Source organism: Adiantum capillus-veneris, chromosome 20 (genome assembly GCF_014529385.1).
Source record: "Adiantum capillus-veneris isolate H3 chromosome 20, ASM1452938v2, whole genome shotgun sequence".
Lineage (NCBI taxonomy): Eukaryota > Viridiplantae > Streptophyta > Polypodiopsida > Polypodiales > Pteridaceae > Adiantum > Adiantum capillus-veneris.
The window spans coordinates 11,166,869-11,311,047 of NC_140950.1; the positions used below are offsets into that span (position 1 = coordinate 11,166,869).

Consider the following 144,179-nt stretch of genomic DNA (forward strand, 5'->3'; position numbering starts at 1 on the left):
TCTATTTGCTTCTAAAATGTCTTCTTTTGTGCTTCATCTTGTTCTCCCATAGTCACAATGAGGTCGTTCAGATCGGCATTTATCTTTTCAGCCTCCTCGATATTTCTTTTGATGGTTTCTAGCTCATTCTGCATGGCTTTGTGCTCTTCTTCCAATCTGTTCTGCATTACTACAGAGCCCTCGGCCATCATCAACCTTTGCCGCTTTTCCAATGTTAACTCCTTTTGGAGCTCCTTCATTTGCTCTTCATATAAATCCGTCTCAGAAGTAGTGTGAGTCAAGCTAGCAGCTCTGACTCTGGTAGGAGATTCCCACAGCCTTTGGATGGTTTGATCTTTGACTTTCATCTGGTCTTTAAGCTCGATGACCTCATCCTGGCTAGCTTCCTGCTCTATCTTTGCCTTCTCCTTGGCATTCCTCAGGGCTTCCACCTCCTTGGATTCTTCAGCAAGTTGGAGGGTTAGGTTGCCCCTTTCCCTTTTTGCATCTGTCAATGACTTGTTGAGTTTTCTGCATTCTTCTTCAGCTCTTTGAATTCTTTGATCTGCTACCTGATTCTCTCGTTCCATCTCCTGGCATCTTTGCAATGTCGTGTCCAGACTGGCTTGCAGCTCTGCTTGTTTCTCTATCTGCTCTTGGCTCTGTCTTTGTAGTGTGTCTACTTCGGATTTGATAAAAACTTCATTGGCTTTGAGATTGTCAATCTCACTTTCCGTGGGCAATGATTTTGCCATGAGCCCGGTTAGCTTGTGCATCACCACATCCCAATCATTTGGCAGTGGTTGTAGGTCCACTGTATCAGTGGCCATCTCTTTTAGTTCCACTAACCGCAGGCTCGGCTTCTGCTCCTTCGGCCTTGTGCTTGGTAGCTCAAATGCCACAGTGGCTGCCTCTTCTCTTGAATACCCAGCCGCTAGTAGATCAAGGAATGTTCTGATATTCCTTTCTTCTGGATCTACCTTTTCCTCTTTCTGTTCATCATCTTCTTTCTACTCTTGGCTCTTTTCTTGCTTAGAATCTTCGTGTTCCTCCTCCTTTTGTTGGGTTTGAGGTGGGCTAAGAGGAGTTGGTGATGGCAGTCGGCTGGACTCCCTGCTTGGTGGTGGAGTTGCTGGCTTCTTCTTGAAGTCTCTATCCGCCTTTGTCTTTCTCTCTCTCTCTCTTGGCCTTCCTGCTCTTCTAGCAGTTGCCGTCATACTTCATCCACTTCTTCTTCTGTAAAAGGGACATTTGGGATATTATCTGTTGTAGCGTCCAGGATCTCGAAGTTTTTGTTGTAATCTTCAAATCTATCTCTGTGCACCCTTCGGGATGATCCTGACATGGTCTCTAGTGAGGGCTTCCACAGCTCGCTTAGATCTCCTTTCAGTGCTCTTTCGGCTTTGAAGCGGCTTTCGATTAATCTTTCGAGCCGTGCCGCTTTCTGTGATTTGGTCTCCTTGATTGGCACTTGTAAACTTTCTTTCTTTCCTTTCTTCAACTCTGGCTGCTCCTCTTGCACGGTCTCTAACCGGCGCTTCAATCTTGTGGCTACTCGGGGTGCTTTGGGCGGTTTCTCTTCTTTATCTTCTTTGAGCCTTAGCCAGTCATTCTATGATGGGGGATCAGGCCAGTTTCCTTTGGCGTGCAATGCTCCATAAACCACTTTTGTTATCAGTTCACCTCGCACAATGTAGGTGGGATTTTTGTTGCCCGTCTGTACCAGGTTGTCATGGATATAAGCCACCTAATTGATCACCTTTGGCTTGCTCTTCTACATTTCCCAGGTGAAGGTGGTAGCAATGGCTCCCGGTAGCATTATGTACTTCTGTGGCCGCTTTGTACATATGTGGAAATACTGGTTGTAGAGATGGCTCATGACCGCCACTTTAGGGTTTGCAATGTCTTCAAAGGTGTAGTTGTTCTTCTTTTTGGTGTACACCTTGACTTCATCTCGGCACTTTGTCACACTATCCCCTTTGTTGGAGATGTCTAGTGCTGCTACCACCACTCTTTCTATGACTACAATCATAGTGTCTGGCTTGCCCTGTAGATCAGTGACTCTGGCAACTCCATCTTCTTTTATCGTGGTTACAAATTCCCAAACTTGTTTTATGTCAATTCTTGCTGGCAGTGCTTCAAAATAGTTATGGAGATCTATCTTCTCCAAGTACTCTCCCATCTTGCTTCTGACAAACGCATTGAGCTCCCGTGGTATCATGGGTAGCTCTACTGCGTTTCCTTCAGGATCCTTGAACACACCTTGGTAGATCTTCATGTCATTAGACTCTAACAAATCGTCTTGAATCCATGTGTTGGTTGGCTTCTCTTCTTCTTTGCCGGTGATATTGCGGCTGCCATAGATCCTGTTGCAAATTCAGGCTATAGGCTCACAAATTAGTAGGATGTCCACAACAGGTGGCAAAAGATATTCAAATGGGTTGAAATTTGATATATAAGCTTCTTGCACCATGGTAATGGCTCCCATGAGGTCATTTCTTGCACAGAAGTTCAAAATCATGCTAGAGACATCCTACGCGTAGGATGTCTTTTTCATCAAAATAGCTTGAGATTTGTTCTGTGGGTAGCTCTTGGCATGTGGAACATGGCCCTGCTCTTGGATTTTTATTTGTACAAGAATTGGTGTTGGTAAGAGCATGTGTAGTGATCTTAGGCCCAAAATTTGCATCTTGGATGTGTTGGGGGCCAAATGTGATGGGAATGGCTTGAAACTTGATATATGAGCTCATGAAGGGGTAATAAAGAGATCTGGAAGTGAAAAATGCAAGCTGGGGGCCAAAAATGTCATTTAGACATCCTACGCGTAGGATGTCTATTTCATCATTTTTTACATGTGACCACACAGATAGCTTGGCAATGTGCTCATGAATGTATTGTGCAAGTTTCATGTGATTTGGACAAATTTTGGTAGGTCTATGCCCCATTATTGCCTCTATGCCCTGACTTTGCGTTTTTTGGTGCACATGAGGTCAATTTGTGTCCAAATGTGATGAAACTTGGTGGCTAGCATGTAAAGGCTATTCAGAAGCTGTGTGTGATGAGAAATGTTAGGTTTGGTGCCCAGATTTTGCCTTGAGTCATCCTACGCGTAGGATGTCTCCTGATGAAATTTTTTGTTGAAGGTGTTATTGGTGCTTGCCCTAAGCCCCCCCGAGTCCCTTTTAAACATTCTTTCAACAAAAAAGTCAATTTGATAGAAAGAAACTCCCTGTGTGGATTTCAGAGCCTCCGAGCTGTTTTCTGACTTTTGGAGTGCTTTTCGGCGATGAAATTTCTCGATGTTGGTCTCCATAGCTTCACAATCCCTTGGGGATCCTCGCCATATGGTTTTTGTCGACTTTGGCTTCACCGGAGCTCCATTTGGCAATTTGTCGCTCTAGAAGCACCCGTGGTTGCGTTTTCATGTCGTCGATGACTTGTGGTGGTCTACCACCATCGGAATTGGTTGTTGATGGTCTAAGAAAGCCGCTCGTGAAGTTTGGTGGCAAACGGACATGCGGTTTGGCCGCGAGAGCTATTTGACGCTTTGTGTGTCTGATGTTGTTTCTGAAGTTTGGTGCCGCTTCGGGTCACCGTATGGTCATGTGGGCTATATAGACTTGTCGAGCATGTCAAGATGCTCCTACCCATGAGTTTTGGTAGCATTTGGGCGCCTTTCCGCAGATTTCCCATTTGGTGGCCTCTTGCGGGGCTCTAGGAATTAGGGTTTTTCCCGATGGTTTTCTACTGCCTTTGGTCACCCATAAGTGGTCTCCTATGCTAGGGTAAGCTACCGATGAAGTGTCATTGATTTTGGGTTAGCGGTTAGGTGGTCACTTCTACTTGTAGGTCTCTACCGCTCGCTTTCTGTGTGAACCCTACACTAGTTTTCGCGACAAAACAACAAACATGCGCGAAAAGCTCAAGGTGGTGAGCCTACCTCTCATGTCTGGAGCCTATCGGGTAGTCGTGCGCGTCGTAGAAGCTACTAGAAGTTCCGTTCGCTCTAGGTGGCAGAAGCTCTCTCTCAAAAGTCAATAGTGAAAATGAGCTTAAAATGAAGTGAAAATTTCTTATAATGGGGGTCCCGAACCACTTTCTATGAAATTTGACATGTGCTCCCAGCTTCTTGCGAGATGCGGTTTAGGCTCAAAAATTTCTTGATTTGGACTCCATTTGCCCAGTTTCCGAGAAATTTGATGTTTCAGTCAAAATCTGGCAAAAACACGCTTTCCGCCCCCTTCTCATAATTGCACCCCCACTGTACCACAGGTTGTCCTATAGTCACTGATCATCCCCATATTTTTTGTTTTTCATTACGACCGTTTTTCACCTGCTTTTTGTATTTTTGAAGTTTTTCTACCGAAAATTAGTAAAAAAATTTTTAAAAAGCAACTTAAACCCAGAAAATCCCCAAAAATCATAATAAATCAAAAACATCACCGCAAAACACTATATACACTTTTATGCAATTTTTATGGCCAGATTTCTCCATTTTACCAATATTTTGCCCGAAAAATGGCTATTTTTACTTATATACACACACCTAGGGGCTTGATTTGGCATTTGGCCCCATATACTTGTCTATTCATGCTGTATAAGGGCATATGTACTTGGGTTAGTCCAAAAAAATTCGCAATCAAATGACAACCCTTTAAAATAGTCGAAAAATATGCCCTTTTTTGCTCTTTCTGCCATTGGGTCCGCATTTGAGAATGCCTCGCCCCGTCCTAGCCGGAGTCCTCCCGGATGACAAGGTAGCGCCTCGGTGTATGTGCCATGCATGGGTTGAAAACTCGTGCTAATGCTTGGTCGTGTAATGTGGCCTATATAATGCATACTCGGTCAATGCATTGAAAAATTAACGTTGTGCAAGAGGAGGGTATAAGTAATATGCTTATTGGCATTCGCCGTCGAGGTTTTCTGTTTGTTGTTGATTTGGTCGGCAAATTTTCTTTGCAAGTAAAAGTTGTAACTCTGCCGCTCGTTGTTTGATCGTCTTTCTTGCAAAAGTCGGTTTTTTTGCCGCCATTGTCGATATGGCCGTAGTTGTCTCCTTGGAGAGAATTGTCTTGGTGGAATTGGCCATATTCTTTGTCTCTTTTGCTTTCCATTTGTAGCTTTGCTTTGGTGGTTTTTGCAGGTTTATTGCTACTTTCGCAATTGTCATTGTTTTGCTGCTGATTGGCATCCACATGGATCGGTTTGCCGGTTTCCTATGTTGTGTTTGTCTGCATGCCAATCTTGCTTGTACTGAAGGGAGTTCCTGTTGCTTCGGTTTCGGGATCCAAATGCGAGTCGCATTTAAGTTGTTGCTGAGCATTTTCTTTGGAATCCATATCTATTTTATTCCCTTGGTTTTTGGTTGAACTGTCTGCTTCAGTTGACTTCTTTTGGTGTCTTGTGGTTTGTCTGCCATGTCATTTCGATCCTTCCGCACCCAGACTTGTTTGTCGCGTATTGCTAACCTTGATCTTGGCACTGCGGTCTGTTTGGTTGGATGTTTGTAGTGAACATGGTTGGTAGTTCTCTGTTTGTTCGCCATGTTGTTCTTTGGTTCTTTCTTTCTTGATTGTGTTGCTGCCATCTAGTTCTTCCGGGGTTGCTGAGCAAAGGCTACAACCTGTTGTTCTTGTGCATACTGAATTTTGACTGCATCCACATTCCAATCTATCTGCACATTACAGTCTTTTTCCCAAGGTTGTCCCAACAACTTGGGGTGTTGTGTGCTTTCATCCTCAACCACATAAAACTTGTGTGGGTAAATATATTGATGTATTTATACATGCAATATAGTCCAACCCAATGTTTTCAGCGAATGTGATGTACTACTTTCCAACACTTGTGGAGTAGGATATAGTTGACCTTTGAACTTGAGCTTTTTGTATAAGTTGTAAGAGATTAGATTTTCTTGAGCTCCAGAATCAAGCAATGCCGTCAATTCAACTTGATTGCTACCCACTTTGACTGCAATTATTGGCTCCACTGTGTCGTCATCAAAATTCGTAAGTCGAATAGCATTTATTCGCTACGATGATCCACCTTGTTGTTGTTGTCGTAGAAGCCGTCTTTTTGCAATGCGTTCTTTTCGTACCCTCTGTTTCTCCTTCATCCGTTGTTTTTCTTGATGGATTTGCTGAAGCATATCCTGGGTTAGTGGCAAATGATATTTTTTTAATCGACACCCACTAATCCAATTTGGCATTTCTTTACCTGCTAATGTAGCAAGCTTGACAACTCCGCTTTGTGATAGGTCACTAATCACAAAGGGTCCCATCCCTCGCTTTTTAAGTTTCTTGGCATGTTGCTTCAAGGTATAAACAAGTACATAATCACCTATTTTGAACTCTTTCGTGTACACATGCTTGTCAAAAAATTCTTTTTGTCTTCTCTTTTTAGCATAGATCAAAGCTACAGCTCTTAAGCGAAGTTCATCTAGCTTTTCAAGATCATCTATTCTTGAAGAGAGCTCATGTCCTGTCCATTCTAAGCGTTTCGCTACTCGTAGAGTTGGAATTAAAAACTATATGGGTAATATAGCGTTTAGGCCAAACACCATGTTGTACGGTGTCGTTTCTATTGATGTTTTGTAAGCTACCCTGTATGTCCATAGTGTTGAGTGTAGCTGTTGGTCCCAATCTGTCCTTGACTCTGATACAATTTTAGTTAGAACAGTGCACAGTGTTTTATTTGTGGCCTCAACTTGTCCATTTGCCTGTGGATGATATGGAGCAGATTTTCTATGTATGACCATGAATTCCTCTAGCAGATATTCAATGACTTCATTAAGAAAATGTGTTCCTCGATCACTGACAATTTTTATTGGTAATCCGTATCGTACAAAGACATTCTCATACAAAAATTGTGCAGTGGTTCGTGCATCTGCTTTTTGTGTTGCCTTGGCTTCTGCCCATTTTGTGAGATAGTCGGTAACCACAATGATATATTGGGTATGGGTGCGATATGCAGGGGGTGAAATAGACCCCACAAAATCAATGCCCCATTTTGCAAATGCCCTTGCTCCCATCATTGGCTGTAGTGGCATCTCATCTCTCTTTATCGGCACCTTGGTGCACTGACATGCGTCACATCGCTTTACAAACTCTTCAGCATCCATATGCAATGTAGGCCACCATATTCCTGTGGTTAAGACAATTTTTGCCGTCTTATCGCCTGAAAAATGCCCTCCACTTATACCTCCATGTGCGTGTTCTAGAATCGGCAGGTATTCACTTTCACTTGAACAAATTCTAAGTTGATTTTCCTTTCCTCGCTTATAGAGTTGGTTCCAATTAAATTATAGTCTCGAGCCTCCAGCTCTATAGCCCTTTTTCGTGCTCTTGTGATGTTTTCAGGAAACGTCCTTGTGGTTAGGAAATCAATGATATATTGACTCCATGCAGGTGCAATGTTTACCTGAAACAATGTCGCATGATCCACTAATCGTTTGGCACTACATATAGTACAATTGTCAACATAAGCATGTGTGTCAGCATACATAGTTGGCCAATAAATCCCTAATTGTATCAGTCTCTGGTGTGTTTTCATTGTTGAACAATGAAATGCACAATCTTGGACATGTGCTTCTTCAAGATAACACTCGAATTCCTCCGGATTTATACACAATCGTAGAATTTGGTCTGAGCCGAGATGATACAGCCGTCTTGCAATCAACTGGAAGTTTTTTGTTTGTCGAATTGTTTGTTGTTTGGGTCTGTCTTCCTTGTTATCAAATCTACCTCCAAAGGAAAGAATGCTAACAATGTCCTGAGACCATTTGGGTATCATTTCAATATTGAAAAGATACGCATCAGGTATGCTAACAATGTCCTGAGACCATTTGGGTATCATTTCAATATTGAAAAGATACGCATCAGGTATGTCATCATCTACTCCTTCAGAAGCTTCCCCGTTATGCAGCCTTGAAAGATGATCCGCCCGTAGATGAGTTTTACCCTTTTTGACCACCACTGTGAAGTCAAACTCTAGCAATATAATAAACCAGCGTACAATTCTCCCGATATTGCATGGTTTATTTACCAAATGCAAAAGAGCTTGATGATCTGTGAAGAACACAAATTTGTTTGCGAGCAAATAATGCCGAAATTTCTTTACAGCATAAATCATTCATTCCTAACCCCTCTCTTTCGGTGGTTGTATAGTTCTTTTCTACACTGTTTAACTGTCGGCTTGCATAACAAACTGGGAAATCCATTGTTCCGTTTCCAGGTTGAGCCAGAATACTCCCGATGGCATATGAAGATGCATCAATGTGAACATGGAATATTTTTTCCGGTGCTGAAACAAGGTTTTCCTTAAGCTTTTGGAATGAAGTTTCACACTCCTTAGTCCATTCGAAACTGACTAACAAACGATACAAAGGTTGTGCAATGATTGCATACATATATATGAATCTTCGATAATATCCGCAGTGTCCCATGAAGGATTGCACTTGTTTTGCATTAGTAGGCCTCTACTATGACTTTGATTTTGTCTATGTCAGTGGTTATGCCACTTCTTGAGACAATATGTCCTAAGATGCGGCCTTGCCTAACCATAAAAATGCACTTTTCCGGGTTAAGACATATTTGATATGTTCTGCATTTCTCAAATACCTTTTGTAAATGGTCAATATGTTCGTCTCATAGAAGAGAGTGTACACAAAGATCATCCATGTATATTTCTAAGAATATTCTCAAGTATTCTTTGAACGCATGAGTCATTAACCTTTGAAAGGTAGCTGGGGCATTAGTTAAGCCGAAAGGCATAACTCTATACGCATAGATTCCCCATTCTGTAGCAAACACTGTTTTGTGTTGATCCTCTATTGCAATTGCCAATTGGTTATATCCTGAAAACCCATCAAGAAAGGAATAAGCCCGTTTCCCTACCACCCTCTCAAGTACATGTTCTGTGATTGGCAAGGGATAATTATCCCTTATGGTGGCTGCATTTACCTTTTTGAGGTTCACACACACTCGCAGTTTTCCGTTCGTTTTGGGGACAACCACAATGGGTGACACCCAATCTGTATTTCGATTTCATAGATGAATTTTGCATCCATCAGCTTGTCAATCTCCTCTTTGATTCGTTTAGCAAATGTGTCATTATATGTATAAGGACACTGTTTGTTAGGTCTGGCATCTGATTTCAAAGGAATTGTATGTTGGCATATCGATGGATCAACTCCTTTGAGGTCTTTGTAGGACCATGCAAACACATCTTTATACTTCTTGAGAAGTTGTGTTAGCCGTTCTTCTTCTTCATGCTCTAAGTCAGTTGCGATATAGACCGGCTGAGGCTTTTTACCTGGTTCAGCTAGGTCTATCCATTTTGCATTTTCCGGCCCATCGTAAGATTCCTGGTTTATTCTTTCCCTGACTAGTGGTGTCATTATGATTTTTCTGTCCTGGATGGTGAATTTCCGATAATGTGATGATACATTCATGTTTCCTTTGTCCAACTCCTCCTTACCATCACTTTCTCCCTCAGTAGTCTATACCTCTCGTAAAGATTGTTTTAGTTCTTGGTATTTCTTTTTACACTCCAATTTGGTCCACACTGGGTCTTTTGTTGTTTCTTGTTTTGATTTTTGAGATTTTTTTTATTCTGTTTCTGTTTCAACTTTCCGTACCTGTTTTCTTTCCTCTTTTGTTCGTTCCCTTCACACTCTCAAGAATCTTCTTGATATTTGGTCTTTTACACAATCCTCTACTTTGACAAGCATTAGATAGTGAGTTTTATCTTTTATCCTGGGCATCAGGTTCTTGTAGACATGTAGTAGTGTTAGTGTGTATACGCGCTTCACCAGGGGCACTTTTCTCCCACTGGGTTTTTCCCCCTGGACATCTGGTGTGAAAGGACACCTTATCTCTTAGGGTTTCATATAAGCTTTGTAGCTCTGAGTTTGTACACACAATTATTATTCCAATAGAGAGAGAGAGACTACAGAGATCTCGTACACAAGCTCTGTGTCTTCTCCTTCTCCATCTTCTTCCTACTCTGAGTTGCTGTCTTCCTTCTGTTTCCTGTTTCATCATCTTCAACAATTGGTATCAGAGCGAGGTGATTTCCAGAGCCTCTACTTGCGTTTTCGCGTCCGCGCGCGCAATCGCAGTTTTCAGGCAGTTTTCGGAAAATTTGTTCGTGGGAGCATCCTCGACGTTCCGGGAGTATTCTGACCAGGCGACTTGGGGTTTTACCCCCCTTTCGAAGCCGTTCGAGCCCTCAGAATTTCGTTCTGAGCAGCGTAGCAGAAGTTACTTTTCCGAGGCGTTTAGATCAAGAGGGTGTGCTTTTTGACAGATTTTCTTCAGGTAAACAGTTCTTTTGGGAAGCAGCTTGTCTTAGCTTTGTGCTGAGATTTTGTGTAGAGTTTTGCTTGGATTGGAGAGGAGATTTGTGAATCTCTTGGAGGTTCTTTTGCTCTCTTGTTTGCATCTACAGTATGGCTCAATCTACGGAGAAAGAGATTTTTGGTGCGTTTACATCCGAAGACAAATTGGATGGTACCAACTATTCTCTTTGGTCTTTTATGGCCAAAAATGTTTTGGTTGGTAAAGGATTGTGGGATTATGTATCTGGAGATGAAGTTCGTCCAGGTAGCATTGCACCTGCCACGCCTGGTCGTGGTGCAGCTGTTGGTGCAGGACCCTCACAAGTCACTCCAGAGCAAAAGAGATGGGATACTAAAGATGCACAGGCTATGGCTGTGATTGCCTTAACCATAAAGAGGACAATCACACCACATATCAGATCTTGCAGAACTTCTGAGGATGCTTGGAACACTCTGCAAGCTATGTTTGGAGGAAGAAACGCTGCCAGAATAGAGTTTTTGAAGAAACAACTTGACAAAATACAGATGGACGAAGGTGACGATATTGTCGAGCATCTTACAAAAATAAGAGATCTTAAAGAGCAATTGCTTAGCATTGATGAAGTGATTCCAGAGAAGGACTTGGTTTCCAAAACACTCAATTCACTACCACCATCTTATTTGACTTTTCAGACTTCTTTGACTCTGTCTTTGCGAGCTAATCCTGACCCTCTTCATTTTGAAGAGTTAGTGGCTTTGCTATTGCAGGAGGATCAATCACGTAAGAACAAGTCTTTACAGGTGGATGGTATGGATCATGCTCTTGTTGTACAGAACAAAAACAGGGGTAAAGAGAGTGCTCATCACTCCAAGTCTAGTGCAGGACAATCTTCAGAGAAGTCTAAAGGTGATTCAGACAAGTCCAAGAAGAAAGGTAAATGTCATTACTGCAAGAAACCTGGTCACTACATTAGTGAGTGTAAAAAGCGAATTGCTAAAGAAAAGAAGAAAGAGTCAAGTTTGGTTGTTTCAGCTTCTGGTGATTCTTCTACAGCTAAAGAAGAGTCTGCAAACTTTGTGCAGGATTCTTATGCTTTTGTAGTATGTTCAAATTTTTCTGCTTACAGTGTTGACAAGACACAAATGATTTGGTACTTTGATAGTGGTGCATCCAGGCATATTACTTCAAGGAAGGATTTGTTTTGTTCATTGGATGCAGCTCCAGCAGGAAAGAAGGTGACATGTGCAAATAATGCTTCTTATCCAATCAAAGGTGTTGGTAAGATTTTGATTACCATTTCAGATGGTTCAGATTTATGCTTGCCAGATGTCTTATATGTTCCAGGGATCAAGAAGAATTTGTTGTCTGTATCCTCTCTTGCAAAAAATGGTCTTCGGGTCATTTTTGAGGATGACAGATGTGTTGTACGAGATCGAGAGAATGGTTATTCTCTTATCACTACAGGTACGCTGGAAAATGGACTATTTGTGCTAGATCGTTATGAAAAGCAGATTCAGGTATGTATTGCAGAAACAAAGACTCAGGCCATGCAGGATGCTGAGTTGTGGCATGCTAGATTTGGGCATGTTAGTTATGGCAGTTTGATGACTTTACAACGTCATAATATGGTGCATGATTTGTCTTTATTGGAGATGCCACCAAGACATGTATGTGAAGGTTGCGTTCTTGGAAAGATGCACAGATTTGCATTTTCGCAGGATGGTTCAGTTAGAGCGACACGAAAGTTGCAGCTTGTACACAGTGATGTATGTGGTCCTATGAGGACGCCATCTATAGGAAACAGCCTTTATTTTGTGACCTTCATTGATGACTTTTCCAGGTTTTGTTGGGTGTATCCACTCAAAGCAAAGTCAGACGTGTTTGCAGTTTTTCAACATTATGTCGCCATGGTTGAAAATGAAACAGGTTGCAAAGTACAGACTCTTCGTACCGATCGAGGAGGTGAATACATGTCAGGTGCATTTAAGGATTTTTTGGGAAAGAAAGGCATTAAACACCAATGCACTATGCCATACACACCACAACAGAATGGTGTTGCAGAAAGGAAGAACAGGTCTTTAATGGAGACAGCTAGATGTATGCTCAAGGCTAAGAGTTTGCCTCATAAACTATGGATGGAGGCAATTGCTTGTGCAGCACATGTTTTGAACAGGTGTCCTACTCGTGCCTTGAAGACCATTACTGCATATGAAGCTTGGTATGACAAAAAACCTTCAGTCAGTTATCTTCGTATTTTTGGTTGTCTTGCTTATGCTCACATCCCTCAGCAGTTACGTGGGAAGCTTGATGATAAGGCAATCAAATGTATATTTGTGGGGTACAGTAGTGGAAGTAAAGGTTATAGACTTTACAATCCTGCTACAAACAAGATTTTTGAAAGTCGTGATGTAATTTTTGCAGAAACTACTGCTCAACCTATGGTTGCTTTTGATGTACCTCATATGCAGACACATGATGTATTTGAAGGTTTGCTTCCTTCTTTTGTGGAAAATCAAGATTCACAACAGGTTGATAATCTTGATCAATCTTTTGATCAGCATGTGACACCTCATGATGTAGAGGAAATTGTGCGTGAAGAGCAAGAAGTTCCCAGGGAAGAAAGAACCTTGCCTAAATGGGTTCAGAAAACTTTGCAGGATAGCAAGCTGGATGCACCGTTGCCACGAAAAACACGTGCTGGTACTACTTTTGGCAGAGAGCAAGTAGATTTGGCTTGCTTTAGCACTCTTTGTGATGCAGATGAGCCTGATTCATTTGAACAAGCTTTAGAGTATGCTCAGTGGAAAGATGCTATGCAGCAAGAAATTGATTCTATTCATAAGAATCATACATGGGATCTAGTGGACTTGCCTACAGGTAAAAAGCCTATTGGTACAAAGTGGGTTTTTAAGGTAAAAAGGAAACAAGATGGTACTGTTGACAGGTACAAAGCAAGGCTTGTGGCAAAAGGCTATGCGCAACAGAAAGGCATAGATTATGATGAAACCTTTGCTCCTACTTCTCATGCGTCCACAGTTAGATCACTAGTTGCAATTGCTGCTCATCATGGTTGGAAAGTGCATCAGTTGGATATCAAGACTGCTTTTTTGAATGGTGATTTGCAGCAAGAAGTTTATGTAATTCAACCAAGTGGTTTTGTTGTAAAAGGTCAAGAGCAAAAGGTATGTAGATTGCGTAAAGCTTTGTATGGTCTCAAACAGGCTCCAAGAGCATGGTATGAGAAGATACATACTTATTTGATTGGCCAGGGATTTCAGAATAGTCCAGCAGAAAGTACTTTGTATGTCAAAAAGAGAGATGGAGTTCTCATTATGCTAACACTTTATGTGGATGATATGCTTCTTACAGGCAATACTGCAGATGAAATTGAAGCGTTTAAAGATGCTTTGAGAAAAACCTTTGAGATGTCTGATCTTGGTTTGCTACATTATTACTTGGGTATTCAGTTTGTGCAATCAGAGGATGGCATATACATGTTGCAGGCAAAATATTTGCATAAAATTTTGGACAAGTTTGGTATGCAAAATTGTAAGCCAATCTCTACACCCGTAGAAACTGGATCAAAGTTGAGCATGCATGATGCTGGAGAAACTTTTGATGTACATACTTATGCAGCAGCGGTTGGTTGCTTGATATATTTGGCAGGCAACACTCGTCCAGACATTCAATTTGGGGTTTCACAAGCAAGCAGATTTATGCACAGCCCAGGTATGCATCATTGGCAAGCTGTGAAGCGCATACTTCGTTACCTTTCAGGTACCCCTCATCTTGCCATGTTCTTTCCAAGGGGGGATATGTATGGAAAGCACAGTTCTATGCAGCTTCTTGGTTACAGCGATTCAGATTGGGCTGGTGATTTTGACACACGACATTCCACAAGTGGCAATTGTTTTTTCTTGGGAAATGCATGTATATCTTGGCTAAGCAAGAAGCAACCCACAGTGGCTACATCAACTTGTGAAGCTGAGTACAGGGCAGCTTTCACGGCAACAGTTGATTGTGTATGGATACGCAGGTTATTGGCAGATCTTTGTGAGTGTCAGCAGGCACCCACTACCATTTTCACTGACAGTCAGAGTGCTATGGCAGTTGCAAGGAATCCAGTATTTCATGCAAGAACAAAGCACATAGAGGTTCACTACCACTATGTCAGGGAAAGGCTACATGCAGGGGAGATCACACTAACTTACTGTCCTACACAGGATAACATTGCAGATCTATTTACGAAGGCGTTATCACGAGAAAAGTTTGAAGCTTTCCGAAAAGCTTTGGGCTTACTCTCATACACATGATGATCTGCTACCTTGTACGGATTCACACTATCACTACAGGGGGGATTTGTAGACATGTAGTAGTGTTAGTGTGTATACGCGCTTCACCAGGGGCACTTTTCTCCCACTGGGTTTTTCCCCCTGGACATCTGGTGTGAAAGGACACCTTATCTCTTAGGGTTTCATATAAGCTTTGTAGCTCTGAGTTTGTACACACAATTATTATTCCAATAGAGAGAGAGAGACTACAGAGATCTCGTACACAAGCTCTGTGTCTTCTCCTTCTCCATCTTCTTCCTACTCTGAGTTGCTGTCTTCCTTCTGTTTCCTGTTTCATCATCTTCAACAGTTCTCTCTCATTTTGTTTTCTACTCATTTTCTCCTATAGCGTTCCTGGAATCTAGGGTGCTGATTGGCAAAATCATAAAACTTGATAGTCGCTGTTTTCTCCCCACGCTCGCTTGAGCTGTCTGAACACTCGTTATCTGCATCGTCGTTTACTTCCAGATGCTCAGAGGAGTCATAAAACTCTTCTTGTTGTGGTGGTTCTAAAATATCATCTCCTCCTCGTATAATGCTTACCATGTAATAGGGTAGCACATCACAGCCATCCTTATCGCAAAATTTTGTCGTTGGGCTACCTGTAATGGTACAAACATCCAATGTTGCTAATATGTGTTCCCATTCCAGAGGTTCCAAGGCATCTTCAAGAAAAGGTTCCGGAATATAATCCTTGTCCTCAATCGCTCTTTCTAAGACGCATTCCTCTCTTTTTAAGCTCCCACAATGTGAAGCTCCGCACATCCATAGCTCTTTTTATTGCCCTAACCATGCTGGGAGTTTTGACCCTCCCAATGTAGCTGAATCAAACTCTTCTACTAGTGTCTGGTTCACATTCTTGTAACTATGGTCTTTCAAGTGAATTTTGGTTGTAGTCTCGCCATGTCTGAGGTATATATGGTCGTAACCCCAATCCTTGACCATCTTTAATTGTCGCATGAATGGTCTTCCCAAGATGATCTCGTAATTGTTCTTTTTGTTGAAATCGACTATTGCAAATGTATGCTCATACTCGATTCCGCACGAGGTGACAATTACTTTTTCTAAGAGTCCTAGAGGCTTTTCCATGAACCCATCTGCCAATTGCAATTTCATTCTGGTAGCTCTCAGAGCCGGTTTTTTCCATTTTTTCCAGATTTCTTTGGTGGCAATAGCGACTCCTGCTCCACTGTCAAGAATAGCTTTGGAAACTACTCCTTGGAATTCTACTGGTAGCGTGGTGTTTCCATCTTCTCCCTCGCAATATTCTCCAACCTTGTTTAAAGGTACTGGCCTAGTGTTTAGTTGAGGCTTGTCCAATTCTCTGATCCCTTCTTGAAGCTTCGAGGTGGGGTCTTTTACTCCAACATTTTCCTACGGTGGTCCACATGTTTGGTCGTAATCTCAGGAGTTCGGCTAATGTGATTGTGCATGCCACAGGGGTGGACAGCAACTCAATCAACCCTTGTGAATCCATCACTCTGTTAGAAGAAAGTCTTTAAGATGGGATTACTCTCACCTCAGACTTGGCTTCATACTCTCCTAGGTAAGAGGGTAGAGTTCTTAGCGAGTTTGGTTGGCTGTGCCCCGAACTAATTGATCCATGGTCTCCCCCTTGTGAATGCATATCAAAGTTCATTTGTGATCTTGCCTCAAATTCTTCAATAGGAGGTAAGATCTCATTTTTCTCTTTTCTCGTGCTGTTCACGTGGTAACTCACCCTGTTAGCTTCGTTGGCATCACGGATTTTCTTTCACAGGTCATCTAGACCGTTACAATCCTTACCCATTTCTACCAATGTTTTAGGTTGGAACCCATCACTTGTCTCATCTGTTGTATTTGGCACTATGATAGGCTCTCTCCTAAACTCAGAGGCATTCGTGAGTCTTTCCTTCGTTTCTACTTGTTTCTCTAAAGTTGGTTTGATAGGGGTTGGAGTTGGTACTTCATGCCAACTTGCAGGTTTACCAAGCGGGTTTTCTATCAAGGATTGATCTATTTCAATCATCTTTCTACACATTTTCAACCTCTGTTTTTCTATTTCAGCATATGGATAAGTCATCCATCTTTGCTCTTGGGTTTGGTTGTTCTTGAGTCTGGCTTCATAAGCTTTTAAAAGTGCATCTAACTACTCATTTACCTTTTCTGCCAACACTGATTCTCCTGATCCTGCACTTTTGGGTTCTTCTATTTCCTTGGGTGCTATGATTGCCGCAGTGTGTGGGCTTAGACTAGCTAGATCCTCTAACCGCTCTAATCTATCCTTTGTGTGTTTTAACTCCTCGAATAGAGCCGTTTGCTCTCGTTCTCTCTTGGCTTTCATACGCGCCTTTCTAGCTTTCCAAGTGCTTCTATGACTCTTCGCTTCTGAACTTGGGGCATCGGTTTTTGGCTCTTCAATTATGGGTTTGTTCATCATTCTTTGAGCTTGGGCTCGTGTTACTGCCTGAATAGGTATTATTGTCTCGTTTTCTGATCCTCCACTGGAAGGCACTACTTCCAGCATGTTCAAGGTAGTTTTTGCTCCTTTGCTCGGGTTCTTAGGGCAATCAGGAATCAAATGAGTAACTCCACACTCGGTGCATTATGGGTTGACTCTAATGATTTCATCATGAGGACAGTCTCTTAGCCAATGGTCTCCACCACACTTGTAGCAGGGTCCCTTAGGCTGTTGAGGTGCTCCTTGAGCTCCTCTTTGTTGGTATGCATGTCTCTACCCTCCCATGCCTCCGTTGGCTATGAACAACAATGTTCGTTCATCCAAGCTATATCTTCCTTCTCCTGCTGCTTGTGCAGCTGTTGGTGGTCCTGCACTTCCTATCATGCTCCATGGTTCTGGCGTTGAGGGTTCTTCCGGTGGATAATAGACAGGATTTGCAGCATATCCATTGGGATCTTCGTAATATGCATGCATAGGAACCAAAGCCTTCTCTTTTGGTTCAGTTACTGTTGGTGTGTATCTTATGCCGAGTGGTCTTAATCCTGGTAGGGGTGGTTGTTGCCCCAACACTGGTTGTGGTCTTTCTACACCTACAAGCCCTGGTAGGTTGCATGCTTGATACCTAGGGATCGGTGGAAGTTGAGGAGATGCTACTTGAGCTTTGGGAGCGTAAGGTCGTTCTCTCACATACCCCTTGTTATAATAACATTCCTCCGTCCCATGGTTTGTCCATTTTTGTTCAATAGCACACCACTTTGGCTGTTTAGCCTGAGGTTTGGCATACAAGTTAATCTTTTTTAGCACTTCCTCTACAAGCTACTCCTCGTTTACAGCTACTTCTCCATTCGATGCTGTCTTAGCGGACTTGCTTCCACTTTGTTGTGAGGATGAATCGTCATCAAGATCCTTAAATTCACCCTCTTTGTATACCGTACAATTGTCCACAAGGTAAAGAGACTCCTTAGTTAACTCATTTAACGTCGTTCTCCTCTTCATATGTAAGTCCTTCTAGAGATCTGCATTCCTTAGTCCTTGAATAAATATAAGCATAAGTCTGGACTAAGTTGGCAGTTCTTCCACAGGGTAGAACTTAACATATCTTTTTAGTCTTAGGGCTGCCTTTTGCACAGATTCCCCGTCTTTCTGTTTGAATTTATGGATTTGTGAGACTGTATTATGAGTTGTCCCCCTTTGTGATAATTCTTCAATATAACTCGTCAAACACTTCCTCCATAGACTCAAAGTCTCTACGCTCCACAGAGTCAAACCAAGTAGCAGCATCCTCCTCTAGGGTTAGTCCAAACCCTGCAAATTGGATAGGGAAGTCTAACACCTCTTCAGCTCTAATTACACGCACAAAGGCTGCTACATGATCTCGAGGATCTTAGTTTCCTGTGTATTTCTTGTTTACCCATTTTTGCACTTAAGAAGGTCTAATTCTACGATGGTCGAAAAATCTCATCATTGGATCTCCTCGTCCTAATCGATATACCTCCTCTGGCCTTCTGTAGTGGGTGGGTTCCTCTCCCAGTGGTGCTCTTAAGCCATAATTTCTAACAGTTCTTGCAAGATATGGTTCATCTCTTCGAACTCGCTCTATGGGTGGTCTTCCAGGCTCTATTGACCTTGAGTTTTTGGCTTACTCTCTCCATGGTACTGTGAATAGAGTGGTGGTTCTTGTAAATCCCTTAGTCCTCGTGCGGCTTGATAACCATCTCGGTTTCGGGGCTTTTTCTAATGTTGCACTCTATCGAATCCATGCCTGCAATGATGGCTCAATTGTTGGTTGGTTCTGGTTGTTGAACATTTGCAGTCGGGTAGAATGTGAGGTCGCGTCATACGCTTCTGAAAATGGATTTGTCGATTTGCTAGGGGTGTAGGTGGCTCTTCGCACTTCTTCGGGGGCATATGTTGATGCTTTTGGAACTGTTGCCTTTTCTACCTCCTCTGGAAGAATACGTTTGTATTCTCGCCCATACGTATCAACAAAAATGATATCCTTTCCCATAGCCATTTCATAAGAGAATAAGTAAAGAACTTTGTCTTTGCTTAATTCGTTTGGGTAGGGTTCTTTGCAATGGAAGTAAGAGACTATTCCCTCACTCTCATGCTTGTAAATCCCCACATTCTCATTATAGGTTGAGACCCTGGTTGTTTTCTTATCATACATAAAAAGCGCTCCAGGTCGATCGATGTTTGGAGGCGGTTCTTGAGTTTCTGAAACCATTTTTCCTTTTGCCACGTTATCTCCATATCTATTGTAATCCTCAGGGTTACTAACTATCAGATAGTGGTTCCCCTTTTCTTCTCGAAATCTATCTCCATCATCATAGACTCGAATTATCTCCAGTCTCTGAGCCGATCTTTCCTTAATACAAATACACTTGCGTCCTCGATAGTCAGAATAAACTAGGATTCCCCTCGAGTTTGTTCCTTCTAAGAAGATCATAGTGAATTTGGGATCGTTCAAAGGGTTTAGGGAGGAGCTCCCTCCTGGCATTGGTCCTTCATAGGAGAAACCTCCTGGCTGTTGACTACCCATGATGAAGAAGGACTTATCGAATGAAGTGTCCGTATCACTACCCTCCTCAATAATCGGTGCTAATGGATCTAGCCTTACCTGAGTTACACTCTCTTCCATGGACACTAAGCTATCATGGTCACCTAACACCTTTAGGTCTCTAAAAATGTATCTTCCTGATCTTAAATTCATCAAACTTAGCAATGCAACTTACACAAATCCAACCACTCACCTGGCAAAGGATCAGTTTCCGCACAACTTCTTGCTTTGCTGCTGAACATTCCTGTACACAAGCGTTTAATTTCGGCAATCGAATCAAAGCATTTAACCGCTATAGGTGATTTTAGTAATGATTGGTATAATTGGAGAGTTAACCTCAACCACTACTATATTTATACACTTCTGATGCTCTGGATTAGGTTTACTAATCTGGAACTGTACTTCCCCCAGATGTTGGTCAATTTACATGAAAAGTCTTGATTCCGTCTTTTGCTCCGTCAAAAGGTCAAACAAGGTCCAAATTCACTTCTGAAAGAAGTTCTGGAACCCTCAAGTCAAATGGAACATCACTGTGTGTCCTCAGTCAAATTTTCTCTTTCCTAAGCCCCAGTAGACATCCTACGCGTAGGATGTCTCCTGCTCTGTTTGCCTGGTTTTTGCACTATAGGTCCCCCTTGATGTGTTAAGTCCACAACTGTTTTTAATTTTTGATTTGGACACCTATAAGGTGGTATATTGGTCAGAAATCTGTTCCAGCAGCCTGCTGTTGGTCTGACCAGTCAAATCAACTCCAATTTGGACCAAAATTGACTAGGAGGCTTGTCTTAGGCTATACAACACCCTGCTATGCCTACAGTTAGTTTCTGGCTTCAATTTCATGAATTAGTCATTCTACGCGTAGCATGTCTAATTACTCAGAATGGCTTCAAATTCATAGCGCAGACTCCTCTCAAGGTGTTGTCACTTTGGTATGCTCAAAGCTGGAATTGGAGTGCCAGATCACCCAAAACACATCCTACACATAGGATGTCTTTTTGGCTTGTTTGACCCCAGACTTCATCCACAGCTTCCCCTTGATGTCAATAACTCAACGCTATGCTTAGATTTTGGTTTGGATTTCAAAAGACCCCAATTTTAGCTGTTCTAGCCCTTTTCAGTCAAAGATGCTAAAGTCTGCTTTAGAACTTAATTTTCTTGCCCAATTGAGATGAAACCTTTCTCAGTCACTCAATAGATCATGCAGATCATGCCCATGCATCCATCCTATGGTTTTGGTCTTAAAATAATGCATTGGCACAATTTGGGCAGGATGTCTGGCAATTTCTGTCTAACTGACCTTATCCTGTCAAGATATGGTCAAATTTCCACTTTCCAGGTGAAAATAGGGTAAAACCTACCTTCTGAACACACTAGTCAACGCAAAATTCCAAAATTCCCACCAGATTAGCCTGTAGACATCCTACGCGTAGGATGTCTCCTGGCTTAAAATGTGATTTTTGCCTGACAAAAATGCTCCTAATGCTCTGCAGCTCTATCAAAAACACTCACAGCAACTTTTGAACTTCACTTCAGCTTTCAAACACTCTTTTGCGCCTTTTACAACCTTATGATGAACCTAACACCAAGTATAACATGCATGAAGTGCTCTAGATCATAAATCATGATGTCCTACTTACTCTACTCCTACTCATCATGTGAAATGGTGATAATGATGTTTTGGTTGCTTCCTGGCCTCTCCGGACTCTCAAGCTCTCTTTTCACCGCTTCTACCACTCAAACTCCTAATCATCAACTCAACTAAGTCCTAAAACTATCTAAGTCTACCTAAGTCGAAGGATCTAGGCCAGACACTCGCTCCCTAGACTCCCTCTAAGACCTAGAGAGTCCTCCACCCTCTGATCCTATCTAAATGTAAAACGAGACTCTGGCAAGCAAGAAAATCCCTATCCTCAAGGACTAGTCTCGGTCACCTACCTAGGGTTTTCATCCCCGACAGCGACGCCAATGTTGGCAGATACGCCGCGACAGACGTCAACACAGCGAGAACTCACCTAACAAGATTTGTCAGCTAAGGACGAAGCTCGATCCACAGGCGCGTGGAAGCAAGCATAGGGTGTCAATCTACACTCGACCGACTCTCGACTAATTTCTACAGAGGTCTCTACCCAATGTCTAAGCTACAGCCTTCAGGAGTGCATAAGAAGAGGTTCCCTACAACGCTTTCTAGAGCCAAATACCTATTAAACGGTCTCGAAACGCCATAGAACTTGAAGAAGACCCTACTAACACCAATAGGTCGCTCTCCCTAAGGTCTATGAACCAAAATCCCAACCCTAAACACCTAGTGCAAAATCACGTAGGATGTCTGGCCGGAAACTGCAGGTCGTCGTTTCCAAAAACTAAAGTACCTAATGTGTAGCCCTACTCAATGCGAACGCGTGGATATACTGCAATGCAAAAACGGACAACGTATGCTCACTGAATCACTAGATGAAGCTCGTAGGTCGAGCTCGCAAAACCGGACCGTACGCGCACAATGTAGGTATTGGCACGTAGTTCTCATCGGGGGCAACACGCTGCACTTCTCCGTACTCAATTCCGACCACCGGTGCGCGCGTAGCGTCAAGATGAAGCTCTCACTCTCTCTCGTACACAGTACGCTCACTCACAAACTTAACTTTTTAAAAATGACAAAAGGTTTTTTCATTAAGGTCAAAAGTGGTATAAATACCTTACAATCTCAAACCCTAATGTTCCAATTTAACCATCCACTCAATCTAAATGTCAAAATTGGGATACAATCTGGAAACTTCTGTAAGCCCCAATATTTACAAAGGTGAAATGTCGGGTTTTCTCAATAAATGAATAATTACAAAAAATAATAATTCGCGAGCAGTCGTTTTCCGTAGGGTGTGTCCAGCTTCTAACAATATACATTTGTGTGGAAAAAACTAGAGAGAGAGAGAGAGAGAGAGATAAACCATCTGTGTCACCATACTTATGGCATGCTGAATAGTGATAAGATGTAACTTAAGGTATGTTGTAAAAACTTTTTGTAAGCCCTTTAATGAGGCTTTTCCAACTCTCAAATAACCAAAACATACTTACCTTGTCATGTCAGTATCAAGAGAACCCATGTATGGGTCCTTATCCATTTTTGTGGAAAACTTGTTCTTACATGAACCAAATCTCAAAAGACCACTTTATTTTGATAGCAAATAACTAATATTCTGACCAAAGCCCATTTGTAGAGGGATTTAACTAAGCCAAGAGGATGTTTTTATTAGCTATTTTATGTACAAATGAGTGAGCAGAAAGTCAAACCTTCTTGCCATGTTATGGACAGCAAGCAAAGCATCCAAACCAGCAGTAGCTAGAGTCTAAATACCATATTGCCATGCTACATGGTAATCACACAGTGTAAAAATTCAAGATAAGACTCGCACACAGAGCCTCACAAAGACAGCCATGCTTCAAAGATAGAAGGAAGCTGGACTACAGGTTTCTGAACAGCAAAACAGAGCATCCATCATTAGGTAATACCAAGCAAAGCATCCAAACTAGCAACAGCAGCTAGAGTCTAAATACCATATTGCCATGCTACTTGGTAATCACAGCATTATACACAGTGTAAAAATTCAAGCTAAGATTGCACACAAAGCCTCACAAAGACAGCCAAACATTGTAATGCTATGTCCCAAATATGCACATTTCAGAAACAAAGAACCAGAGGTAAAGGTTTATAAGAACCTTTGAAGTAGGCGGTGGAGCAGAAGGTGTAGAAAGAACAATCGACATCTGTGCAAAAGCTTAGAACTAAGTGAGTGTAAGCACTCACCTTTATAATGCCGTCTGTGCAGCTATCCATTTGGCCTCGAGCGTAACCGTCCATGGAGAATCTTGCCTCATAGCGGCGCCAGGGTGTTTACCCATTTTTGAGTATGGCTGCATCTGCAGCAACGACGTGGATGGGTCCATCCATAAAGCCCTAGAACACAAGCCATATAATGTGCCGAATCGGCATAACACTGAGCCACAAAGTAGCATGTGCTACTTAGTTAGGTTAGGTGAAAGAGGGAGAGAGAGAAAGAAAAAGAGAAGAAGGGTGTTCCCACATACCAATGAAGAGAGATTTATTCTCTGTTTTGCAAGAGAATTATGTGTGTGTGTGTGTGTGTGTGTGTGTGTGTGTGTGTGTGTGTGTGTGTGTGTGTGTGTGTGTGTGTGTGTGTGTGTACCCGCCCTATCCCAGGCGCCATACACAATGGGTCGGCAGTAGGCCCATTGTGTATGGGCCTACTACCTAATTAAAGAAATGAGATTAGTGCACTTAATTCTTAAGCCTTAGTGATAGCATTAATCAGGTCATTTCTCTTGAAGCCATTGAGGCAGAATTTTTTAATGAGATGATTGATGTCTTCCAATGCCGAGAAGCGGTTAGAAGAAGAGTATAAGATCGTATAAAGTAGACTAATACATGTTTTTAGTGTTGTTTTATGAGGTTGATTACTAATCTTTTCGACAAATTCTATAAAAGAGGTTTTAAGATTGTCCCTTTTCTAGATGAGACAAAAATCAAAGTTACCACTATAGGGACTGTGTAGCAGAATTAATAAGTTAAGGAATTGTATATAAGTGGAAAAAAAACCCCAAGACATATCAAAACCATTACCATAAGTTGGCTTGATTTTAAGGCAGTCCGGGTAAATTTGACTGATCTCGTTAAAGAAGGTTCTGTGATTGAGGCTACGGATATTATCCATGTAACTATAGGTATGATTAAACAGAGAAAGTTTATGACTAGTATTTGTCTTCTTCATGGTCTCAAGAAACCATTTATATTCAAAAAAGGCTAGGTATAAGTTGCACATAAGGGGTGAGCATGAAAAGCCCATTGGAATACCAAGGCTTTGGTTAAAGCAATGGCTACCAAAGTTTACTATCAAGCAGCCATGAAATCATGGTATTAAGTTTATTCTCGTCAAATGGGAAGAATGTGATGAGTTTGATTTTTTAATCCGTCTAGATTTATTGGTGAGAGAAATGTGGGAAAGTCCTCTTAGCCGTGCGTGGGAATTTTAATCTTTTTTTAAAACATTTTTCAATCTTGTAGCCCCATTAAGAGGATTGTTTTCATAACATTGAGTAATGTCAGCAGAGAAAAGATGAAAGGTATGATTGAGGAGGTTAAGAATAACCTCTGTAAAGTTTTGAACCGACCCAAAGGGATTGTAATGGATTTTGAGAAAATCTAAACATATCTTTTGCTTTGATACACAGACAACTTCAAACTTGGCTAATACAAGGTCAATGCATAAAGTAATGTTCTTAGTAATATCAATAAAGTTTCCTTTTGAGTCATCTGAAACTTGTGTTTGTGATGTTTATAGATAGGAAATAATACAAGTAATTTGACAGTCTCAAGAGAATACCCAAGATCACTACATTGTTAATTGGTAACCTCACTAGGAGATAAGTAAAGTAAACTCACCCCCAGATAGTCGTAAAGTGAGCAGCTCTCCATGTAAGGTTTTTGCATATAAGAGTAGGGCAATTGGCGGCTTTATCAAGACCAACAATAAACCAACTTTGTGCAAGTTTTTGAAATTTTAAGCTGAGGTCGGGAGGTCATGTGTGATCTGTGTGTTATTAGTAGATAACCAATTATGTGGAAAAAGAGTTACTTTTTGCAAAATACTTTGTTGAACCAATTTGGTTAAGTCCAGTAGGACTGTCTTCTCCAGTCAAAGAGTTTTGACTAACTCAGTCAAACAGCTAAGTAAAGTTGAGAGGGCAAGGTAAGGGTTTTTTGGAAAAGTTGGAATGTAATTTAGTCCTTTAGCAATGATTTTTTGGATTGTAGGATGACTAATCACTTTAAGATCACAAGTGCAGGCATGCCTAAATCACCAAAGTCTTTACAAAAAGTATCAAACTTTTCACAAGAACAATCAGGGACAGTAATGTGGCATAAAAAGTCATTGTTGTAGACTAAACTTTTAACAGGTTGATGATATGTCCAGTCAATTAAGACCTTATCTGACATCTTATGGTTACCAAAAAGTATATCAAAACACTCAAGAAAGATAGACTTGGGTGAAAACCAATCCAAGAGTTCATTCTGGTACAAATAGTGTATATAGATAAGCTTTGCCGTAGAAGTCTTTTTTGAGAGACTCTTCCTTCCATTAAAAGGGGCCTTAATGAGCTGCTCGTTGTCTAGGAATTTTTCACCTTCAAGAAATTTGAGTCTGGAATCCTGCATAGTGGAAGCAGGGAGGTTTACCAGATATACCCATATCTCAAGTAGGATAGGTGCCAAAAAAGTTTTGCTAGGAAGGACCCAAAGCTGATGGTCAACTCCAAAAGAATCTACCTCAATTTGTTTGACTGGAAGAAAGGGGAAGACTTTGGAGACTTTAGGAATTATTTCTCACTGAGGGAATAAAGGTTGCTTTGAAATTCTTTGTTAGCTTCTAAAGTAGCATTGTCTCTACTAAAGATTCCGCCAGGTCGTGGGATAATAGGAGTAGGAGGGGTACTAATAAAGACAAGATTGAGGTTCCATAATTTCTTAAGAAAATCGGACAGCTCTGCACCAGAGGAAGAAAACTGAGTCAACTCTTGATTGTATTGTATGGCAACTACAGGTAATTGGGCAATGTATTGGGAAATCATAGCTACACCATCATTACCATCTTTGTCTAAAGTAGATAAAACTTTGGACTAGTTATTAAAAGAGAGCATGTGCAAAATAAAATACTTCTTGTTAAAAGCAAGGGTTGATCCATAGACAAGTTGTGATGCTTCCAAGCTACTTATACATTGCTAGACAACACAGAAAGAGGTTTGGAAGTTAACTCTAGATCTTATAAGAGGGAAATGGCTTGTAACAAACGTTTTGACAATCACGAGCTAGAAGGAGACTATTTAGGGTAAGAGATTACAAAGCTTTTGGCCTTTTGGGAAAGAAGGGTTCTAGATCTAGGGGCATGGGTTTTTTAGAGAAATGATTTTTTAGGTAATGACTAATTTGTTCTATAATCCTTGCATGTTTCTACGGGTCATGGATGACTCTCCTGCGAGCAGTCATTTTACATTGAGTGTGTACCTAAAAGATTATATGCAATGGAGGTTAGAAAAGGTGGATCGCCCTACAACCCTAAAATTTGCAAAGTCAAACGACTACGATACTCATGAGCAGGAATCGTGAACTATAGTCTAAGAGGGACCACGTAACACCAGCCAACCTAAACAGGAATTATAAATAGTGGGTCCAACATATCCCTATAGTTCAACAATCTCTAAAGCCAGCGTTCCGGTTCTCCAAGAAAACTAGGAGAGCCTTGTGTGTACGATGTGTGTGTTGCTTTTTTAAATTAATGCATATACACAAGAGAACATAATAGTTCAAATGACTGCTCGCTTAGACAAGTGACAAGGGTAGCACAAGAACAACTTAGCCTTTGAATTATTTTTCTACATAGATATAAGAATGAGGTCTTATTCTAATGGTTTTGTACATGGGGTAGTCAGTATTGATTGTCCTATAATGTGACAAGAGTCGAGACGAATAGCATCCAAGGCCAAAAAGATTCCAAGAAAAGATAGAGTCCTCACCTGCATCCATTCAAACAAGACAACATATAAGTTAACCTAGAGTGCATTTTACAACTATCAATGGACTTTCTCAGTTGTTATCCATGTCCATCTTACAACCTTTTTAACTTAAAAACCAACTGTCCAAAGTAGTTTTTTGCTTTTTTCCAAGTATAAGGTGTGTATTATTTTTGTCCCTTTTTATATTCCTTTTGAACTTGTAATCAAAAAGGTCATCACTCCTTTGAGATTCAAGTGAGATATTGTGGGTTATAGATAAGGTTATTAAATACCCCATTTTTTGAGCCCTAAAATAGTTTATTTATGTAGTTTAAAATTTTGATCAAAAGTTCATTCCCCTTCTAGTCCAAGTGTATTAACCCAACTTTTATCCCAATTTAAATGTATCATTCTACTCACTCCAATAGGTATACCGCTCAAAAAATGTCTTTGATTCTTTTTTAAGGTTTTTTAAGTTGCCATGATTTCATAATGTTTTTGCATAGTCCACGCTTGTGGTCCATTTAGAAAAAATCACTACTTCAGCCACACAAGCTACTTTAAAACAACCAGCCAGAGTAGTACCCCTACACTTTTTTTCCTAAACATCAATGCAATTCCATAGTCTTTATGCCAAAGAATCCAATGCTTCAACTAAAGATATCAAACTATGCTATTACCACTTTTAAGTGCTTCTGGGACAAAATTTAAACGGAAGAAACCCAAACCAAAGACGGAGCCAAATTTTGCTCAATTAGTCTCGAAAAAATTTGACTAAATAACTGAGTGATAGTATTTAAGTACTCCCTATTTTTCCCAAAAAAATTGTGCAGCCGATCATCAATCAACATAAGAAAAGATTAACAAAAAGTCAAGACAATAGGCAAACACCGCGTGTTTTTTCTTTAATCTAGAAAAAAATAGAGCATGTGCAGTCCACATATAGAGTATTCCAAAAAAAATACCAACAGTTTACAAGGTGAGACGTGTGTGTGTGTTTCTTATTTTAAGAAAACCCATGTAGAGCCTGTGCTGAACACAGTAAAACACATCAAGCGCAACAATTACAAAAGATTACCCAGACAAGTGTAGCACCAATAGTATGGTACGTATCAAGCAGATCATAAGGAGGTTTTAAGCCTAATATGAAAAAATTAAAGGTTGTAAACCCCCCCCCCGGATAGTACAGACAACAAAGCCCTTTTTCTCTATTAATTACAATATCATTTAAATCAATCAATTGATCGAGAATATTCAAGTGGGCGAGGTGCCCATCCCCCCATTTTTTTAAACCAAAAACTATGTGATAGACCATCATTCCATGCCAGATAGCAAGACAAGAAACACCAAAAGGTCAAGGCAGTAAGCGCCATCTGTGTGTAGGTAAGGCCTTCTTTAAGTACTTAGTAATGCCATTATGCCGACAGATAAAACCATTAAAGCATATGCAAAGTGTTGTAGTATGTTAACACAAAACCCGAGTAACAGTTGTGAACCAGAACCAGATGAGCACCGACCTTAGATGGTTGTTCTAGTAATTCAGTGATGCTCAACAAACAAGCGATAATGCACTCTCTCCTCTCTTTCACATACACACACCAACGCAAACAAGACTAAGTGAGGGGCCAAAGCAACCCTCACCTCTTTTTATAGCAGAGGCACATGGTTAAGGCCTGTTGTGTTGCACAGGGTGGTGAGCCCCCTCCCACAATTTGATCATTCACATTAGGTGCATGTTTCCATGCAAAAGCATACCCATGCGGCCACCACGAATAACACAGTAGAAGCTATATGTTGAGAGAGAGAAGGAAAGGGGAGGAGTATGCACAATAGATCAGGGTTGCCTGCATATGATAGATAGGGGTTATGCACAAGGGAAGAGAGAGAGGGGTGGCAGCAAGGTTGTGAATGCCCCTCGTGAGAATAAGCTGGAGTCAGAACATATTTATGCCACATTTGGAGAGTTACAATTACCACGCTCCCAACAAGGGTGTCCTCCTATGAGGGCCATAGGAGATAAGTAGTATATGAAAAGCCACCAGGTGTGGAGCCCCCCGCAAGAGAGAGATACACTAGTCACCCAAGGGGGAAAACCCCTTCTATTTTAAGTGGTCATGAGGGTTTAGGATTAAAAAATTTTCTCAAGGTAATCATTGTTGATAGAAACATGCTTCAAAGAAAAATTGTTGTGAGTATAAGCGTGCCCATATTAGTAGCTATAACATGAACTTGGTAAAGGGAAACCCTAAGCTATCAGAGACAGTGTTTTTGAGTGAGAGAGTGTGAGGGTGGGTTTAATGGCCAATAGAAAAACTTGTGTGTGTGTGTGTGTGTGTGTGTGTGTGTGTGTGTGTGTGTGTGTGTGTGTGTGTGTGTGTGTGTGTGTGTGTGTGTGTGTGTGTGTGTGTGTGTGTGTTTGAGAGAGAGAGAGAGAGAGAGAGAGAGAGAGAATTCAACACACAAACACAAGAGATTGAACCAAAAGCTCAAATTGACGAACGTGTAGTTGAACGTGTAGTTGCAAACACGAGAGATGGCAATAGGTCATATCCAATAGCACCTATTTCAGAGGCAGAGGAACCATAGCCCAAATGAGTATGGAAATCGATAAGGAGTGCTAAGAAAGGAAGTGCAACCTATCAATTTGCCCCAATCCCTAAAATAAACATAGAGCATGAGCATTTAAACCTCAATATCCAATCACATTATGGTGACGTTAGATGTGTAACACCCAAAGAGAGTAAATTTCACTCATTGAAGACTCTACCATCATATATGGGAGAGAATGAAACCAAATCAGAAGTGAGAGTCGTATCCTCACAATGAAAGCTATTGCTGAGAATTATCGATTCAAGGAGTGTACAAAAATTATTTTTCGCTCCTATCCAATGCACGATAATGCTAGTAGAGTTGCTGAAAAACAAGACCCCATGAGTGGACCAAAGTGAAAAAGAACTTGAAAAAAATGAACATAAATTTTTGCTTCAAAACCATCGAATAGAAGCAAAAGAAGCGAAATGTGCAAAACCAAGGGATGTTGATAAACAAAGTGGGCAAATATTGTGAAAGACAATAAGGAAACACCACCATATTTGTAGAATATGAGAACGTCAAAACGATAGCTATTTTAGATAGCGGAGTAGGCCATAGCCACAAAAGAAGTTTTGGAAAAACTGGAGAAACCCAACCCTAAGACCGACATGCATGAAGCTGCAATTGGCATATGGGTATGTTGAAAGACCTATAGAAATATTAGAAAAAGCAATAGTCATTTCTTGCGGGATAGAGTATGAGTACAAATTTGCCATAGTGGATTTGGCAAGGACAATAATTTTGGCATTATTTTGGGACGTCCATTCACGCGCAGCTCAAAATGGTTCAACATTAGGGTTGTGACCATATCTTCCTAAGGCATGACCAAAGGACAACCAAGGGAAACCTAAAACCACTCTTATAGAGATGTCACAAAGACACCAATTGAAGAATTCAACTCGATACCAAGAGCGAATCTGAGATTCTTGAATGGCTACAATCAAAAAGTCCATTTGGATGTATGGTGTATTTGAATGTGGAGACCTACAAAGGGAAGACTATAACTTGAAGAGGACGGTAGAGAATAAAGCGAATGTTTAAGAGCCTTTCCTCTAACACCTCTTTGAACCTTTTAGATGGGATCCGATACTTGTCACATTGGATGTATGTGTAAACGAAGTGACTCCTAGTAGGGCTTGTGATGAAGATAGATATGATATATTTTTTCTATGAATGGTTCAAATAATCGGAGAGAACCCGAGTGACAACAATGGAGAACAAAAATTTATGCCTACAATTGAGAGGTAAAATTTTCATAATATATCTCTTTAAGACAATGAAGAAAGCTATGACATAGTTCCCTATTTTATGTTGAGTGTCTTGAAAGCGACTAATGAGAACTTTGAGTTTGAGAGCAAAGAAATTGGGACAACCAGCTATGTCATGGATCATGCTACAAAATCACAAGCCATGGGAGCAAATCAACATCATGGAAAGGTCATTCTCGATGGCCTTGACGAACCAACAACAGTTGTTCTGAAGAAACTGACTCCAAGTAATGCAAAACTAAAAGCGCATGAAGAAGCAATGTTTCCTAACTCCACATAAAATGTTCAACAAACTCAAGACCAACAGAAGAAAAAATAAAATGCAAAAGATCAAATATTTTCTTCTTTGATCAAATTCAGCTTATGTGGAAAGATAGGACTCAAAGGCATATGTTCAATTGTAACAAATCTTGTGTTACAAAGAATTTAATGTCTTATAGCACTTGGATAATCATGGAAAAGCCACCAATCAAAGAGTTGAAAGAAACAGTGTACACAAGTTTGGACCACCAATTCGTAGCTTTGGCGTAGTAGAAGCCATAACCAAGTTGAATTTTGGGGAGTTTAATAACACATTCTATGTAATAGACTCTAATCACATCAAAGAGAGTTTAGTCCTAGCGGAAACTTGGATGAACAGCTTCTTTGGACAACAAAAAAGAGTGTCAACAAGAACAACAATGATACTCTCAAAAGCATCATAAGCCCAGGCACAAAGGTAAAGTTAAGTCAAACATTGAAGCATGTCAACCTTGCAAGTCAATTTTACCTTCAACATGTCTCCATCGAACCTCATACAAAGCCTCTCCATCAAAAATCAAACCATCAACAATGCAATAGAAATCCACGCAAAGAGTATTTCAACTAAAATTCCATCGCAACAAAGTCTCCGAAGAAAGCCAAGTTGAAATTCTACCAGACTGCCCAACAAAGTCAAGTGAAGGTACAAATGATTCGAGAAGCCAAGCTACTTGATGCACAAGGATTCTATGAGGGTAATTCTCAAATATGGTTACCTAAAACGGTAGCTCAACCTGGAACCACTAAGAATAGTTGTGTAGCACAAGGCTTTAATAAAAGGCAATCAACCACAACCGAGGGTACACAACCTCCAAATGGATCCCTCGTCCTCTACTACAAGAACGAGGCTTTTACAACAGCAGCAATAGCCGCATATGGATACCAAAGCCTAAGGGTTCACCAAGTCAAAGAGACCATAAGAAACTTGTAAAATACAGTCACGCAGGGGCCAAGAACAAAGTTGGTTCTCAAACCACGGTTGGAAACTCAGTTACAGAAAACCAACCCACATCTACAACCTCTTCTCAAAAGAGATAAATCCTTGAGGGGTTCGACATGTTTCAAATGGCTTCATTAACCCATGTTGCAACCTCAAAACCTGTTATACAAAGTGCTACCAATGTAAAGCAAAAGATTCAAGAGGAGTAGAAATATTCCTGCTAACTGGACAATATGTTGGCATCTAAGGACCAAAAACAATGGCCAAAGCCTAAATCTTAACATTTGACAATGGATTTCCAACATTGAGCAAGTCCAAGTTTCCATTAAAAATGCATGGCATAACAATGCAAGTCAGACAGTTAAGCCAGTGAATGAGCAAACCATTAGTCCCAAAGCTTCAAGTAATACCTTCTCTGGTCTAAAAGTCTTAACTATCTAGGTACTACTCAAACTAGAGAGTTGGGCATATCTACATCATGTTGCTCATGCTAGTAAAGGTGATCATAAGAGTCAAAAGTCTATGTAATTTAAGTTTGGTGAAGGGAAGAAAAGATCAAAAGATACTCACACATTGAGCACTGTAAGATATGAGTGAAGAAGCTTCTACATCGAAAACCCTTCTTGGAAAAGTGGAAGCTATTGGGATTGCTTTTGATGTCACATCTGCTATATTTGTTCTTTGACGCACTCACCAACTCCATTCTTGCACCGCATGTTTTTCTTGAAAATTTTCTTGTATGCATTGAGAGTGTCCCATAATTGGCACTTGCATTAGACACTCTTCCGTTGTTTCTCTCACATACTCACCCTACATCAACAAGTAATCAAATGCCAAGTGATGAACTCAACTGAGAGCCTATACCAAAGGCACTTTTCTCCCACCGTGTTTTTTTTCCTTTGGTCATTCAAGTTTTTTTTTCCCAAGAGGCTTCAAAGATCTATCCGTCAAGCCCTGAACCCTTGTTTCAGAAGGAGCTGGTGTTAGGAAAGATTGTGCTCAAAGGAAGACCCAATACAATAAGCAGTGGGCCCTTGGTTATGAGAGGAGTTAAGCTAAATTAAATAAGAGCACAAAGACAATGATTTAGGGTGAGCCAATACTAATTGTAGATACAAAGAGAGATTTAGAGAAGAGTTAAGAGGAGCCAACAGTTCTGGATTATCAGAATTCCATGAATCTGATACCGTAATCGAAGGAAATCGAGCATATGCTTGAAACCCAATCAACATACACCTCAACGGCTCAACCCAAACCATAAACTTATATTGATTTGACTGTTTAACTCCAAATCTACTCCAAAAACATTCAAGCAAAGGTAATTTTTCCTCGGAAAACCACCACAACAAAGTTGCGATGATTCAAATTGCCGACTGGCCCCCAAAAAAAAAACAGTCAGTAGATGATGGCGAGAGGTATTTCACAAGAAAGCTTTCTCACACTCCTCTTCTTATTCCTCCGTTCCAAGCAAACACCAAGCTCTTCCAACTCATATTAGATCCCTAAAAAGACCTCAACTCCCTTCTATCACTTTTCCCAAAATAGCCAAAACGTTATTGATTAAATGACAGCTCCTTGTCATCCATACATGCATCCTCCCATACTTGCCTTAAGGAGCAACCAAGGCACCATGGTTGTTCCCTCATCCTCGTAGGAAAAACCCTAACAAAGCTCCACCAACACCCACTGATGGCAACCCACCGCCAACGGTGCCGACGCAAGCACAACCACAACCACCTCACGTGCACAACCTTGCAAGGAAAAAGATCCTACATAGCATATCCACCATAGCCAAGGGAGGGAAACTCATTCAAGGGTCTCTCCCTCTTTGTGAAACCATGAGAGTACTCCTCTTGAATGCATACTTGAATCTTCCCTGTTCAAAAATTATATATGGGATACATGGGGTGCCGTGTGCCACTTCCACATGCAACCAACACACACACACACCCCTCGCTTTTTTCGCCAACCACCAAATCAACCCAAACATACAAAAAAAAAAAAGTGATCATTTTTTGCCCATTTTGAACCCGATCAAGGCCCAGAAACCTCCCCATCTTGAGATCTATCCTCTCGCCATTTATTTTGGCGCACACATCTTTCGATCCACCACTTGCAACCGTATTTGTCATAAATCACATTCTAAAAAATTATCCAAATCCCCAACCGACCCTCAAGTGAAGCATTTACAACCAATCCTCAGACATGAATTGTTCCCATTGCAAAATCAATCAAGACCCTCAGACTTGAACTTTCCGACCAAAACCAGCCGTCTTTGACCAACACCACCAAACCATAGTCCGAGCAAGAAGCAAAAATAAATTTTTTTCCCCAACTTTTAACTTGTGCACACAATGGTACGACTCTGGGACAACCGGTCTACCACGCGTGGATGATACGACGGTTATTCCATTTTCCTCTTCTTATTCATACAAGCAGAACCACAACGACCATACAAGCATGCTCACACACGAGAACTTTGGATGTCGTATGAACAATCCCAAGAGACCTCAAAGATCGATCCGACAAGTACTGAACTCGAGACATCTTATTCAAGAGGGAGCTAGAGGGAAGAGGAGAATAAAATTTTTGCCGTTGTAGGAACATTCCACAAAGAGAGAGAGAGAGAGAGAGAGAGAGAGAGTATTTCAGTATTTTAAGAGAGGGAGAGATGAAATGAATTGTTATATTAATGTCTTCATAAGTCCAAAATGACCTATGAGACCAAAAGGTTAGATCCATGTGTGACTAGTACAATGTCTGGGGGAAACATAAAAATAGAAATAAATGGGGGTACCTAGAGTGGATAGGTATGTATGTAAACCTACCCTACATCCTCATCATCGCCATCATCAGCATCACATAATACTTCATCTCAAAAGATATATAATCATATGAGGGTTCATGAGGTGTAAAATGGAGAGAGAGAGAGAGAGAGAGAGAGAGAGAGAGAGAGAGAGAGATTGTACAGTCATGTCTTGAAACCACAATAAAGTTGGACTTTTCTATATTTGGAGGGACTTTATGAAGCTACAAAAATTGGTTCACATGGGATAGCAGTCACTTAGAATACATGATCCTGATTTCAAGAAAACCTTCTAGCAGTCTTATTGTATCCAACTTCAAGCAGTAAAATGTACATAGATAAACTACTCAGAAAGACTCATGGCTGAATTATTCTCCCCATGTTTCGTGTGTCTTAGGTACCTGCATCAAGGAATACTTGCACGCAGGTCGTCAAGGATATGGTGATGATGATGATAGAAGACTGCACTGCTTGTTGCATCGCTTACCTTGGCAGAGAAAATTGATAAGCAAAGAAATCAATTCTCACTGCCAATCTAAACCATGAGAAAAGGGGCAGTTGGCAATTTAAATTTTCTCAGATGAACAAAAAGATGCAATAGGAGTTGCTTCTCCTCCCCATAAGCTGATGAGGGTAATCATCAAGGCTAGTGAGGAGCTAGCGAGAAGCTGCAACAGGAACTTTGGTTTGGCTCCCAAATCGCGCCAATGACTGGTGGTGATCACCGGTCTCATAGGTAAATGACTCACATGATCCTTTGCTTGACATTTTGTAGAGGCCCTTCATGCTCCCAGTGTATAGCCAACTAGTGCCCCTGTACATGTGCTCGCTGGCCCCTTTAGGGAGCACTTCTTCATTATCCATTTCAGCTTCATCTACCCCCAGCACTTCTTCCGGATTGACGTACCAAAACATCAGCTCAGAAGGGACCTCTTGGCCTCCTCCCATCACTACTGAGCCCCAATTCCTCTGCCTCTCTGCCTTCTTCACATGCTTCCTCCTGTACAAATTCCTCAACGTCTTTGCCCCCAAGTCTGCAACCGCCCTTTGTGTCGCTATACAGATGAGCAAAACCAAGACCACATCCTCCTCAGGTAGAACCTCCATTGCTAGCAACTTCCAGTTAAAGAGGGCCATTGCCCTTCCTTGCCGAGCTTCTGCAGTATATCGCACCAGAGTTACAAAGCCTTCTTCCTCCTCTGGCACTGAGGATGGCACTTCGTATTGCATATGACGCCCATTGAGTAGCCGGATCTGATAAATATACAGCACCTAAATCAATCTCTCTCTCTCTCTCTCTCTCTCTCTCTCTCTCTCTCTCTCTCTCTCTCTCTCTCTAGATAGAGTCATGCAATACCAAGATCAAAGGTGCTTAGGCCTGTACCTACTGGAACTACATCGGCACAGGGATAATCTAATGAGAAGACAAAGAGCACTACAGCCTCAGAGGCAGATCACAGATTTCTTCAGATCGAGAGAAGCAGGAATGGAAGGAGAAGCGAGCAGCGAGCACAAAGGAGTACCCACATTCATACCAAAGGCACCCTCATTGACAGGGCGATTGAGCTTAGGAAATCGAGACAACCACGACCGAGATGCAGAAGCACACTTCACCGGAGGAGACTACAACAAAGGATTAGAAGCATTCTAGCCAGACACCCAGAATGCTCCTAAGAAGTTTATCTAATACTTTGTATTTAGTTTTTCGCATTTATTTTCACATTTTCACACTTTTCAGACATTGTAACAGACTCACCACTTTTGTATCAGTTTGGTCTCATAGGTCACTCTGGCCTTTTGAAGACGTTAATATAACATTTCATTTCATTTCTCTCTCTCTCTCTCTCTCTCTCTCTCTCTCTCTCTCTCTCTCTCTCTCTCTCTCTCTCTCTCTCTCTCTCTTTGTAAATCGATTTGATTAATTTACTAGTGGAAAACCTCGAAGCGAGGAAAACCCACCGAAAGGATCATATACAAGGGGAAGAACACATAACCACTCAGCTATACAGTGTAGCTAGAAACATTCATAGGAAAGCTGATGCATCTGTGCGGTGATATCACCAACTTCCAAAGCAAACCGTAATGATTGCCTAAGAGAAAACTTGAACAGTGGGAACGGGTCTGCATGAGTACGATGGAACATGTCCCAGTATCTGACCCACATGAAGAAAACCGCAAAACGTTGTAGTGTCGGCGAGAAAATGCCAAATGCCCAAAACCTTTTGTGGAAGACAATCCCTGGAAAACGGAGCCAAATACAAGCCAATACACGGCGAAGAAAATCTCTAGTAATGCAACAATCCCACAACAAGTGGCAGACATTCTCTTCTGCAATCAAACAATGGACACAAGAAGAAGGGCGAATATGACGTGCCATAAGAAAAAGTGCCGATTGGGAGCACTCCAAGCAAACAGCACCAAAAAAACAATCGCTCCTTCAAAGGAAAATGGCTTTTCCAAAAGGCAGAGAGAAGCTTCCTCCACCGGGGATCAGATTTGTGCATGTGCCGAAGGGCATTACAATGATCAACAAACCAAGGTTGTGGTAGAAGAAGAGCATAAATTCGACCGGCAGAAATATCTTGAAAAGACGTTTCCCGAAGATCCCAATCAGACATGCGATCACCATCAGGCAAAGGTGTGACGGACAAGAAATCAAGCAACATGTTTTGAAGTTCTCTCCAAAACCGACGGTAATGCATGCCCAATCCAAAACGGCAAGCGGCGAAGGGAAACTCAAAAGTATATTGAGCCTCATCGACCACATCCTCAACCAAACGAATGCCACGACTAGAGAGAAAGTAAGCCTGGCGAGGTGAGCGGTCGACCAAAGTAAGAGAGAATGCCCGGCTCCAATGGAGACTCTCCAAACGAATCGAACCACTTTCCCGCTGAGGATTCCACGATAGATGAATCGTAACCTCTTTCCAGGACGATACCAAAGTGGAAGCAAGAGGACATCCAGGAATGTGCCCTTCCATCTTGCCAAACACCACCTCCTAGATAGATGATTGCCAATGGCCAAATGAGGAAGTAGCAACATGCTGACCGAGGTAACATCAAAGTCCATGGCTGAATTTGTTGCGCAAGTGTAGGTAACAACATAGCTTTCCTAGCAAGAACATGCTTGCACAAGTCCCAAGATATTAGACCACAAAGACGTTTAGGAGTGCAAAGCTTCTCCATCGACATCAAGCGCAAACCTTTTTTCTGAGCATGGGTCCGCCACAAATGGGACTTAATGTCCGACATAAGAGAATGAAGACAACAATGAGGCCAGTGCATTAATGGCAAAAAGAACTGAATATATGCCATCAGGATACTCTGTACAATTTACAGACAAACATGTAACGGCCAGGTGGATAACTTCCAGTAATGCAATTTGACATTCAAACGTTGAGTAACCCAATCTACTTTATGAGAGTGAGTGACATTCCATCCAATTGAATAACCCAAATGCCTAGTAATTACATTTGGAGACACAATCTCACCTGGCCACAATAGACTATGCCAATCACAAGAACGAAGAGGCAGAAGCTTTGATTTATAAAACTTAACTCAATGCCAAACAATTCCAAGGCTTCCATAATCACTCCAACATCAGCCTGTTGATTACGAGGCATAAACAACAAGTCATCGGCATAAGCCTGGCCAATGAGGTGCGACCCGAGGGTAACCGTAAACCATGAAGACGCTCAATACAGGTCAGGTGATCAAGATGAATCAACAGGGAGTGAGTGCAATAGCATACAACATAGCACTGAGGGGACAACCCTGCCTGACCGAACAGCCAAGAGGCCAAGATTTTGTTAATTTGCCTTCCAAGATCCCCGAAGACGTACTACAAGCATACAAGAAATAAACTACATTGGCCAATTTAGGACCAAACCCTAGGCACCTCATCGTGGCAGCAATGAACTTATGAAGTCCCACTGTACCATGTCAAAGGCCTTTTCAATATCAACTTGCAAGTTGCATCACCAAGACATCCTGCTGAGTATACTTAGCATACTCCATGTCAATCGTAACATTGGCCAGATTGTCCATAATCTGACGACGTGGAATGAAACCATACTGAGCCTGATGGAGTCTTGCAAAAAGATGGTCCTTAATAAGGTGCACCAGCATCTTAGCAATATCTTGTAAACCATCGGCATCAAAGTAATAGGGCACCAGAGAGAGAATTGCTCGCAAAGCGCTTGCTTAGGCAACAATTTAAGTAAATCTTCTTTTTAAGAAAGAGGCAAATCCTGTTTCTCCCATGCTGCATTTATCATGAAAAGCAACGGTTGTTCAAGAGCGTCCCAGAAGGAGAGGAAAAATTCCATAGTAAGCCCACCCCAACCGGGAGACTGTCAATGGCCCAATGCAACAACGCACTATGCAATTCTGAATTAGTGAATGGTTCCTCAAGGCATCATGCATCTTGCCGGGATATGATCTAATGAACAAAAGTAAGCATCAATTGACGCGCATGGCAAACAGCCGAAGATGCCTGAGAAGGAGCAGCAAACACCTGTCAATAATGCAAAACCATGACATCAGCAAGTTCCTGCTTGGAAGCAGTCCAAACACCTGAGGGAAGTATAACCCGCTTGATTGCTTGTAAGACCCTTGCATGATGCAAATGCTTAAAGAATTGCTTCGAAGCGCAGCCTTTATCCATAAAAGCATGTTGACGGGCACACGTCTGCCATTTAGGAATTTCCCGCTTATCATTCTGCTGAATACACACACAAGCTTCACACAACTCCGAGATGTCGGAGTTGGACAAAGGCCACAAATCAGCCAATACTTGCCGTTGACAAGCTTGCTTCGTATCCTTGACATCCCCCCGAGTTCTCTGCATATAATGCTTGCCATGCTCATAAATAACACTTTGCACCCTCATAACAAAGCGATACCAAGCAGCATCAAGATCAAGATGCATGTGAGCAAGCAGAGAGGGAATAATATCATAAATCATGTCACAAAAAACCTCATGAGTGAGATGAGCAATGTTAACATGCAGCAAACGTTTCCTAGGCAGAGGCCGATCACAAAGAGAATGCCCAAAGCTCAAGTTCAACAAAAAAGGGTAATGATCCGATAACTACAAGGTGTAATCCATGCTCACGTCACATACAAAATCCTCATATTGTTGCAAGTTAAGTAAATACCATCGATCCAACCGCGCTGGATAAGAAGAGTGAGCAACATGTTGAAAAGTAAACCCAGAGACATTTGGATGCAAATACCGCCATAGATCAATCATCTAAGTAGAAGCAAAGAGATTATTCCATTCTTGTCTTTCCGCAAGCAGCATTTGTAAATTTCCTGTGGTACTATCATCCATACCAGGGGTATTATTAAAATCACCGCAAAGAAATGCATTAGAAGTCCATGAGCGAGAAGAGATGTCTCGCCATAAGGCAGCCCTTTGCCCAGATGCTGTATGCGCATAAATGCCTCCAAATTCATATACTTGACCATTCAACAAGCATTGAACCACCATCCAGCAGCCCTGCAGATCATTGTACAACAGAGCAGGCTGAAGCTCATGCTGAACCAGCATCAATAAACCCGAATAATCTTGTAAACCAGCATACGCAATCCAATAACCAGCAAAATAAGAACACTGCCAGCAAAGTCATGTTGATTGTGTTCTTGCAAAACAACTACGCCTACCCTACATGTATGTACATAGTGCCAGGTCAATCTCCATTTATCAAGGTTGCATAGCCCATGCACGTTGTATGAAATGCATTTAATGCGACTGTGTATCAGAAATCAGATATACAGCGGCAAGAAACACAGGGATCAAGTCGAGGTGCCCATAGGGACATCTCCATCCACCACATATATACCATAACCCATGCTGAGTCAAAGCAAGAAACTTGTCCACAGAATCTACCTAAGAAGTGGAAGTCTCACCCAAAAGTACATTCTTATAAGAGTGCATCGCTTATTCCCAAGCATCAATCAACGTGCGATTGTCATTGCAGGGAAGTTGCTAGAACGATACATTCTTATTTGGGTTAGCCAAAGTAGTGGAGTACAAATTTTCACTGTCTTTTTAGGCATTGCCCATGATCCAACATCACTTGACCCAACATTTTTGCCCTTCGCGGCATTCCCATTCCCAACCTCAACAGACTGTGGATTCTTGTTTTTTCCTTTATCCATATTGGAAACCACCTTGACAGTAGAGGCTCCATTCAGTTTAGCTTCACCAACAGATTTGCCTATAGAGGCAGGGGTAGACGAAGGAACAGCTGAAAGAGGGGACTGTAAAACTGGTCCTGGACATTCAAATTGCATGTGACCAAATTTACCACATCAAAAACAGGAGTTTGCAAATTTGCCCCATTTGAGTTTAAAAGGACGCTTGCCCACCCATGGGTCCCACGAGTCCACCATAATACCATCAGGGGTATGCTTGTCCGTATCCCAAAGAATGCAAAACCTGTTGGTGTTTGCATCCAATTTCGAAGGGCAAATCACCTTACCAAGCTGAGCGGCCAACAGCGGAAGGAAATGTCTCCACATGCGAGGGAAATCAACAATTTTCACCCACACATGACATTTGTGACGAATAAGACTTTGATAGTCCTTTGTGAGTGCCCACCGCAGAACATGAGTCATCTGCGTGCCAAAAAAGAGGGAAGACATTTCTAGCAAAAGGTTTCTAACTTCAGTATCTGCCAATAAAACTTCGTAGAAACCACGAGCACCAAAATAAACGCCTCGGATAGCCTAGCGTTTGAGAAGGAAGTCAACCCATTGTCCGACATCCTACACGATGGGCATTTTGCCCGGGAAAAACAAGATGACCGCATTCATGGCATATTGCGCTACCGGATCCATAAGGTCCTGCATTGAAATATGCACCTCGAGGGCGAGTGCATGACCATTCCAAGCTTTCTGGGCCTCTTCGAAGTCTTCATACAAACAACTTTTGATTTCAGATGCAGTCTCCAAAACATTGTCCATGGCTTTACGACGCTTGAAAAACATTGTCCATGGCTTTACGACGCTAGAAAACACACAAGAACTCTGACATACAACAGCCAGAGACCACGGCCGAAGAAAAAACCCCAGACGGAATTTACGCTACAAAGGACTTTTTTTTTCCCTTTATAGCTATTTACAGAGACCTCATAAGTATATACATCTCCCACAGAGCGCATCCATCTGCAAAATAACACTTCCTGGAAAACCGCACTAAAAAAGATTCAAAACAACACTTCCTGGAAAACCGCACTAAAAAAGATTCAAAAACTATGAAGAACACCTGTCACTACTGCACAAGATTCTGTACAAAAAAAACCCTGCACCTTGTATGCTAGCAGAGCAACTTCAAAAAAAAACAAGAAACTGTAACATCTATTGATGATTGACCCTAGACAGTAGCTAATCATTGAGCTGACAGAGTCTCCTACACGTTGTCTGCACCCAAACTCGCACAGTAAAGCCAGAGGAGGCAACGCCTAGAACAATCAGATGGCGCAGATGCAACTTGTCACCAAGCAACACAGCTCGTCACTATACAGCAGAACAACAGATGGGAAGACGCAGTTAGGGTTCGTGTCGGCAGGAAACCCACAACACGGGCTTGTTCGCGCTACAGAAAACCCTAGACGCAGAGGGTTGCGGGTGCACATAAAATTTTTCTCCTGTACAGTCCACACACACTCGCGAGGGCAAAACCGTTCAGCGATGGCAGGAAATTCGCACGACAGAGCAGGACAGGAGATTGGCACGACAGTCCTCAAACAGACACCACTCTCTCTCTCTCTCTCTCTCTCTCTCTCTCTCTCTCTCTCTCTCTCTCTCTCTCTCTCTCTCTCTCTCTCTCTCACACACACACACACATTGTAAATGTTGAATTAATTTACAGATGGGAAACCTCAGCTTAAGGAAAACCCATCACAAAGATCAAATACAAAGAACACAGAAGTGTTCTGAAAGGGGAAGGCATTAAAAGCACACATAGTAGAGTTGTAGGACATCCAAGGATATGTCCCCAATATCAAGTGCAAAATGTAAGGATTGCCCAAGTGAAATCCGGAACAGAGGAAAGGGATCCACATCTTGCTGATGGAATACGCGAAAGTTATGTTGGCGCCATAAGGACCATAGCAACCAAAACCTGACTCAAGTAAAGAAGGCTGCAAAATAAGGAAGGGAATCTGAGAGAATGCCGAAGAGCCAAAAACGTCGGTTGAAAACCGCCGATAAAAAATGGAGACGCATACACACGGATATGCAATCCAGGAAGGCCCTGGTAAAGTGACAATCCCAAAGCAGGTGTCTGATTGTCTCATCAGAGGCTGAACATCTGGCACAACGAGTAGAGCTGATGTGGCGCGCACTAAGGAAGGTGCCAACAAGGAGCACACGTTGCTCGAGAGTCATTTATTGTAGTAAGAGCATTCCTCCACCATCAATCTGATTTTTGCAAAGACCATAATGTATTACAATGGTCAGCCAGCCAAGATCGAGGCAGGAGAGAAGCATAAACTTTGCGGGCAGAAATGCCAACAAAAGGTGTATCCCATAAAGTCCAATCCAACATGCGGCATCCAACTACCAATGGTGGAGCGGGCAAGAAGTCAGCCACCATGCGCTCAAGCTCACCCCAGAACTGACGATAATGCATGCCCAAGCCAAAGTGTGCAGCCGCCTGAGGATAACGAATCAAATTGCCATACATGTCGACCACATCATCCACCGTGCGCACGCCACGACAAGAAAGGAAGTAAGCCTGGCATGGCGACCGATCTACAAGAGTAAGAGCAAAAGCTCGGGTTCAATGAATACTTTCCAGGCGCAACGAATTCTCGTCTTGTGGTTGCCTGCCATTCCATGAAAGATGAGCCGTAACGGCTTTCCAAGCAACAACCAGGAATATGACCGATCATCTTGCCGAGCACAGTCTCCCAGAGTGACATTTGCCGATAACCAAAGGCGGAAGTGGTAACATGCTGACACGATGAAGCTATCATGAGAGTCCAAGGCTGGGATTGTTGTGCAAGGGTAGGCAATAACATGGCCTTCCTCGCAGATGATGGCGACGAAGGTCCAAAATATTTAATCCTCCAAAACGCTTCAGAGTGCAAAGCTTCTTCATTGAAAGTAAACGGAGCCCTTTCTTGAGGGAATTAGTGCGCCACAATTGAGATAAAATATTAGACATCAGCAATGAGAGGCGATGACAAGGCCAATGAAACAACGGGAAGAAAAACTAAACATAGGCCATCATAAAACATGCAATGGCCATGTGGACAGTTTCCAATACTACAATTTGACGTTGAGGCGTTGTATAACCCAAATCCACTTGCTGGGTTGCAGCGACCTTCCATCCCATAGGGTACCCCAAGTAGTGGACCATGACATTCGGATCAAAAATACCCCCGGGCCATAGAAGACGGTGCCATTCCCGTACGTTGAGAGGCGAAGAGTTTGGATTTTCGGAAATTAACTTTAAGGCCTGCCGCAAGCCCAAATGTATCCAATGCCTGCATGGTCATGTGCATATTATCTTCATGATTGCGGGGCATAAATAACGAGTCATCAACATAAGCCTGCCCAAGAAAGTCATTTCAAGAGGTTCGTTGCAATCCGTAAAGATGACAAAGAGAAACCAAATGATCCAAATACATCAACAAGGGGTGGGTGGCAATGGCATACAGTAAGGCACTGAGGGGGCAACCTTGGCGGACAGAATACCCAAGTGGCCAAGGGTCAGTCAACTCCCCATCAAGAAGGCCTGAACACACACACATTGCCCGCACGCACGCACAACAAAGGAGGCTGATTTCTATCACTTGAAAAGTCCCTCAAAACGCCGAAATGATGCCAATCCAAAGGACAAGTACATCACTGATTATAAAGCAGGCCCGAAGGCTATAATTTGGAAACTGTAAAGAACTGGAAATAAGTAGCCACATGGCAATTGTAAAAACTGAAGGCCACGGTCAAAACCTCTCCTAGAGAGAGTAAAAAGATTAAAACGTGCCCTGGCAAGCTAAGTGGAGAGAGGATGACAGCAGCCTCTGAAAGATAGACACTTCCATCAAGAGTAAACTCCTCTAATGCAAATCAAAACAAGAACCATCAGAAGCCACCAACGGTGAAAAGAACAAAGAACATCTGCAATGGCAAGAGCTCAAACGTCGGCCATTGCCCACCAGCTAGTAGAACCTAATAGCAGCAAGCAATGTATAGATAGAAGAAAGAGAGCTGCCGGTGACAAAGACGAGGGAGAAGAGGCAATTGACATCACCAAGAGACTACAGGAGGATGCCACAAGCTTTGTAACAGAGCACTGCACTGGAGCCGACAAGGAGCTATCAACCAGCAAGGTAGAAACCAGTCCACTCACTGAAGGTGGCTCTTGAAGACCAGAGCTGCCCTTAGCCTCCTTCACTGTCTTCCTGAACTTCCCTCCCACAACAGCTTTGAAAACCTGATGTAGAAACCTCGAAGAGCGAGTCAAGGGCATAGAGGCAAATCAACAAACGTAAACTCAAATAAACCCAATGCAAAGTACACCAGGAATCAAACAAGGCAAGAACACAGGGGAAGATAACAACCAATAAGAAACCGAGAAAATAAAACAAAAGAAACATATACTAAAAACAAACTTCACACACCTATGCACCCACCCAAACACACACACACACACACACCCCACAGTCAGTTGACAGATATGAAGAAAACGAAGCATGCAAACCAACTCTACACACACACACACACACACGTTGTAACAAACTGTTGACATGTCAAAGCCTAAAGAATGGAGCCAACTTACATATGTGGCCGAGGGGCCTAAACAAAGTGATGACGTGGCTGCCCGAGAGCAGAAACCCTAACCCTAATTTCTGCCAAAAACCCTAGCTGCTGAAACCGTAATTCTGAAAACCCTAACCCTAAAACCTGCAAACCCTAATTCTGCTGCCAGAAACCCTAAAACTGCAAAAACCCTAACCCTAACCCTAACCCTAAGGGCAGCAGGGAGATTTCCGTGTTTTGCGCTGGCATGATGACGTGGCAAGCTGTACGGATTTCCGTGATTTACGCTGGCAGCTTTTTGGCTTTGCTTTTGGACCAGAAGCTTTTGAGTTTTGAAGGCTTTTCACTGTAACTGCTTTTCAGGCCAAGGGCCTTTAAATATGAGGTTAGGGCTCATTCTCTGGCATGCTTCCTGGAGAAGGTGTAGAGTCTGGAGTACCGGCTTATACTGTGTTGATGCAATATAAAGAAATACCGAAAGGGGTCCCAAGGTTTGGGGCCAATACTCTCTGTGGTGGAATTCCGCCACTCGGTGTCGTGTGTCGTCTCTCTCTGTTTCAGTTCAGTTTTTATTTGAAGTGCTTAAAGTTGTTCAGTCTTTTCTTTCCTATTGGCACATGGTGCCCGTCTTGTGACACACACACACACATAGCAAACGAGGAATTGCAAGGTGAAAGAAAACAAAACAAGCAAAACAAAACAAAAGGCAAACAAAGAAAGAAAACCTACCTAGCAGCTCTTACCATAGTTCCGTCAAGGCTAGAAACTATTACTCGAGTCTCCACGGATATCGACCCTCGCGACTCGATGTAGACTACTGTGCCTGCGGAGTTTGTTGCACGCATGGTTGAAGCAAGATTGGGAATCCCCTCCAAGCGGTTTCCTCTACACTGCACAAGGAAGGCGGACGATGCTAATGCTCAAGATGTTTGGGCACCAAAAAGGGGCATGCGTTGCAAGGTACCTACAATTCTGTAAACCTTAAGCGACCACTGTAGTCGGAAGTATGGTGGTTGCTTATGGTGGGGAGTTGTTTGTCACAGTGGAAAATCAACCCACTAGAGCCCACCACGTGCAGCTCTCTCTCTCTCTCTCTCTCTCTCTCTCTCTCTCTCTCTGGAGGGCGAGCAGCTGGACTGAGGCGAGGACGAGCAGCCTGAGGCGAGGGCGAGCAGCTGGACTGAGGGCGAGGGCGAGCAGCCTGAGGGCGTAGACGAGGACGAGCAGCCTGAGGCGAACAGCTGGACCAGGGCGAGCAGCCTGACGAGGGCGAAGGCGAGTAGGCTGAGGCGAGCAGGCTGAGTCAAACCCTCTCGCGCTGCCTTGCTGGACGAAGGACGAGCTCGTCGCGCTGCCAACTTGCCGGTCGAAGGACGAGGGACGAGCTCTCTCTGCTGGACGAGGACGAGGGACGAGGGCGAGCTGCTGGTCGAAGGCGGGGCGAGCTGCTGGACCAGGTCGAGGGCGAATAGGTGGACCTGGTCGAGCTGCTGGTCCTGTGTCAAGAGGGCGAGCAGCTTGCCAAGGGCGAGGACAAGGGCCCTAACCTCTGAAGGACGAGGGCTAGCTGTGCCAAGGGCGAGAGCTAGCTGCCTACCAAGGGAGAGGGCTAGAAGAGCCAAGGGCGACCAGACGAGACCAGTGCCAGGGCGAGGACGAGAGCAGTCAAGTCAACCAGGACAAGGGCTAGGACTTGGTGACGAGGGCAACGCCAACCAGGGCGGAGGCCAGACCTCAGCTGGTGAGGGCCTTGACTCAGTGCTCGCTTCGGGTTAGGGTTTTGGACAGAATTAGGGTTTCTGATTTTAGGGTTAGGGTTTTGGGCAGAATTAGGGTTTTGACACGTCAGCAGTTTGTTACAAAACCACTATGAGAGGTTCTCCCAGAGTACCTGATATAGTGCTTTGACACTACCTACATAGGTACTTTTAGTACATAGTTACTCTTGTAATATCTATAGCCAAGTAGGTACACAAATAAGTGTTTCTAGAACACCTTGCACTTCATTGTCAACGAACCTTATTTGAATTTTTAAATGTAGAGACGGTTGTACTTCAATGTGTAAGTTTCATGTGCATTGTGCATGTTGAGCTTTATTGGAAATTTTGAGAGAAGCCCCCGAAGATATATTTTTCTTTACGGTGCTTTGAGGACCTGAAATAATACTTTGTTCACAAGCTGAAGGACCGCTACACTTATTCGTGCATCTATAATGTTCAAATGATTTACTTGAAGGATGTATTCAATCTCTTAAGGAGAGCCAAACCCCATGGTTCAGTATGTGCATGTAGGTGTTCAATATGCAGCCTGATAGTAACTACCAATGGTTGTTATAGCAACAATACCAAGCTATGAGACTTAGGAGTCACTATTTCGTCCAAAGCCTACCAAGCCTACCAAGGCTCTGTATCATTCCCAACAATGTTTGACGAGAGAATGCAAGCAGTGTGGCACAAAGAAGTTGCAACTATGTTCGAAAGGTGTCAACGAATAATTCTCAAGCTACGAAAAAGGTCCTTGAGGACACTGTTTATGGTAACAATGATGAAGGGCGTAGGGCAAAGAAATGCAAAGATGTTGCGAGCAAGCAAATGGATCATAAAGTTTTACATCCTTATTTAAACAGCACATGGAAACCTTTATAAAACATTATTATTTTGCAAGATGGAAAGCTCAACAGTACAAAGAATGTTTTGACTTTTGAGCCTCCCAACTCATGTGGTAGTCTCCACCGACGACTTTGTTGATAACTGTCACAATCGGGAGCACATAGCAATAAAAAAATACATTCTGATAAATAGGATTTATCACTTATTACTGAAGCCAGAGGATATAGAGAGAAATAGATATATATATATATATATATATATCTATATATATATATATATATAGAGAGAGAGAGAGAGAGAGTGTGAGAAGATCGACACAGTATTGGGGACCAGAAGATGGGCTGGTCCCCCCCCGTAATAGTATCTTCATTACTGAGGAGAAATCTATACAAGCACTTGAACCGAACGTATTACCACGTTCGTTCTAGAATAAGACTTGATGGTTCTCGGAAGCCTCAGCTTCCAATTCCTAGGGCAAAACCCTATTCCAAGGAACTTCCGTTCCTTATTCAAAATCCTCAAGAATCAAGGTTCTTGCCTCTAGGTCTCACCTTCCCGACTCAAGGCATGGCATCCCTGCAACTCTTTTCCGACTTTGTTCCAGAGTCATTTTTCCACAGAACAACTCTGCTTTCCCCGGACGCGAAGTCCGTACTTGGAAATCTCAACTTCTCGATCACGACTCTAGAGACTACCTCTCTCCAATCCGTAGATCTGCTTCCCAAAATTGGGTACGAAACCCTTGGGTTGATCTGGCTCTAGTTCCTCAGAGCGCTTTCTCCTGCAGAGGCTCGTGTCTTCCTCTGCTCCTACTCCCTCACTAAGAGGAAGTACACCTGCAAACAAATACTCAGAGTTCATAACATGAAAATCATTACCTTCAAAGTCTCGACGCTCGAAACGCAACTCGGTTCTCGAAAAGCAATTCTCCGGAAGAGATCTCTCCATAGAAAATCCTCTCCTCTTCCAATCCTACACACAAAAGAGGTGTGTTCTCGGGTTCCTTCTCGTAAATCAGCCCCATCTACAACGTTTATGGGCTGAAAACAAAGAAAAACGGCAACTTGTCGCGATGGAAACACACTCCGTAGGCACTTCTTCGCGCACTGGGTCTTGGCAACATCTGGTACACTTGGGGCAACCATGGGCATCACCGGCAACGTCTTCTTTGCGGATGAAGAGCAGCATCTTCTTCTTGCAAGAACTGATCTCCCCTCTGAGTGAGGGCATGTGATGCTTTTATAGCTCCTAGCCACGGCACGAATAGTTGAGCGCAGGCTACTCATGCAGAGATCGTGGCCGTTTTTTTTTTTTTTTTTTGGGTGCGCTGTTCTGCCAAAAAAAGAGAGAAAAATTGCTGGCTGGTTTATATAGCTTTATTTAACCATATGCTGTCCACTTATTAAGTGGGCGGCCCGTCACCTTTAAAAATGGTATGAATCTGTCCAAAAACTCAATAAAACCTTATAAGTTAAAAACAATGCTTTCACAGCACTTCCCAGGCGTCCCTGGATGCAATCACATGCACAGTTGCAATGCAGACATAGATTTCCTCGCGGGAAAGCATCTGCTTTCCCGAAAAAAAATTCCGCTTCCTTAGAAAGCATCTGTTTTTTCTCAAAGTTTCCTCTGAACCCATCTTCATTCAAGTGCTTGCTTTTCCTTGTGCATAATTCTAACACAGTTCGGAATTTCCTCTCGACTATGGATATCCCCTTTCCGATGCACCAGTCACCAACCTTGTGACGCATCAAGAATACCCATCACCTAGTCACTTCCTACCGAACTTACAATACAATCTCCTTCGCGGTGCTCTATGTCACCCATCCTATGACGCATCAGAGATGTCCGTTCCCGGATGGTCGGATACTTCTTCCCGATGCTCCCTGTCACCCATCTGATGTGACGCACCAGATGTACCCGTTCCTGGTGGCCTTACAAATATTCCCTTTCACAATGCTCTCGTCATTAGTCTAAATGACACACTAGGAATACTCTGTACTCGGATGTCTCCAGTGAGAAGAACCCTCACTTAAAATTCCAATAATTACTTTTCTGTCAAATAAAGCCAATTTAGCAACAATAACTATACCTTCAACAAGAAAAACGAGATCCAAACCATGGATTGGTTTTCTTCACAAATGGCCATTCTAGTACATATCACCTATGTGTGTATTTCACCGTCTAACGAGGTACAAAAATTCATGCATATATCTATCTCAGGTGACAAGACACGTGACACCCTCTTGTCTAGCATTGCTTGCAACTCCATGGCAAATCATAGGAAAAGCAAGAATTTAACTCTCTCAAAAGGTACTAGGTCTGGTTGGATGGGCTGCATATGGACATCAAGGTGAAGATTTGAGGCTGATTTGCACACAAAATGTGAGGGGGATCTATGGATGAAAGCTCTAATCACCCACTAGTCGGAATGATCCAGTCTAACGCTTAAGACTAGAAGTTGAAAGACTCAAACCGAATAGAAAAAGATCACACTTGCACTTTGTAAACAACACGGAAGAGACATACTTCCTTTTTGAAGATTGTTGGCCCACAAGGCCAGTGTCATTGGCTAAAGTTCTTAATTTATTCCAAAACTATCAAATTACAACTGTTTCTCTATGGCCAATCACACAATCTGCCTACGACTCGGGACTTACCCTCAATTTTATAGCCCCTTCGCCTTGAAGGATAAGTTATTCTTAAACCTGAATCTAATCTCTTCAAACCAAGCATCATGGGAGAGATCAATATCCTCCAAAGTACGATTCCAAAACCGAAACCCTTTGGAACGTGAGGCATGCATAAAAGATCATCTATTTGGACTTGGCATCCAAAGTCGTCCTCTTCTTTAAAGGCACATGAACATGAACAACACAACCAACAACATTAAGATGAGAGACAGTAGGTTTACGACCGTTAAATACCTCCTCTAGAGTAATATCATCCACCGCTTTTGTGGGAGAGCGGCTAAGAGGATAAACCGATGTAGCCACAGCCTTAGTTACCACCCGAAACGGAAACGGCAGAAACAAAAATAGAAAAACTGGTGTTTCGGAGTTTCGTCCAAGGCATAAACGGTCAAGAAACAACATTTTTTATATAAACAAAATATTTCATAAAACAAGTGGCCTAGGAGGGGCTATAGGTGTTCTCATGATTGAAACACAACAAGACCTAATTGAAAAGTTTCAAACTTAATGCTTCATAGATCGTAGATTGTCTGTCACGGTGAGTGTGGAAGCCTTTGAGCCCTGCAAGGTGCGCACATAATGCACAAAATCAGCCCACCTAGTCCCGATAGTCCCACACAAGCTCTTAGAAAGCCTGGGAAGAGCAACAATCAACATAAATAAGGGCTCACATACACGGAAATTGCATACCTTTTCATGTGTGCAAACACTTGCAGCGCCTCTGTTCGCTCTCCCCATGAAACCACTCGTAAAGACACCGATCTGGAAAAAATAACGTTTTCCCCCCAATTGACCCTTTTTTTTAAAGGTCCGAAACAAAGTTCCTTCAAGTCCGAAACGGTGAGGAAACCACGTTTTCGTTTCAGCCCCCCGAAATGCAGTTCCGTTGGCTATGGCACCGGCCCACAGCTCGCCCCAAAATGAGAGAAAATTTGAAATTGAAATGTTACATTAACGTGTTCTAAAGGCCACACTGACCTATGAGACCAGAGAGTTAAATCATGGTGAATCTGATACAAGGTCTGGATAAAAAGAAAGAATGAAACTAAGTAAATTGAAACACCACTAGAGCTCTAGTCGTGGGTATCAAGAGCCTGAGAGGTACATATACAAACAATGGGTGTGCATTTCAAAGAATAGATACAAAATGGTGGATATGTGTATCAGTCCGCTGCATGATCGTGTCGATGTCCTCCATGCTGAGAGTCTGCACAGGGCGTCTCCCATGTCTCCCCAATATAGATCCGATCCTCTGCTACAACCTTCTCTATCAATGGGAGCATCCCCTCATCCTAGGCCTCCTGGCTCTCCCAAGCTCTACTCTGCGTGCGTGCACGCGCGTGTGTGCGTGCGTGTGTGTGTGTGTGTGTGTGTGTGTGTGTGTGTGTGTGTGTGTGTGAGAGAGAGAGAGAGAGAGAGAGAGAGAGAGAGAGAGAGAGAGAGAGAGATGATATGAAATGATATATTAATGTCTTCAAAAGGCCAAAATGACCTATGAGACCAAAAGTTTAAAATGTTTGGTGAGTCTAATACAATGTCTAGGGAAGTAGCCTATGGCATGGAAGAGGGGGATACATATAAGGGCTTCTCTGGCAGTAGAGGTACGCATCGTACACATCACTATTCAACGACATCTCTCATAAGACGATGGCAGATAACATCAATGTCCTCTATAGTGAGCACTCTAACGGGACGTCTCTCATGTCGTTCTAGTATGGTGTGGATCCTATGTCGTACTCTCCATCCATGTCGAGAAGGCCCCCTCATCCGAGGGGGGGGACGGCCCCAACTCTATCGCCCACTCAAGCAATGTACCTCTGGTGGCTATACTATGGGGCTTGCTAGTCCAACTCCTTAACCTGTGGCCGAAAGAAATTTGTAATATGCCGCTGTAGTTGTATCTTCCTCTCTGAACCCCTCCTCAAGAGATCCTCTCTATGTCTACGTAGCTCCAATAAGTATAGTCCGAGGCATCTCTGATCTTGGCATCTCAAGAGTCTTCTCACATTTTGATGTAGCCCTCTCTCAAAGGGGCAGCGTGTAGCCGATTGGGCAGTTTTCTTAAATAATGGAAGGATCTTTTTCTTGCAAACAAAAAAAAAGGCGTGCCGATCCCTCTAGTTTGTGCATAGATCCTCTCTTCCACTCATCGAGAGTGGACCTTGCACATTGCAACGGGCCAATCGACATGAGGTGGGAAAAAGCAACCTTGGTGTGAGCGAAAGGCCAGCAAGGGTACCACAAGAAGGAGTTGAGCATGGGTAACAATAAATGCCTCCTTACGCGCAGATTCCAGCATTACCAAGGATCTAGTACCCCAGTACTCGGTGCATGGTCATGACCTGAAGCGGAATGTATACTTTTTGTGAAGGTGATGAGCTACACCAAGAGGACCACTTCTAGCTCCTCCTCTATCCCCATCTTGGCCACGGATTGCACCACCTTTATGGAGGCTTTGATGAAGTCAATGGTGGAGATGATGCTACATAGGATGGTCAGCGGGTCGCAATTAAAAGGGAAAGAATGGCTCTAGAGAAGGAGCGTGAAGCTCAAAGGATAGTTGTTGAAGAAAAGAGGGTGGCTATGGAGTAGAGTGTGAGGCCCAGAGAGACCTACACATACAAGAGTTGCAACGTCTACCAATTCCTCTCCTCAAACGACGATCCACCCGAGGCAATCGTAGAGTCATTACGTAGACCATGTAGAGATGACGACTCCAACAATCCAGCCACTAAAAAGTTGACTTTCAATACGATAAGATGGATACCGCTGTGATTCAATCTTGGTTGCATCAATTTAGCACTAAAGTTTTGACGGCTGCCATGTATTTGTTGGGTGATGACATCAATTGGTATCAAGCCTAGCAAGAGGCATAGATGACCGAACATCTTGAGCGTGCCAATGATGGCAAGCCATCGTCTTACATTTGGATCGACTTCAAGGCTAAGCTCAAGGAGCATTTTATGCCATTGCAATACCTTAATCGGTTGAAATAAAACTGGCGAGATCTCGAGCAAAATGAAACTCTTGTTATGTCTTTTTCTGAATGTATTTTGCAGATTGGTGGTCGATTGCGTAAGTCAGATGAGGATCCTTTTTGGCTTGGATGAGTACATCAAATACGACGTGAAAGCCTTACGCCCTACTGACTACAATGACCTCATCAGGATCGCACTAGCACAAGAAATAAAGCAAGACAAAGGTAAGCCCAAGAGGAAGAACAAGTCACCTTCAAGTACCCCACAGAACCAACAAAATCAGTAGAATGGTTAGAACAACGGTAACTCTTCTTCTTCTCAATCTTCCACTACACCTAAAGCTCAAACCTCTTCACCTAACAATGATAATAAAGGAAAGGCTAAAACTCGGGCAACCCCTGTGTTGAATCCTGATGAAAAGTTTGCTAACGAAATAGTTGGAGGATGGTTAAGTCTTGACGAAAGAACTGAGTAGGAAGATGTTTTAAGTGTCATACTAAAGGTCACATGAGAAGAGATTGTCCTAAGGAATTACCTAAGAAAGAACCCACATCTTATGTTAGTGTCATGCATGAGCAAAGTAGTGCGCCTCAAGTTTCTCATGACAAATCACCTAAGAAAGAACCCACATCTTCGATTAGTGCCATGCATGAGCAAAGTATCGCGTCTCAAGTTTCTAATATCCTGATGAGTTCTCTCATTAAGTGTTATGGTCATGTGAATGGTCAGCGCATTGCGAGCTTGTTTAATTCTAGCAGTGTGCATGATTCTCTTGTTAAGAGTGCACGTTTAGAAGCTATTCCAACAGATCCCATTGCGGTTTCTGGATTTGCACTTGGCATGTACTTTGTGATCATGTATGAATGTACTAATGTGCAAGTCTCAGTTCAACAAGCACCTTCTCGTCGCAACTCGTTGGATGTGATATGATTTTAGGCATTAAGTGATTTCGAGAGCTTAATCCACAAGTTAACTGGAAGATAATACGCTCACTCTCTCTATAGGGTGCCTCTCCCGTGGTCGTTCGCGGTGAGCAAGGCATTCCCTCTTTGCCACAACTCTCTCATATACAAAATATGTTCCAGGTAAAGCTAACCCGGTTGCCAATGCGTTAAGTCGCAAAGGACGAGTCTTGGCCCTTGAGTCAAGGTCCACACTGACAAGACTATCTTTTGATAGCATGAAAAAGTAGTATACAGATTTCGAGTTTGGTAAGCAATGCTTGCAGGCTCTTGTTGCACAAGGGTCCAGCAACTATCTCATTCGTGAGGGTCTCTTGTACCGTCTTTGTGTGTTACCTTCTCTAAGGAAATCCATATTGCACGATGCACATGATGCACTCATGGGTGGGCACAGAGGCATGAATACCACTTTAGAAAAAGTGAAAAGATTCTTTCTTGGCCTAAATGCGAAAAGATTTTTTTAGATATGTCACACATTGTTCTGTTTATCAAAAGTTAAAGCCCCTAGGGGTTAGCAGCCTGGTCATTTGATGCCGCTTTCCATTCCTGAAGGCCCGTTTTAAGACATTTCCATGGATTTTGTGACTAATCTTTCACCTAGTTTGCATATAAGAAATACAAAGTGTTTAACCATTGTTAATCGTTTCAGTAAGTTTTGCATGCTCATTCCTTGCAAGGCGATAGTGCGAGCACAAGATGTAGCCCGTTTGTTCATTAAACATTAGAATCCCCTTCATGGTTGGCAAGCTCTCTTTGAAAATTTTGGCACTAAGTTAAAATTTTCATTTGCATTTCATCCACAATCAGATGGTAAAATGGAGATTTACAATCAATTACCCTTTGATGTTTTCAAGTCGTATATGCATAATCGACATTCTCATTATCTCCCACTAGAACAAGTAATTTTGAATGACTTCTATTCCACTGCCATTGGTAGGACTCCATATCAGACAACATTTGGCCGTCGGTTCCAGTCTTTGTTGACTCGTCAATCAATTGCTTGATGCCGATGCTGAGAGTGTGAAGCTTCAGCTAATCAAGGCTCACGAATCTTATTCGAGGTAACAAGCATCGTCGGGATGTTACCATCAAGGAAGGGATTGGATGTATCTTAGAATTATGAAGCAGCGGCTTAAACAAGTAGGAAAGAAGTGTCCAAAGTTGTCTTTTAGGATGGATGGTCCATTTCTAGTCAGTAAAAAGATAAATGATGTGTCTATGAAATTGCGGTTACCTAATTCATGGTCAATGCACAATGTTCTTGTTTCAGGGAAATCCCCCAAAGGAGATTCTTGAAGAGGATGAACCTCACATCGTAGACAAAGCTGAAGTCATGAAGCTGAAGAAGATTTTACTTCATCACTTTTCACATGGTTCCAAGAAGCAAGCACAGCAGTGCTTTTTGAAATTCTAGGATCGCGATACCTACGAGGCAGTGTGGGTCAACGAAAATTTCTTCACAAATTACCTATAGTTGTTGGCGGACTACAAGGAAGCCATGCAACTCGGTACTAGTACCTCACCTTAAAAAGGGAGGATGTCACGTGCACATCTGAACCTATGTGCATGTGGACAAGCTGTAACTCCTACTTATAGGGTTTAGGACAGCCTAGGAAGTGTTTTGGCACCTTTGTGAGCCTGTTCACGGGACATCCATGTCCAGGCACTTCAATTAGTTGCATACCCTCTAATTGCATTGGCACTAGGTATGTTCCATTTAGGACCCTAGTCATTAGAATTGCTTAGGTAGTTTTATCACATATGGAAAAACTCTTTTTAATAAATAACAACCAATAATGTAATTTATTAATAAATTCCCAACAATTACAAGTCATGGAGCTCTCATCAGGCTACTACTCAACCCCACTTGACATGCATATATTGAGGGTTCATCAAGAGGCAAATCAAAATCTAGGTCTCCAAGTATCGGCAAATCAGGGATCGTTGTGGAAGACTTGGGAGCGAATGCCCCCTCTAAAGGTAAAATCTCGTCAAAGATAACATCACGGCGGCTGAGTACCACATCCTTCTTTTCTAGATCATAAAAGTCGATATCCCTTGGAAAGAGAGTTGTAGCCGACAAAATCATTCTCCGGGAACATCACGGCTGAGTACCACATCCTTCTTTTCTGGATCATAAAGTCGATATCCCTTGGAAAAAGAGTTGTAGCAGATAAAAATCATTCTCCAGGACTTAATGTCAAACTTCCCTCTATGCTCCTTCGATACATGGACATATGCATTGCTCCCAAAAATCCGAAAGTAGGAGACATCAGGCTTCTTACAAAAAAGGATTCAAATGGGATCTTCTTAGGAACTGAAGAGGTTGGAGATCGATTTATGAACTGCCGTTGCAACTACCTCTACCCATAAAGACCTCGGCAAGTCTCAATGCTCAAGCATGGTCCGTGCCATTTCTACCACTGTCCTATTCTTCCGCTCCACAACACCATTCTCTAAAGGTGATCCGGTATTCGCAAGCTCTCTCTTGATGCCATGGTCCGCACAAAACGAAATAAAAGCATTGGAAGTAAACTCACCACCTTTGTCTGATCAAATAGTCTTCAACACTTGATTGCTTTCCTTCTCCACAAGAGAACGCCAATTCTTGAAGGCCAAATGCCTCGTGCTTGTGCTGTAGAAAGTATACCCAAGTAAAGCGGCCAAAATCATCCACTAATAACATGAAGTAAAGAGCCTTGTCGAGGGAAGGGGTCTGCATAGGTCCACAGAGGTCGGTGTGAACAAACTCCAAAATGGCAATGGCTCAGCATGTAGCAAGCCTCTGAATATATTCTCGATGTTGTTTCCCACGAATGCAAGTAATGCATTTCCCATGCTTACTCCCAACATTTGGTAAGCCTGTAAGCATCTGCTCACAAAAAGCAAGCCAAAGAGCATCATTGTTCAAATGACCAAATCTGTAATTCCAAAGATCACTTGTACGTATCTGTGTCGCTGAAGAAAGAGCATGGAGCCTGTAGAGTCTATTCTCCACCGAGCCCTCTCTGACCTCTTTGCCGGATTGCCGATCCCAAAATAGATACCACACATCCTCTATGAAAATCACCTCCGTGCCAAGCTTGCACACCTCGTGCACAGACATAAGATGAAATCCAGCTTTTGAGCATAAAGTACCTTGGAGGTATGCATACCCCCTTTGCCATCGGGAATGAGCTCCATAGATCCCTCGATGAATAGGAGTTTCAGATTTGTCGCAAATGAAGATAGTACCACAGTGATGTCGCATGTTGGACTAAAGATTCTTCGAAGGTGTTAGGTGCCATGAGGCACCACTATCCAGAATCCAATCACGATCATCTCAACCCGCAAGAGTCAACTCAACCTTCGATGTTCCTGGAGAATCCTTTGTGGAGAGAATCTCCAAATGAACAAAGACCAGTGATTGCACCACTGCCACCAAAGAATTCGAAGCATCTCCAACTCGCTTTGAACACTTCCTCCAATAATGTCCCTTCTCACCGCAGCTATTGCAATGCCGTTCCACCTTCAAAGGCTTCACGTTCGACATCACTCTTCTTGTCTTTGGTGTTTTTGCTTTTCTTCTTACCCTTCTGCTTCTTGTTGTTGGAAGAATCGGTCAAGGCTTTGGAGCCTGACTTCTTCCCTCGTATTGAACTGCTCCTCTTGGTCCAATACCATTGGAACAATCTCATCCCAAGAAATAATATTCAGCCGGGCACTCGTAATCAATGAGGAGTAAAAGTTGGCGTACCAAGAAGGTGATTGGGCCAAAAGTTGGATGGCCATGTTCTCTGAATTAATAAGCTTTCCCATATGAAGTATCTTTTGTTGAAGCTCCAGCATCTTGTTGATGCGATCCCGCATGGAAGAGTGTTTCGCATCCAAGGTCTTCAACTAAACATAGAGGGCTATCCACTTCATTGGAGAAACTCGATCATAAAGTGAAGAAAGCCGATCCCAAATCAACTTCGCATCTTTCATCCAATCGTATGTCGCTAATAACCGATAATGTACTGTTGAGGATAATGAACGACCGGATTCGAGCATTGACACGCTCCCATAACTTTGCTCCCGCACGGTCCTTTGGCTTTTAAAAGTTGCTCAAGATAAAACCTCCAAGTTCGTAAGAGTCAAAGGCCGCCATCATGGTAGCTTTCCAAATGGCATAGTTGTCTCCATTCAATTGCCGATCCGAGGGAAAAGTGGAAAGGATAGGTATCTTGATTGGTTGATCACCTACGTCAGCGTAGAACTAGGACCAATGTCCCGACTGCTCATTGACGGTTGGTTCACCACCGCTGGTCTCATCCTCATGATGTACTTCGTCATCACGGGTTGAACTTGTTTCAGAGTCATCACTCTTCTCCATTGTGTTGGAGAACTTAGGCATGTATAAGGCTAGGTCGAGGTAGAAAGAAAATCTGCAAAAATCAGCACCAAAAACTCGCACAAATAAGAGCACGCCTTGCTCTAATACCATGTCAAAGGTGCAGCTGAAAAGGGTGAATCGGTGATGAACTTGTCTGCAACCGCGAGCAAACCTCCTCTCTGTACGGGGCAGCCAATAGATCTCGGATCAATCGTGATGGATCTCCTCCTCGTCAAGCTCCTTGCGCATACTGCCCACCGAACGGGCACGGCAGGACCTCACAGAGAGGTTGTGCACACGGCAAGGATGAAGAAAAGTTTTTTGTGCACACGCAAACTTTTCTATGTGAAGAAAATAGTCAAGCCGGATCACTTAGCGACAGTGTTTATGGCCTAGATCTTCAGATTACATGGCATGCCTGAGACAATTGTCTCCGACAGACACCCGAGGTTCACGAGTTCTTTTGGAAGGCTATGTGGGAGAACATTGGCACGGTTGCAGTTCTCGTCATCATTCCACCCGCAGACTGACGGGCAATCAGAGATTGCTAATTCAATGGTACTGGATTTTTTGAAGTCTTCTTCTTTGAATCTGAAGACTTCATAGGAAAAGGCTTTTTACCTTTGGTGGAAAATGCCTACAGAAACACGATTAACTCTTTGACGGGGAAGGTGCCATTTGAGATTATTGAATTTGCTACAAAGGTTCCACCCTTCCTTAGCAGCACGAAAGATAAGATTTTTCTTTGAAGCCGATCACGAGGGACTTGGACTTGGTCCGGAAGGCTTTGGAGAAATCTCAAGAAAGACAGAAAAAGACACCAGATCGACATCGTCGCGATTTGAAATTGAAGGAGAACGATTGGGTGCTCTTACTTTTTTGAGAAGGCACGCCTGAGAAAGAAAAAGGAAAAGGAGCAGTTTTCTCGAAAGCTTAGTATGAGATACTATGGACCTTTCCAGATTTCGAAAAAGATAAATGATGTCTCCTTTAGACTGAAGCTGCCCGACACTTGGAGACTTCGCAGTGTTTTCATGCGAGTCTCTTGAAGCCTTTTAAAGGTGATGTGTCCGATGATGGGGCGCCAGATGAGCAACCCGAATTGGAGGAAAACGAGCAGATACTCGTTCCAGAACAGATATTGGCACAGAAAGATAGAAAGATAAAAGGTAAAGCGATAAGACGGTTCTTGGCTAAATTCAAGACCTACTCCGCATTGGATGCGAAGTAAATGGAGGAGGAGAACCTGGCAGATACTCCTCGGATTGTGAATCTTTACCTCGAAGCATTTGGTTTAGCATAGTCTATTCTAAATGGAACCCAGAACTCAGCTTAGGTGGAATCTGGTGCAGTGGGTATGCACAAGAGGGGAGTCACTCCACTCCCTTGTCAACAGATTGCCCCGATTTTTTGATATTAAAGTCACTGTTGTCTCTTTTGAGTTTCAGGGATACTGTGAGTGTAAGGTGCAGTGGAATGAATGTTGTATTTTCTCAAGATTAGTGATCTATATTTGCTCAAGGTTCCTTTTAGTTCTTAGGGAAGGAGAGAGCCTTCCGTCTTTATGGAGAGTGCTATGATCACGAACAAAGTGAGTGGATATTGTGCATGCAAGTGACTGAGACTGAGAGAAGGAGAGAAGAGAGATACGACACCCGAGAGTTTGTAAAACCCTCCTCCGAAGGCCCCACTCTCATCCGCGAGAGTGGTCTACTTTTGATTGCACAAAGTGGTACAATGCATATGCAATGGATTGATGCAACTTGGACTATGCCGATGACGACGATGGTGATGACGACGACGACTTTGGGGCTGAAATCTGAGATCTTCTAACTGCTGAATTTCGGGACTGTTTCGGTGGCTGAAAATGACTGTTTTGGCTGCGTTTTCTTGGGCTGAAAATAGTGGTTCTTCTGCAATGCTTCAAGGGCTGCTCTACTACTGTGTCTAATGATGAAAACGCTATGTATCTGCTGCAGATGAGGGCTGAAAACAAAAATGCTGATGTATGGCTCAGCTAGCAAAAACGTTAGTGCTGATCTGGGACAGAAATCCAAAAACGCTGATGGGCTGATTTGGGAAAACGCTAGGGCTGCCTGGTGATGGGGGCGATCATGCTGGGGACCTGCTGTTGCCGGCGGTAATTGCAAGAGAAAGTGCTGGCTGATGCATATGTCCAAAAACGCTAGGGGTTCTGAGGGTATGGCGAGGTTAGAAGCTCCAAAACGCCAAGTGCCGGAGGTACTGCTGAGAAGTTGTCTGTTGAGCGGGAAGCTCCTGCTGTCTCTTCTGCCAGAAAGTGCTAACTTGGGTTTGCTTATATATTAACTTAGCAAAATTGCCCTACCTACTTTTGTTGGAAAGTCACTTAAAAATAATAAGTGAAAATAACCAAAAATAGAGAAAATAGGCTAAATGCACTGGAACATTCCCCTGACTGAATCTGATGGATTCTGAAGGAAATACTGATGATCATGCTGTGTGCAACCGGAGGATATGCATCTATGCTAAGTGACTGGGCATGCACGGTCTACGAATAGACTCACAAAAGTGCCAGATCACTGCTAAATCTAGACTGACTGAACCCTGCTGTGGTGTAGCTTGTCCACGGACACATAGGGTTGGGATGTGTCACGTGACAGTGAGCTGACACTATTGTGTTGTATGACTTTAAGAACTGGAATTCCTGATACTGACTTGTTTAAGTGCAGGAACTGATAGACGAAATGATTGCAGCATTTCGGTCTGAAAGATCTTGACAGACGTGATTGCAATAAGGATTAATCAATCGGGCATCTATGAGGTCCCGAGTGGATCTAGATGCGATTGCTAAATACGTTGCCGATAAATCATGGTCTGCGATCCGAATGAATTTTGAATGCGATTTGTCATGTGATGTCCTGTGATGTCGTGTGATGTGACTGTCAATTGCTAGATGTGTGTTCCTAGTGTGTCGGTACTAACAGTCAGTGTCTGCTAAGACAGTTTATGGCTTCTGTCTGTTTTGCAGGCGCAATCGAGGGCGATTACAATGCTCTCAAGAGGGGGGTATGTCACAAACCTGTGACGTGGCAGCCAATACACAAACACACACCCTCTCTTTGGCATAGAACAGCCCCGGAAAATGTGGACGGGCGGAAAATGCTGACATGGCACTGCCGTACAACCACCCCGGAAATTGTGGCAGCCTGTACGGACAGCCACGTGGCAGCAGCTGTACGGATTTTTCTACGCCAAAAAGGACCTGCTTTTTCTACGCAAAAAGGGGCTGATTTTTCTATGCTATGGCTGAAGAAAATTCCTATGCAAAAACTTGCTTTCTTTTGAGTTGCTTTATCAAGCAAGATGAATGGATTATTTTTGAACGCTTTTGGGGCAGCTTTTGGGGCTCTGCTTTTAGCATCCCTTGTAAACCTTTATAAGAGTGGTTTGGGCTCCCACTCTGTAGAGCATCTGGACGCAGGGTCTGAGAGTGAGACCCAACCACTCCCGTGTACTTTGTGCAACAAATTAATACAAAAAGAAATACCGAAAGGGGCGCCAGTCTTTGGGGCCAATATCTCTAGGCACGGAACTCTGCTGGGCCGTGTCAAATCAATTGTGAACTGTGAACTGTTTTGAAGTGAATTCCTGTCGTGTTGCGGTAGAATCTTGACTTGGGGTGTCCAAGTCTGTTACATCTGCCTACCTATAGTGAGAGATCTATCTCTCCTTACAATTCTCTATTGATTTTGAGTAAGGAACCATCAATAATGCAAAGTTTCCTATCACAAACGCAAGGTTAACGCGAAAGATTGCAATTATGTGATTGCTTAATTTTGCCTACTCTCTCAACTATGCTGCATTTGAGCCCTAGCTCTCCAACCAACGTGAAAATAGCAAATAGCAATTGGCCTTGTGAGCATGTGTAGAAACTTCATTCTGCTTCTTTGTGCTGAGAGTGAAATACATGGCGCGTTTAGGATAACTACCTTCAAATTCGGAGAAATAGTTTTGGTTGACCTTCACAGGAGTAACATGCTTATTACTTGTGGAATGGTGCACTTCTTCAGCATAGTTGAGCCATCGACTGCAACAAAGCGTAGATCTTTTGTTGCTACTTCCAAGCAGTTCACAATTTGAACTTTTTATATGCATTCATCATTGCTATTTTCAAATTGAACCTTTGAGTTGGTTCTTGTCATAACTATGCCAACTTTTCTTGTCATACACAACTATGCCACACAGAGAGGTTGTGCACACGGCAAGGGCACACGGCAAGGATGAAGAAGTGCTAGGTAGAGGGAGGGTGATCGCTAAGGAAAATTTCTAGAGAGAGAGGGAGAGAGATGGTGGTCAGAAACGCTAGAGAGAGGGTGTGGCAGCACATAGGGAAAACGCTAGCATGGAGAAAACCCTAGAGAGAGTGAGTGTTCCCAAACGATGAAGCTCTACACTAATAACACATGCCAAAAGTACAAAGCGGTGGGTTACATATATAGGAAAATCTAAAATTTGTCCTACCTACTGCAAAACCACATGATCCTAATAAATGGCTAATAAATGCTAATAAATATGTTAACTCATTGAAACTGACCTGACACATATTTAGTAGCAGAACTGCACAACACTCAAGAAACCCTAGGAATGGGGGTCCCGCCTCATGCCAGCCTACCAAGTGAGCAACACCGTGAAGTGCATCGCCGTGAACAGGTACATCTACCTCAAGTACGGCCGGGCACAACCACAAAACAGTCCCCACTCCCGAATCTGTTCTTGGGAAATACTAGAGCTACCACCGGATAGGAAACTGAACTCTAACAAGAAGGTCTTAGAAGACTCACATGAAACGCATTATGAATCTTCCAATTGTCTGGCAAATTCAGCCTATACGCAACATCGTTGATCTTGTCAATTACTTGCCATAGTAGCGCATACTGAGCTTTGGAAACAACCTTTCCTTGCCCTTCATCTTCTTTAGTTTTGCCTTTTCAATCGCAATAGAACCCAACCACCAAGTGAAAACAAAAGTTCACGTCAATGACGATTGGTAGCCCTTTTCTACTTTGCCCGAGTCTTCCCTAGGGCAAACTTAATTTTCTTCTACATTTCATCTATATTTTCTACATATCAATCTGCTTCAAAATCTTATCTTTTGGATGCAAAATGGGAGGAACCTTTTTGCCATCCTCAACAATTTCAAAGGGTGCCTTGTCTGTTGACGAATGCATCGTATTGTTGTATGCATACTCAAGCAAGGGCAAATACTATTTCCACTTGCCCTTATTGTCTAACACATAGCATGTAAGCAGGTCTAGAACAATAGAATTGGCCACTTCTGACTGTCCATCAGTTTGTGGATGAAAACTTAAGCATTGTGCCCATGTTTTCAAACAAGCCTCTCCAAAACAAACTTGTCATGCAAGGATCATAATTACTGACAATTGATTGTGGCATACCAAGGTACTTAAACACATTGTACATGAACAATCCTACCATTTAATTAGTTAAATGGGCCTGTTTGCTGAACCTGCAAATAATTGTCCACATACCACCCTTCCTTGTCTGTGTACTCAGAAGATCAAAGATAAAATCCATAGCAATACTGTCCTATTGCTTATCTGGAATAGGCAATGGTTGCAACGACCCTGGTGCTTTTTTCCTATCAAACTTGACCTTTTGGCAAATTACTCATGCTCGCACAAAGGCATCCACATTTCTCCTCAAAGTAGACCAGTAAAAGAATGTCTCAATCGCTTTCACTGTTGCATCTATTCCACGATATCTTGCATATGGTAGGACATGCCTTTCTACCATAACCTTATGTCGCAATGGCCTCATGACACATAGTCTGCCATGCATCATCATAGAACCATCTTTGAGAAGATAATGTTTATGGTGCTGTCCATCTAACAGTTGTTCAAAGATCCTTGCAAAATCTTCATCATTAGCAAAGGCAGCTTACCAAGGAGCGTATGAATAGGATTGCTCATTGTAGAACCACACTCTTCCAATTGCTACTTGATTCATGAAATCTCTCCAATCTTCTCAAGGATGTTGTTCTTCTTTGAAATACTTAGCTTATCCAATTGCTTGTCAAGCTATGTAAGCTTGGTGGTAGAAATAGATCCATAAAAAGCATATTGATCCTGCCAAAAGCTAATGTGCAGTCATGGAAAGGGAGAGAAACAGAGAGGAGATAGATGGAGACATACCATAAATCATGAGTGTGATGGCCTCCACATCCCCTCTCTAGGTTGAGAGGATCGGTTGTGGCATTTCGACGAAAGGCCACACCCCAACACTGCTCAAGGGAAACCACATAAAAACAGACCAATTTCTATAGTTATGTGGTGTCAACTTTTGAGCATCGGAGAGAATTGGAAGATTAAGGGATTGAGATATTGGGTCCCTTGCTGCTGTTTTGGAAGGCTCTTCTCGATGTTGGACCCATGACTGACCATTACTACTCTCTTGTTTGGATAAGGTTCTTGGTCCTTTGAGCTATTTATCATACACACAATCAACTTCAGGAGGCTTTTTCGCCATGACGACAGTCTTCAGCTTTAGTCAACTCCTTCAGTTTCTTCATGATTGTTTCCATTTGGACTTCAACAGTTTGAGGTCTTCTATGACTGTTTCTAGGTTTATTGCATGGTTTCACCCGTTTGGGTAGTGGTTGTACATTATTGAAATTGATGCAAATGTAAGGTCACTGAAAAAAAACTGCATGTGTGTGTGCGCGGCGCGTGCTGAAACCGGCCCGCAAGGCGGTAGGCGTTGGCTTTCAAGTTTCACCTGAAATTCTTTACTTTAAACACACACACACACAGAGCACTTTACAAAGGTAACCTGTAAGACAAAAGCTGAAATGAGGCCTCTCCCAGCTTAAAAATCAGCACCCATTTTTCCGCAAGGGGAAAGTTCATGAAAAATCAACACTTGGCACATTTACAAGCATTTGCCCGTTTCGGGTTCGCCGCTTAAAAATATCCTGACCGGTTGCCCAGTTGACTTCGTGGCAGAGTTATAAAATGTTCCCCTAGTCATACCGGAGGTAATGACGCGAACACATTTCACGGCCCAAAATAGCAGTTCCCTAAATTTTAGGAGATGCTTCCGTTGGGCTCCCACTGGTCTTCTGACCATCTATCCTCATTGGGACCGCATCCAAAAGTGCAATGTGGCCCAGCTGTCGCATACTTTTTGTTGGTAGTCCCACCTTGACTTTACGCCTTAATTGAGTTCACTTCCTAGTATCCACCAACTTGCTAAGTGCGACGGGGGGACCTATATGATCTTGCTCTGAGCCTAGATATCCTTTTACCATACGAATTCCAGTGTCGACCATTACCCATCTGCAGGTGAAACTACCGTTCACATTGGCCATACAATGTCCGACCGTTTGCTACTTCAAAAAGAGGGTCTCAAACAAAATAAAACAAAACCCCATTGGAAAGAAACCAACAACCAAGGTTAGCAGTTGCCACATCTTTGTGACATAGTTAACAGTTGCCACGTCCCCGTGACATACCCCCCCCTTGAAATCGCAAACGTCCTCGATTGCATACCATAAATACACGCCACTGATGATCTTGTGCTATTAACACTCTTTTATCATCGCATGTATCCGCAAGAAAGGTCATAACATATAGATACAAATGACTTAATGAGGCCTTCATACTTTTGTCATTTCCATCTATTACACTGAATTCATATGTACATTTGATGTACTAGCTCTATCATTACCCCTCCTTTGCAGACGTTCAGTTGGGGCATAAGTAGGCTGTAACCCAAAGGCTTCAAGGTAAAGCTGCAATACATTTGGTGACTCTGACAATTCATGCTCTTCCATCCACTTTGCATCCATAGGTGGATAGTTCTTGAACTTCACCAAATAGCGTCTTGCAACTTGTCCTTTAACTTTTCTGTCCTTATGTGCCAAAACTTGCTCAGGTACCAGGATCTCATCAAGTTCCTCAACTTCTGGCTGATCCTCATCTCGCATATCATCTGGCATATCTTCTGGCACATCACCCACGAAGGGTCTTAGAAGACTCACGTGAAACGCATTATGAATCTTCCGCGCATCAGGCAATTTCAGCCTGTAAGCCACATCGCTGATCTTGTCAAGCACTTGAAAAGGCCCATAGTAACGCATGCTGACCTTAGGAAATAGCCGTTCCTTGCCCTTCATCTTCTTTAACCTTGCCTTTTCGAACCTTAACAGAACCCAATCACCAGGTGATAACAGCAATTCACGACAGTGACGATCAGCAGCCTTTTTCTGCTTTGTCTGAGTCTTCTCCAAGGCAACTTTAATCTTCTTATACATCTCATCCATGTTCTCAACATATCGATCTGCCTCAAAGATCTTGTCCTTTGTATGCAAAATGGGAGGAACCTTTTTGCCGCCTTCAACAATCTCAAAAGGTGCTTTGCCAGTAGACGAATGCACCGTATTATTGTACGCATACTCAAGCATAGGCAAATACTGTTCCCACTTGCCCTTATTATCTGACACATGGCATTTCAGCAGATCTAAGACAGTAGAATTAGCCTCTTCTGACTGTCCATCAGTTTGTGAATGAAACGAAGACGAGAACCTGAGCATAGTGCCCATGTTCTCAAACAATCCTCTCCAGAACAAACTGGTCATGCGAGGATCACGATCACTGATAATCGATTGTGGCATACCATGGTACTTAAACACATTGTACATGAACAAGCGTGCCATCTGATCAAATTTTATCTTCTTCCTGACAGGGATAAAATGGGCTTGCTTGCTAAACCTGCAGATAATGGTCCATATACCATCACTCCATGTTGACGTACTTGGAAGATCAAAGATAAAGTCCATAGCAATGCTTTCCCATGGCCTATCCGGAATCGGCAGTGGTTGTAACAACCCTAGTGCCTTTTGCCGATCAAACTTGACCTTTTGGCAAACTATGCATGCTCGCACAAAGGCATCCACATCTCTCCTCAAGGTAGGCCAATAGAAGAATGTCTCTACCGCTTTAACTGTTGCATCAATGCCACGATGCCCTGCATACGGTGGGACATGACTCTCTTCCATGACCTTATGTCGCAATGGCCTAGTGACACAAAGTCTGCCATGCATCATCATAAAACCATCTCTGAAGAGATAGTGCTCGTGATGTTGCCCCTCTTGTAACTGTTCAAATATCCTTGCAAAATCTTCATCAGCAGTATATTGTTCCTTCATAAGGAATTAACACGGCTGAAATTTGTGGCTTTCTTGATAACGCATCAGCCACAACATTCTTCTTGCCTTCCACATGCATAATTTGGAAGTGGAACATGGAAAGAATGTTTGCCCATCGCATATGCTTTTCGGATAACTTTGACTGTGTCAAGAAGTATCGCAGGGTCTGATGATCTATTTGGACAACAAAATTAGCACCTAAGAGGTAGTGCTTCCAGCTAGAAAGCGCATGAATCACGGCCAAGAGCTCTTTCTCATAGACTTGCATAGTCCTCTCTGGCCCTTGCAAAATTCGGCTTTCATAAGCTACTACCCGTCCATCTTGCATTAGCACTGCTCCGATGCTACTGCCACACGCGTCACACTGGACAACAAATGACTTCCTGAGATCTGGCAAAACAATAACTGGATCTAAAGTCAACTTTTCCTTTAAGAGACTAAAAGCTGAAATCTCTTTTTGGGTCCATCTGAAAGTGACCTCTTTCTTTTGCAATGCGTGAAGAGGCGATGCTATCTCTGCAAAATTTCTGATAAACCTTCTATAGTAGGAACACAATCCCAAGAAGCTTTTGACATCGTGCACAGTCTTCAAGTCTGGCCATGTCTTGATAGCTTCGACCTTTGTGGGATCCATTCTAACACCATCCTTTGAGACTATGTGGCCAAGAAAGTGGATCTCTTCGAGGAAGAATTCACTTTTCTTAGGATTGACAAGTAAGACTGCGCAGCTCTTCGAACACAATGGTCAAGTGACGCCTATGCTCCTCTTCATTCTTCGAATACACTATCATGTCATCGAAGAACGTCCCAACAAACTGTTGATGCGAGCGGAAAATCCGGTCCATCATTCTGTTGAACGTGGCAGGGACATTTGTTAGCCCAAACGGCATCACTAGAAACTCATAAAGACCAAATGTCGTTCTAAACACAGTCTTGTGTACATCCTCTGGCCTTATACGAATCTGACGGTACCCACTCTTAAGGTCTATCCTGCTGAAAATTGTAGCACCCTCTAAACGATCTAGAATATCATCAATTCTAGGAATAGGGAACCTATTCTTGATGGTATTCTTATTCAACGCACGGTAATCAATACACATGCGCCATGAGCCATCCTTCTTCTGCACTAGGAGCACTGGGGAGCAAAAGGGTGAAGAACTAGGCTGAATCAGCCCCTTCTCTAATAACTCCTCAACCTGGCCCATAATCTCTTTCTGCTGCGCCGCACTAACCCTGAAGGGAGGTCTATTTGGTGGGCTACACCCTGGCACCAAATCTATCCGATGGTCCTCAGGTCTCTCTGGCGGCAATTGCGATGGTAATGAATCAGAAAAACAGTCACTAAACTTTTGCAAAAATGCTGACCTTTCTTTATCTAACACAGATAAATTTGACTGATCACTATCTGAGACATCACATGCAAAAATCAAGTACACAGAAAGATGATTCTTTATTACAGAAGTGATAGCAGAAGCAGATACAATAGGGACTGACTCTCCTTTAAGCTTTACATCCAAGATGTGAGTTTTGCCCCTATGCTGTACAGTGACCTTTTTGTTGTAGGCATCCAAGACTCCATGCACTCGGAACATCCACGGGATCCCCAACAAGGCGTCACAACCTTCCAACGGCATGATGTAAAACTCTTCAGTGTCCACATACGACTGAATATGCAGACGCAGTTTTCCAATGATGGGAGTAACACACTTTGAGTGGCCAGGACATGCCAACCCTGCCTCTGCTGTGTACCCCATCTCTTCAGCTCTGATGCCCAGCTTCATAGCTAACTCTGGTGAGATAAAGTTGGCTTTGGCACTTGGATCAAAGAAGATGAGTGCCGTCTGATCCCTAACTTTACCCCATGCCCTGCATAACTCACTGGCATCTGTGCTGGGCCTGTCACCCACCATGTCTGGCACTAAACCTGCCGTGGGTTTTGGCTTCTTGCCTTTCTGGTCTTCTTTATCCTCTGAGTCAGCTGGCCTTTTCCTTTGTGGACAATTGATAGAAAAGTGACCAGGCTGCTCGCATATAAAGCATTTGTTCTCAGCCATTAGGACCTTCTTTTCCTCGAGCGACTTGCGCACAAAAGGCTTCATTTTCTGTTTCTTTGCCTGCGCTCCAGAAGTCCCGGCTGAATCCTTGTCTTTGGTGGAATTTTCTGACCCCTGTGACGCATCAGGAACCGTTTTCACAAAGGGCTTCTTCGCTGAATTTTTCTTTTGCTGCCCTCCTTGGTCACTGCTCGGAAATCCACTGTCCTCTCCTTTCAACAAGGCAAAGACCAGTGTTCGCAACTTCCATGAGCTGAGTAAGGGTAGCCACTCTGTTCTTTGTACAGTAATCGTGAAGCCCTTTAGGCAACCCACAACAGTACTTCTCTATCTGCTCTGTCAATGGCACAAATCTGTAGGAGGTTACTGAGAGTAACGCTTTACAAAACCTCCTATTGTACTCCAGCAAGCTCTTGCACGAAGCTGAAGTAAGCTGGTGCCAATCTGTCATGACGTCAGCTTCAAATTCATTTGATAGCCAAGCAGATGCAAACATTTGCTTGAAGTAAACCAAAGTGGCGGGTGCCTGCCCTTGCATTAACAACGTCGTCCACCATGTAAGCGCATTGTCCTTTAAGAAAGTCCTGACTTTCGAGGCCTCTGTAAAATTCCCTCCCGCATAAGCTGTATCAAACTGCTGGAGGAAGGTGAGGGCCTTTGTCTTATCCTCGAAACCACTGAAGGTACTGAACTTTACTGCTGCACCACCTTCTTTGTAAGCCTTCGGCTTCTCTAGTGTCTCCAAGTTGTCATACGGAATGGTCTGCAACATGGACACTGTAGTAGGCATGATCGGCACGTGTTGGCCATTCACATTTTGCGTCAGAGGTGCGATATCTGGCTGCTGTCCAGAAAAACCAGCCATGCCAAAATGACCCTGTGGCACCCCAAACTGGCCCTAGTTGCAGTGGAAACCTTGTTGCATGCCGATACTACCATACATGGGGTTTGGCATGATGCCTTGCATACCCCCGAACACTGTTCTTGGCATGTACGGCTGACTTCCAGGCGCATAACCAGCCATACTTTGGAACATTGATCCACCCCCGAAATACCCAGGATGTACCGTGGGCGGTGGAAAAACTGAGTGCATATCCTGGTATCCAGCTCCCTGTCCATTCAAGACAGCATGCTAGCTCTGAAAGGTGGCGGGCTGAACTGGCATAACTTGTGGAATAGGCGTTCTAGCCACCTGATCAAGAACGGGAGGAACCTGCTTTGGAGCCCCCGACTCCGCAACATGCGAGTGTTCCCTTTCCTCCTGCGCCACATGAAGTACTTGGGCTTGAGCATCAACAAGCTCCATACACGGCGTAGGTTGCCTATTTTGCTGTTGCACTGGTGGCGCTTGCAAGAACTCCATAAACCTCAGATTCTGCACCAGCTGCGAAAAGACATTCACCGCGGCAACTAGCTGAGTCTTGAACGCATCATCCTCAAGTTGCCCAATCATAAAGCCCTGTACTACTGGAGGGACATTCACGTTGACAGGAGGTACAGACTGACGTGGCCGTGAGCCCTCGCCAATCTCAAAAACCATAGGAATCTCCTGCCTGTCCTTTGAAGAGGAATCCTCTTCCATAATTCCCTTCCCCTTGTCGGCCATAGTGTAATCCCCGCGTTCCTACACTCTGTGTCTTTACCCTAAACAATCCAGGCTCACTCTTTAAGGAAAAAGTGATTGATATCCCGGCAATGGAACCATGAAACCGGCCCGTAAGGCGGTAGGCGTTGACTTTCACTCGAAATTCTTTACTTTAAACACACACATAGAGCACTTTACAAAGGTAACCTGTAACGGGAATTAACACTTAATCACACACACCGCTCGGAAGCTAGAATGCTCCGAGCAGACGCCGATAACCTGTAGGCCCCAAAATTGGCGCCCCTTTCGGTATTTCTTTATTCTTTAGGAGGGTGAAGTACAAAGAAGAGTCCTGGGAATCCTTTGACCGTATCCCACTAGATACCGCCTGTTTTGGCCAAATTTCGGCAGCATAACAACCCCAAAACTTGCGCCAAACCAATTACCCTGCTGGAAGTCGCTTCTACTGGCGTATACCCTCTAATTCCTGCCCAAAAACAGTAAATTCAGCACGCTATATTTGCTGGTTTTTGCCCTGTTTTCAGCCCCAAACAGTCCCCTAACTGTCCTCTGCCAGTGGGGCACGATTCCCAAAGGTTCTAGCGTCCATATGGCTGAAAAACGGTAAAATTACAGCGCATACACAGCACTGATTTTGCACCTGTATGGTGAGGTTATGACCCTCACCAGTGCCTGCTTTGAAGTAGCAGCTAGCTACCCCTGTTCCTGCTCAAGGAGGCTCTTGCCTCAGCACAAAAGCATGAACCCACACAGATGTACATCAGTCAAATGAGGAGCCCTCTTGTGGGGCATCACATAACTGCACGTAGGGGAGAGAGAGAGAGAGAGCAGTGTGTAGTGTGCAGGGCATCACTCCTAGCACCACACTGTACATGAGAGGGAAAGGAAGCACTCCATAGCTCTTAATCTGTGACAAAAGCTGAAATGAGGCCTCTCCCAGCTTAAAAATCAGCACCCATTTTTCCGCAAGGGGAAAGTCCATGAAAAATCGACACTTGGCGCATTTACAAGCATTTGCCCGTTTCGGGTTCGCCGCTTAAAAATATCCTGACCGGTTGCCCAGTTGACTTTGTGGCAGAGTTATAAAATGTTCCCCTAGTCATACCGGAGGTAATGACGCGAACACATTTCACGGCCCAAAATAGCAGTTCCCTAAATTTTAGGAGATGCTTCCGTTGGGCTCCCACTGGTCTTCTGACCATCTATCCTCATTGGGACAACATCCAAAAGTGCAATGTGGCCCAACTGTCGGATACTTTCTGTTGGTAGTCCCACCTTGACTTTACGCCTTAATTGAGTTCACTTCCTAGTATCCACCAACTTGCTAAGTGCAACGGGGGGACCTATATGATCTTGCTCAGAGCCTAGACATCCTCTTACCATACGAATTCCAGTGTCGACCACTACCCATCTGTGGGTGAAACTACCGTTCACATTGGCCATACAATGTCCGACCGTTCGCTACTTCAAAAAGAGGGTCTCAAACAAAATAAAACAAAACCCCATTGGAAAGAAATCAACAACCAAGGTTAGCAGTTGCCACATCTTTGTGACATAGTTAACAGTTTCCACGTCCCCGTGACACGCGCACAGGCACATCGCGCATGTGCATTGTAGGAATAATCCACATACACAGAAAGAGAGAGAGAGAAGAAAGAAAGAAAGAGAGATTTTTAACATCTATGTCAGGCCGAAATCGGCCTATGAGACAAATCAAATGTACATGGTGTGTATGTCATCCGTCTATCGGAAAGACAAATGAAACAAAATTGATACAAAATTGAACTGAATGTAGGTAGTGGAGTATCTGAGGAGGGATGGAGCTCTATCTCTAGGGGTATATGCATGTCTGTATGCTCAAGGTAGTACAATCATGAGAATGCATCAAGCTATCTAGCTCCATCCTGTACTAATGGGGGGATGTAAGATGTGGTACATGGGTGGGTCTGGTGCCAAGGCTATCCGGATGAAAGCTGTCGGGTCGGCCCTCATCTGAGCCACTCGCTCCTCAGTGGCACGGCGCTCCCGAGCTCGAATCTCCTCGATCTGTCGGTGGTGGGAGCTCGCGCCCCTGTAGCCTGTGACTCGTGGTCGTCGTCTAGCTCGGTTCACCTCCGCCTGTGGGAGTGTCACTCCCCTCTGAGCGTCTGGTGAGAGGGGGGCGGAAATCCTCTGAAAGAAGTCTGTGAGCTGCGACTGTCTCCCCTCTGTCTGTGTAGCTGTGTGTGGCTGTAGTAGTGTGTCCCGATGGCTCTGTATCTCTAGTAAGAAACGTCCGAGCTGTCTCTGATCTCGAGATTCCATGATCTCTCGAAGAGTGGGCTGTCCTCTAAATAGGGCCTCATACCTGCCTCTGATCTCAGTGTATGCTCTGCATCTACATACAAAGTGCTCCTCACTCTCCACCTCCTCTGTGCAGGCTCTGCAGATTCGCTCCTCCCAGGGAACACCAGTATGTCTCCCGATCTCAATCTCTAACCTGTGTGAAGCCACTCTTAGCTGACCAATCGCCACCCGTGAGCTATGTGGCATATATGTGTCCATGTAGCGTGGTCTCTGTATGAACCCCCCAGACAATATGGTGAGAAACTGGTCTCTGTAATCTGACATCCTCGTCCCCAAGCTAGGTGCCTCCCAGACTCTCCTAGTGTATAGCTGCCACAGATCCTGTCTCAATACCAAGTTCCTCTCACTGCGAGAGAGGTGAACATATGGTGAGTGGGGGTCGTACTGGAATGGTGGTAGGCTCTCCATGTCAAGACTGTGTCCCTCAAACCATGCTCTGACCTGTGAGTACCATGCTCTCTCATGCCCATTCTCTGATAGCTGTATAGCTGCCTCAAATGCTCTACGGGTAAGTCTGTCAGGAGGTAGCTCTCTCATCCTCTGGATGAAGCAAACTGTTTGGAATAGTGCCTCTACAACCATAGGTGGTGTGGCGAGCTCGGCTCTAATAATGTCATGTGGCACTGTCTTCTTGCTGCGGAGCAAGCGTGAGATCATATATACCTGTGGTCTCTCAAGCTGTGTCCACTGGTCAGCTGTCAATCCTGGTGCCCATACTGCCGCCGAGTACATCAAGGCCGGGGTGACTAAGGTGTCGAAAAGCCACCCCTTCGTGCGGGGCTCCTGAAAATGTGCCTGGTGGCATCTCCGCTCTAGCATGGCCAGAGCTGCATATCCTCGGGTGAGCCTGTCAACAGCAGCCTGCCTCATAGTGAAGGGTCCTGGTAGGCTGGTAAATGTGATGCCAAGGTAGACATAGGAGGTGACTACATCAACCTGTCCTCCTGCTGCTGTGAAGGTGGCGGCGCTCCTCACTGCACTGGATGTATGAAAGATCATAACCTTGGTTTTGCCAAGGTTCACAGTCAACCCCCTGTGTGTGCTGAATTCGTCCAAGGCCTCAAGATGGCGTTGCAAGCCCTCGGGTGACTCTGAAATCAACACAATATCATCAGTATATAACATGATGTGGACCGGAGTACCTGCCAAGTCGCTCCCCTCTCCCCCTGCTCGCAGTATGTAGTCGGAGATCTCGTCGATGTATAGCCCAAAGAGTGTCGGGGAGAGTGGGCATCCTTGCTTAACACCAATGGTGCTAGCAATGGTCTCTGAAAAACCGCCTGGGCAACGAACCCGACCCGTCACCCTCTCATAGAGAGCATGTATGGCCCAAATCATCTCTGTTGGTACCCCAATGCTGTGAAGGCGCTGGAAGAGTCTCTCGCGTGGGACTGTGTCAAAGGCCTTGCGGAAGTCCACAAAGCAACAGTAAAGCCTCTTCTTCCGCGCCTTTGCCCCATCAATGAGGCAGCGCAGAACGAAGATGTGGTCAATGGTGGAGAAAGCTCGTCTGAAACCTGCCTGGCCTGGAGCTCGTAAACCCTCGATCTCTGCGTTTCAGCTGAGCTGTGCCTCAAGTACTGCTCCATATAGCTTGGCCATCGTGTGGCCAATCATGATAGTCCTGTAGTTCCCTGGGTCCAGGGTGTCGCCAGATTTGTGGATAGGCACTATGGTGTGCTGTGTCCACTCCTCTGGGAAGCCCTCCCCTATAGCCCGGTTGAAGACATGTGCAATCAACGGGGCTATAGTGGAGGCCGCATAAATGATGTGCTCACTCTGTAATCCAGTATGGTCAGCTGATCGTCTGTGCTGCATGCGGCATATGGCCCTCTCTACCATCTCTGCTGTAAAGAAGGAGGAGCACGTGGGGCGTGGCTCGTGTGGTTGTGGGATAGGAGGCTGCCCTGGCACTTCATAAAGTCGCTCTGCATAATCATGCCATATCTGTGGATCCTCAATAGCTGTAGTCGGACGTGGCTCGCGCAGGGTGCGCCATGCCGTCGCGCTATCCATGCTCATGAATAGGCGGTATAGCTCAAGCTCCTGTGCCTCTTCGAATGCTCGCCGCTTTTGGCGTGTCAGCGTCTTCATATGCCGTCTGGCCTCTCTCTCTGTGATCTCTCCTAAGGCTCGCCGTGCACGGAGGCGTCGGTATAGCTCTCTGCACTCATCATCATACCAGCGGTTCTGAGGCATAGTCCCGGGGGGGGGAGTGCGTCCTGTGTGAGTGGTGTGTGGAAAAGAGCTAATAGCTGAAGTGTGGAGAACGGAAGAGATATGTGATGTGAGAACTGAGAGTGGTGTGGATGGGTGGAGGAGACATAGGCCATGTTCGACCTTGGCCAAGTAAATAGAGGCTAGCTCATGTGTGAAATGGATGGTGGTGTGTGGAGTGTGTGTTGTGGAGCTGTGTGGGATGGTATCTCCGGTGATGGAGAAAGAGAGGTATGTGTGGTCGGCTCCGATGGGTATGGGTGGAATGGTGAAGGATGTGATAAGGTGTGTAGCCTCCCTGGGTCCCAGAATATAGTCGACTGTACTCCCCCCTCCTTCTGCAACTCCATGTGGCATACAAGTCAGGCCCCCTGAGGTGGGCCACTGGACCATCCCGTTATAAATAACGAGACGGTGCTGGGAGCCAAGTCGAAGTAGATGTCGTCCGTAGGCTGTGACTGGAGCTCTGTCTGCTGTATCTCTCATAGTAGCCTCCTCATCTAGAGTGTGTAGTGCCTCTGGGTCCTCATGGTCATATGTCTCACACTGCTCACTACGCGTACGAGCATTGAAGTCTCCCATAAGGAAGACTTCACCTAGTGTGGAGTACTCCATAATCTCCTCCGTGAGGCATGCGTACGGTGACTCCTGCTCAATAGGGGCGAATCTGGAGCCTGTGGGAGCAAAGTAGCAAAGGGCAATGTAGACGATCCTGTCTCGTGAGAGCTCGAGGCGAATCCACATGTAGCGGGCCTGTGGGTCCCGGGCAACAATCTGTAGTCTGCTGTGAAGCCCCTGTCTAAAGAGTATGGCCACTCCTCCTGAGCCGCGAGTGGTGTGCTGGCGCATACATCCTCGATGTAGAGACTCCCACTGGAATCCATGTATCCGTGGTAACCCTCTCTCCGGGCTCTCGTGTGTCTCTGTAAGTAGAATGATGTCTCGACCTCTCATCACCTCCTCAAGTCTCTCTGGGTGTGTCCATAGGTCTCCATTGCAATTCCAAACCGTGACATGAATCTCCTCGTGTGTCCCACAGACCGCGAGTCCCTATGCGATGGTCTTGCCATCAATGATAACCCTACCATCTCGATATACTGCCTTCTTCCCTTCTTTGCGGGCTTGGTGGACTCGAGGCATGCACACGCGACGGTGATCTTGTTGCATCTTTGTGAGGTCATCATCAAGATAAATCGGGGGGCCTTCTATCCCTCTCAAGATGACCCTCTTTCGGAGGAAGGAAGTTCGAGACTCCTCGGAGGCGAATTGGAGGATGAGAGCTCTTTTCTTTGGATCTTTGCCGGCTCTCCAAACTTTGGAGAAAGGGATCTCTTCTTCCTTGTATCCCACTTTCTTGCATAAAGCTTTCCCATCGCTTTCGGGTGTAGACCCTTCTTCTTCTTTGATGCCGGTCACTCGCACATTGAGACGGCGAGCTTGTCGCATCTTCTCCTCTTCGATGGTTGTGTGTACGATGAGTACCTCATCTTTTTGGGCTTCCTCTCTTGCTACCTTCTTGATGTTCTTTTTGACCACTTCGACCCATCCTTCTTTGGTGGCCTCTAATTTGTCCTCAATGCTTGCGGTGAGGGCTTTGGTGATCTCCTCCTTGAGGGCTTCCTTAGCCTCCCCTTTAATCTCTCCTTCCTCGGGGGTGAGGGATGTGATGGAAGCATGAAGGAGATCGATTTGTGCCTTCATCTCTTCTTGCTCTTTCCTCCATCTCTCCCTCTCCTTCTCGTTCTCCCGTTCCCTTCTCTCCTTCTCCTCTTTGAGATTTTGGATTTCCGCTCTCATGTCCTCCTTCTCTTCGTTCCATAGCTTGATGAAGGTGGCTTTCTCCTCCTTCCATATCTCTCTCTCCATCCGCCATTCTTTCATGTCCTTCTCCAATTGTGCAAGCCTCTTGTTCGTGAGCATGAAGGACGTTGTCTTCGTTGTCGGTGTCGGCGTCTTGATGATGGGGGAAGACATGGTTGTCTTCGTAGCTACCCTCTCTTCATATTGTGAAGAAGAGGGGAGAAGGGGAAGAGAACACTCAGCGTGTGTGTATGTGTGTGTGTGTGTAGTGTGTGTGTGGGTATGTATCCGTATGTGTGTGTGTGTGTGTGAGAGAGAGAGAGAGAGATGGCTGCGGGTACGGCAATAAACAAGACGGTCAGAGAGCAGGGGGCAGCGGGCAGGGGATGGGGATGGGGTGGGTGTGTTCAGTGGATGGGCTGGTCGTCTTGGCGTGCAGGGAGCAGTGCACAGGGGGGGGGCAGCGCGCAGGAGGGAGCAGCGCACAGGGGTGGGGCAGCGCGCAGGGGAGGCAGCGCGCAGGGAGCAGCGCACAGGGGTGGGGCAGCGCGCAGGGGAGGCAGCGCGCAGGAGAGAAAAGGAGAGTGACAAGTGCAATGCGTACGTGACAGAGAGAGAGAGAGAGAGAGAGAGAGAGAGAGAGAGAGAGAGAGAGAGAGAGAGAGATGAAAATGGCCAGATCACAGTCCATTACAAATCTTGCATAGACACTTACCACACCCAGACGATTTCCTTTGAGTGAGAAACGCAAGTGTCGCTCCCATTCAAGGTTCTCTATTGGCATCTGAATTGTGAGTGTCTCTCCTGTGGAAAATGACCACTTCATTTTGTATTGCTCTCGCTCGTCATCTAAAGGTGTGGCAGTGGCAAGAACTTGCTCTGTACAGATATCATTACATATTTCAGAAACCAGAAAGGCCCTTTGTTTCCACATCCAAAATAAATGTATGCCTTAATGGACTACCAACCTGGAGCTATCCCTGTCGAACCAGATATATAATTCCATCCTCCTCCATGGATATGAATTATTCTTTCATTCCAGTCAACCCCAACCGGACCCTCTATTTTGCGTCTCCAAACGCCCGTAGCAAACCTGATTTTCCCAAAAATGATGTTTAACACTGAGACATTACCTTAAAAGATACATACACAATGTACTTGAAAAAAGCAGCTGAAATTTTATAATAAAGGCAAGAATCGGAAAATTCATGAGATGCTACACTTTCAACCAGTTGTCATACATATGCATTAGCAGACAAGCATGCAACACATACAAAGGTGATCATGCTTGCACAACTGCATTTTTTCCCATTTTCTGTTCTAGTTGCACATGTCAGGAAATTTTTTTCATCTAAGGTAATTGACTCCATAAATTTCAGTGCTGATGCGATTATCAATACAGGCTCGACTTAGCACGTAAAAAATCATTGATCTTCAAGCCAATCATTAGGTCCTGTTTGGTAGTCCTGATCATAATCAATACACTAGGGTGATTGATGCAGAATGGTTTTACGGTTGCCAAGTGAGAGCTCTTGACCTAACAACCTTATTGATGATGCATTTTAAGACACTAAGTTACAAATAATCTGTTAGAAAACCACAGTAGTAGAAAGATGTGCGCCTATTTTTGGACCAAGCCCTGTTGATTTTGGAATGAAGAAAAATGTGAAAGCTGATCACTTTACTAAAACCTTCGAATCTCAACAATTTTGATTATGCAACTTTCCATGTACTTAATAATTTGGAATAAATCAAATGATGCAGCAACAGAGCCACATGGTACTGATAACTCAAAGTGTATGCTGGTCATGATTACTGGGTATCAAGGTCGTTCAACTCCTTCAAAGAAGGCCAAACATTGAAGCTGTTTGGGAAAGCCTTGCAAGACTTGCATGCTCCACCAGCCTTCTTGAGATGCGAATGCTTTTTTCCGCATCGATCCTTATCGCTCTCTTATGTAAAGGTCCAAGATACTACTAAAGGAAGCTGACAACTGCTTCAAGCTCTTTTTTATGGCTAACGTTATCAAAACTCTTTACCAGTCCTAAATACTTGAGCATTCATGAGTTGTAATAGCAGCTTAATAAGAATTGTGTATGTGAAGCCATGCATGTATTTTTAGACACATGTAGATGTTCCCGAACTAGTCCAGAAGAATTTTTGAAGACAGAACAATGAATTATTCAAACTTCATAGGGGTTAACAAAGTATAATCTTCTTAACCCTATTGGACAACAAAGGACTGTGATCATACCGCATACGAATTATGAAACACTCTCTTCCAGCGTGATCCAGGACGGTTCGAGTAATCCAACGTCCCTCTTGTGGTTCGTTTTTGTTTAGTCTCAGCACCTTTTTTGAAATCATGGCACCAGTATTATCTGTGACTCGATCCAGCAATGCCTTAAGTAAATATGGCGCTTGAACTGGAGGTGTGATTGAAGTTAAAACAACCAATGTGTCTGAAACATGGCTTGATTTTTTCATTGTAAGAGACTTTGCACTTTCAAGGAGCGGCTCTTTCTCCAGCTCATTCCAACTTACGGTAACTTGGCCTAGCACCTTTTTAGAGAAGATAGGGGCTACAAGGCAAGCTGAGACATTGGCTATAAGATCTACCACAATGCCCTTTGTACTAGCCTCGCATTGCATAGACCATAGCTTATGCCATACTGTGTCATGTCTGTATTTTTCAACTGAAACATGATGTTTGAAATTCCTGCATGCATCCACCATTTGCATGCGCAAAAACAATTGATCTGCTCTCTTTTGTGACTGTTCCCTCCTTGCTGCACTTTTGATGTGGACACAAACCTATTGAACAGCAGTTACGTAGTCCACATGTTAGCTACAAGTAGTAGCAAAGGCAAGCACCATTTTGATTCACTAGCCTAGTTACAAATTTGACCTAGTAGCCTTACAAAGTAAGGTTATTTCTTAATATTAGTAGGTCACATAGATTCCTACACAAACATTCACGTCACTTCAAGAAGACAATCTAATGGTGTTATTCTAAAGAGGACAAGTGAATACTATATATCTCATCCACTGAAAGCAAAATAATCAGTCCTCAAATGAGCTAAATTTCTCCATATAGCAGATGAATAGACGAGAAGAAAGGTTACCAATTTTTCCAATATAAATTCATGAACAGAAAAATTATCTACCTCTAATACATATCTGGGTTGTAGAAATCCATGCCTAGCATTTAAATCAAAGCTTTGATGATGCCAGTTAATTGTTAAGGGAATCCTCTTCAGCAAGGGGTCCAAAGGCATAGTTTCATCAACATTGCTAACCTCAGACCAAACTGCACCTGCCCTCTCATATGGACGCCCAAAAAGGAGTTCCCATGTTCTTGATGTTTGCTCAAAATCTTGCCGTGTGGTGTTGCTTAGCTGCTGCTGAATGGCAGATTCATCATCACTTCGGTTTCCAAGAAACAATTGTGTATCATGTACATAACCTGCAGGAGCAGTCTGCATGGGCAAGGTTATATCAAGTAGCAAACAGCTGAAGCAAAATCTTTCTTATATGGAGATAACTCGTAAAAAATCACCTGATGACACTTCCACATAAGTTGTATGTCACAAGTGGGTATGCAAGCTGTTCTCCCTTCTACCCTTCGCAGCATGTGCAAAAAACAAATATATCTTTCTTTTGCAACAGTTAAAAACTTATCCTGTTGCAAGTATTGCTGAGACACCTAGAAACAATCTGAAATTGCATGATCAGAAACAACAAAGAAAAAATATAAAATTACAAAGTAAAAGATGTCTTCGGACACTAAAGTACACGTCTAAGTAGAAACCTGCTTATAGAATGCAATTTGGCTTGAAACAGATTCCATCAATTCTTTTTCTTCCACAGGGGAGGTCCTTGATAGTTGTGAAGCCTGACTTTTGCGATTGCTCTGACCATGTTTGGGTAACGGTTCCATTTCAAAAGGCTCACTTGAGTAGCTTTCATTCCAGAGTTCTCTGCTTCTTTGTAGTGCAGCATCCTGGCTTGACAGCTCCAAGAATATAGGGCCACCAATGAGTTCTCCATAATGTGTTTTGCAATAGCACAGATAAGATTTCTGCAGCAGTCACAAATACTAACATGACTGGCAGATGGATGGATACAGTACATGATTTAAGAGTCTGTGCTATAGAAATAAGCTAGCAGCAGGATTGGATTATTTTCTCAAATCCAAAAGACTGACCGGTCTCAAGCGATGGCACAGCCACACCCATTGTACATCCAGAGGTGGCATCAAAGTTGTCTCAGAATGTAAGCCGCTCTTTGCAACGAGTGGCATCCAGCAATTCAGATACCTGATTGCCACATAGAAAAGTTGGCATAGTTATGACAAGAACCAACTCAAAGGTTCAATCTGAAAATAGCAATGATGAATGCACATAAAAAGTTCAAATGGGATTTTTAATGGCTTTATGCCCTGTAAGACAGAGCGATGAAGACGGGAGCACGCCCAATGCACGATGTATGAAGGGTGGTAGTGGCTATTAAGTCCGGGGTCGGGACACGAAGATTCTTTCCCAAAAAGTTGTGCGCTCTGTGAAAAGGATCAGATCCTCCGTAGAAGAAGAATCTTTCTGCGCTCTGATACCATTGTAACAAACTTGGACACCCCAAGTCAAGATTCTACCACCACACGACAGGAATTCACTTCAAAACAGTTCACAGTTCACAATTGATTCGACACGGCCCGGCGGAGTTCCGTGCCTAGAGATATTGGCCCCAAAGACTGGCGCCCCTTTCGGTATTTCTTTTTGTATTAATCTGTTGCACAAATTACACGGGAGTGGTTGGGTCTCACTCTCAGACTCTGCGTCCAGATGCTCTACAGAGTGAGAGCCCAAACCACTCTTATAAAGGTTTACAAGGGATGCTAAAAGCAGAGCCCCAAAAGCATTCAAAAATAATCCATTCATCTTGCTTGATAAAGCAACTTAAAAGAAAGCAAGTTTTTGCGTAAGAATTTTCTTCAGCCATAGTGTAGAAAAAGCATACCCTTTTTGGCGTAGAAAAATCCATACAATTGCTGCCATGTGGCTGTCCGTACAGGCTGCCGCAATTTTCGGGGAGGTCGTACAACAGTGCCACGTCAGCATTTTCCGCCCGTCCACATTTTCCAGGTGTGTGTTTGTGTACTAGCTGCCACGTCACACGTTTGTGAGAGCAGATCTCTGACCTATGCGGAGAGATGGAGATTTGCTATAGAGAACGATGGAGTAAGTGAGATATGGTAGAGAGAGAGAGAGAGAGAGAGAGAGAGAGAGAGAGAGAGAGAGAGAGAGAGAGAGAGAGAGAGAAATGAAATGAAATGAAATGTTATATTAATGTCTTCAAAAGTCCAGAATGACCTATGAGACCAAACTGATACAAAAGTGGTGAATCTGTTACAATGTCTGGGTACCTTAGTACTAAAGTACTAAGTGTGAAAAGTGTGAAAGTGTGAAAATAAATGTGAAAAACTAAATACAAAGTATTAAATAAACTTCTTAGGAGCAGTCTGGGTGTCTGGCTAGAATGCTTCTAATCCTTTGTTGTAGTCTCCTCCGGTGAAGTGTGCTTCTGCATCTCGGTCGTGGTCGTCTCGATTTCCTAAGCTCAATCGCCCTGTCAATGAGGGTGCCTTTGGTATGAATGTGGGTACTCCTTTGTGCTGGCTGCTGGCCTCTTGCTTCTCCTTCCACTCCTGCTTCTCTCGATCCGAAGAAATCTGTGATCTGCCTCTGAGGCTGTGGTGCTTTGTCTTCTCATTAGATTATCCCTGTGCCGATGTAGTTCCAGTAGGTACAAGCCTAAGCATCTTTGTTCTTGGTATTGCATGACTCTATCAAGAGGTCCAAAGCCTTCTTTAAATAGGCAATGGAAGCGCCCACATATCTCATAGTATACGGTGCAGTGGCATATGTAGTGTAATTCTGTCTCCGGCTCCATTCCGCATAGCTTGCAAATTCTGCTCTCAGGTGGGATTCCCCTAAATCTGCCAAATTCAATTTCCAACTGGTGTGAGGATGTACGAATCTGACCAATACCACATCTCAAACCATGAGGCAGGTGGGTATCCATGTAGCTCGGGCGAATCACAAATCCATCTTCAGATAGCTGTAGGAAGTTTTCTTTGTAGTCGGCCATCTTCGTGCCCAATTCTTGTGTAGGGTCTACCCATGTCCTCTTAGTATCCAACTGTATAAGATCCTGACGATTGATTTTATTAATCTCCGTTCGTGTAATTGCCAGTGATGGAGCCTCAAGAGAGTATTGGAAGGGGGGTAATCTTTCCATACTGAACCCATGTCTCTGAAACGACGAGGACAGTTGCGCATACCAGCATAATGTATCCCCTTTCATCGCTAATTGTCGAGAGGATTCGAGGGCCAGTCTAGTATATCGGCAATTATTTGTATCCCACAAACCATGTATAAAGGACACTGATATGGTAGGAGCTTCAATTTCTATCAGAGGGCAGCTAGTTCCACTCGGGTAATCGCGTGTGGTACGGAGGCCTTGGCTCTAATCATTCGGGAAATCATAGATACCAAAGGTCTCTCCATTGACTTCCAATTATCCTGATCCTCAGACGGTCCCCAAATCTGGACCCCATAAAGCATAGCCAAAGCCACCACAATATCAAAGAGCCAAAGTTTTGTTTGTGGTTCCTGAAACTGCACTTGTGAACACATCCTCTCCAACCCTCCCAAGGCCGCAGAGGCTCTGGACAATCTAGCATCCGCTGCTTTCTTAAGAGTAAACTTCGGTCCTGCAAATACCACACCAAGCAATGTGTATGCATCTGTGTACTCTACTGTATCCTGGCCATATGCAAATGTAGGTGCCGATCTCCTAACCCACTGCGGCGTGGTGTTAAAACACCATAACTTTGGTTTTACCCAAGTTTACCGACAATCCACTATCCTCCGCGAATTTATGTAATGCATCTAGCTGCCTCTGCATTCCATCTGGTGATTCTGCTATCAATACAATATCATCTGCATACAACAACAAAGGGATCCATGACCCTGCAAGCTAAGCACCTCTGTCACCCTCTCTATCAATGTAATTTGATACCTCATCTATGTACATACCAAATAAAGTAGGGGACAGTGGGCATCCCTGCTTTACTCCAACGGTGGAATGAACAATGTCGGAATCCCCTTCTGGAGTACGTACATAACCAGTTACTGACCTGTATAAGGCCATGATCCCCCAAATAATCTCTTTGGGGACCCCTAACTCTTGCATCCTGCGCATCAATCTGGCCCTTGGTACTGTATCAAAAGCTTTCCGGAAATCCACAAAGCAACAATACATCCTTCTCCCGCTTGCTCTTCCTTCCTCAATAATGGCTCTGAGCGTAAGAATATGATCTAGAGTGGAATAACCCCTCCTGAATCCAGCTTGTCCTGTTGCCCTTATGCCCTCATTCTCTGCCCATCTACTCAATTTTTGTTCAAGAATGGATGCGTACAGTCGGGTCAATGTGTGACCTACCATAACGGTACGATAGTTCCCAGGTATCATAGGATCCCCTGACTTGAAAATAGGTACGATAGTAGATAATTTCCAAGATTCAAGTAATCCTTCACACATGACCCGATTAAACAGACGAGCAAGGACTTTTGAAAGTAGATCCCTGGCATGGATCAGATGTTCTGCTACAAACCATCATGATCATATGCTCTTCTTGTCTTCATCTTATCAATGGCTTTTTCCACCATTTCCGTAGTAAAGAAAGTACTAGTAGCAAGGCATGGCTCTAGCGGATCTGGTAATGGAGGCTGTCCAGATACCATATATAATGATGTTACATATTGACCCCAAATCTCAGAAGAAGTAATCATCGGAGGCGATGAGTGCTCGTGAAATAAGCGCCAGGCCTCATGCGAGTCCTGACTCAAGAAGAGCTGATATAAATCCTTCTCCAGTTTGGCTAAAAATGCCCTTTTCTTGCGACGTACTATACGCCGAAGAGCAATCCGAGACTGCTTATATGTGATGATCCCAAGTGTAGGCTCTTTCTGGACCTGTGTTCTTGTCTCTCTGCATTCCTCGTCATACCAACTGTTTTGAGGCATGTTCCCAGATCCTCTCTTCTGATCAAGTTGAGTATGTGGGTATGCCTCTTATGCTGCTCCATGTAGTATCTTTGTTAACTGAGAAGTAATCTCCTCTACAATATATACTGGCTCGGCTGCCCACATCCTATTATAGATCTTTGCCACATAGACTGAATCAGTCTCTGGCGTGAAAGTATATCTTGTGTGTGTCTTCTTCCTTTGTACTTGAGAGGCATTGTATTGGAAGGAGATTGATAAGGTCAAGAGAGCATGATCCACTGCCCAACCGGTCTGGGTCCCACCTTAAAGTCCTCTATACTAGAAATAAAGCTTGGTGAAGTCATGACATAATCCACTGTACTGGCCCCATGCCTGTGTGGGAAGCATGTGAATCCCCCAAATAAAGGGAAATTCTCTAGACCACTAAGTATGGCCAAACCATGTATAGTTGCCATCTCCATGAGATGTCTCCCATATTCAGTGTGTTCTTTATCCTGTGAGTTTCTAGTAAGCCCCCTCTGTGATAAATCCACTTCTCTGAGCATTTCCTCAGAAGTATCATAGAATACAGCTTGAGAGTTGGCGGTTCTGGCATTAAAGTCTCCTAAGAGAACGATATCTCCATCTCTAGAGAACTCCCATATGTCATTATTCAATATGGAGAAAGGGGACTGTCCTTTAGGTGAGGAGTAGACTGATGTACTTGGAGGGAAGTAGCATATAGCGATATATAGAAATCTACCTGTCTCGGCTCTCATTCTCACCCACATATACCTTGCTTGCTCATCTTTCCTGATAATCTGTAGTAGTGGTTTCAGCTCCTCTTTAAATAAGACTGCTACTCCCCCTGAACCCCCGCTACCCCGTAGAGATCTCGTGTGGTCGACCAGCTGTTTCCCATAAATAACCCTTCACATGTGGCATACGCTGTCCCAGTATCTAGTGTGTCTCTGAGTAGAAAACTATGTCTTTGTCTCTAAAGCTGTCTTCAAAGGCACCTACATCTAGCCTATATGATCCATTACAATTCCACGCTGCTATCCGGAGCATCGCCCCATAGGTCTCGCACCGCCATGCCGGGCACTTTTCCAGAACCACTACTTTCCCTCCTCTATAAAAGGCGATTTTCCCCTTTTCTCTTGCTGCCCTGATCTCTGGCATCAACTCTTGCATGTGTGCCACTTGTGCCAATGTAAGGTCATCTCCCACGAAAATACCGGTTTTCTTAAGAGTTGGCCTCTTCTTTAGAAATTCTTTCCTTATTTCTATATTCGGGAAGCGGAGAATAAGTACCCTATCCTTTACGTTTCCCTTCTCATCGATTCCTTTCTTGCCCAATCTCCATGCACTTGTGTGAGTAGGCTCTGTGATGCCCATGTGTTGTAGCAGTTCCTTCACTTCTTCATCTACATTCTCTTTGTCTTTGACTCCTGTGACCCGCACATGCAGAGTCCGATTCTTCCTTTTCTGCTCTTCCTCAATGGTCATATTAATAATGGTGGAGGTAGGTGTGGTTCGGGCATCTGGGCCTTCCCTTTCTTCGCATCCTCAATCCATTTCTCTGCTTCATCAACCTTTTCTTGTGTCTTAAAAAGACGTTCCGCCCATGAAGATGCCGTTTTCGATTTCTGTTCATCTCCTTCCCGTAGAGCTTTCTCTGATCCTTCATGTCCTCGAGCTCCTTCAGCACCGAAGGTTGGTCGTCTCCCTTCTCCTTAGTTGCAGATTTGCAAGCCGCAAGTTCTCCTTTTAGCTCCTAGCTCCTCGATTATTGCATCTTTTTCCCCCATGTGCTTTTCCATATTTGTTCTCCAGCCGCCACTTGCTGTGCTGCCTGTAGAGCTACTATCAGAACCCTAATCGGCTGCTGTACACCGCCTGCTGCACTGCTGACAGTCCGTACACTATTGCCCTACATACAGGGTTGTGGACACTATTGCCGTCCAGTGCTGCCTACAATCTTCGCAGCTGTTGTACCTTGCTGACGTGGTACCCTTCTGTGCTCTTCAGCCTTCAGTTCGCGCGCAGAGAGAGAGCCCTACTCGTGTAGGAGACCCGCTCGCGCGTAGGAGATGCTCGCGCGCGCGAGAGAGAGAGAGAGAGAGAGAGAGAGAGAGAGAGAGAGAGAGAGAGAGAGAGAGAGAGAGAGAGATGAAATGAAATAAAATGTTATATTAAACATCTTCAAAAGGCCAAAATGACCTGTGAGACCAAACCGATACAATGTTGATGGCTCTGTCAACTAATATACCACTTATACCTCTGGTATAAGTGGGCTCTGAAGTCTGTTGTTAAGCATGCTCATCTAGCTGTTGAGTCCTTGCGAAGTCTGCTGTGAAGCATGCTCATCTAGCTGTTGAGTCCCTGCTCTAAAGAAGTCCGTGATCTCCCTCCGTGAATGTCTCCCATTGCCTGATCTCCTCAAGAGACTCTCCCTGTGTCTACGTAGCTCTAGCAAAAACAACCCGAGGCATCTTTGATCCTGATATCTCATGACTCTAGCCAATGGTCCAAATCCCTGTTTGAATAGACAATGAAAGCGGCCTCGTATCTCATAATATACCGGACAATGACAAATGTGAAGTAACTCTGTCTCTGGCTCTATATGACACAACAAGTATATCCTAGCCTCTGTTGGTACTCTCCTAAATCTGCCAGTCTCAATCTCATTCTCTAGCTGATGCGGTGATGTGCACATCTGTCCAATAGCACATCGTATCCCATAGGATAAATGAGTGTCCATATAGGCCAATCTGATCACATATCCATCCTCTGTTAGTTGGAGAAGATGCTCTCTATGGAAAGCCGTCTTCGTGTCCAACTCCTGTATCAGCTATATCCATGTGCTCCTGGTATCTAGCTGAATCAGATCCTAACGTATGAGTGGAGTGATCTCTGTCCGTGTGAGAGAGAGAGAGGGTGCATCCAAGGAGTACTCGAACGGAGGCAGTCTATCCATGCTGAAGCCATGTGACTAAAACCATGATGTCATCTGCCCATACCAGCATGTTGCGTCCCCCTGTGGCGCTAGTTGTCGGCATGACTCAAGGACTAGTCAAGCATATATCTCTGGGAAAGTCCCATAAATTATGCATGAAGAAAACTGATCTAGTAAGGGCCTTGACCACGAGAGAGGGGGCAGCTAGCCCAGCTCAAATAATCTCATGTGGCATTGAGGCCTTAGCCCGAATCATCCGAGAGATCATAGAGACTTGAGGCCTCTGCATACATCTCCATCCATCAATGCTTCCAAATTTGCCATGGTGGTCCACCGAGGGTCCCCAAACTGGACCCCGTAAAGCATAGTTGAAGCCACTAGAGTGTCAAAAAGCCACAGCTTTGTTCGAGGTTCTTGAAACCGAACCTGCAAACACTGCTCCAATCCTCCCAAGGCTGCATAAGCTCTCGTCAATCTAGTCTCTGTTGCTCTTCTCAATGAAAACACAGGTCCACTGAAGACTACCCCAAGATAGGTGTATGCAGGTATACTCCACCATCTCCTGGCCATATGTAAATGTGGGTGCTGTCTCCTGACCCATTGTGGTGTGTTAAACATCATAACCTTGGTTTTCCCTAGGTTAACAGACAATCCACTATTGTGGGCAAATGTGTACAAAGCATCTAAATGACATTGCATCCCCTCCGGGGAGTCAGAAATCAACACAATATCATCAGCATATAATAATAGTGGGATCCATGTCCCTGCCAACTGTGCTCCTCCATCACCATCCCTCTCAATGTAGTCAGCAACCTCATCCACACACATGCCAAATAGTGTAGGAGATTGTGGGCAGCCCCGTTTCACCCCGATAGTGGAGTGAACCAAATCAAAAATTTCCTTTAGAGAGCGTACATGCCCCACTACTGACCTATATAGAGCCATATCCCCCAAATCAACTCTGTGGGTACCCCCATCTCTTGCAGTCTGTGCATCAATCTAGCTCTTGGTACTGGATCAAAGGCTTTGCGGAAATCCACAAAGCAACTAGAGCCGTCTCCCACGGGATCTCCCCTCCTCAACAATGGCTCTGAGTGTCAAAATATGATCAAGAGTAGAAAAACCTCTCCTGAAACCCGCCTGTCCTGCTCCCTGTACACCCTCTCTCTCTCTGCCCATCTACTCAATTGCTGCTCAAGGATGGGTGCGTACAACCGTGTCAATGTGTGTCTGATCACGATAGTGCGGTAGTTCCCAGGCTCCATAGGGTCCCTTGACTTGAAGATAGGTACAATAGTAAAAAAAACTCCCAAGTATCAGGTAGGCCCTCGCACATGGCACGGTTGAACATCAGTGCTAGAAGCTCCGCAAGGCTCAAACAGATCTCTGGCATGTATAAAATGCTCTGCTACAAGACCATCGTGATCATATGCTCTCATGGCCCTCATCCTGTCAATGGCTTTCTTTACCATCTCGACGGAAAAGAAAGCACATGTGTGTGGGCATGGCTCTGACGGATCCGAAAGAGGTGGCTACCTCGAGACTGTGTAGAGAGATGATGCATACTGATCCCCTACCAATCATCCCCAAAAGTGATGACTAGTGGGGGAGAATGCCCACGGAAGAGTCGCCATGCCTCGCCTCAATCCTGGCTCAAAAAGAATTGGAATAAATCCTGCTCTAGTCGAGCTAGAAACGCCCTCTTCTTCCATCGTACCAAACACCGAGAAGCAATCGGTGATTGCCTGTGAGAGATGACTCCTAGAAGTACCTCCCTTTGAAGTCAGGCTCTGGTCTCTTTGCACTCCTCATCATACCAGCTATTCAGGGGTATGCTCGCAGAACGTCGTCATTGCCGAGGCTCAATGAAGTACCTCCCTCTGAAGTCGGACTCTGGTCTCTCTGCACTCCTCATCATACTAGCTATTTAGGGGTATGCTCCCAGAACGTCGTCATTGCCGAGGCTCAGTGTGTGGGTATGCCTCTGCTACTGCATCCTGCAATGTCTATCAATATATACGTGAGCTCCTATAGGGGTCTCCCCGGATCCTCTGTGCATAAGCGTCTGAAGATACCATCTATGTAGACAGAATTAGTCTCTGAAGTAAAGGTGTATCGGGTATGCCTAGATGTCTGTGTCAATCGAGCTGTGTTGAACCAATCGGTCACAAGACACAACAAAAGAACAGAAAGGCAAGCTAGGTCCACCAAATAATTTGGTCAAGGGTACTTTTTGGCCCTTGATACAAAGTGGATAGAGGAAGAGAACCTCACAAATTCTCTTCGGAGAGAGTTGTACCTTGAAGCTTTTGGGATATTAGCAATGTCTATGCCAAAAGTTACTGATGAATCGGCAAGGTTGAATCTGGTGCGGTGCGGACTGCACAAGACAAGAGCCACTCCACTCCTTTGTCATAGATTGCCTAGATTGAATAAAGTCACTAATTTCTCTTTGAGATTTTAGGATACTAACGGACTAACAGTATTTGCGGAATGACTTTATGAACTATGTGCACTGAATTGGAAATTTTCCTTGATTGAGTGCTATTTCATGTGTATATTGTTAGAGACATGTAGAGAAAGATGAAATGTCTGCAGCATTTTGTCTGATTAATGATTTGAACTTAGTGCATCTCGACATCTGTTAGAGATCGGTGAAATTTGGATGTGATGCCTAAGTGAAGCAAAATCTAGTGTATCAATATCAAGTGTCTATCTAGATAAGATGACTCAATATTGGTGTGAGTGCATCAAGAGTTCTGGACGGATGAGATGGCTACACAGTGATCTAGGTGCATCAAGAGTTCTCGACTGAATTGGATGGCTAGATTGAATGATTGATACACCGTGTTCATAATGAACTAAATGTGTGATTTTGTGAACTACATAATATGTGGATGAACTGTCTTGCGGGGATGGTCATGGGTATGGCTTGCTTGATTGACATGTGAAATGAACAGAGATGAATCTAATAGTAACAAGATTTAGCAGACCAAGACATCCGTGAAAAGATCAATGTGGCCTTATTGTGATTGCTAAATGGTTACAATGACCAAGATTTGTCTTTGAGACCATCCACAAAAATATGATTGATGTCACAGGGAGAGGCACTACGTGCCAACGAAAAAGAACAGACCGAACAACTTTAAGCACTTCAAATAACATCGAAACTTGAGGTAGACACACGAGACGAGGAGTGGCGAAGTTCCACCCCAAGAGAGCACTGGCCCCAAACATTGGCGCCCCTTTCAGTATTTCTTTATATTGCTTGAACTCAGTACAACGCAGTACTCCAATTCATGCACCTTCATGCAGAAGCATGCCAAAGAATGAGCCCTTGGCTCATATTTAAAGGCCTTGGCCTATGAAAAGCAGGTACATGAAAAGCTTCAAACTCAAAAGCATCTAGCCCCAAAAGCACTAGCGCCAACAATTGCCAACGCGTTTTGCAAAAATCCGTACAGCTGCCACGTCAGCACAAAATGCGAAATTCCGTATTGTCCGCCACGTCAACAATTTAACGCAAAATCCGGGGCTTTCGTACAGCCTACGCCATGTCATCCACAATTTACGCTTTGTATGTATCTGTGTGTTGGTCCCGCTTTATTTAATCTCTTTAGGTCGCTTGGGCCCCATCGAAAAGGGTCCCGTTAGTGGTGGGAACTCTTCTTTAAAAATAGGCCACTCGTCAACACTTTGCAAGTCAATAAAACTTATTATGCTGCTTCTACTTCTTCTTCACTTAGGGTTTTAGGCCCCTCGGCCGGGATTTGCAAGTTGGCTCTGTTCTTCATAGCTTGACACGTCAGCAGTTTGTGACATCCCCCCTTCTTGAAAGAAGTAATCTTCCGCGATTACAACATGTCTGCAAAACAACTCAAGTTAGCTCAAAAATTTCCGAGGGCCAATCAGTTTTCTCAATCCAGATTGGAGCTCTTGATATCCTGGGTCGCTTCCCAGAAAAATCTCATCCACTAAGGAGTCTCATTCCAGATTGGAACTCTTGATATCCTGGGTCGTTGGTTTTTCAAAAAACTCTCATCCAATAAGGAGTATTCAGTGGTTGGCACATCACAATGCAACACAAATGCTCACATATGCATGTTGCAAGACATAGAAACATAAAGTCGGCTCCCCCCGCAAATAACCCCAAGTCCGGGCCATGAGCTATTCAACAACTCCCTCATCACTCCTCCCGCAAAAGGGACACAAACCAGCACTAGATTGAAGAGTCAAAGCATTAGTTTGATGATTCAATGGGCTTGGCACAAACCAACACTAGATGGAGTGATGTGTCAGATACATAAACCCTCTGGCACACCCATCACTAGCTCGATCCCAACTTGACGTTGCAAACCATTTGTATGTCTTTCTGCGTTTTTTTTAATCCCATAATTTCTTGACAACATAGGACAAATAGAATCCAGTTTCATAGACAGTGCACGGCTAGGTACTAGCTGATTGACATGGACAATATGGGCATGAAGGGTCGCAACAAGGAAACTACAATATCATCTGCTAAGAACGTCCACGGAGCTCCATTTATGATACAGTCGGTATGGTGTTCATACAAAGGAAACTGGCTCCATCCAACGTAAAAGATTGTATGTGAATGTCAATTAAGAAATTTCAACAATAAGCCGCTTGCCAGTCATAGAGCCCTTTAACCACCAGTTCATGCCAGGCAGAACAATACATGGAAAGACTCAAAGAGAACATCAGAAATCGTTGAATTATCAAAACGTCAAAATGTTGGCATTAGAAATATCTGTCTCAGGACAGAATGGGAAGATAGAGAACAATGACGAACTCCATAACTCCAAATTAAAATTTTTGTAGGCAATATCAATATGAAAAATAAATGCCTTGTGAACTGCCATGCCTAGGATGTTTGCTTCTGCGACCAAATTCTTTCAAAAAGGGTTGGTTTCTAATCACGGACCCAACGGCTTCAATCATATCCAACAAAAGTTCACCACATTTGTACCATGAAATCCTCCTTGAAAGTTGTCACTTTTGTAGAAATAAAAGACAAAGACGGCTAATTTGGACTTTGTAAGGTTCAATCAATTAGAATTCGTACAAAAATGTACAAGTATTATAGTTAGTCTAGATTTGCAACATCAACCTTTCAGCTCATTAGGCTACACAACCACGGATATCAAAGACCCCTAAAAAGATAGGGAACATGTACAAGCATTGAACATACCTTCTGATCGCTTGAATGGCCAAGGAGCCCCCATGAAGGTGTGGCAAACCAGAGATAGTCTTCAAGAAGCTGAGAAAATGTTTTGCAGTTGCCAACAGATCAATGCTGATGCTAACTTCTTGCACCATTGAAAGCTCTACAATCCCTTTGTCGCTCCTAGGTAGCTCCTCTTTATCAAGTGATATAGCCATTGTTTGAATAGCTTCTACTTCAACATAGCCAAAAATGAGAATGGTGCATGGAAAGGGTCTGGTTTGAGAACCTTAAGATTTTGACAGAGCTTGGGCATGTGGTACAATATACCTTCGGCTTGAGACTCTCTCTCTCTCTCTCTCTCTCTCTCTCTCTCTCTCTTCCTTTTACTCCTGCTGCAGCCGATAGAAGAACAACAATTCAGCAATGTTCAGCTTGTGTTCTGCCCGGGAAGTAATGTAGCATTGAAATTCAGCCTTTTACAAATTTTTAGAAGCCCTGAGGACGCAGAACAATTAAAGCATCAAGGAGACCAGAGTCCTCTGTTTTACTTGTACGCTTGTAAAACAGGGGTCCCCTGTTTTATAATAAGGCCGTGTGTCTCGCAACAAGCAGGTGCAGCTGCTGACTTGCATGATAGGCACTCTCGTCATTACTGCGCCTCAGACTTTTCTGCTTGAGAAATTTCTTCATCTCCCCAACTACTCTGTATAGAAAAGGCGCATGTTCCGGAGCGGAAGGCCCTCAAAAGGTCATCTCATCATGCACTCACATAAGACACCATCATCAACAGGACTTGCATCCCAGATTTTAAGGGAAAGGGAGACTTAAATAAGCCATGCTCATTACGCGCTCTCTCTCTCTCTCTCTCTCTCTCTCTCTCCCCAGTCCCCACCTGATGTACTGTGTGAACAATGGACGTGTTTGCAAGGTGGGTTGACAGAACAATCCGTGTTGTGCATGCAAAAGCGCTCTCTCTCTCTCTCTCTCTCTCTCTCTCTCGACGTGTAGCTTCATAAGACATGTCGAGTTTCAACAGTGTTAGTTACGAACAAGGGTCGATGGGCATGGGGCCCTTTGCAGTAACCTCCTTTGAAGTTTGATCACTTTCTAGTCTCGCTCTCTCTGAATTGAGCTCTCATTATTTCACAAGAAGATAAAAGAGCTGGAATCCTTTGTTCACGATATTTGAAAGTTGTGTGGGTGCCACACAGGTTCCAACTTCCAATCATGTTGATGTCGCTTTGGTGGCATCTTGGTAGGGCCACTCCTACACAAAATAGGATGGAGGAGCCACTCAAAGTAGGGGGAAGGGGTCATTTACATCAAGGGTGCCAAGTTCCATCACAAGGAGAGAGTCACCCTTGTGTCCCACTACTAAATACATCTCCTACCTTTTTTGAATTCGATGTGCTTGAAAGATACCTTTCAACCAAGAGTAGAAGACCTAACCTTTTTGTACATATCTAAGTAGTGTTTGGTTACTTAACTTTAATCTAAGCTAAATTGTCGCAACTGCATCAAATGTGAAGCATGCAGATGATAACCCATCGCATAAGGTTGGTCATGGGGGTGTGTTATTCACTATAATAAAACTATATTGCTTGATTCATGGTATATATCGAGTTGCAAGAGTCTTTTTGTTGTTGTCTATTTGCCAATGCATTGTTGTCTTCACATATGTATATTTAGATGGTGATATATGTGCAAACATTGATAGAGGTCTTGCTCTAGCATACTAATATAATGAGAATACCTTTGTGAATGACTCGTATAGTAGAGCTTTTGCCAAAAGGTATCCATGTTGTATGGTCAAGTGCAAAAAGATATGAATGTGTTGCAATCAAACATCCTTGCGTACTTACCTTAAGTTGTCCTTGACATTTGAACACTCCCCTCTAATTGAGGGCAATCTTGCCTGCTTTCTAAGAATTGCTTAAAAGTCTTGGAAGCTTCTATGCATGAATGGGCATTTGCCATGCATGAAACATCAAAACCTACATTAGTCAAATGCCACCAAGATTGCATATAAAATATTTGCAATGCATGCCATAGTTCCAGATACATGAGGGGGTGTCAAGAGTGTTGTATTGTTGTATACTCCCAAACGCAGTGTTGTCTTTAAACATGTGTATTCATGAGTAATGTTGATGGGGACAACCCCACAAACATTGCTAGAGGTCTTGCTTTGAGCATGGAAGAGTGATAACATCATTCGTCATTTGTGACAACTAGCACGCTCCTACTTGATCAAGAGATCTTTGCAAAGATTATCGTAGATGTTGTGTCATGTGGGAAATGGACATGAAAATGTGCCACAATCAAATGCACATGCTTGTGCAATTACCTTATATTGACCTCGTCATCTTCATTCCCCTCATATTCATGCTTTTCAAGTATTTCTTAAAGTCATGGAAGCTTCTCTACTTGAAAGAGCTTGATGTACATGTTTGCTATTTTCTTCTTCATGTTTAAAAGCAAACTCGGTAGATCTCAAAGACAAGATCTGCCTAATTGACAACAGTGAGAATTGATAACATTTCTTGTACATGACCCCTATCAAAACTAACAGTAGGCAAATGCAATCACGATTGCAACCCTCATTATTGGTAGCAACGCTCGTATTTTTTGTAGTGTGCAAAGAATCGTTTCACAATATGTCGCCTAAATCAAGGTCTATGTTGATGTGTGAAAGGTGTTGTTTGGTTATCTCAATTTCATTGTTATCTCCAAGTATCCTTATTAGTAATTGCTGCTTAGATATTGATATCTCGGCAAACATTGATAAAGATATTTCTCTAAGGACATAAGACTAGCAGATTGAGGCTCCATTTCTAATGGTGCATGTTGTCATTATTTCAAACGAGACTTGATCAAAGATCCGTGCATACTTAGCTTAATGCTCCCCTCCCTTAGGCTTAGGATGAACTTTCTTGCTTCCTATGAATTACTTTTAAGTTTTCGAAGCTTCACATACACATTAGGTAGATCCCAAAAATGAGACCTTTTCTTTGATGAAATGACCTTCTTGTAAAAACTTAGATTAGTCAAAGGTCATGAAGATACAACCTTGATTTTTGATAACGACTTGCCACACTTTGTCACTATACTTCTGATGCTTGTTCCCATTCAACTTATATGCTGAGGTGTCAAGGATGTTGTTTTCTCATTGTTTTCTTTATTATTCAATTGAATTTTTATATCTTTGAACATGCAAACTTACAAGTAGCCCTTGGATGGTGATAACCCCACAAAGCCTATAGAGGACTTATTGTAAACATAGAAGATTAATGAAGTGAGATTGTGTTGTGAATGCTAATATGGTCCATCTTTTTTCTGAAAGATATTTGTGATACTCATTTTAACTCATACATAAATATGGAACAACAAAAAATCCTTGCATTTTTAGCTCATAGTAACCTCACGGTAGCCTTGACGTATTCAAACTCCTTCTCTACTTAAAAAAGCTTGATGCACATACATGTTTGTTGTTTTTGTATTCATGTAAATAGGCATACTAGGTTGATCTTATGAACAAGACGTTATGTTTGAGAAAAAGAAAATTGATTAGGTTTCTCTTTCATAAGCTATCAAAATGTACAGTAGTATAGTGCCATACTTTTTATTGGTAATACCCTTGAATTTGGTCCGATGTGCAGTTAATATGTTTGCAAGGCAGGATTTTACTGTAGAGGACAATGAATGTCATCTTTCTTCTCAAAATGTTGGGCTTCTAGATCAAAAGATGAAAGACTTTTCCTCAAACTCTAGTTGACCAATGTCTCTTGGTCCTTGAGTATTGTCTCAAGTAGTTTTAATATTTGCTCTACTCTTATGTCCCTCTACTCCTAAGGCTTTGCCATAGGAATGCTAATGTTTCCTCATGCCTTAGCTAGTGCCTAATATTTGTCTCATCTCTTTGATGCAATCAAAGAAAATCTTAAATTGTTTTGTAATAATGTGCAAATAATATCCTAAATAGATGGCACTAGCTTGTGACGTTACAAGCTTTAAAGTAGCTTCTATAATCAAGGAGGCTCACTCACAAATGATGCAATTTTTTTGTAGACTCAACAAGTCAACTACACAACTTCTTCCACCAATTTTCTCTTTACAAATCTTGAAATTGAAAGCATGTATTTATTGTAACCATTGCCCATATATGTAATTGTGCATTTAGACTCTCAAATTGTGTCCTATGTAGTTTCTACATGGTACACTTATCATCAATTAGATCATGGCTCCTTAAATGACATAATATTATGAAATCCATTCCTTCCATCCAACATGTTGGCTAGTATTGTTTTAGTTTTTGATTACTACTAATGAGCATCTCCTCCAACCAACTTGGGATTGGTTTGTTGAAAATTTCCTCAAGATTATCCATACCTTGCCAATGAGAGTGAGTCTTTCTTATCATTGAAATGTTGCGGGGAAATTTTCATAGTAGAAATGGTGTTCTTGATCTCACAAAATATTATTTTCCATGTGTTGCCATCATAGATGGAGGGATGGAGCTTCTATCAAGCATGCATAGTCTCTCTTTGACTTGGCAAGGTGGGGTCATGAGCTCACAACTCTTGTGGTAGAAGGTCGATGTTCAAGAATAAAGCAAACAATAAATAATATAGCTATGAGGGCTACTTTAGAAAATGCAAACCCACATGCAAAAGTGCTTTTCAAAGAGCCAAAGGGTATACTCACTACATTAGCCTATGTCCTCTGCAAGAAAGTTTTGACGTTACTAATCTCCTATTAGAATAGAATTCAGACCTTGAATCACTAATATGAAATATTTTAGATAGATTGTAAATAGTGCTGGTAGACGTAGGACCTTATTTGATAGATCTAGGCCCGTATTTGTTATATCTTGTGACTTAAGTTCTTGGCCTTATGGTTCCTTCCCAAATCCTTTCACCAAAATTTAGACTCAAAACACTATCAATTCAAAAATCAATGATTTGTAATGAGTAATCACAAACATGAAATGCACAATGGAAACACCAAATACAGAAATTGCATGAGACTCCATACTTTGGTACGAACCATCCCTCCCAACCAATTTGGTTGAGTATTTGACATTTGCCTCTTTATTCGACCAATTGAGTATGGTTTACAAAAAGAGAAAGATTATATAAGAAAAGAACAAGTTACAAAGAGAGCGCATATGATATTTGATAGAAAAAATATCATAAAAGGGGCAAGAAGTATGTTTTTCATAGCTTAGCTTTGATAGAGTTTTTAACTGCTCGGTTTACTTCAAAAGGGGCCGACCAAAATGCTCCTAGAGTGCTCGTCTTCCTTGCGAAGTGTCAAGAATTTTATTGTTATTGAAAATTTTCATACAAGCAATGAGGTGATTTCAAGGGTCTCTCTACTTTTATAAACTTAAATGGTGAACAAAATTAGAATATGGCTTGCTTTTCTACTTAAACTCCTAAAATAGTAGATAAAGTTGACTTTTATCTACACTGCTTCTCTTTTTTTTAAAATCAAAAAAATTACACGTTAAAACTATCTAAAACAATACCAATGATATGATAAGAGTCCTCTCCAATAGGCAAGAAACTATCCTCTTTGCAAACAGAAGAAAGAAATTAACAATCCCCACAATATGGAGGTGGGCCTGACATATACAACAGCTATTACTGTGAAAGTAGACCTTGATATTAAATTACCAGAGAGCTCATATGGTTTTTATGTTGGATGCTTGATCTTTGCCTTCTCTTGAATTGACGTCCTTTTTAGGGTGCTCTACTTTGTGAGAGGATTTTTTCAAGGAGAAATTAGCTTGGTTGCTTGATCTTTGCCTTTTCTTAAATTGGTGTCCTTTTTAGGGTGCTCTACTTTATGAAAGGCTTTTTTCAAGGAGAAATCAGTTTCACATAGCTTGATCTCTTGGTTAAGGAACCTTCTTCTTTGAGGCTCCTTTGTTTACCCCTACTTGAAGAAAGGAAAAAATAACAAAATGATGATGAAACTGTGTGTGTGTGTGTGTGTGTGTGTGTGTGTGTGTGTGTGTGTGTGTGTGTGTGTGTGTGAGAGAGAGAGAGAGAGAGAGAGAGAGAGAGAGAGAGAGAATAAAGTGACAAATGTTTGAGAAATGAGAGCAAATGATACTGATAGTGGAAGCTTTACAATTGACAATCAAATAGACATAGTACAAGAGCACCACATAAGAGAGAGAGAGAGAGAGAGAGATTAATTTCTAACAATAGACATAACATAGCACATGAGACCGAAATACAAGAACCTCTGCTTACAATGTCAATATCAATAATGTATTCATTAGAAAGCCAATAAATACATTCCAAAATTACAGGCCACTAATAATGAAATGGTCCTATATAATAAAATAGGCCAATGTAGAGCAAGTTCCCTTTCTACCAACAAGTGAAGGAGAGAGTACCCTTACCTGCATCCACAGTAAAAAAGCAATCAAGAGATTAGCTTTCAAACAACCTTGCAGGTAACTGGGGTGACTCTAGTTGGCATCCATGTCACCTACGTCCTAGGAAAAAAGAAACTTAACTGGTTTTAAAGAATAAAGAAATGAACAAAGTAACCATGAATCCAGCATCCTTCAAAGTGTTATAGACAAGTCATTATCATAATTTAGATGTTCCAAAATATGGCTGTAGCACTTAGCACTGACTGTAGCAACAAGTGCCTCAGAAAAAAGAGAAATTGATTAAGTATTGTGAATAGCAGTAGTGCAAAGCAATGCCCCTTTGATCAATTAACAATTGGCTCCAAAAAAAACTGTAGAGATTAGAGTAGCATGAAACAAATCCAAACAAGCCAAATATCATATAGCTTAAAAAAAACAATAGAGTCAGCAACATATGTTATTTTCCTAAAGGGCCCATATATCAAATGGCCTCCAAAATACGGATTAGTGTATAGCCTCTATCTACAACTTATCCAAATAGGCCAATTATCTTATGGCTTTTGAAAAAGAGCAGAATTAAATTCTGATTAGTTACAGCAGTAGTCACAGCAAGTCAGGTAGTGAACAATTCAATCATGTCACAACCATCAGCTCTTCTAATTCTAAAACATGTATATACATTTAGCACTGCAGCATTTTTAGCAAATTTCAGATCAGCAACCTAGTTTGTGTATAGAAAGAGATACCTCTCAAACATTAGTATAAAGCTCAAAATAGCATATGTTGGATTTTTCAGCAACATACCACAATATTACTCATCCAAATTCTAACCATCAAAATAAATCAACTCAAGCAAAGAGACAGCAAATGCCCTGCAAAGCTTAGCCAAAAATCACAAAATAAGAGGCCAAGAATGCCATAACACAGCATTTGCACCAAAAGTGCAGCCTATACATCTAAGCAAAGTGAGACAAGGCTCAACAAAAGAACCAACAAACATGGTTCTGAAATGTGGTAACTAGGCTACAAAAAAGAGCTGATAAGATTTAGAGGATTGTAGCTGGTCCAAAAACATCAACTGAAGAAAACAATATCCGAAAAAGACCCCCATTCCAAGTGAAGGGTTCAGGGCCTAAACAACAATCCATCTTCCAGCCAGCTAGGGCTTGATTAGAGCAGAAGAAAACAGAAGATTATCATGTTGAAATCCATAGAGTAGAGTCAGAGCAATAGAGCTGCAAAACTTTCAACAGAATTTAGCCAATACCAAGAGAAATGCTAATGGTCAGTTTAAGCCTCAATAACAAAAGCCAGAATGTTAGGTATGTATCCTTTATTCAATAACCAAAAAAATCCTCATTAAATTCATCGTAAATAGAGCTCCTCTATCATACATGAGATCATTAGTTTGACAAGAATTTTCAGCTAGTAAAAAAAGCCAAAATATAGTCCCAGAAGCTCCATACTCAAGAGGGTAACTTAGCAGTGAAAGACCAAGCTTTATTTCATCTATAGATTATGAGGAGACTTAAGCCAGCTGCCCCATATGTTGAGTTTACGGAAGATTAGGTCTCTATGAGCTAGGTACCCATCCGGTATACCTTATAGAGCATTCAGATCAGTAGCAAAAAATATATTGAAGTTTTCCAATTCATTTTTATTGAAGAAACAACAACTAGTAGTCAAGCCCTCGAGAGGCAAGAGTCTACAGAAGCCAAGCTATCATGCCTTTATCCCCTGTTACATGTTCCAAAGACCGAATGAACCAGATGCCATAGGACCCCAATCAACCAAGAATCTCAAAACATCTTGTGCATGCCATCAACATTAATCCCATACCAAGGAGCCATAGGGCCCTATCAAAAACAACTGTAGGACAACTTGTTTATAACAATATTCATCAAACCAAACCAGGCATCCAGGCCATCATAAATCATCATTATTAAACATATCCATATATCCCTAGTATAAGGGGTGTAAACAAGTAGTGAAAAGCCATAGATAGCTTCAAGGGACAGTGTCTTCATCAAGGGTTTAATTAACTGTGAAAAGCTTCCAATGTTCATTAAAGTCTAGATCCAACCATTGAAGTTCTTAAGAAGTGTAGAGAGACTTCTAACAGCACTATGACTAAAAACATTTCAATTACATGTTTATACCAAGCTATTTTTTTTTTTCAAGATTAGCAATGTAAGAGGCTGTGTCAGGGAGGCTAAGTCCCAAGAGCCAATCAACCTAATATTGAGCCATTCTTAAGAGTATTATATGTCATACTATCCACGTAAGGGTTTCAAGCCAAGAACCAAATTCATATGGCCAGTAAAAAACGGCTTGTCCATTACCCTTTGTAAGTTTCAAATATCAAAAGCACGATGATCAAGCTTAAAAACTAACAGCTTTTTTCCAAACAACAATAGTGCAACCAACCAAAAAACCAGTGATTGCTTCATTCCATAGACTAAAGATGTCTTCTTAAAAAGAAAAACCATGACTGAAAGACTTCCATAGGTACCTCAGAAGTACTCGCAGAAGTTGCTTTGGGGGGAGCCATCACCAGGTATGTGAAAGTGACTAATTACCTAGACAATAGCTATGCTCTCTCTCAAAAAAGAAAATACTTGTAAAGGCTTGAATGAAAGCTAAGTGAGCCCAAGCTCACCTTAAATATCAACAGTAACTTGTGATTCCTGCCATTATCTGCACAATGGAGCGCAGCTGGAAGAATCATACGCCAAAAGTTCGAGATAACATTTGTCGGTTTGCAGCAAGATAGGCGTGGAGAGTCTTTCACCACATATTCAGGTCGGATCAGAGTAGAGGCAGCACGAGGGCCCACTCAGTTTTGCAAGACTTCAATGTAAGAGGGTAAAGGAATGCCACTAGTCAAGCTTAGTAGGTAGCATTTATGTCCCTTAACTCCTATTTGGACTATTGTCAAGAGAAAAAACTTTTCAAAGGATAGTGTCAAATGTAGAGCGTGTCCTTTTTAGTGTTAGTGGTATGAAGAAATCCAAAAATAAGTAAGACAAAGTAAGAGAGAGAGAGAGAGAGAGAGAGAGAGAGAGAGAGAGAGAGAGAGAGAGAGAGAGAGAGAGAGAGATGGATTCTTGCATGAATTTCATGTGTGAGTGACTACATGAAAATCATGTGTGAGCGACGACATGCATTTGAGTCAAATTTGCATGGATTTCAGGCAAAATCTCACTAGTTCATATTGTTAAATAATTTATTATTAATGTATAGAATGTAACACTACCTTAGTTCCTTAATAGCACTCTCCATTTTCCAATTTGCATGGATTTCAGCCAAAATCTCACTAGAAGTTCGTATTGTTAAGTGATTTTATGAGTAATGTATATATTGTAACACTACCTTAGTTCCTTAATAGCACTTGCCATCTAAAAATTGAATACCCAATATGTTTTGAAAACAAGGGAATCATCCTTGACCATTACTAAGATGAGATACTCAACAAGATATCATCACACATTGTCCAAAGGAGCTAGCGTGGACTGTCGTGACCCAGGTCATGGGTTCGAATGTGGCGAAGTGACTAGGATGGTGCTCACGAACGTTCTTTGTGTCATCGTGAGCGGGAATGCTTGTACTGCTACAAAAAATATATCATCACATACTATGTGCTAACGAGAGGTTGGGCCCTTCACAAATCATAGCGTGTATAACTTCTACCCATGTATGCATCAACCAGGTTACAAACTTTGAGTGATGTATATCTACATACGAGGGATTTACAATGAATCACTAATGAACAACCAAATTATTCTCCATCTTGTAAACAATGAGCACCTATGTATATCTACACACTAATGAACAACCAAATGATTCTAGATCTTGTAAACAATGAGCACCCACAATGAGCACCCATCTCATAGCTCTATGTACGACTATATTTTTTATGTGCTATGAGATACTGGATCCGAGAACCTCATGACGACTGATTTGGTAAGCTCAAAGACTGAGGCTAGGAAGATACGAAGGGAGGAGGACAATAGGAAAAACACTACGAAGGAAGAGTTTATCAAGGTGGAGAAGTTTATACCCCTATCTCAATGATGAATGATAATGCTATCCAATCATGGAATGTAAAGGGCTTGAAAACCCAAAAGAAGAACGCCCTATTCTGGGAGGAAGTTAAAAAAGGTAAGGAAGTTAGTTGTTGGGCAATCTAGGAGCATCATCTAGATGCCTTCAGCAAAAGAAAGCAAGCAATGGGGAAGAAGTTGAGTTTCTATGGAGAGGGAGTTGACCGGTATAGCGAAATCCACACTATTGTGGACAAGGACCTTGAGCTTAAGGTGGTCTTAAATCAACCCTCTGGGAGAGCTCTAGGAGTGAATGTCAAGCGGTCAGATAATCCAGTTACCATTATTAACATGAACCATACTTGTCAAGGTAATGCCTCCCAGTTGACGGCTTCTCCCTCATCCTGAAGCTGGCACATAAGAGTTGGCAATCCATGTTTGTATCCATACTTTTCTTCTTGACGTTTTGGAGGATGCTTCATGGCAAGTTCCTGTTAGATAAACACTTAATCATAAGATAGGTACTATATAAAATTATGCACATATGCTATTTAAATAGTGTATGACACTTACAAACTCATGCCAAAGAGTATCCTAGCCTCCACTCCCAAGATGTGATGATCCAACAAACTCTAGACATACTCTAGTTGCATCTCTTTGCTACTGGAACATGATGGTCCTCTACCTCTAGTGCAATTCTCACCCACTCCTCTACATCCAACCATGTCAATTTTGGTTCATTGTTCTTGTACCAATCTCTTGCCTCTGATTGACGATGTGACATCGTTGCAATCACCACGCTCATTATCCAATCATTGGATACTAGATCATACCCTTCTGTCAGCCTATACTCTTTGTGAATGGACTTAATAATGTAATTATTTCTCTCCTAATCTTGAGCATCCCAATGCTCCATACAGAGTTTTCAAACCCTCTGCCGCATGGTCTTCCCAACCCTATCCATAATAAGTTTCCCATTCCTAGTCTTGTACACCTTGTTAGGATCATGCTCATATGATCCCCAAGGTGTGCGTGGTGTGCTACGTGATGTATTCCCTAATGACGAGAGAGGTGGATGCTCTCTTGGTGGTGTGGATGCATCAATAGAACCACTATCGCAATAGCCACCACCAGATGAACTCCCACGTGGACGAGTTTTGCACCGTCTCGAAGAAGAACGAGAGAAGGTAGTTTCCGGTGTAGCATGTCCCATTGGTGTAACAAGCTCAGTCATCGTAGGTGTGTTACCACTTATCTGTGTAACTGGCACACTCATCGTAGGTGTCAAAGAAACTGTATATGGTCTGGAAGGACCAGCTCTCCAGATGTATGTGTTAATGTGCACTGCTCAGAGGAAAATTGTGAAAAAAATGTGGTCATCTGCTCAGGTGACATGCCGGTTGGAGTAACAAAAATTAAAGCTCAGAGAGTATGGCTCCTCATCATCAGCCATGGCTACAAAAACTAATTTGAAAACAAATATACAACACATTAATTCACTTAATCATAAATGAGCAACTTAAGCAATGCAAATATCTATTAAAGAATATGTAACACAAAGCAATATGTATTCACTGTTGGACAATAATTAAATTCCACCAATCATAAGTAAACATTACAAGAGAGTTCTTAACAAAAATCACTAGTCAATCTCTCACCTTCTATGAGAGTTGATGCACCAAAGATATCTATCTCAAATTAAACTTCTGCGTCCTCATCATCAAACTTCGCTTCTACATCCATCTGTGGATCCATCTCAATATCTGATTGCTCATCTCCAGGTTTATGCATCTGATCACCAAGGGCACCAACTTCAAGCTCGATATCCTCATCCATATCATCCGCAATCTGTGCACATGCTCATGTGTCTCTTCGTCCTCAACCTCCAATCCTTCACACACTTGTTTGTTCCGTGGAGCAACTTGGACAACAAAGAGCTAGTGCAATTTAGTCAGATCATTGCATCTTATTCATTCCATAGTGGATCTATGATAAACACAACCTATTCACAATGTTGTGGAAGCACAATTGTAGCCCGATCTTATGTCCACACCCACCTAGAGTTCACTTGAATTAGTCCCCTCTTATCTTTGCACACAATTGCATTGGGACCACTAGTAACAACCTTGAACCACTTCACATCAAAAATAAAAATATAAAACTTTCTAAAGCTAATTTTCAAGGTGTCTTGGATGTAGCCAAAGTTTTTAAGCTGGCCAATTTGTGTGTTGTCATCCTTGACACTACTCCAAATTTTTTGGATAAAGCTTGCCCTAACACCACTATCAAAGTTGGCCCTTTGTTCGTCTATTTGTTGCACTCTAAAGTGTCGCGCATGTGATCACAATACTCCGTGTTTGTGATATTGCAAGCACATAAAACAATATCACACTTACTATCATGTGCATTGAAATAAGAAGCAGTGAAAATATTTACATGCCAATCGCAACCCCTCAACATCTCCTTTGCTTCCTCAATATTCAGTAATCCGTTTCATTTTGCCTCTAAAACTATTGCATCTAGCCAGCATCTAGCAGGAAAGTTTGGCAGTTTTTGAAGATGACCTAAAAAGGGAAGGTTTTTAGTGACAAGATTGTGCTTGGACTGAAAGCAATCACCCAAATATTGATGTTTTTCCTCCTCATATTTTTGAATCCACTTTTGCATGACTTTTGAGTTGAGAAGATAAAATCTTAACCTTTTCACGCATTTTGACATCCATTCCTGCCTTGCCCCTATGGCTCCTTCCCAGTTACCTTGGCGTTTGTCTCAGCAGTCTATATTTGGGGCATCTCTGGGTCAATTAAATGCAAAAACTCACTGATAAAAATAAGAGACTCCTATATGAGCCTTCCTTTGGCTATGCTATCCTTAGGGCAAACCCTTTGATGAACAAATTCTTTTAAAGTCTTCATGAATCTCTTCAAGAAGAACATCCCCTGATAATGGACAGTCCCAAAAATTGCAACTTCATCAACCACATGCACAAGTAAATGCATTTGGATAGTAAGGATGTTTGCTAGAAAATACTCCTTCACCATACACATAGTCTCTAAAGCATTTAAGCGAGTTGCATTTATATTGTCTTTTCTTATCTCGTTTGATGAGATCCAAATGCACTAACTCACTAATCCTATGAATTGTATTTCTAATATCATTTGTGAGACAATTTTTTATGGCAATTGATAAGAACAATAAAAAAATATGCCAAATGTGAGACCTAAGACTACTAAGATTGGCATCTCTAGTAAAAGCTAATTTTCAAACATCGCATGGACCCAGTAGGAGTCTTGAATGAAGATATGGTATTATCCACTTACTGCTCCTCGCATTACTTAAAAGCCATTGAGCTTTTTGATGGGTTAACGGATGAGGAAGCATACTCCCTAATCACTGATGATTAGCATTAGGCTATGGAGGGTGAAGCCTTAGCTTAACCATGGTGTTACGGTTAGGATTAGAGAGATGGAGATTAGGGTTAGGGTTAGGGTTACACCAACAGAAAGTGCATATAGAGAGAGTATAGACACAATGATAAGAGTCAAAGTGCAATTGTTTGATTAGAAAGTAGCTTCTATATAGGCTTGGTGCTTTACAATCATTGGCTAGAGAGGTTGCACCCTCTTGCTATTGGACCATGTCATCATCTATCCTTTCCTAGGTGGTTAGAGGGCTTACCTATAGTGGTGTCACAAGTTGGGCTTACCCTAACATATGTTCCCTTAAGCCAAACTTGTGGTTTGCAAAGCTTTCATGTGCTCATGTGTAGATGGGCATTATTTTGGTGAGTCAAATGTAGCACCCAATATATAAAAGCGTCCTCCTTTGAGAATTGTCAACTGGGTGTAAGACCAAAGTCACAACATTCTTCCCACTAAGAATTGTCAACTGGGTGTAGGATCAAAGTGTGCACCTCCCTAGAGATTTGTAGGCAACTAGGTGGTAGGTCAAAATTCAAATGTGGTGCTTTCAAATGGTTTTGTGTGTGTGGCCTAAAGCTAGATGTGTTATTGATGCCATCTTCAAATTTGCAAAATTGTTTGTCAAATGTTGCTTCATCTTCATTGTGTCATTGTTGTTGTTTGTTGTTGTCGTTTTCTTCATGTCATTGTGGTCTTCTTCCTTCTGATCTTCAGTGATATGTCGATATTGTGCATGTTCATTTGGTCCAAGTTGTGTTGAGGATACGGCCTTCTTGGTCAATCATGTAAAGCACACATACATAGCAAATGTGGTGTGCATCTTGTGTGTGCTCATGTTAATGAGCTGTCTTATCGTATACATGATGTATAGGCAGTGTCTAAAACGTGTGATTTTGTGCATGGTGCTATAGGTCACAAATATAGCATACATTTCAATTATGACATTTCTTTCCATGAGTGCAAATTCACGCCTCTCAAACTCTAATGAGCTCTACAAAGAATGCATAAACTTCCTCAAATTACATGATAAGCCATGACTAGAAAATTCAAGGCTTCTTTGTGCACATGCTCGTTGTGGGAGTCCACCCTTCGGAGGGCTTTTGTGGGAAGGGCATCTAGGGCTTTCTACGTTTTGGAGCTCATGAGCAGTGGGTAGCGTGCAGGCGGGGTGACATAGAAGTTGGGCATCAGGTTCTACGGCCGAGGGTGAGCAGGTGTTGATGCCAATAACCAATTGTGATGGTGTTGACGAACTATAGAGGGTACAATTGCAATAGGTGGTTGTAAAGATGATGAGTGTTGTCGGCAAGCTTAGACAAATGTTTGCGAAGCTATAGTAGACATGGTAGTAGTGCAAGGTTGACACAGGTTGGGCGAGATCAAGAGTAGTCTGCTTTGGGTGTGCTAATAGTGCAAGTGAATAAACTCCATGGATTGAGGGTCATGGCCTACAGGTTAATGCAATGTTACCAAATGGTGCTATTCATGGATCTGAACTTGGCAATAAACTACAAGTGAAGTCCACCAAAAAATTGGCGGTTTCCTTGGCTTCTTTTGTGTGCCACTCTTTTGGTCAACTCCTATATTTAGGAGGTTCTTCACACGGGTTTGGCAAGTAAATTATGCACACACAAACACACACACACACACACCTATTCTTAGTGTGTGTATTCACACCCAAGTTTAGGGTCTATCTACCAAGTTCTTGCAGAGAATTGAGTGCAAACATTAAGAGATTTTTGCAGCAATTAACTCCCAATCCTTGAGCTACAACGAGCATAGATGGAATCAAACGAAACCTTTGGATAAGCACTTGCTCTACACACTCACAATGCAATGAATTGCGGCTTGAGAAGAAAGCTAATTGTGAAGCAAAAACACTAAATGAAAATACAATAAACTACACACACACACCAATTGCAATGCAAAATGCATATTACAATTTCCTTGCCTAATCACCAAAAGGTAGTGGAGCATGATCATGCCCAAGTGGTGATTAGAGTATAGGATTATTATTAATCGACAACGCTAATGAAAATAGAGATCAACGCACCTGGATGCAGAAGCGTACTCCCTAATCATCGATGATTAGTGTTAGGCTATGGAGGGTGAAGCCTTAGCTTAACCATGGTGTTAGGGTTAAAATTACAGAGATGGAGATAAGGGTTAGGGTTACACCAAGAGCAAGTGCATAGAGAGAGAGAGAGTATAGATACAATGAGTCAAAGTGCAATTGTTTGATTAGAAAGTAGCCTCTATATAGGCTTGGTGCTTTACAATCATTGGCTAGAGAGGTTGCACCCTCTTGCTATTGGACCATGTCATCATCTATCCTTTCCTAGGTGGCTAGAGGCTTTTCCATAGTGGTGTCACAAGTTGGGCTTACCCTAACACTTTTGGAATAGAAAACTTTCCATTGGGTTTATTTCATAAAATATAATAACTAACTTTGCCAAATGATTTTTCATATTAAACGGATCTTTTAAAAAGGGAACAAGAGTTAGGATATAAATATGTGCTTCTAGACCTATCTCAACCAGGGGCCCAAAAGGAGAAATGGTTGCATCTCAATAGGGGTCCAAAAGGAGATGGTCTACCAAAGAGCAACGTGCAATAAGTGCTTCTAAATTTACCTCAGCAAAGGACCAAGAGGAGACATGGCTACATCTCAATAGGGGTCCAAAAGGAGGTAGTCTACCAAAGAGCAACGTGCACCTAATGGAGCTTAAAATACCTTAGGGTTAGCTTCATTAAATACCTCCAAAAGTTAGTGTTAAAAAGTCCTTTAACCTTAGGCAAGCTAAACCTTGAGGTGGGAATGCTAACTAAAGTGCCTAAAGTGTTTGTGGGAAACTTTCCCAAGCTTGAGGTGATTCTCTCATGCTTAAATGATTAAGATTCTTGAAGTGTTCAATTCAAAGATAAACTCTCAAGAGGCATAAACGGTTTTCATGCTTAAATGACTAAGGTTCTTAAAGTGTTCAATTCAAAGATAAACTCTCAAGAGGCATAAACGGTTTCCATGCTTAAAAGACTAGGTGGTTGAAGTTTCCAATCCAAACAAAATGACTTGAGAAGAATAAAATACACATGTTAAGAGTTCCCTCATTTTGGGTCCTCATGATGTGCTTGAATCCTATTGCATAGGTAAAGGGGTCAATGAGATTTTAGATGCATTAAAATAGATAATTAAGTTCTTTCTCTCAAAGTGGAAAAAGAGGACATATGTCCAAATGAAATAATTAAAATAATACAAGAGAGAGAGAGAGAGGTGGACCGAGCATGAGACGGGGTATACTCTCCCACACACACACACACACACACACACACACACACACACACACACACATATTCTCTCATTGTGTGGAGTGCAAAGTGCAAGAGCTCCATCTCCTTCTCCAAGCTTGTTGAGAAGTTGAGAGCCTACACCAACAATCTTGGCTATGGAATGCAAATCCAACCAAGAGCCATACTTCAATGCTTAATCTTGCCATCTTCTTCATCTTCATTACTATGCTATTATGCTATGCTAAGCAAAAAGAGTGATGATAAGTGAGGAACTATTTCTTTCTCCTATGGATGATTCTTCTTCCTCTTCCCTACCCTAATTCCCCGCTAGCTCTCTCCACCTTCAAAGGCGTTTGAGGCCTTGGGACTGAGGTTTGGGATAGTTAATGCTTTCTGCAAAGTTTATGTTATGCTCATGATGCATGAAGCTTTCCATCTTCATAGCATCACCAAGGTCACAAGGAACACAAAGATTGTATTGTACTAAGCCTCTGTTGATGGGAGAATCTATAATACAAACACCTTTTGGAGGGGGGACCGGCTCCAAGTAATTCCGGTCCTCAACTATTGTCATGTTCTCTAATACTCTCTCTCTTGCAAAAGTATTATTCATGCCAAGTTAATTAAGTACTATGTTCATGTTGCTACCATCAATTAAGTTCACCCTCTATGTTCTCAAAGTAATGTCATAAAAATGCTCACTCTAATTCTCTTAATTCCGCTATTCTCAAAGTTCATAGGCCATTCCCATTACATTGGTGTCAGAGCATTTGATTCCTTTTTTCTTGCTTAAGAAGAGAGGTCCTTAAGTAGCCTATTAATGGTTGATTTTATTAAGTATATTAGGGTAAGTGGCACTGGGATCTATTATCGATTTTGTTGAGTCCACTATGTGGGATATGGTGCACACCTCGAGATTTTTGATCTTAATAATGGGGTCCTTTTAGACTTGCCTATGGCTTTACCATTATTGAGCCATAAGAAGTCCAAAAAGAGCTATCCCTTGGCAATTTTGCTATGCTAGACCCACCCTACTACTTTGTATAATTAACCAATTCGAGCAGTGGGTGTAGATGCTTAAGTGCTTATTTTCAAACGCTAAGAGGAGTAGTAACTAAGGTTTTGGATTGCCAAAGGATACACTAAGTAAACACATAAGTATAATTAGCATGGATGACAATAACCAAGAGAGTAGAATGAACATTGATAACCTTGATTTTGCACATGAAGGTGCTAATGATGATGCCCCCATGTTCATCAATTATCTTATTAGTAGGTTGCATCAAGCTATGGGCAACCCTACTTTGCAAGCCGAAGTTACCCAACAACTTCATGCTTATGGGATTTCCCTTCCTCTCCAAGAGGAGAGAGAGGTTAGGAGGCCTCTTGATGAGACTTCTGAAAGAAGACTCTCTCCCATAAGGGAGGAGGATTCCAAAGAACAAGAAAGAAGCAAACCCCTAAGTTCCTTTGAAGATGTGGCTCCACGAAGACGGTCTAGACTGTCTCCAACTCCTCACATGAGGAAACAGTCAACACACAGTCCTTCTCCTCGTCATTCCAAAAGGAAAGAGAGGAAACCAAGGAAGAAAAAGGCAAGAAAGAGGTCACCCTCTTCTCCTTCTTCTTTACCTTCCTCCTCTCCCGACAAAACCAATAGTATTCTCCTAGAGAATACAAGAGAGGAGGACATCACAAATCATACCCTGCATGGCGAAGATCACAAAAGATCAAGAAGTTCGAAGAGGGAGAAAAGAGTATCTTTTTTCTCACCTATGATGGCAGCTTTGGTGCCATCGATAAAGTATTGGCCTTCATCCAGTAATTTAATGTGGCCTTTGGAGACCAGTGCTTCACGGAGTCCTCCAAGCTACACCATGTAACTATGCACTTCCATAAATCTGCTCGTCAATGGTGGGCCAGCCTTCGTGAGAACAACAAAGCCCCAAAGACATGGAAAACTCTATGATTTTTCCTAATGAAGTATCTCCTTGCAAGCGATGCCAAGGACAAAGTGATCACCAAATGGCGAAGTTTGAAGCTACTCTTCAACAAGTCTATCCACAAATATGTAGACAAGTTGTGGGATTTACGTCTCAACGCTAGAGTCTTTCAAAGGATAGAGTTCTCCAAGCAAATGCAACAATTTTGTGTGGGATTACCGTGCGGGTTTACCCAAAGAAGTGGCCAAGTATGTCAACTCACAACGGCCTAGCACTATCACCGAAGTCATCCACCACACTATGGTTGCTTCAAGGATCAATTTCCAACAAGGGGTGAGAAGAAATTTCAAGCTTATGGAAAACAAGGATCGATATAAAGCTAAAGGGAAGAGCAATGCTCAAATCTCTTCCCAAGGCAACACCAACACCAACAACAACAAGACCAAGAAGAAAGGAGCTTACAAAGGTAAAAATAAGCTCTCTCCTAAAGAATTAGAGGCCTTTCATAAAAAGACCATAAATGCTTTAAGTGTGGGGAGCAAGGACATGGTTATCGTTCTTGCACCAAAAGAAATGTACTCAATAACACTCCTAGAGCTTCCATGGTTGAAGCTCCAAAAGAGGATACTCATTGCAAAGGCTCATACCTCTCCTATGCTTGGGGAAAAGTAAGGGAGCATGATGCCCTTATTCTCTTTGACCCTGGCTCTACTCACAACTTCATATCAACGGAGTTGGCCACTAAGTTGGGCATTCAAACTTTCGTGATGGGAGATACTGTAACTGTCGATGGAGCTTTCAAGGGATAGCTAGCCTCTATTACTCCCTTAATTGGGAAGTTTAGGCTTCATGTCCAAAGCTATGTCGACAAATAAGTCTTTTTTTTAATCTCTCCTCTCCAACATGAGGATGTTATCCTAGGGGCACCATGGTTCAACCACATAGCTGCCAACATGAAGTTCCCTGAAAGGAGAATCTATTTCACCTATAGGGAAAAGAGCATGTCCATAGATGCTAATGATTCGGGGACACCATATCCCTGGTAAATACGCTTGCTTTTGATAAGTCAATGAAAAGCTCTACTTTTGCGTAATGATTTTTGTTAGAGAATCTGTAAATGATTCTAATGTTTTCACAAGTAGCAATAAAGGAATCAAGAGGAATTAGAGTTGTTTAATTTCCTAAATGGATTCCAAGATGTTTTCATTGATGACATGCCTAGTGAGCTACCTCCTAAACGAGGGGATGATGACCATGCTTTTGAGCTTCTACTAGGAAGCTCACTACCTAATAAACCTCCTTATTGAGTTTCACAAACTCAACAAGAGGAGATCATGAGGCAAGTGCGTGAATTGGTGGAAAAAGGGATGGCGAGGCCTAGATCCTCTCCATTCTGTTCACCAGTACTTTTAGTGCAAAAGAAAGATAGCACATGTCACATGTGTGTCGACTATAGAGCACTAAATAGGATCACTATTAAAAAAAAAGATTTTCCGTGCCGTGGATAGAAGATCTATTTGATAAGTTATAATTTTTGGCCTGGCAAATGCTCCTGCCGCATTCAAACTCAGGATGGACAAAAATCTTTAGGCCACTCAAATTCTCTTGAGCAGTACAAGTGACACCTCCAGGTAATCTTTCAAGTTATGAGAGAGAATAAGCTTTTCATTAATCAAAAGAAAAGTGAATTTTTTCTACAAGAGATTCAATATTTAGGTCACATTATCTCTCAAGATGGTATATGTATGAATTCATCAAAGTTGGAGGTAATAAAAGCATGGCCTACTCCAAGGAATCTACATGAGCTAAGAAGCTTTATTGGTATGTGTGCATACTATAGACGCTTCATAGCAAAATTTTCTCAAATAGCAACACCATTGCATGACTTAACAAGGAAGAACGTTAAGTACTCATGGACTGCTAAAGAACAAAATGCTTTTAGCAAGCTCAAAGAGAAGCTTACCTCCCAACCAGTCCTTCCGGATCTCTCAAAACCATTTGAGGTCCAATGTGATGCTTGTGGTGATTGGAGCAGTTTTGCTTCAAGAAGGGTATGACATAGCATATGAGAGCCGAAGGTTCAATGTTGATGAACAGGTCTTGGGAATATATGAAAATGAGCTTTTAGCTATTCTACATGCCCTACATACATGGAAGCACTATCTCTTGAGGGCTTCATTCATCCTACGAGTGGATCACAAAGTCTCAAGAACTTCATGACGCAAACCAAGCTCTCTGACAAACAAATGAGGTGGGAAAATTTTCTTTCGCAATTTAAATTTCATATTGCTCACGTTGTTGGCAAGCACAATCAAGTGGTTGATACACTTTCACAACGGCCAAGGGTAAATGTGGCGTCTATAGTAACTCACAATGATCTATCTTTTATGATAAATGAGTATGCTACTGACCAAGATTTTAAGTAGGTAATTACAGACTTTGCATGAGGGAAGAAAAAAAGAACCATTCACCTTGATGGATGGTTATCTTCCAAATGACAATAGGCTATGTGTTACTCACCAATACAATAAGAAAGTCATGTATGAATCCCATGCTTCTCCTTATGCGGGGCAAAGAGGGATTCCATAATCTAATCTTTGAGGAGTAGAAATGTATTTCAATTGTCTACCATGAAAAGTAAACATACAAGAGTATGTTTCAAAATGCGTTGTATACCAAAAATTGAAATTTGATAGAGGGAAGCAAGTTGGATTGCTTCAGTTTGACAGGCTTAGCAAGAAAACACAATCTATGCCTGTCAAAAAGACTATTAAGGCACATCAAACAGAAACCCTCTTTAGATCTCAAATTTTCAAGTGTCATGGCTTGCCAACATCCATAGTGTTAGACAAAGATCCTAGAATGACGAGTAATTTTTAGAAGGGTCTCTTTGAGAATCTACCAAGTAGATTAAATTTCTCCTTTGGCCTATTATCCACAAACGGATGACCAAAGTGTAATAACTAATCTAATGATTCTTGAATCTACTAAAAGCCTATGTCATGGAAGTAGATCAACGTTCTCAATGAGAGAAGTACCTACCTCGTTAGAGTATGTGAACAATGACATAGAGTATGTGCACAATGACATTGTACATACTTCTATGGGGAAAGCACCTTTCGGGGTTAAAGAGGGAAGATCTTACTTGCTGATGAATATAGCTGAGAATCACAAGAATCTTTTCCAGAGATTAAAGAGGTTATATTCATCTGAAAGCAAAGGCAAAGAGGAATGATGAACCATCTCACTATTCTTCCTGTGCTTCATGGCTTGTTGACCAAGTACAATAAAGCTTGGTGGTCCACAAAGAACACAAATTTGTTTGCTAATAGGTAATGTCTATACTTTTTTATGGCATAGATCATTCCTAATCCTTCCCTTTCAATGGTGGTCTACCATGTTCAATTGTCGGCTAGCATAAGAAATAGGAAAATCAATTTTTCCGTCTCCTGGTTGAGCTAGTATACACCCTATGGCAAAATTGGAAGCATCTACATGTATGTGGAATATCTTATTCCAATCTGGTGCTTTCAATATTGGAGCTGAGGTGAGAGCTTGCTTAAGCTTCATGAAGGATTCAAGCTATACATGGGTTTTGCAATTATAACGTACATGTAAATAAACCGTCTGTAATATCCACAATGTCCCATGAAGGCTTGAACCCCCTTGATTGTTGTTGGTCTAGGCAAATCAGCAATAACATAAATTTTATCCATATCAGTAGCTATGCCATTTTTAGACATTATATGTCCAAGAATTTTTCCTTGTCTACCGTGTTTTTTTCCGCTCAACTCGTGTCATGGTTGGCTCCTTGTCCTGTTTTTTTTGGATCTGTTTGAGTATCCTTCCTTGTTTTTCTCAATGTTTTCGACATTTTTGGTTTTTCATTTGAAGGATATCTGCCAGTGATTTTGTCCTTGACACAATCTTGTGCATCTATCTGCATCAGGAACTATGTTCTACTAGAGACTGATGGCATAGGTCTAGCTTTCACGTTTCTAGTGTCTCTTTTTCGTCTATACCATTTCTGTCTTCTCGATTTTTGGTTTGGAAAGTCAAAAAACTTTTCCTCCCCTCCTTTTATGAGTAGCTTAGCTCTCACATGTTCTTTTTCTGACCCCGAATCTTTTGAGGCAGCTGAGTGTTCTTCTAACTCATCCATGCATCATAGTAAAAGTTTGAAAAGACTTGTTGAGTTTTCATCAAGTCCTTGGGTTCCTCAATTTCATCTTCAATGTAGAGGGTTGAAATCATTTGAATGAGAGTTATGTCGTAGCCATCCTCATTGTAAAATTGAGTAGGCATAGACGTACTCACACATACATCCATTGTCGCTAAAATTTGAGTCCACTCAAATGGCTCAAACAAATGATCTGGAAAGGGTTCATGTACATAGGCTTTGTCTGTGCAATCCCTTTCTAAGGTACACTTCTCTTTTTAAGCTCCCGTTTTCTGAAGCTATGCACATCCAAATAGGAGTGTCTTTGTTTAACCAAGAGGGAAGCTTAGTTTCGACCGAAGAGATTGAATCGAACTTTTGTATCGGCGTTTTCATGACATCTCTATAAGTGTGATCTTTTACATTAATCCTTGTTATGGATCCCACTTGCTTAAAGTACAGATAGTTATTTCTCCAATCTTGGATAAGCTCTACCTGTTGCATGAAAGGTCTTCCCAATATGATTTCGTAATTGAGTTTCTTTCCAAAGTCTACTATGGCAAAAGTGTGTTGATATTCATCCCACAGGAATTAACTATCACCTTTTCAAGCAGTCCCAAGGGTCTTTCAATGTGTCCATCAGCCAATTGAAATTTCATTTGAGTTTGTCTAATGGCGGGTTGTCCTTAGGATTCCCATACTGCTTTTGTGGCTATGTCTAAGCCTGCCCCGCTATCCAGTATTGCCATGGTTTTTGTGTCATTATATTTCACTGGAAGGGTGGTGTTTCCTTATTCCCCTTCATAATATTCTCCAACTTTTCTCAGTGTCCTTGAGCTTACCCACTGGTTTATACAACTTTTAAGTTTACTCTCCAGTCGGATTGAGTGGTTTGGAGTCTTTTCGTGCTATTTCTAGCCTTAGACCTGAAATTCTGCAACTTCAAATAACAAATCACAATGATTCTTTCGGAGAGAGAAATGTTCTAAAATCCACCTTGGATCCTACTTACCCTACTCCTAGATTCTCATGCAATGGGGTTGTGGAAAGTGTTCACAAACACTCGTTTTCTTGTTTTTTATGGATTTTTGAGCTTTGATCTTAAGACTTGTCTCCTCTATCAATCATTCTCAAAATCCAAATCTAGCTCTACAATCCTACAATCCTAAAGGCACTCGGCAAGTACTTACCTCCAAGCTACCTCTACACAGTAAAAGACGATATTCTTAGGCTATGCGGTTTCTAGAAGAAAGTTTTTGACTCTAGAAGATCTTAGAAGAAGTTAAAGGATAACTTCACAAGACGTTCGTGTTTTTCCCTAGTTTAGGTCTCTTCGATCCCCGACAACGGTGCCAAATGGGAGACGGTTGTCTAACCTCACTATCCTATCTTATTGTAAATTTAGTGCAGATTTAGCGAGAACCACGATTAAATTGTCAATCCATGGGACGAAGCTAACTCAACTAGTGCATAGAGGCTACAAGAGGTTGTCAATCTCTCGGAAAACAACAAACAATTCGTATCTAACTCAAGCTACACTCAAGTGACTGAAATCACCAAAAGCCAATTGCTCATCGACAAACAAATCACATCCGTTACAACATCAAATGACATCCAAACGTAGCGAAACTTCTAGGACAAGTTTATAAGACCTAAGTACACATGCTTATGGTCTCAAACCCCACTTTAGGTCAAGTGCCAAAATCGCGATTATTAACAGTAGTGGATTTTTGACCTAGTTGTTTTCGACCCAGAATGCACCTAAATGCTTAGCAATGATGCCCCAAAACCCCGCCTATGCTTAGTTTTTTATTTTGAAGTGTAAATTCCTAATTGTGATGAAATTAGGCCGTGGATCGGCGACGCCAAAAGCTACGAAATACTGTGATGTGTTTAACTGCAATTGCAATGCAACAAACGCGACTGCAATGTAACAACCGGGGAGGGAGTAGAGAGAGCGTGAAGGAGAGAAGTGAGCATCATTAGCTCATGTTGTGTATTTCATTATCCAAAAGTTATAAATAACTTACAAAAAATGGATGTTATACCTTAGCCAAGGTTTTTGGTGGTCAAAACTAATAATTTGGGAGCTCTAACTAAAGATAGGTAATGACAGGTTGATACAATCTGGAAGCTTGTAGCCCCGGCTCATCAATTACAAGGTTTATCCAAAAAATAAGAGTTACAGTATTCTAGATTATCAAAAATAATAAGTGTTTGTACAATAAGAGCTCCGAAAAATGGTATCCGTGTTAGCTTGCTGCTAACATAGCTTAAAATACCTTAGGGTTAGCTTCATCAAAGACCTCCAAAAGTTAGTGTTAAAAAGTCATTTGACCTTAGGCAGGCGAGGGCTGACCTTGAGGTGGGAATCCTACCCAAGCATGAGGTGCTTGGCGGCTTGCTAACTAAAGTGATTTAAGTGTTTGTGGGAACCTTGCTCAAGCTTGAGGTGATTCTCATGCTTAAATGACTAAGGTTCTTGAAGTATTCAATTCAGAGATAAACTCTTAAGAGGCATAAACGGTTTCCATGCTTAATTGACTAAGGTTCTTGAAGTTTTCAATTCAAAGATAAACTTTGAAGAGGCATAAACGGTTCTCATGCTTAAAAGACTAGGTGCTTGAAGTGTTCAATTCAAACAAAATGACTTAAGAAGCATAACAGACACATGTTAAGATTTTCCACATTCTGGCTCTCATGATGTACTTGAATCCTATTGGATAGGCTTTAAAGGGGTTTAATGAAAATTTAGATGCATTAAAATAAATAATTAATTTCTTTCTCTCAAAGAGGAAAAAGAGGACACATATCCAAATGAAATAATTAAATAATACGAGAGAGAGAGAGAGAGAGAGAGAGAGAGAGAGAGAGAGAGAGAGAGAGAGACCAAGTATGAGAGGGGGGTATACTCTCCCCCACACATACACGCACACATTCTCTCATTATGTGGAGTTCAAAGTGCAAGAGCTCCATCTCCTTTTCCAAGCTTGTTGAGAAGTTGAGAGCCTACACCAACAATCTTGGCTATAGAATGCAAATCCAACCAAGAGCCACGCTTCAATGCTTAAGCTTGCCATCTTCTTCATCTTCATTACTATGCTATTATGCTATGCTAAGCAAGAAGAGTGATGATAAGTGAGGAACTATTTCTTTCTCCTATGGATGATTCCTCCTCTTCCCTACCCTCGTTTCCTGCTAGCTCTCTCCACCTTCAAAGTTTATGTTATGCTCGTGATGCACAAAGATTTTCATCTTCATAGCATCACCAAGGTCACAAGGAACACAAAGATTGTATTGTACCAAGTCTCTCTTGATGGGAGAATCTATAATACAACCACCTTTTTGGAGGGGAATTGGCTCCAAGTAAATCCGATCCTCAACTATTGTCATGCTCTCTAATACTCTCTCTCTTGCAAAAGTATTGTTCATGCCAAGTTAATTAATTACTATGTTCATGTTGCTACCATCAAATAAGTTCACCCTCTATGTTATCAAAGTAATCTCACAAAAATGCTCAAGTGCTCTAATTCTCTTAAATCCGCTATTCTCAAAGTTCATAGGCCATTTCCATTACATTAATAGAATTCAAGCACATCATGAGGGCCCAAATGGAGGATTTTTTATTTTTTATTTTGCAAAACTCACAAATGTGAGTGGATAGTGTTAAGAACATCAGAAATTTACACCAACCTCGAGCTCAGACCGAGCCTTGAGGGTCAAAGGATTACAAGTTTTTTGCTTGACAGAGAAACCACAACTACTCCTAGGCTTTACTTATTGCAAGATGTCATCATGACATGTATTGTTCTAGACCAGTCCTCTGAGGCTTGTTTGCCTCCGATCATGTGGATTGTCACTCTGCTCTCTTGTATGATTTCACAAAAGCTTGCCACAGCCAGATCCCCCTCGAACACGTGGCGGTTCCTTGCTTGCCAAATATGGTGAAAGAAGTAGTACCTGATTATTTGAGTGCTGACAAGAAGAGTACGACTTCCCAACATGTTACTCCCAAAGAACAGATCAGTCTTGAAGAACTTAATTTGCCATGTCCTTTGCATCCACTTGCATATTTTTCCAGCCATGCCACTAAATGGGGGAGATCTTAACATGTGTCCCTTATGCTTCTTAAGTCATTTTGTTTGAATTGAACACTTCAAACACTTAGTCTTTTAAGCATTGAAACAGTTTATGCCTCTTGAGAGTTTATCTTTGAATTGAACACTTTAAGAACCTTAGTCATTTAAGCATGGAAACCGTTTATGCCTCTTGAGTGTGTAGTTTTGAATTGAACACTTCAAGAACCTTAGTCATTTAAGCATGAGAATCACCTCAAGCTTGGGCAAGGTTCCCACAAACACTTTAAGCACTTTAGCTAGCAAGCCAACAAGCATCTCATGCTTGGGTAGGATTCCCACCTCAAGGTCAGCCCTGGCTTGCCTAAGGTCAAATGAATTTTTAACACTAACTTTTGGAGTCTTTAATGAAGCTAACCATAAGGTCTTTTAAGCTCCATTTGCATGTTGCTCTTTGATAGACTACCTCCTTTTGGACCCCTATTGCAATGTAACCATCTCTCCTCTTGATACTTTGCTGAGGTAAATCTAGAAGCATTTATTGCATATTACTCTTTGATAGACCGTCTCCTTTTGGACCCCTATTGAAATACAACCATTTCTTCTTTTGGTCCCCGGTTGAGATACGTCTAGAAGCACATATTTATAACGTAACTCTTGTTCCCTTTTTATCTTCCCATATTAAATGATTAGTTTAATATGAGAAAATCGTTTGGTAAAGTTAGATATTATATTTTATGACAATTTAAGTCTAACTCTAAGTGGCTAGCCCTAAACCATATGCTACTAACCCTACACCAGTTTAGAGTGGCCAACTTACACAGCCAACCCTGAGCGCCTCTACAAGGACAAAGTCTAGCAGTGAAACCAAAAGCGGCTAACCCTAAGCAGCTAGCCCTAAGCTGATTAAAATGGCACCAATGTCACCCTAACACAATTTAGAGCAGCAAATCTAAGCGGCTTTACATGGCCAACTACTAGCGTCCAAACTATAAGACACTAACCCCAAGCGGCTAACTCTAAGCCGATTGAAACGGCCAAACCAACGTGGATCTAAGCTGGCCCAACCTTAAACAACTTTACATGGCCAATCATTAGTGGCTTTACATAGCCAACTCCTAGTAATTAAACCATAGGCTACTAACCCTAAGCAACTAACCCTAAATGGACTCAAATGGCCAAAAAAATGCGAACCTAAGCCGGTTTAGACCGACCAACCCCAAGCACCTTTACATAGACAACCCTAAGCACCTTTACAAGGCCAACTCCTAGTGGCCAAATCAAAAGTCGCTAACCCTGAGAAGCTAGCCCTAAGCGGCTAGCCCAAAGCGAATTGAAATGGCCAAACCAACACTATCTTAACCCGAATCTTTAGAGTAGTCAAACCTAAGTAGCTTTACACGACCAACTCCTAGCGGCCAAACTATAAGCCACTAATCCCAAGTGATTTACTCTAAGACAATTGAAACGGCCAATAAACACGACTCTAATCTCGCCAACCTTAAGTGGCTTTACATGGCTAACCATAAGTGGCTTTACGCTGCCAACTCCTAGTAATCAAACCATAAGCTACTAACCATAACTGGCTAACTGAAATGGCCAAACGAATGTGACCCTAAGGTGGTTTAGAATGGCCAACCCTAAGCGGATGTACACGGACAACCCTAAGCACCTTTATGCGACCAACTCCTAGAGACCAAACCAAAAGCCACTAACCCTAAGTGGCTAGCCCTAAGCAAATTGAAATGGCCAAACCAATTCCATTGTAACATGATTTAGAGCAGTCAAACCTAAGTGGATTTACACAGCAACACTAAGAGGCCAAAGACAACCAAGGATTAGCGACCAAACCAGAAGCCGCTAACCCTAAGCGGCTAGCCCAAAACGAACAGATGGCAGCTAAACCAATGTGGCCATGGCCTGATATAGAGCGGCCAACTTGAAGCAGCTGTACTCAGTCAACTCCTAGCAGCCAAACTATAAGTCATAATCCTAAGTGGCTAGCTCTAAGCGGATTGAAACAACGAAACCAACACTGCCCTAAACCGGTTTAGAGCGACCAACCCTAAGCGGATTTACATGGCCAACTCCTAGCGAGACTAACCATAAGCCGCTAACCCTAAGTTTCTAGCTCTAAACAGACTGAAATAACCAAACCAATACATCCCTATGTCACTTTAGAGCGGCCAACACTGAGAGGTTTCACACGACCAACTCCTAGAAACCACACCATAAGCCACTAACCCTAAGCAGCAAGCTCTAAATGGACTAAGATGGAACTTTCCTTACTAGGACTAAGCCAGTGAGAGCACTCTCATCATAGGCCTTCCCAAAATCTTCAACAACATGGAGGTGTCTTTGCACTTCTCTCTCAAAGTCCTTCTATTCCCAACCCCCTCAAATCGATCGTTGTACCCACTCTTTGTCAATGTGAGGAAGCCTATCAGCTCCTCTGTCTATGGCAAAACTAGTGCCAGTTACTATTGTTGATGTAGGTGCAGTTGAGCATGATGGCGGCTTGTAAATAAGCATCACTGCCTAGTACTATAAAGAAATGCAGGAGGTGGATGTTGAGAACTAATACGAAGTAAGTCCGCATGAGTACTCATGAGATGTAGAACTATAGCGCATCAACATGCAACAAACATTTTTGTGCCTACGATCTCTCTCTCTCTCTCTCTCTCTCTCTCTGTGTGTGTGTGTGTCTCTCTCTCTCTCTCTCTCACATGGGGATTGAGAAATAATATTGCATTGTTGAAAGGCCAGATGTTGTCGTCATTGCCCTTGAAAGAGGAGCTATTTGCTAGATATTGCAAGAGACGTTGTTTGGCCTAGCCTACACACCATCCTCACTATGACCACAAGTGAGTAAGTGAGTTGCTTTAATGAGTTCATGTTGAGGTTGGAGTTGCAGCAATTGTGAGCTTAGCAAGCAACCATCCTAATAAGACTCTACGATTACGAAATCTTGTCATGGGCTCAGCACCATGAAGATTAGTTTGAACAAAATCTCACCAAAATTAGCGACGTCCACTTAGCCTTCCTTGTGCAGGGCACTTGAGAGATCTATCCCACCGTTTGCCATGTCTACGTTGCCTACCAACCCAACTAGACCAACAAGCTCACTATCACCATCATGTGCAACGCCACTTACCACCCTCATGGAAGGCATGCACACCACCTTCTAGCACAACCAATGGCTATCCTTCTCCATCCATGATCTCTTATCCAAAGCAATGCACGACAACAACAACTAGATTGGGGCATAGCTAGGCCTTTTGTCTAGCTAATGCATGAATTTTTGCATCAAACCTTGATGACCCAACCCACAATCGTCGTGATAGATCCTATTTTCTTGTTCCACCATGTTGGAAAGGGGCAAAGGGGAACACACCCAACACACACAAAAACGCCTCTCTTTAGCCCAGGGCTATCCACTAAAAACACTCTCAAAATGACACAACTCTGCCAACAAACCATCGTTTGCACACAACCCAACGCACACACTCGATGCAGCACGACAAAAACCCACTCACTCCGCACTGCTCAATTCACAGTTTTCAACACACATAGCACCTCTCTCTCTCTCTCTCTCTCTCTCTCTCTCTCTCTCTCTCTCTCTCTCTCTCTCTCTCTCTCTCTCTCTACACAACACACCCTCGGGGGGGCACACCTACCAACACACACTCGAAAACACGCGTACAAAAGCAGAGAAGAGAAGGGGAATCGACACCAAGCTGTGGCAATTATGGCTTCACTTTGTTCAAAAAACGACCATATACAATCAGTTACAACCAAGCTCCATCGGCACACACATCGATGAGTGCACAATCATGATTTGGCAGCCCTCGTTGGCTCCGTGTAAAAAACCATGGCTAAAAAGCCCCAACGACCAAAAAGCCTCTTCGGTAAAAAAGCCACTATGGCAAAAGCCCTTTACAATTTAAAAAAAACCCCCTCTTATTAGAGGCTATATTCCCAAAATAATAATAAAAATTTCCTATCCTGCTCATGCAGCTCTTCTTGAGCTCATTTTAGTATTTTCTATGCATTCCACAGATGTGGCTCATTTATTTTTAGTATATCCTGCATGATGTGACAACGTGGCAAGTTATCTCTCTCTCTCTCTCTCTCTCTGTGGTAACTGCATGGGAAGCACCCTTTGTTGCCTCATGGTTGTCATGGCATCGTGGCAAGGCTCATGGGATCCCTCCCTCTCTATAAAAATTTGTGGCCCTTTGGAGGCACCGCGGGAACGGGCCCCTTGCAACATGCCATGGCCATCATCACCTGTTGAGCGCCACCCGATATCGCCATGTGCCACCGTCATCACCAAAAGCCTCCACCTACGCCTGACAGGGCCGCCCTCGTACGCACATATGCAGCACCACATGCCCACCATACCCAACCCTCATCTATAAATGCCACGAGCATGAAGTAAAGGGATCTAGAACTGCACGCATGATCGACGGAGCGGGGGGCTTTGGGTCGTCGGATCAATGTAGTAGGGGAGGTCAAGATTTATATACACACAGACCCATCTGCTTTTCAAAGACGCACGTTAGCTTAGATGGTTGGCTTGGGCCTCATGAGGGGGACGTTCAGGGTTCAAAGGGTGCTCGTGACGAAGGGGGAAGCCCAACTTTTTTGCAAGACCTAATTTGATCAACGACGAATCAAATTTCCATCATTGATCCCTTGACTTCTCTTGTGGCATTTATAGACGAGGATAGCCAACCATGCAAGGGAGCTTTCCCTTGCCAAACTTGCTCTTCACATCTGTTTCTTTGCCCATGCCTACACATGCTTGTGCCCTCTGCTATGGTTGACACACTTTAGTTGCATCAACGTACTGCATGATGGTTTTGTGGTAGTACTGCTACCAAAGCGGTGGGTTACTGGTTAAATCTCATGGCAATATACATACGTTGATGATCCCGACAGGTAGGTGAACGGACAGACACGTCTCTTTCAACAAAAAAGAACTTGGAAGAGAGAGAACATGCATTGGGTGGAGATCTTAGGGGCCTGTGAGGGGATGGAGTAGAACATGAAGCATGGGCATGTGAGACGATAGCTGAGTAGGAGCATCTGACACTATAGGTTGTAGGTTCTCTTTCTCTCTCTCCCTCAACTCCCTAGATTACACCAATTTACAATTTTAGCTCGTTTACTTTCCATCATGAGACCACCATTCTTTTATCAATTACTTCCACTCAAGACCCACCCCTTCCACTCATCACACAAGAAAAACAAGCTAATTGTTTTTTTTTAGTAAAAAAAGCCAAAAAAAAGAGAACACAACTCTAAAGCCTTCCCCTTTGGGTAGGCCAAAAAAAGGGTGCACATCCCTGCCCCTTCTATCTCCAGGTCACTCCCTCTCTTAGTGTTGCCTTTGAGCCCTGTCGTGTCATGCACGTCTACACATCACCGTCCCTGCATTCTTTTCTCACCCCTTCTAGGTCACTCAGCATGTATCACCGTTTCCCCTTTCTCCTTGGTAACAAGAGACGTCCCTTAATGAAAACAACTCTATGTTTTAATACATTCCTCTTAATGAACACTTAGTGTTTTGTTTTCAGCAAAAGCAAAAGTTGCTCTATGCTTTAATTTATGTTCCTGGTTTACAAGAGGGATCTTTACTGTTTTACTTCAAGGAGTATCTTGTGAGATTCCTCCCAAGCCTTGCCAAAGATTAGCGTAAAAGAGTAACGATTCTCTCTTTAAGGTTTCATGAATGTCTTGTTTCGAGTTTGCCAATATGTCTGTTCGATCTTGGATTCAGTAGGTTTGCCAAAGTGTCTCATTGGATGGTATCTCACAAGATACTTTGCTTTGGAAAAAGGAAAAGGCAAAAGTTTGGGTTGTAACTAAGCGTAACAAAACAAAACCCCTGTCCACGTGCAGCATGGCCATTCTCTCTAACTAATAGGTAGGGAAAATTACCAAAATATCCCTCTATTGGTGGAAATTCCCGTAATAGCGGTCAAATTAAAAAAAATTCCTGGATCCATCAAGATTTCCTAATTTGTGACAATTGAGATCCATTTTTGAGCGCATAGCATGCGATTTGTGACGAATTGCCTTGCAAAAAAAAAACCAATTATGTGTAAAAATAATGAAGCGATTTATCCTCAAACCTTACATAACCAACTCAAATCAGTCTTCTTATGAAAAGCTACGAATTTTGCTAACTTTGCAAAATGTTGGTAAATTTGAGGTCTGTTTTGGAATTTTCACAAATTAGCGGGGGGTTTTTTTGCCCGATGTTTTTGGGAGGGGTTATGTGGAGGAGAGAAAGAGAAGAGAGAGAGAGAGAGAGAGAGAGAGAGAGAGAGATATGCCAGTTGTGCACTGGATGCAGACGCGCAGACGAGCACTGTGCGAGATGTCTGCTTGCATGGATGCTTGCACCTCGCGTGATGGGAAAATAGGGTGGCAGGTGCCAGCATGAAGCAGGTTTCGTTGTGCACCTCTTGAACAAATCAGGAGTTGATTTGTTGGTGCATGATGGGAACGAATCAAAGTTCCACGAATAGCAGTTCAATGCAACCTGGAGAGTGGCGAGAGTCTGTTGTTGGTTCAAGAGCCTCGACAAAGAAGAGGGATGGCTCGTTCCGTTGAAGTGGGGTGATCACGAGCTGCAGGTCACTGCAATCGACAGGGGGCGATCGCGAGCAGGCAGGAGAACTGTGGAGTGCCTGCCGAAGACGCACAACGAAGGCGGCATACACTTTTGCTTTGGAAAAAAAGAGAGGAGCGAAAGAATCCGAACAGATTCGTGCTAATCTATTGAATTAGAGCGAGTAGTAGTTTTAGCCATTCATTTTCTTTAGCTGGAATCTCACTTGATTCCGCTTGATATCTCTCTTTAGATGGAAAATCATACATGTGTGCAACAAGGTTGAACTTGTCCCCAAGCGCAAAAAACAGGCATTTCGCTCTAGGTCAATCGAACGCCCTCGCGAGGGCGTTCGTGCCTGAAGGGTGAGCCATGGACATTAAAAAAAAAAACTTGTCTAGCTACACCTGCTTCATCACTTGCCACCCTTGCTTTGCCCACCACCTGGTAGCCTCTATGTTCCCCAGTTTCTTCCGATTATGCTAGATCCCCCTTCGCTAAGCTGCCATTCCTTGCGTTTGTGCACACACATGTACACAATAATTTTTATATGAAGGCTATTATATTTACCACACACATGTACACAAATTATATCTAACACACACATGTACAAAAGTAATTTTCTTATCTAATACTTTGATTGGAAAAAGGAGCTTGAATATATGTAAATAGAACCTTCTTCTTTTTTTGCCATGCTCACTATTTGTGAGAGAAATGCTATATTAACTCACAAAGAATGTACAATGATCCTCCAACACAACATGTGCCTTGAGGGGAGAATATCTCCAAAGGACTGTAAAATCCATAAGTAAGAGATCCGATTAATCCAAAAGAAGCAGTTGTAATCGGACAACATCCGAATAGCCGATGCAACTTAGTGCATGATTCCATTCTCCAACTTGCACAATTGACCCTACTGTAGGTTCTAATGAGTATACATGTCCCATGCTTTCCCGCACAATATCATTGAACTGAGCTACCACATACTGCCTCCCAAAGATGTGAAGATTCTCGGTTTTCCAAACCTCCTTTAGATAACAATTTATGATTGTTCTTTGTTTTTGTGACCCAAGAATCACCTAAGGTAAAGGGCCCTAATCAGAGTCTACCTCACACTCTTCATGTGGATGTTCTACAAACAAGTCCTTTGTACTCTTTGTCTCTCTCTCCCATCCTTACAAACAAGTCCTTTGTACTCTTTGTCTCTCTCTCCCATCCTTCTGGTACACAAACTCAACATTCTCTCTCTCTCTCTCTCTCTCTCTCTCTCTCTCTCATCGTTCTGGTACACAAACTCTAACATTTTTTTTTCTCTTGGTAGGTGTTTTTTTTTTCTTTTAGCCTTTTTCTTGTTCTTTACAACCTAGCCTCTTCACAATTTTTAATTATGTGCCTCGAGGAGTGAGTAAACATTAGAGCAAACACAAAACCAGGGTAGAAAGTCTCTTAGAAAGAGCAAGAAAGAAATGTCTTCCAAAGCAATCTCATATATATATATATATATATATATATAGAGAGAGAGAGATAGAGAGAGAGAGAGAGAGAAGACCACTTTTTCCAAAAAATCCTTACATTAACATATAAATCCTAGAGAGAGAAAAAGTCTCCTCGTAACTTATCGCTTATTTGAGGGGAGGGGGATAACTCATAAGTGACCCCCTCCTCGTGGGGGGTACCCTTAGTAAGAGCAAGAAGGTTACAAAACACCTTTGTAAGTCAGCATCGAGCGTTTTGGTGTGTGCTAGCCTTGGGACTAAGTGACACCCATATTAAATACGGGGTGGAGTAATGGGATCGACGGTCAAGGCTGCGGGGCGGGATCTCGAGGCGCACTAAACCCAGTCAGCGGGAAAAACGAGGCACGCCGCCAAAAAAGCCAGCCGCATTAAACATGGCCAGCGAGAAGAACGAAGCACGGCGGGGCAATTTGAACCCAAGACGTGGCCGGCCGAGTTTAGTGTCACATAGGCTAACCACCTCACCCGCGCACGCATTGTGTACTCACAACCCTTTTTACAACATTATATTATAAAATAAAATGCATTTTTGGGGCTATCCAGGTTTAGTGCGTGTCCAGGTTTAGTTTTTGATTTGATTTTTGGGCCTGCGATCTTCTCGGCTTTCGCACGTGAGTTTCTACGCCATTGATTCCATTGCCTCCCCCTCTTAAATATGGGTGTTACTTAGAGCATGGTCACGCAAGGCTTAGTTTGCTGTAAGTCTGACAGCCGTACGTCTGACAGCGAAACCTTTAAAAAGGCACAGTTACAAAACTATGCCGGTACGCTCTTGGTCAGCTCCCTCTCTCTCTCTCTCTCTCTCTCTCCTGTCGGCACCTTCCGCTTCTCCCTCTACTTGCTACTACCTTCCGCTTCTCCCTCTACTTGCGACCTGTCAGATTCTGTCGAGGCTTAGTTCTCACTAAGCCTCGCGTGACCATGGCCTTAGTCCTGAGGGTGTGCTAGTGAATGACAAGCGTGTTGAGGATGCATTCATTTTAAGCTTTAAGGGATTATGGCTAAGTATTCGTAGATAAGATTTTGCCTCTCATTATATAAGCATGCGTTGAAGGTGATTAATGATGACGTACACGCATCAACTACTTAGGCTTTCTTCACATGTGAAGTCATAAAGGTGTGTGCCATATATGGCCTACACGCAAGACATCCCCATCTACAGCTTGTGTGCACACTGCACTACCATTCTTTAAACTTAAAGCTATACGTCATCCCCTCTTTGAAAATGACAATGGACTTTAGGATAAGGAAAATGCATTTCCATTTAACACAGGCATTTTATGAAACAAAGTCATAGTCTCCACTGTGTGTGTGTGTGTTTTTGAGTGAGAGAGAGAGAGAGAGAGAGAGAGAGAGAGAGAGAAGCCATGCACTGAAGTGAGAGTTGCCATGCATACCATTAGAGAAGTAGAGAAGGAAAAGAAAGAGAGATAGAAATATAAGGCGATTCTATCTAACTCATCATTTATTTATTTTGGGCAAATCACACAAATCCCGTGCGAAATGACAAACACGTTTGTGAGTGTTACCATGGTCGTTTGGTCGCATTTGAGTGCATGACCCAAGTCATGGCGGTCGAGTGCTCAACAAACCAAGCTAGCTCAGCCTAACTCGTGGCAATCGAGTGCTTAACGAACCAAGCTAGCTCGGTCTAACTCGTCATTTTATGAAGTCATGGAGACATACTAGGCCCTTATATAAAAGAGACTCATTTACATACTGAAAGAAAGGCATTTAAAAATTTGCATATCCTCCCCCCCCCCCCCCCCCCCCCTCTCTTCTCTCTCTCTCTCTCTCTCTCGTTTGACATGCCAAAAAAATAGTGCAAACGTGTTATAAGAATGTGGTGGGCTTTTTTCCAACGTAATCTCTGATTGTACAAGAAATGTCCCGATTATGATTCGCTTTGAGAGCAATTTTAAAGGTCAGAAAATTGTTTTAAAAGATAGCATTGGACCTCATTCATCTAAGATCTAAGCAAAAGGTAGTGACACCTAGATATGCTTAGGATTTGCTATTCATTACACAATGATTTCATTCCTTCCTAAAAGAGAATTTCAAACTTCTTGCATTTTCCCTTTTAAAACAAATAAGATAAGACGATTTGAATTTTGAATGCCCACTTAAATAGTGTTAAATAGGTTGTTTCGCAAGAGGATTACTACTTTAGTTTGTCGACAAATTTGCCTAAAGAGGAAACTACGCCCAAATTAATATTGACATCTTCCTCGAACATTCTTTTCAAAAGGAGAGCCTTCTTATTGCACAATTATCTTGGATGGCATTTTTTGGAATTGCTTCACTCATGCCTCCTCTACAAGAGGCAATCTATATCTTCTATACTATGTATAATTGAGCTTAAAATTTTCAAGGAAAGAGAGGGCATCCATGTGTCACTCTCTCCTTGAAATAAGTGAAGGGTAAGTCAGAAGTTATTTGGTTTAAAATGTAAAAGTGAAGGGTAAGTAGCAAGTAGGCGGCCCCAATTCTGGAAAGCAGCTGAATTAGGGAGAATTTGGAAAGATCCTCCCAAGGCTTAAGGGGAAAAGGAGGGCAGAAATGAAGCCGATTTGGCACGTGAGGAGAGAGAGGAGAAGGGAGAGAGAGAGAGAGATCTACCATGTGTGAGCAGGAGCGCAGAGAGCAAGAAAAAATGGAGACGAAAGCAACCCGTGAGGTGGCGCATAGGGAGAAAGAGAGAGAGAGAGAGGCAGAATGATTTTTGCTGCATCAAGAGCGCAGCTACGATCTGGTCTGAAGGGACGAGAGGTAGCACGTTGTTCGGTATAGAAATGCGACAGGGTGCTGTGCATAGTAGCGAGTAGTAGTGAGCAGCGAGAGCAAGTTGGATGTCGTCGATCAGGTTAAAGGCTGATGGAGATAGCGTTACCGTGCGCGGCGTGCGCGGGACAGTGTCTGTTGGCATGCCAGATGATGGGTGAGGGAGATGATGTTACCGCGGGTGCGACAGTGTGTGTTGGCAATCGTTAGGGACGCCTGCGATGAGGATGGTACCCATCTGTGGAGTGGGAGGACCAGAGGCCGGCGCGGGAACGGGGGAGAGGTTTCGGGGTTCGTTTGAGCATGCGTGGAGTTCAACAGAATCTAGGCAAATTCGGGTTAATGCGCCCGCAGACCCAGTAGGGCAAGTAGTGTGAAGGGTTAGTAGCAAGTACTTGATGGGAGAAAATGAAAAGACTTAATTTTGACTTCTCATTTTTGTCAAAAAGTCACAATACTTAGTACTATATATATATTTAAATTATTTAAACTCTTTAGCAAGGCCATGGAGGTTCACCTTAGCCTTCAATTTTGAAGGGTGATTACTTTTGTTTTTGTAAAGGGTGGCTCTACTTACTAGCTTGAGAAAATGACGAGCAACGAGCTGTGCTATGTACCGATAAGTTGGTCCGTCTCAAACGTATATGTGTATATGCGTGTGTGTGTGTGTGTGTGTGTGTGTGTGTGTGAGAGAGAGAGAGAGAGAGAGAGAGAGAGAGAGAGAGAGAGAGAGAGAGAGAGGCGGCACATCGCAAGTTTGAAACAAAGAGATTAGGTTTTATTTTCTACGGCACCGTCGTGTTTGTCGCATGTCTGAGAGAGAGAGAGAGAGAGAGAGAGAGAGAGAGAGAGAGATGTCTTCATTGTTTGTTGCAGATGTGTGTGTGTGTCACACAGAGAGAGAGAGAGAGAGAGAGAGAGAGAGAGAGAGAGAGAGAGAGAGAGAGAGAGGGCCAATCCCATCCAGTCCTACTGAGGAGTGTGTGTGTCTATTTTTTTTCAAAAGAGAGAGAGAGAGTTCCATTGATTGGCCTTGGCGCTTGAAAGAGAATGCCCCCCCCCTCCCAAAACTCATTTGCCTGCTGCTATAGTGCTCACGGCAATGGTCGTGTAAGGCTGGTCTTTCATTCAGTGTTTGGGAAAAATGTGTCTTAGCTTAATATCATGTCGTTTTCAATTTCAAAAATGCCAGTTAAGGACAAGGAGAAAAGGAGAGATTCCGTCCCAAAATAGAGAAAAATAGTGTAAAAACCTACAAAATAAACCTAATTTTCTAAATTTCCTCTTGGAAAATTAAAGGAAAGCAATTTTGTATGTTTAAAAAAATGATCTTTCCAGAACACTGATGTGATTGCATTGGAGGATGATCATTGCCAGCCTAGGGTATTGGCCTTGGTCTTGGAGTTAGCAATCCTTTGCTCATTTCGATCCTCCTTGGTGCTGCATACCTAATGTGGGCCCTTTGCCTCGCCCTAGAAATGATGATTACGGTCTCTTATTGTAGGGCTTCCACCATGCATGTGCCTCCATTGTAGGACTGCCTCCATGTCATTTTGCTTACATTTAGAGCCTGGTCACTTTGGAATGACTAAATAGCCTTCCAGTTTTGTTTGCAAGTCAAGAAAACAGGGTGGCTTCGAAGATAAATGCTTCATTTGATTGAATGATGAGACAGATCTTGATTTGACTGAATGATGCTTGATTTGACTGAATGATGAGACATATCTTGAGCAAGTTCCTACTAACCGAGAGGGAAGCCCTTTTTTAAACAAAGTGAAACTTTTTCACTGCCGCACGCATTGCCAAAGACGCGATAGCTCCTCAAATTTTGCTACAGCTTGACCTTGACTCCATCTACATTCCGCACTAGAGAGAAGTCAAAACTCTGCAACAATCAAAAAACGCACCCAGCATTGGCTTAAAGTTTCTTAAACTAGGGGTTTACCGTAGTGTTTTTTAGAACAAAGGATTGAAGAGTATTAATAAGAATTTGATCCATCATGTGAAGTATTGTTTTTTTTTAAAATTACTTTCACTTCTAAAGAGTCCTTTTATTTAAAGACTCCACAAAGATTCATTTTATTAAATTATTAAATTGATTTATTATTCTCTAAGCTTATTAAATCTATATTTTTTAATGAAAGCATTAATATGTTCTTTTGTTTTAGTTTTTAGTGTGTTTTTTCTTTTATTGCTTCTATTTTATTTCCTTTTCATTTATTTTGTTTTCAAGGAATAATGTGTAATATGTATCTTTTACCTTCAACCATGCGAAAGGCTATGCCCATTTCGAGACTCTTAACTAGCGCGATTTGATAGGTAGAGAGAGAAGAGCCAGCTCGTGATCGGGCAAAAAGTAGGCTCGCTGGTACACATGACCAGGCTCTTGGCCTCTCGCATGCTTCACTTTAATACTACAAAAACTAGACATGCAGCCTGAGAGAGAGAGAGAGAGAGAGAGAGAGAGAGAGAGAGAGAGAGAGATGTTTTTCTTCCTACTGACGTGGTTTGAAACCCGTTAATCTTGAGACCGACTAATCTCGACTCTCAGCTATTAAGTTTAGGGAAACCTTATCCAATCCAGACATTGTTGGCAACAAGTTGACATGTTGCATAGCAACTTAGAAGGAAGAGAGAGAGAGAGAGAGAGAGAGAGAGAGAGAGAGAGAGAGAAGAAGAAGAAGAAGAAGAAGAAGAAGAAGAAGAAGAAGAAGATCACAAGAGACCTAAAAATTTTAGCCGATGAACGTTGATTCTTGATTTCAAGGGCCTGCATGCTCACATACTTATACAAGGAGAGGGGGACATAACTTTTAGTATCATAGAAAAAATCACAGTAACCTCAAAGGATAACGAACGAGAGAGAGAGAGAGAGAGAGAGAGAGAGAGAGAGAGAGAGAGAGAGAGAGAGAGAGAGAGATTATCCTTAAAGGTCAGATTGACTAATGTGACGGAGTACAACATGTAACATGCTTGAAGACTATGGATATAAGGGTGGCCACTAACAAGTTGAATCCATGAGGTGGCTAGGAGAGAAAGGTATGTAGGCCATGGTATGGGAGAAAATGTGGGTAAAGCAAGTTTGATGTGATCAAAATCTAAGCGCTCATGTAGGGTATATTGATCGTACTCTCAAATTGTTAAGGGATCTAATTCGCGTACAAAAAGAGACTCCCCTCCATGTAGTGCCTCAATGATTTGTCTCACATTTAAGGGAGTGGGAGTTAAGCCAAATGGCTGCTATGGTATAAAATATGGGTAAGGGCAAGCATGTGAAGGATTGAATACAATATGCTCTCTCAAAGAAGAACATGCATGTGAGTGTGTGCGTGTGTGTGTTTTGCAGCACGCCCTTTCTTTTAGCATGATGTCCAAAACTCTTACAAAGAGAAACGATTGAGTGAAATTTTTTGCTTTCATTGCCGTCACATTTTAAGGAGCCAGTGGTGCCAAATGTACACAAACAAACAATATGCGCCTTATATTACTAACTTGCTTATGGTCAATTACAAGAGACCTCAACATCCATGCGACGAGTCTTGGTAGATGCAAGCGTACATGCTAGCTAGATTGAGTGCAATCCAACTTGTAAATTTTGAAATTTACCCACATATAGAGACAAAGTTGCTATAGCCATGCAATCATCCCTAGGTCACACACCCATCATAAATAATTCCTTTGAGAAGAAAATGACACACTGCTCACCAAATCAGTTGTGCATACCAATGGCAAAGTTTCTTCTACTACTATGTGTTGTAATGTTGGCATGTTGGGTCATGGCTGGTACATGCATCCTAAGTGCCAACAAACAGAAGTTGATGATTTAGTTGACTGTGATGCCCGAAATGCAAGACCAAAACTACACGAGAGAAGCATGGGAGAGTTGCTATAATGACCAATGCCTTGCTTGGTAAGGATGGTGAGAGGGGATGCTAATGCATCTAAAGAGTTCATCGTTCAATGCAAACATTATACCCAAAGAAGGATACCAGCTCTCTATTAGTCTATTTAGAGGGCCACTACCACTCACCAAGGTCCCATATCTATTGTGTGAGGGAGACATCTCTAGCCTACGTCTCTGGCCTAATCGCAAATTCGTTGCCTCCTTAGAGAGAAACATAGGATGTTAAGATAAGACATCATGCGAAGGGATCCCATTACTTAATTCATTCCCAAGAGACCTCAAATTGACTCGATAATTCTTGAACTTAACACACACACACACACACACACACACACACACACACACACACACACACACACACATAGATAAAGAGAAAGAGGGAGGGGGGGGGGAAGCACACTTTCCATGATTAGGAGGAGTATGTTGGAGCTTGGCATGATCAACTAGAAGGAGATTTGTCCTTGGTCAATCCACAAGAATGTGGAGAGTAACTATACTTCATTAGTTGTTCGATCTTACACTCGAAAAGGTAGACATAGTGTTGATCCACAAGACAGATTTGTGCTTGGTTGATGTGAATGTGGAGGGCACCTAGACCTTGTGTGTTATCATACATTGTCATCTAAAAAGTAGTTATAGTGGTGGTTGATGCACGAGTGTATTAAAGAGCTATAAAATATCACATGAGAATCATAGACATTTGCCCACCTCCCTATGAAGGGAAGGAGAACATTGCTTCAATTGACGCACATGTAGCCACGGCAACGCGCTGGTCACATACTAGTATACTTTTATAAGGCAATGAAGGTTGCCAAGTGTCACAATATCCAGACTTTGATGTAAGCTCGCATCAAGAGAATCCTAGGCTAAGTGAATGGTCTAAAGAATGGCTATCTTTTTGGCCTCTAAAAGCCTTAGTACCTAAGGGCCTGTTTGACAAGTGTCCCTGTGGAGCTTAAAAGTCTTGTGAATGAATAGAAAAATATCGTAGCCTTTTAAATGCCATCTTTCAAAAGTCCAAAGATGCGTTCATTTTATGGCATGCTTGACAAAGGCTTTTAGGTAACAAATAAATAAACAATGTATAGGAGTTTGATCCCATAATGTGAGATATTGATCCCATAAATAAACAATATATAAGAGTTTGATCCCATAATGTGAGATATTGATAAATGTCTTTTCAATTTAGGAGTTCAATAAAAATTATTTTATTGAATTGTTTTAGTAGTTTTTATGTTTATTGAATTTATTTTTAATAAAAAATATTAAAATATTTTTTGTTTCGATTTTTTTCCAGGAAATTATAGAGTATATATTTTTTTGGGGCAAACTCACAATTGTGAGTAGATGTATTGTATTAGACATCAAAAAATGTACAATAGCCTCAAGGCTCGATATGAGCTTGAGGGGCCGTTTGAGACATCAGAAGGTTTACACAGTGCCAAGTAACAACGAACCATTACCCACTATCCTTACTCATTGCAAGAGGTAATGACCGCTAGAGATGCCTTGCTTGACTCGTCTGAATTCTTTTTTTTTCCCATGGCAATAATCAGTTCATTGATTTCGTGTATAATGTCCTTGAAGCTAGCTGCCATGGTGTCATTCTAAAAAAATTGACAGTTCTTGGCTTTCCATAGGTGCCGATAATAGCAAAATCTGACAGCTTGAGTATATATCAACAATGCTTGGCTTTCAATTGCAAATGAGAGACTGAGTATTTACCTTTTTAAAATAGATTTTTAACTCTCATGACCCCTCAATAGTCACTTTTTTGCCTTTTGAAGACTCCCGTGAAGATTTCAGCTTGTTTTGTTTATGCACAATCACTAGGAAAGAGATAAACAAGTTTAATGACCTGTCTATGGCAAACGCCTTAGTGTTTGGTTCTTGGCCTACTTGTGGCAAAGACCTTAGTGTTCGGGTATGTTTTTTAGATTTGGAGACAAGGTAATGATGGTTTGAAGTGGCAATCCTCTAAATCATTGTTGGTTATGAAAACACCAATGCTAATCATTAACCTTTGCACTCTTTATATCAACATTTCTCCTTCCCACCCTCCCTTCTCTCTCTCCCTCTCTCTCTCTCTCTCTCACACACACACACACACACACATATATATATAAGTTGTTTTCTATTGCTCATTAAAGGGAGCAATGACAATGGGTGGAGTGAACATTCACTGAAAGAAGCTTCTACAATTCCGGACTATTGGAATAATTATGAAGTAGTGTTGTATGTCTAGTTTTTCCAAGGAAAGATTGTCTTGGTGCTCTCTTTTACTATTTGAAGGGCTGTTTAAACGAACTTGTGATGATAACTCTAATAAAAGAACTTTGATGTCATAAAATATAATATCTAACTTTACCAAATGATTTTTTCATATTAAACTGATAATTTATTATGGGAAGATAAAAGGGGAACAAGAGTTAGGATATAGATATGTGCTTCTAAACCTATCTCAATAGGGGACCAACAGGAGAAATGGTTGCATCTCAATAGGGGTCCAAAAGGAGATGGTCTATCAAAGAGCAATGTGCAATAAGTGCTTCTAGATTTACCTCAGCAAGGGACCAAAAGGAGAGACGGTTACATCTCAATAGGGGTCCAAAAGGAGGTAGTTTATCAAAGAGCAACGTGCATCTAATGGAGCTTAAAAGACCTTAGGAGTAGCTTCATTTAAGACCTCCAAAAGTTAGTGTTAAAAAGTCCTTTGATCTTATGACCTTGAGGTGGGAATCCTACCCAAGCATGAGGTACTTGTCGGCTTGCTAACTAAAGTGCTTAGAGTGTTTGTGGGAACCTTGCCCAAAGCTTAAGGTGATTTTTATGCTTAAATGACTAAGGTTCTTGAAGTGTTCAATTCAAAGTTAAACTCTCAAGAGGCATAAACGGTTTCCATGCTTAATTGAGTAAGTCCTTCAAGTGTTCAATTCAAACCAAATGACTTAAGAAGCATAAAAGACACATGTCAAAATCCTCCACATGTGGCCCTCATGATGTGCTTGAATCCTATTGTATAGGCTTTAAAGGGGTCCAATGAGAATTTAGATGCATAAAAATAAATTATTAAGTTATTTCTCTCAAAAAGGAAAAAGAGGACACATGTCGAAATGATATGATTAAATAATGAGAGAGAGAGAGAGAGAGAGAGAGAGAGAGAGAGAGAGAGAGAGAGAGAGGTGAACCAAGCTTGAGAGGGGATATACTCCCCCCTCCCCCCCCACAATCTCTCATTATGTGGAGTGCAAAAGTTCAAGAGCTCCATCTCCCTCTCCAAGCTTGTTGAGAAGTTGAGAGCCTACACCAACAATCTTTGCTATGGAATGCAAATCCAACAAAGATCCATGCTTCAATGCTTAAGCTTGTCATCTTCTTCATCTTCATTACTATGCTATTATGCTATGAGAACTATTTCTTTCTCCTATGAATGATCCTTCTTCCTCTTCCCTACCCTCATTCCCCGCTATCTCTCTCCACCTTCAAAGGTTGTTTGAGGCCTTAGGACTGAGGCTTGGGATAGTTAATGCTTTTTGCAAAGTTTATGTTATGCTCGTGATGCATGAAGCTTTCCATCTTCATAGCATCACCAAGGTCACAAGGAACACAAAGATGTATTGTACCAAGTCTCTCTTGATGGGAGAATCTATAATACAAACGCCTTTTGGAGGGGGGACCGGATCCAAGTGAATCCGATCCTCAACTATTGTCATGTTCTCTAATATTCTCTCTCTTGCAAAAGTATTATTCATGCCAAGTTAATTAATTACTATGCTTATGTTGCCACCATCAATTAAGTTCATCCTCTACGTTCTCAAAGTGACTTACAAAAATGCTCACTTTAATTCTCTTAGTTCCGCTACTCTCAAAGTTCATAGGCCATTCCCATTACATTGGTATCAAAGCATTTGGTCTCTCTTTTCTTGCTTAAGAAGAGAGGTCCTTAAGTACCCTATTAATGGTTGATTTTGTTAATTATATTAGGGTAAGTGGGACTGGGATCTATTATCGCTTTTGTTGAGCCCACTATGTGGGATATGGTGCACACCTCGAGAGCTTTGGTCTTAATAATGGGGGCTTTTTAGACTTGCCTATGGCTTTACCATTATTGAGCCATAAGAAGTCCGAAAGGAGCTATCCTTCAGCAATTCTACTATGTTAGACCCGCCCCACTACTCTCTATAATTAACCAATTTGAGCCATGGGTGTAGATACTTAAGTACTTATTTTCAAAGGCTAAGAGGAGTAGTAACCAAGGTATTGAATTGCCAAATGATACACTAAGTAAACACATAAGTATAATTAGCTAGAATGAACATTGATAACTTTGATTTTGAACATGAAGGTGCTAATGATGATGCCCCCATGTTTATCAATTATCTTGTTACTAGGTTGCATCAAGCTATGGGCAATCATACTTTGCAAGCCGAAGTTACCCAACAACTTTGTGCTTATGGGATTTCCCTTCCTCTCCAAGAGGAGAGAGAGTTTAGGAGGCCTCTTGATGAGACTCCCAAAAGAAGACTCTCTCCCATAAGAGAGGAGGAATCCAAAGAACGAGAAAGAAGTGAATCCCTAAGTTCCTCTAAAGATGTGGTTGCATGACAATGGCGACTTAGACCATCGCTAACTCCTCCCAAGAGGAAACGATCAACCCATAGTCCTTCTCTTCACCTTGTCACTCCAAAAGGGAAGAGAGGAAACAAAGGAAGAAAAAGGCAAGAAAGAGGTCACCCTCTTCTCCTTCTTCTTCAACTTTCTCCTTTTACCACGAAAGCTATGACTATCCTCCTAGAGAATACAAGAGGGAAGGACATCACAAATCATACCCTGCATGGCGAAGATCACAAAAGCTCAATAAGTTCAAAGAGGGAGGAAAGAGTATCTCTTTTCTCACCTATGATGACACCTTTGGTGCCATAGACAATACCATGTAGCCATGCACTTCCATAAATTTGCTCGTCAATGGTGGGCTAGCCTTTGTGGCAATGGCAAGGCCCCAAAGACATGGAAAACTCTACGAGTATCCATCATAAAGCAATTCCTTGTGAGCGATGCGAAGGACAAAGTGCTTACCGAATGGCGGAGCTTGAAGCTGCTCTTCAACGAGTCCATCCACAAATATGTAGACAAGTTTTGGGATTTACATCTCAAAGGATAGACTTCTCCGAACAAAAGCAACAATTTTGTGTGGTATTACCTGAAGAAATGGCCGAGTATGTCAACTCACAACGGCCTAGCACTATCACCAAATCCATCCACCACACTATGGTTGCTTCAAGGATCAATTTCCAACAAGGGTGAGAAGAAATTTCAAGCCCATGGAAAACGAGGATCAAAATTAAGCTAAAGGGAAGAGCAATGCTCAAAACTCTTCCCAAGGCAACAACAACACCAACAACAAGGCCAAGGAGAAAGAAACTTACAAAGGTAAAAATAAGCTCCCTCCCAAAGAATTAGAGGCCTTTCATAAAGACAATGAATGCTTTGAAGTGTGGGGAGCAAGGACATGGTTATCGTTCTTGCCCCAAAAGAAATGTACGCAATGGCACTCCTAGAGATTCCCTGGTTGAAGCTCCAAAAGAAGATACTCATTGCAACGGCTCATACCTCTCCTATGCTTGGGGAAAGGTAAGGAAGCATGATGCCCTTATTCTCTTTGACCCTGGCTCTACTCACAACTTCATAACAATGGAGTTGGCCACTAAGCTGGGCATTCAAGCTTTTGAGATGGGAGATACTGTAATTATCGAAGGAGCTTTCAAGGGATAGCAAGCCTCCAGTACTCCCTTGATTGGGAAGTTGAGGCTTCATGTCCAAAGCTACGTCAACAAAGAAGATTTTTTTTTATGGACGTTATCCTAAGGGCACCATGGTTCAACCTCATGGCTGCCAACATGAAGTTCCTTGAAAGGAGAATCTATTTCACCTACAGGGAAAAGAGCATGAACATAGATGCTAATGATTTGGGGAACACCATATCCCTGATAAATACACTTACTTTTGATAAGTCAATGAAAAGCTCTATTTTTGCATATATGATTTCTTGTTAGAGAATTTGTAAATGATTCTAATGTTTACACAAGTAGCAATAAAGGGAGTCAAGAGGAATTAGAGTTGTCTAATTTCCTAAATGGCTTCCAAGATGTTTTCTCTGATGACATCCCTAGTGAGCTACCTCCAAAACGAGGGGATGATTGACCATGCAATAGAGCTTCTACTAGGAAGCTCACCGCCTAATAAACCTCCTTTTGAGTTTCATAAGAGGAGATCACGAGGCAAGTGCATGAATTGGTGGATAAAGGGATGGTGAGGCGTAGCTCCTCTCCATTCTGCTCACTAGTACTTTTAGTGAAAAAGAAAGATGGCACATATCCCATGTGTGTCGACTATAGAGCACCAAATAGGATCACTATGGAAAAAATATTTCTCTTGCGACGGGTAGAAGATCTATTTGATAAGTTACAAGTTTTGGCCTAACAAATGCTCCAACCGCATTAAGTCACGATGGACAAAAATCTTTAGGTCACTCAAATTCTCTTGAGGAGTACAAGTGACACCTCCAAGTAATCTTTCAAGTTGTGTGAGAGAATAAGCTTTTCATTAATCAAAAGAAAAGTGAAATTTTCAATAAGAGATTCAATATTTAGGTCACATTATCTCTCAACATGGTATTCGTATGGATCCATCAAAGTTGGAGGTAATAAAAGCATGGCCTAATCCAAAGAATCTACATGAGCTAAGAAGCTTTATCGGTATGTGTGCATACTATAGATGCTTCATAGCAAAATTTTCTCAAATAGCAGGACCATTGCATGACCTAACAAAAAAGAACGTTAAGTACTCATGGATTGCTAAAGAACAAAGTGCTTTTGAAAAGCTCACAGCGAATCTTACCTCCCAACCAGTCCTTCTGCTTCGGGGTCTCTCAAAGCCATTTGGGGTCCAATATGATGCTTGTGATGATTGCCTTGGAGCAGTTTTGCTTCAAAAAGGACATGCCATAGCATATGAGAACCAAAGGCTCAATGTTGATGAACAGGTCTTGGGCATATACAAAAAAGAGCTTTTAGCTGTTCTACATGCCCTACATACATGGACGCACTATCTCTTGGGGCTCCATTCATCCTACGAATGGATCACAAAGCC

The 144,179-nt window shown here is 42.4% G+C and overlaps 1 protein-coding gene across 7 annotated transcripts; it reads right to left on the reverse strand.

Annotated features, from left to right (window-relative positions):
- Window positions 1-35,262: 35,262 nt before the first annotated feature.
- On the reverse strand, window positions 35,263-95,861 carry LOC147432087 (enolase (DUF1399)). Of its 7 annotated transcripts, XM_086492098.1 has the most exons (11): window positions 94,912-95,034; window positions 83,712-83,855; window positions 82,903-83,014; window positions 82,507-82,776; window positions 82,255-82,401; window positions 81,863-82,174; window positions 80,950-81,509; window positions 79,664-79,788; window positions 79,411-79,574; window positions 45,360-45,542; window positions 35,263-36,346 (listed from the first exon to the last, which is right to left on the reverse strand). In XM_086492098.1, exons 2-11 carry the CDS (start codon window positions 83,810-83,812, stop codon window positions 35,750-35,752), a joined length of 2,571 nt encoding a protein of 856 aa, XP_086348224.1. In that variant the 5' UTR covers window positions 83,813-83,855; window positions 94,912-95,034; the 3' UTR covers window positions 35,263-35,749. The 7 variants fall into 7 exon arrangements, with proteins under 7 accessions (XP_086348224.1, XP_086348223.1, XP_086348225.1 ...); XM_086492097.1 differs by lacking the exon at window positions 83,712-83,855 and having other exon boundaries at window positions 94,912-95,861; XM_086492099.1 differs by lacking the exons at window positions 45,360-45,542; window positions 83,712-83,855 and having other exon boundaries at window positions 35,263-36,364; window positions 94,912-95,859.
- Window positions 95,862-144,179: the final 48,318 nt, after the last annotated feature.

Excerpts from the sequence above, each read along its gene's own strand:
- LOC147432087 (XM_086492097.1), bottom strand. The coding sequence starts at position 95,102 with ATGGCTATATCACTTGATAAAGAGGAGCTACCTAGGAGCGACAAAGGG. Across the intron at positions 81,510-81,862 it reads AACCCAGATATGTATTAGAG|GTTTGTGTCCACATCAAAAG; the intron begins GTAGATAATTTT and ends GCTGTTCAATAG. Across the intron at positions 79,789-80,949 it reads TGTTTCATAATTCGTATGCG|GTTTGCTACGGGCGTTTGGA; the intron begins GTATGATCACAG and ends TGGGAAAATCAG.